Source organism: Ictidomys tridecemlineatus, chromosome 3 (assembly GCF_052094955.1).
Source record: "Ictidomys tridecemlineatus isolate mIctTri1 chromosome 3, mIctTri1.hap1, whole genome shotgun sequence".
NCBI classification, from domain to species: domain Eukaryota; kingdom Metazoa; phylum Chordata; class Mammalia; order Rodentia; family Sciuridae; genus Ictidomys; species Ictidomys tridecemlineatus.
Window position 1 is genome coordinate 87,748,826 of NC_135479.1, and position 144,179 is coordinate 87,893,004.

Sequence of the window (144,179 nt, forward strand, 5' to 3'; positions counted from 1 at the left end):
TTTTTCCTGAAGGATTTAAATATTGTACTTTAGTTCATAGCAGCACAATTCACAATAGCTAGACTGTGGAACCAACCCAGATGCCCTTCAATAGATGAATGGATAAAAAAAAATGTGGCATTTATACACCATGGAATATTACGCAGCACTTAAAAATGACAAAATCATGGAATTTGCAGGGAAATGGATGGCACTAGAGCAGATTATGCTTAGTAAAGCTAGCCAATCCCTAAAGAACAAATACCAAATGTCTTCTTTGATTTAATGAGAACTATGAACAGAGCAGGGAGGAAGAGCAGGAAGAAAAGATTAACATTAAGCAGAGACATAAGATGGGAGGGAAAGGGAGAGAAAAGGGAAATTGCATGGAAATGAAGGGAGACCCTCATTGCTATACAAAATCACATATAAGGGGTTGTGAGGGTAATGGGAAAATAAACAAGGAGAGAAATGAATTACAGTAGATGGGGTAGAGAGAGAAGATGGGAGGGGAGGGGGGATAGTAGGGGATAGGAAAGGTAGCAGAATACAACAATTACTAATTGGGCATTATGTAAAATTGTGGATGTATAACCGACGTGATTCTGCAATCTGCATTTGGGGTAAAATTGGGAGTTCATAACCCACTTCAATCTAATGTATGAAATATGATATATCAAGAGCTTTGTAATGTTGTGAACAACCAATAAAAATAAATAAATAAATAAAACAAATATTGTACTTTAAGGAAAATCTCTAAAACAAAGCTACCCTGTCCCCGCTGTGCGGAGCATAAGGAATAGAGATTCTAAGCGGAGGACAAGGTCCTGAAATCCAGTCTAGCCTGAGGAACTGGGAAGAGTAAGGTGGATCAGGAGCTACAAGGACAGAGGCAGGCAGAAACAGAAGTTTATTTTGCTGCAATCTTCTCCAAGGTCCCCCATAATCCCTGCCCTTTGGGTGCTTAGAATCCTAGAAACCCCCTGGGGTGAGCAGGGGACTCGAGGGTCAGGACCTCCCACCTCTTTTCCTGCCCTCCCTTGGGTGGGTGTGAGCTCGATCCCTGCAGGGGGCTCCTGCACCCAGCTTCACCCCTGATCTGTATCTACTCCCCTCCTTCCCGCCTCCCGACCCTCTTCCCTCCAGCCCTCTGTTCTCCTTTCACTACGGTGTGGACGGCCCTTCCTCCAGGTTTCACCCTCGGAGAGGGGCGCACCATGCTGCAAGCCTAACCACCCCTCCGCCTGCCCACCACCTCTGAGCTGCCCTGTTCCCCTCTCAAACGCCTCGTGCTCTCCAACTGAGCTTGTTTTATCCTCATCTGGTTGCAGCCTTCCTACTTTTTAAAAAATATTTATTTTTTAATTGGACACAACGTCTTTATATTTATGTGGTGCTGAGGATCGAACCCAGTGCCCCACGCGTGCCGGGCAAGCGCTCTACCTCTGAGCCCCAGCTCCAGCCTCCCCGCCTCATTAGCTCATTTACAGCCATCCACGATCAGTGGTGTGGTCGGTTCACACCACAGAACCTGTGTTTTGCAGGGCTGGTCTCGGTTGGTTTATGGGCATTTTCATCTGGTTCTTAGGGTTAGGGTTGTCTGCGCCCTGCCTGTGGCTCTGCTTAGGCCAGCAGCTGGGCCAGGATGGCAGGCTCCCTTGGGTCTCTTTCTGGCCTTTGGGGCCTCCCTTCTCCGCACCCCTATTCCAGTTTCCCCTCTTCCTTGAGGCTTACCCTCTACATCTATCTTCACATTTGTCTTCACCCTCCCAGGGCCCAGGAAGCCAGATTTAAAGATAGGTAGATAGTGTAATTAGTTAGGTGCCAGGGTTCTGTTCTCATGACTAAAAGGCTCAGGGGTCACTCCAGTTGAACTGGGCTGACTGGGCTGCACGAAATAGCCACACAAGAGACACAAATACCTTTTCCTTTGGGGTCGCTGTGACGGCTCCTCTGACCTTCAGGGTCCGCAGAAAGAGAGAGTAGGAGAGCATGCACTGAGCCCTTTTATTGAGGAGAAGCTGTTCAAATGAGGCAAGGGGTCAGGTTTCAGGGGGCTGAGTCTATCTTCATGATGTCCACTGTCAGCAGGTTGACTGACACCTGGGTAGGCCACACCCAAGGGCATAGTAAGAGAAGGGGACACACACAAGGCCCTTCCATGGAAGATTCTATCCTAAACAGGGCAAGGGGTTATATAACAAAGGAACAGGTGAGCACAGCTTTACCCATGGGGCTGTAGCAAGACACACCCATGCATGAGACACCGACCCTCGCACCCAAGAAGTGTGGGGAAAGCGCTGCCACATTTCTGTGACTGAGCGCCTCAACACCCAGCCGGGGAGTTACCTAGTCACGTGTGAGGTTGGTCTCCCACAGTTAGGTTAAAATATTGAGTAAAATCGAAAATGAAGGCCATGTTGAGAATGGAGTCCTGGAAAAGCAGAACAACTCTTGGAATGTGAATGTCCCCAAGGCCCATCCCAAAGAAATGTTAATGAACCAGCTCCCAGCAAATTTAGAGATGCTAATCCAAAAGTCCTTCCTGCTGGGATTACTCCTTTGGCCCACCTATGCCCCACCCTTTGGGCCTTCTCATCTACATTCCATCAATGAAAGAAAACAGAACAAAGGACTGGAATGCGACAGGAATGCGGGAAAGCTGAATGTAGACTTTAGCTATTAGAAGGGGAACACATTCGACCTTCCATGGATTCCACCTCTTGGATCCCCTTCTTCCTCTGGGGAAAAGTCTTTTCTGCTGTCCTTTAATAAAGCATCTACTTTCGACTCTAAACTTGCCTCGGCGAGCTTCTCTGGTGTTATACTTCAGCATTGGGGAAGTAAGGACTCGTCATCCGTAAACAGTGGTAACACCCACGTGCCACTCATTGACAATCAGGACAATGTCACTGTGGCCACATTTATGCTCCTATACATTTGTGCAGTCTTGCCTCCAGTAACAGGTCCCTTGAGTCTGATCTGTCCCACCTTCCCCAAGCACAAGGTTTAGGATCAAGCCCAGTGAGAGGTGGGAGGTTCTGAATCCCAAACCTGACACCCTTGATGAGGCCACAAGACTCTCCATGACTCAGTTTTCTTATCTTTTAAATGGAGACATTGTCTGCTTTGCTCAGGAAAACATAAGATGAGGACTCTTGGGCTACCAGTAGAACCTTGGTTTTAAAACAATCACCTTCACATAATACCTGTGTGATCTTTGTTAAGTTACTTCACTTCTCTGTACTTCATTACTCCTACATAGAAAAAGAGGTTAAACTAGCTCCAAATGTGGTCTCCAGAGTTTCCAGGATACTTTTAGGGGATGAATGAAGTCAAACTCTTCCCATAACAACATTCATAGCTATTTCTCATTTTCCATCCTCACTCTCTTGAGTATACAGTGGAATTTTCCAGAAACGATATGACACTGCTCTAATAATAACTTGCAATGGGTCTGTTATTTTTAAACGAATTAATACATTTTATTTTCCTTCTGTTTTTTTGCAGTACTGGGGTTGGAACAAGGACACTTTACCACTGAGTACATGCCTATCGCTTTGTACTAATTTTTTTTTTTTTTATGAGAGAGGAGAGAGAGAGAATTTTTTAATATTTATTTTTTAGTTCTTGGCGGACACAACATCTTTATTGGTATGTGGTGCTGAGGATCGAACCCGGGTCGCACGCATGCCAGGAGAGCGCGCTACCACTTGAGCCACATGCCCAGCCCTGTACTAAATTTTTGACACAAGGTCTCACTAAATTGCTGAGGCTGGCCTCAAATTTGTGAGGGTCCTGCCTCAGCCTCACTCGTCGCTGAAATGAAAAGCGTGACAGCAAGGGGCTGAATTTACACATTTTAAACTTTTTGTTTCATTTTGTTACAAACAAATATCTAGGGCTGGGGATGTGGCTCAAGTGGTAGGACGCTGGACTGGCACACTTGAGGCACTGGGTTCGATCCTTTGCACCACATAAAAATAAATAAGTGAAATAAAGGCATGCTGTCCATCTAAAACTAAAATAAATATGAAGAAAATAAATATTAAGAAAAACAAATATCTATCTATATCCATGTATCTCTTACATAAACAAAAGCCCCTTAAGGTTCTAATAAATTTTAAGTGTAAAGGAGTCCTGAGACTAAACGCATTTTCTAGATCTTTCAGGTCATTCATTCATTCAACAAACAACGGTGGCACTTTTAGAGAGTCTAAGGTGTTGATGAGACCCGCAGTCCCTGCTCTGATAAGAGTTTACATTTGGCAGCGAAGAGACAAATTAGCAAGGTAGTCTGCAAGAGCTGCAAGTTTAACAGCCACACGGAGCAGGACAGGGGGCCCTGCACTATCTGCGGCCTGCTCTGAGGTCACGCTCTAAAGCGTAAGGCGCCTGGTTTCAGCAGGGGTCGTCCCGAGGCCTCCAGACCCTGGGAAGCCGAGAACGGGGAGGCGGGGCCACAGTCCCCGCCCCGGCGCTGTCGCAGGGTGACGTCACCAGGCCGCGCCAGCCAATCGCGGGCCGCGCCAGTGTGGGCTCCGCCGTAGCCCGCGGCCTCCGGGCGGCGCTATGGCCCGTCGGGCAGCCCCACAGAGCCGCCATAGCCGCCCGCTTCCTTTAACCCAACGTCCTCGCCGCCGGCTCCGCGCCTCCGCCATGGCAGATGTGGAAGACAGCGAAGAGCCCTGCGCCTTGTCATCCCACTCCGGGAGCGCAGGCTCCAAGTCGGGAAGCGACAAAATGTTCTCGCTCAAGAAGTGGAACGCGGTGGCCATGTGGAGCTGGGACGTGGAGTGCGATACATGCGCCATCTGCAGGGTCCAGGTGATGGGTAAGTGCTGCACGAGAAGCCGGGGCGGCGGGCCGGCCTCGCGGGCTGAGCGCGGCGCGGGCGGGGAGCGGCGGGGTCGCGCTGCCGGCGCGTGGACGCGAGCCACGCCCAGGCCGCTGGCGCCTTGCGCCGCGATCGGGGGGCCAGCGGGGTGGTCTTCCTCGCTAGCGCGGGGGCTGGTGTTCTGCGCGGAGGAACCGAATCAGGTAATTGCAGGTGGCGGTGGGTGTGACCCAAAAAAATTAAACCGGGAGGCCTGAGGGGAGCTGGGAGGACTTCTTGACGTGCGGGCCAGCCCCTGTTCTGAAAGCAGAGTGCAGAGGGTCAGGGAAGAGGCCACGTCCGGCTGTGCACTGGGGTCTCATCACGCGCGAAGCGATGCTTGGGAGTCAAGTCCACATAGACACCCTCAGTTCAGGAAAGAAAGTATACGGACGGTGCATTTCCTGATTCCCTGCTGCTGCTGCTCCTGGGCTAGTTTTTAAATCAGTATTGATTCAAGACCCAGGCAGATAGACCTCACTTGTTTGAAGTGTGGGTAAAGAATATTTGAATTGCATGGGGAATTGAAAAATATGAACCCTTTATTGCCGGCTGCTGCGGTGCAGGCCTGTAATCCCAGCAAGTCGGAAGTCTGAGGCAGGAGGATCCCAAGTTAGAGACCTCCCTGGGCAATTTAGTGAGATCCTGTCTCAAAATAAATACAAAGGAGGAGGATGTATCTCAGTGGTAAATTGCCCCAGGGTCCAATCCCCAGTACCAAAAGCAAAAACCTTTTATTCAGAAACAAAACTTTATCGCCATCTAGCCTCCTTTCCATAGTAGGATGTCATTTCCTAGGGAAGATATTGTCCTGATCTACCATGCCCATATGGAGAGCTCTCTTATACAAATATGTCTTCTTTTTATATTTTGAGTAAAAAATATTGCACCAAATGAAACATTTCAGAACAATCTCTTTGAGCTTTATAGGTTTCTGTTTTGAATCTCAAGACAGCTGTTATTTAAATGGATTTAAAATAACTATGAGACTATCTTCATTGGTGAATGATAATGTTTTTGAAGGTGTATGGAGAAAACTTAACGCTTCTTTAGTTTGAAAACGTAGTGGCTTGCTCAGAAAAATAAGCAAATTGGAGAAAGTAAAGTGAATTATGCATCCTTTTTGGGGAATGAGACTTTCAACCTACTACAATTGAGAGAGCTCCCAGCTTATGTTCTCTTCTGCCTTTCATTCCTAAGGACTTGTTTTCAAGATTTACAACATGGGATTCAAGTATTTTTATTTGTACTTTTGGAAGATCTTGATAGTGGATGTGATCCACTTATTTTGCATATTAAACTATTTTATTTGCATGCAGTACAGCCATCCACAAAGCTAGAATAATAATTTCCAATTTGGGAGGTATTTTTAACTTATCCAGAAGACTTGACCTTTTGTTCTTTTGCAGGACAAGTTTTACTAAAAATTTTATACCCTAAATTTCCTGTATTCTTTAATATCTTTCTAGTTTTAAAGGAACATTCCTAAAGAGGCATTTCAAAAGGATCTCTCTCTTAGGGAGCTATTTTCTCCCCAAAGGCTGGGGGTGGAGTTAGTAAGTAGAAATCCAGAACCTAAGATATGATTGAGATTTTGCAACAAATAAACTTTACTGGGATACTCAAAGTAGGTCAGAGTGTGGGCTATGTGAGACTCAGGTTCATAATTAACTTTCTAATTATAGCAAATGTTCTGCTTCTCCAAGATTTATTGAGAATATTTACAACAACTGTACTTTGGGTTCAGGAAAGTATCCTGGACTAGACCTTTGTATTTTGTTTATGAGATGTTTGTGGCCACTTGGTGGTCAGGTGACAGCAGAAGGAAATATTTTTTTTTCTGACTTCCTAGTCCTTAGTCTAGCATCATTTTAAAAGGTGTTAACTGTTATACTCCTTAGAAATGTGCTATTTTAAATATCAGGATCATTATTAAAATAATTTTTTATTTTATTTGAAACTTTAAGGATTCATGTAGATTTGGATCAACTTTTTAGAGTAATTCTTAAATCTATAAGCATGTTTCTAGATTGTGCAACAAGAACCCCCATATTCCTATATCCTTAATAGTTGGAATTTATCTCACATGCCTAAATGGTGTCCTACCTCTCACCATTTAGGCATGTGAGATAAATTATTATCTCTGTCACACCTTTCTAGGGTAGGTAACTCTCTTGTCCTTGGGTTGTAGCCCCTCCCTGATTCTGGAAGGAGCTGATGGCACAGGGAGTGAGGACTGATGGGATAGGGGAATAGGTTTGCCAGCACAGTCCAGTTGTGAAAGTCAGAGTAACCCTTCGGGATGGATGTTCACTTGGTCATGCCACAGAGCCTTTTGGAGTCTTATTTTCCTGATTTGTGAAACAGGCACTCGGATCGCCAATCCTAATATTCTTAAAATTCAGTGGTTACACAGAACTCAAGCCTGGTAGGGTTGCAGGGTAGCGTGGCTTTCCTGTCTCATCAGGATCCCTGTGCTCTTGGGCGCTTTTTATTTGTTAGTGAGCTCTTTAAGACACAGCCATGTTCTTTTTTTGTGTCCCCAGTGCATAAGTCCTTGCTCAGAGGAGATGCTAGTAATTACAGAATTGAAGGGCTCCCCAGGAGGCAGTGGTTGTTTTTCATCCACACTGGAGAGGCCAGGGCGCTGGTGTTTTTTTAAGGGTAAGAGCATGTGGAGAGGAGCAGACGGATGTCTGAGCATAAACTAGCAGCAGAAGAAAAGCAGGCTTCAGCTCCACTGTTTCTATTTTTACAGAATTATTTTTCTATATTTATTCTGTAAACTGGTTTGTTGTTGTTGATGATGATGTTGTTGATTTGAACTTCCTTTTACCCATCTTGGACTCCTTCCTCTTCCAGCTAATGTAGTACCTTTTTCATCAAGCAGATAGTACTACAGATAGGTTTTGAAAACTTCAGTACATCCTTTAGGTTCCCATTTCTAGTATTTACTCCCAAATAATTTATTAAGATACTTTGCTACCTGTAAGGAAATATCTGTAAAGGGAGCATTTTCTTCAAATAGAGTGTTTAATGTTACTTCCTGTCTACTTATTTGTGCTATAAAGCTCTCACAGGTGGTTATCTCCTCTCTTACCTATAAATAGTCATGGAATGATCAATTTTTTACAGGAGAGAGAATTGGGGCTCATCTGAAGTTCATAATTGGTCCAGGGCGACAGAGCTAGTAAATGCCACTGAGGCGGGACTTGATGCTAGATCTGCCCAGTTGCCAAACCCTTGCTTTCCCTTCTCTGCCTCACCCCTCTTCACCAGTCTTGTTCACCATGGTTCTGACCTGTTGGAAACATTAGAAAATCATTTATTTTAAAGAAACTTAAAGGTGTCATAGGGGAGAAAGAAAAATATTTTTTAAGGGTCAGTAAGTATGGATGACTTAAGAAAAACTGTTTATGAAAGAAGTTTTAATTTTTAGTAGGTTATGTAGTCATGTAGTTAAAAATTTAAGAAGTTATGCTGAAAACTCCTTCCCATTCTATCCACTCCTATAAACTTTATAATTGTTTTTTTGGGTATCCATTTAGATTTTTATATATGTGTATGTGTGTGTGTGTGTGTGTGTATATACATATGGAAATACATATATATATATACACACACATACATATATGTATGTATATATGTATTTCCATATATATAAGGAAATACCAATATATAGGCATGGCTTGTTAAAAATGCTGTCTTAAAAAATAAACTACCCTCCCACTGCATGTGAGTGCACAGTAATTTGTACTATAGTGTTGTGTGGTACATCTTCCTCTAGTGGTGCTGTCAAGACTTCTTTTCTTCACAGCTTGTAAAAATAATCCTTAACCCTTGTGAAATTGCTCCTGGTCATAAATAAATTAGTAGGACGCCTTGTACTTTATTCCTCTTTAAATACTTATAATCAGATGAGAAGCTAAGTATGAATCTTATCCTCATCTGTAACCTTTAGGCCTTTTATTTCATTTTGAAGTATCTGGGTTTTAAAAATTACATTCTGAGCATCAGAGTGAAAAATTGCTATTTGTTTACTTTTAGATGCCTGTCTTAGATGTCAAGCTGAAAACAAACAAGAAGATTGTGTTGGTATGTTGTAATTTTTTTCTCTTGCTTTTTAAACTAAGGGTTTTTTCCTCATTCGGGATATTTGAATTTGCTATTAAGATTGACTTTATTAATACAAAAATAAACTGTAAAGCAGTGAGCCATTATTAATATAAAATGTGTTGGTTCTTAAAAGGCCTTAAGGGAATTAATCTGTAAGTTACTCCTTTATTGCTCTAATTAAGAATTGGTTATATAATTTCAAATATAATCATGGTAAACATTTTTGTAATCGAAAAGAAATAATGATCTCCTTTTAATAGTATTAACTATAAATTAAGGAATTTGTCAAAGATCATTTGAATTTTGACTCTAAGTCAGTTTTGGTTCTAATAAAGCATTTCTGTTTTCAATTCTCTTAAGGCGCATTAATTAATTTTTTAACTAAGGTAGGAGTTAGAAACCTTAGATGCTAGTGGTAGGTTTCCATGGTGCAGTTGTTCACAGCCTGGTAGATCTTTAAATTATTATCTTTATAGTCTTAGACTACAAAAGTTGTTTTAGTCTAACAATTTTAAGCAATTCAAAAGTTTTTATTTTTATGTCCTGGTTCTTAGGGTGATTGTTTTTAGATTGCTTTTTAAAATGTTTCCTAGAGTTTCCTAGAATAAGCTTTGTGCTTGTTGCCATGGCTTACCTTCTGAGTCTTATTAGTAATGGTTGATGCAGTTTTGATCAAGTTTTGTTTTTTCCTTCTAAAAAGCTTAGAATGGGGCTGGGGCAAGGGCTGTAGCTCAATGGCAGAGCGCTTGTCTAGCATGTGTGAGGCACTGGGTTCTATCTTTAGCACAACATAAAAATAAACAAATAAAGGTATGCTGTCCATACACAATTACGCCACCCCCCAAATTTTTTTAATTAAAAAAAAAAAGAAAAGGTTAGAATGTTTTTCCTCCCTGCTTCCCACCCTCTCAGCCAGTTTTCATAAAAAGTTGTTTTTTTGTTTGTGGTTTTTTTTTTTTCTTTTTCTCTGTTTCTTCCATATTACCTTGTGCTCTTATTATATAACTCAGTGGGTCAAGCAAGGGGCAAATGAAGCCCACGTTTGATATTGCATTATTTCAGACTATGGATGCTGTCTCTGTTTAAATTTTTTTTTTATGCAGTTTGTTTTAAAAAATTAATTAGAACTTGTTAAGGCTGGCCTCTTTTATCACAGAGAGACTCCTCTCCAGCCAGCCACTTTGATTCATTGTCACATGAGGAATTGCACAGCTTCTGGATGACTTAACAGTTTATCACTTCTAGGAAACAACTCAGTAGATGGATAACTGTTAGTGCTTGGAGGAGTGTCTCTGCCTTATGATGGCCACCTATGAACTGAAAACTTTTTTTTTTTTTTTTAGAGAGAGAGAATTTTTTAATATTTACTTTTTAGTTTTCGGCAGACACAACATCTTTGTTTGTATGTGGTGCTGAGGATTGAACCCCGGGCCGCACAAATGTCAGGCGAGCACGCTACCGGTTGAGCCACATCCCCAGCCCCTGAAAACTCTTAAAATGCATTCTGTCTTGGTAAATAAAAACCAGGAGGACATTTTTCAATAAAGCCCAAAAGATCTCTAAGGTCAGTGCATGGCTGAGAAGGTCTGAGATCTACAGAAGATTCAAGTCCTAATCTCCTGACTTTCTTCAAGAAGAGATCATGTGGAGCTCTTTAGGAACTGGTGGTCATCACTTCACTCGTAGATTCTCAAAACAGGGATGGAAGGTCCCCCAAACACAGTGACTTATTTCTAAATATTATTTACACATGTAAATTTGTATATTTTTATAGATAGAAAAAATATTTTGACCAGTCATCTTTATTCAGGATTATGAACCATGACTTTGATTCATAATATAAAATAAGCTATAATTTTTAGCTTAGTAATTTAGATTGAAATGTGTCATGTTGTCTGTTCTTTTTCTTTTCTTTCAGTGGTTTGGGGAGAGTGTAATCATTCCTTCCACAATTGCTGCATGTCCCTGTGGGTGAAACAGAACAATCGCTGCCCTCTCTGCCAGCAGGACTGGGTGGTCCAAAGAATCGGCAAGTGAGAGCAGTAGAAGGCTTTCTTGGTGCAGCTGTTCCCAGCCCTGGTAGATTTGCTGTCAAGTGCCCAGTGAAGGCTAGAACACTCCAGGGAACTAATTCTTCAGATAGGAGTCGCTGGATCTATGGTTCTTTGGGACTCATCAAAGGCATGGTTTAGCATTTCGACAGTTTTAATTTTCAAGATTCTCTACAATTAAGAAAATAATTTATTAAAGATGGTCTTTCCTACCTCTGTGGTATGTGTCACACACGCTGCTTTTAAAAGTGCTAAAAAGGAGAGAATTCCAGGTGGAATGAAATTTATAATTTACCTATCTATATACAAGGAACTGTGGAAACAGTTCCATTCACAGGAGAACTTTTTGCATGCTTCTGGTTGATCAGTTAAAAAGAGAGAGAATGTTATAGTGACAAATAAAGTGCAGTTTAAAACCTAACTCTTATCCTCAATTTGTTACTAATATTTTTATGGGAAGAAGGGACAGTTCATGACATCTTTATTTGATATAATGATAATTTTGATTTTAGACCAGTGAACAGGGTAAATAAAATCTTTCAGGCAAATGGAATTTTAATTGCCTTTGAAGTTATTCTCTTATCTTTGACTCATCAAGAAAACCAGAATCTATATTTATCTCACAGTTAAATCATTGAGTGTTAAAAGGACAGAGCTATTTTCTAGTCCAGGTCAGATTATGTTGTTATTGTGAGTTTTAGACAAAATACTAATGAGGGGGAACTGTTTACCAGTGCAGCATTGGATTAAAAAGTTAATCACACAGTGTTTTAATAAATTATTTATTCTGTTTACTTTGAGTTGTTGCGATTTTGTGTATAGCCTTAAACTTAATAAACTTAAGTAAATAATTTGAAAAAAATTCATGCACTCTTTTGTCAGTAAAACTTAGTTTACTACCTAGAAACATAAGTAATTTTGTGTATATCCTTAAACTTAATAAACTAATTTAGTCAGGTAAATACATAATTTGAAAAAAAATTCATGCACTCTTTTATTTGTCAGGAAAACTTATAGTTTGCTACCTAGAAACATAAGTTCAAGAAAATACTTAAGGGCTGGGGATGTGGCTCAAGTGGTAGCGCGCTTGCCTGGCATGTGTGCGACCTGGGTTCGATCCTCGGCACCACATACAAACAAAGATGTGTCCGCAAAAAAACCCCTAAATAAATAAATAAAAGAAAATACTTAATTTATCAAACTCATTCAGGAGAGATTTTTGGTAACAAATTATGGGCTACAAGATCATTTTGAAGTCTTTTCTAATAAAGGCTACTGATGGAAATTTTTAAAAAATTAAAATATTTACTTCACATCTGCAGATTCTAAAGTATGTGAATACATTAAAAATATTTTAAAAATGTAATGATTAGAATAAAAAATAGAATTTTGCATGTTTTCATATTGGTTATTTTTTATTAATCCAATGTCTTTGAGAATTTTTACAGAAATTTCAAGCTACTGAAAAATTACCCAAATCTGGCCATTTAAATGTGCAGTGAACTATTTTAGTAGCTGTTTAACATTTTTCAAAGACTTCTTCCATAATAATGTGAATTAGATACTTGCCTGTGCTGTGGAGAGGGAAGTAGTGTAAGTGTTGTTACCCAGGTCAGTGTGACAATATGTAAATGAAATCTGGAGGATGGTGGAAATAAGTTGATACTCCACACAGCAGAACTACAGTCCAACTACCTAACAAAGCGCTGTTTATACTATACATCAGCCTCTGAGGGCAGAGAGAAGGAGGAGGGCCTGGGACAAAGCTGCTCTGATCCTCCCTATCCTGGGATGATATCAGCTCATCTGCATAGCCATCTTGAAGTTTGGTACATGTTGTTCATCAGAAAGAACATGCTGTGACGTTTAATTGTGGGTTCTAACACAAAAGCTGAGTGTTGAACAGATTATTTCATTCTATTTGATTAAACAATGTCATTATTTAATTGCATATTTGGAAACTTCAATTAATTGAACTTTAAAATTGCAAAAAAATGAAAGGGTGGGGGGAAGTTAGCTTTTTAAGTTCAGATCATTATAAATAGTTTTCTACCAAATCAGTGAATGTTAAGAAAGTCACATGGAATATTTGTCTGATTTTCCTCATGTGGGACTCTTACATTGCAGGACACCTAACTACCCTGGCTCCTGCCACTAAATGCCCATGGTTCCATCTATATCTGTGCCATCTCAAAACCCACATGTAAAACATCCAATGTCAAGGTAGTATTGGTATCTTGCCTAGCATGTCCAAGGCCCTGGGTTAACTCCCTAACAGACACACACAAATTAGGGAAATAAAAAAGACTGGAGATGTAGCTCAGTAGTAGAGCACTTGCCCAACATGCATGAGGCCCTGGGTTCCATCTTCATCACCACAAGAAAAAAAAAAAAGACATAAAATAATTAAAAAAAAAAAAAATATATATATATATATATATGCTTTTTAAAAGTTATTGCCAAGGACTAATTTTGGATAATGGACATTGTATATTCTGAAACAAAGAAAAGTCAGTGTTCAGTAAGCCCTTGTTTGAAAAATAAAAGAAGATATAGTATAAATTTGGAAATAAGGAAAATTGGAATTAAAGTACAGATATATTTAAATTTTAAGCTACTTTATAAACATTGAAATGGTATAGTAAAATACATGAAAATGTTTACATGGGAAGTTCCTCTTTACCATATTTCTAGCTTTCCTTGATACTCAACTGCTGAGACTCTAGAGCCAGGCTATGACTTTGGGTAAGTTACTTCACTACTCCAAACCTCAGTTTCTTCACATGCAGTGTATTTAATTATTACTGTAAAGGTAAAATTTCTAAGCTGATTCTAAGCTGCAAAAGCTTGAGTTAAAGTGTAAAAGACTGGGCATTGTAAAGCTTCTAAATTACAAGGCCTGGGCTAAAAAGTAAAAGACAAGGTATTGTTACAATTCCTCTGCTACCCCCAGAACCTGTAATCTCTGTAGTTGTTAGGACAATGTGGGAACTGCCCAGTAAATATCTCCATTGATTCCCTGGTTGTTTAATAGCTAAGGGCTCCAAGTAGCTTGGCACGTAAGCATCTAGGCTCCAAAACCAATCAGTTTAAATGTGTAACCCGCTTAGGAATGACCAATCACCCCTGCCCAGACTGTTCCCACCAATGAATGTACTAATCCTGTCTCAGAGTTGTTCAATTTTCCCACGTCTCATGATGATTTGTTCTGATGTATGCAAAGCCCCCCCCCCCCCCCCGCCCTCTCCAAAAAGTGTACTTAAGCTCTGCTTGACCTCTGCTCGGGACTCTGGGCTGCTCTCCCTTCTTGAGTGAGCACAGAGCCCCAGCGTGCTGGAACGGATCCCCAATAAATCCCCCTCTGCAATTGCATGAAGTCAGTCTCTTGTGTGGTCTCTCCCTCCGACGCTCCGCCGGACCCTTTATATTACCTCACTATACTGTTCTGAGGATTGAGAACCAAGTGGATAAAGGGAACAGTGGCAGGTGGTAGGTGAGTGCCACTGTTACTGTTTCAATTTCTTCCATTTTGGAAGCTTCTTTAATGGAAGTGTTACTTTGAAAACAGTGTGTTTTCAGGGCTGGGTTGTGGCTCAGTGGTGGAGCCGACGCCTAGCATGTGTGAGGCGCTGGGTTTGATCCTCAGCACCAACCACCTAAAAACAAATAAATAAAATGAATGTATTGTGTCAGAACAGTGTGTTTTCAGTCATGGGGTAAAGCACTCCTGACTGTCCTCAATAAAAAATTGATAAGAAAAAGATTAAACATACATTGCCTGTGGCATTCTGAGTTTGAGTGAAAGATGGTAATGAGGCCTTTGTGACTCACCTGTTATAAGCCTAAAATTAAAATCAGTATAACAAGTCAACATGATTTCCTGATTTTACATTAAAAGTTTTTGTAAATGAGGCTGGGGCTGTAACTCAGTGGTAGAGGGGTTGCCTAGCATGTGTGAGGCACTGGGTTCATTTCTCAGCACTCATCTAAATAAATAAAATAAAGGTTAATTGACAACTAAAATATATGTTTTTGTAAATGTTGAACTCTAATTTTAATTTTAGGTTTTTCATCTTTGTAGACATTTTCTTGGGTTCATACAGATGTGAAGGGTACATTTTTTGAAAATTGGATTTTGAAATGTCCATATAGTGTGGAAAATTGATCCTTTTCCCACAAATCTTCGTTTTCATAGCTCTTGAGAGCAAGAGTAAGTTCTACATTCATTCTGCCTTTTTTTGGGGGGGGGGGGTGTCTGTTTAGTGTGTGTGTGTGTGTGTGTGTGTGTGTGCGCGCGCGCGCCTTATTTCTATATGCTTGATAAACCTGAGTTCACGCTGAGAACAGAATCTGCTTGTCCTTGATTGGCTGCAAGCTAGCATTTGCCGCGATGGGTGTATCTGCAGGATGATACAGCAGTGACTGAAATCTTGTCAACCCAGCTTGGAGTCTTGGCTCCATCAATAACTAGCTGTGTGATCTTACACAAATTCTTAATTTCTCTTATGCCTCTTCCCTCGACTAAAATAGATTTATTTTAGTGTCACTACCTCATGGAGTTGTTATGAAAATTAAATGAATGCATTGTAACTGCTGAAGCAGGCTGAAGCATGTATGTAAGCACTCAATAAACATTAGCCATTATTACATCACTACCGTCACTGCTCATCTTTTGCAGAATTGTGTCAGGTGGTAGACCTGGAGGCACAGTGCTCTGGGAAGGAGAAGGAAGATAGTCATACTCACTTGCAGCTTGTACAGGCTGCAACAAGAAGCCTTTTTTTTGTGTGTTCTGAAAGCCTATTTGTTTGATTTAAGTGTATGGGGCATGTAGATACCCCATAGCATTTCTGGGGAGTGGTAGGGTGTCCTTGAAATAACTGTTCACATTGCTTCCAGTTCCTTCCCTTCTTCCTTTCTATTCATCTCTGTTCCACATTCCCTTCACATTTGCCTGGTCATAACCTTCTACATAAAAAAAGAATTTCGGGGGGGGGGGGCGGTTCTCACTGACAAAAAGACCCTATTAAAATGAAGAAGGTAATCATTTCCATCTCCAAGGGTAAAGATCTATGCATCCCAATAGTGAAGCCAGTAGCCACCTATAGCTATTAAATTTCAATTTGAATTCATGAAAATTAAAATTCAGTTTCTTGGTTATACTAGCCATAATTCAATGCTCCACAGTCAGGTGTGGGTAGAAGCTTCCATATTGGATATTACTGATCACTGAAGAAAATTCAGTTGGTCAGTGCTATTATAGATCATCTATTGATAAGGTCCTATTCTATCCCAATTTAGGAATCATGGAATCCTCAGTTATACCTGACTGTTTAAGTCTTTGAGCCTCCATTCAAAAGAAAGATAATCTCTGGAGACTAGAATGTTGAGCATGAGCCTTACTTTACTATTTAAATCTCATCTTTAAGAAAGAATTATACAGGGGCTGAGGATGTGGCTCAAGCGGTATCGAGCTTGCCTGGCATGCGTGCGGCCTGGGTTCGATCCTCAGCACCACATACCAACAAAGATGTTGTGTCCGCCAAAAACTAAAAATAAATATTAAAATTCTCTCTCTCTCTCTCTCTCTCTCTCTCTCTCTCTCTCTCTCTCTCTCTCTCTCTCTCTCTCTCCCCATCACACTCTCAAAAAAAAAAAAAAAAGAATTATACATTATTAAAGCTGTAGCTGGCCAATTCATTGCACCTGGGGGGTGGGGGAATGAACCAAATTACAAAGCCCCAAATTACATGAAACATCTCACTATTAACTTAAAAAAAAAAAAAAAGATTATTGAGGGCTGGGGATGTGGCTCAAGCAGTAGCGCGCTCGCCTGGCATGCGTGCGGCCCGGGTTCGATCCTCAGCACCACATACCAACAAAGATGTTGTGTCCGCCGAGAACTAAAAAATAAATATTAAAAATTCTCTCTCTCTCTCTCTCTCTCTCTCCTCTCTCACTCTCTTAAAAAATAGTAAACTTATCAAAAAAATGATTATTGACATAGCTTGTTATTGTTGGTGTAGTATGGTTTTGTAAGAATTTCTTAACTTTCAAAGTGACTTGATAGTTCATAAACTTGTGCAGCTGCTAATGTGTCTGATAAATTTATAGTCATGATTCTTTTTTTTTTTAAAAAAGAAAGAGTGAGAGAGAGTGAAAGAGAATTTTAATATTTATTTCTTAGTTTTTCAGCAGACACAACATTTGTTTGTATGTGGTGCTGAGGATCGAACCTGGGCCGCACGCATGCCAGGCGAGCTCGCTACCGCTTGAGCCACATCCCCAGCCCTATAGTCATGATTCTTAACCAGGGATAATTTCACCTCACAGAACATCTGACAGTATCTGGAGATCTCTTTGGTGGTTGTACTTGAGGATGGAGCTGCTACTGGGATCTGGAGGCCAGGAACGCTGCTGACCTTCCTATTGTGCACACACAACCCAACAAGACTTGTTGGGCCCCAAATATCAATAACCCTAATTAGTAATAATTTACATACACTTTTATGCTTTTGAGAAATTAGAATTTCCTCTTAGAAACTTGCTAAAAACGGTCAATAAAAATAATCAAACTTGTGTAGCACTCTCTATGTCAGATTGTCTTCTAAGAGTTTTTGTATATTAACTCATTTAATTCTCTATTTGTTGTTGTTTGGCTTTTTAAAAATGTATTTTTAATTACAAAAGTAATAGGAACACATTGCAGAAAACTTTATTTTAAACAAGAAAGGAGAAGGGCTAGGGCTGAGGCTCAATGGTAGAGCATTTGCCTGGCATGTGTGAGGCACTGGGTTCAATTCTCAGCACCACATATAATAAATAAAATAAAGGTCTATCAACAACTAAAAAATATATTAAAATAGATGAGAAAGGAGAGGAATGGGGGAAGAATGTAAAGGAAGGGAGGAATAAAAACAATAGATACAAGTCAGTAAAGAACACATTCTAATCATCCATTGTTAAACTGAAAATTCCAGATGATATGTGACAGCCTTGATTCTATCCCTTTTGTTATTTAAAGTATACCATTTACTTATTTTTTGAGAAATAAGGACATGTATTTACCTATCATGTAGTATTTACTACATAATTAGACTATTATCATCGTTGACATAATTAAAATTTTTCCAGTATTATCTAATACCCAGCTATATTCAAATTTCCCCAATTCTCCCCAACAAATGTCCTTTATAGCTTAAACCAGAATCAAATGCTGCATTTGACTATGATGTCTCAAAATTTTAAAGAAATTTTATTAGCGAATAACTATTAGATGGTATAGTGGGATTCACTGTGACATAGTCACACTTACTCATAATAAAATTTGATCAGTTTTGTTCTCTAGTACCTCCCCTTGCCTCCCTCTCTTTCCTCCCCTAGTCCCCTTCTTCTATTCTGCTGGTCTCCCTTCTGTCTTCACAAGATCCCTTTTTTCCACATGAGACTAGATACACGACCTTTCACTCTTGGCTTTGAACTTTCAATCCTCCTGCCTCAGGCTCCAGAGCCGCTGGGATTACAGGCATGGGCCATCGCATCCAGCCAGACCCTACACTTTTCCAAGTCTGGCTTATTTCTCTTAACATGATGCTCCCATTTCCATTCATTTCCTGCAAAAGACATAAAACTCCTTTGTATGTGTAGATCACATTTTTTTTTTTATCCATTTATCTCTTGACACACACCTGGATTGGTTCCATAGTTTGGGTATTGTGAATCGTGCTGCAATAATCAGGGGTACAGTATGATGATTTTAATTCTTTTTTTTTTGGGGGGGGGTAATGTTTAAACTTTTTCCCCAATTTTTTTCATTGGTGCCTTATAATTGTACAAGGAAACACCATCTTATTGTTTTCTGTGTGTGCTGTCATTCATGATCTAAAGGCAAATGTTGATTTGCTGAAAGGGGAGTCTGTTTATATTAAAATAAGAACATATGAAGAGATCATTGGCAAAAAAATATCTGGTACATTTTTCATAAATGCTAGAACTATTGGAGTAGGTTATTCGTAGCATTTATCAATTTTGTGTGTTTGTTTGCTTGTTTGGTACTGAGGATAGAAGCCACAGCCTCACACATTTCAGGCAAGCACTTTACCACTGAGCCACATCCCCAGCCTTCAATGTTTTCTAATTTGGTGAAAATGTTAAGCCCTTCTGCTTATGTAGAGTTCTTTGAAAAAACCAATGTGTCTGAGATAAAGCCAGGCTCAACAGAGAGATAATGGCTCAAAATATAAATGGTTAATTCCATGTTTAGTGTGGCATCTTCTTTTAAACACTGGTAAATTGGTGGCACATATCTGAACACCTGACTGTAGTGACCTGGGCAGGCAGGAGCTTTCTAGTCTCACATGACAATCCCAGGACTGGCCCAGTGGGTCATGGTGCCGTCAGGAGCCAGGCTCTCTGCTTCCTGCACAAAGTCTCATTCTTGTGCCTTCTCCCTCTGGTGCCAAGGGGACCACTGTCTTCCAGGCAAGCCTCATTTTCATATTCTTGGGGAAAAGTGAAGGGCCCGAGGATTTTCATTTTCTTCATCACAACTTTGCCTTTGCCTAAGCCTTGGGAGGTCTGCCTTCCCGGTTTCTAGTTTGTCTCCCTGGATCTTCTGTAGGTGCAAAGGAAAACCAGAGGTGAAGCTCTTGGCTTTTCAATCAGAGGAAAGAAAAGGGAGAGAGTAACTAGGAATGAAATTTTAATAAATCGACCTATATTATCTGCCACATCAGCATTTGTAATTAACTTAGGAACAGGAGATGTTAATTCTTCTTCTTCCATCTATCCCCAATATCCAGCTATTCAAATTAAGCTTGTTGAGAATATGGCCCTCTTTAATGACTATGTTTTTTACTAGAGAAGCTAAATGTTGTGCAGAAAGTGAGGCAGCAATGGTAGAAAGAAAATACTTGGGATAATAAACTTAGTGGCAGTGCTTCCCAGAGTATGCACAGCACCCCCACCACCCCCACCACCCCCACCATCTATCTGCTAATGCTTGAGTAATTGCTACCATATACATAGATACTTTCTTTTTATTTGATTTTTTTTTTTTTTTTTTTTTTGCTACTGGGAATTAAACCCAGGCCTTCAATCATGCTAGGAAAGCATTCTACCACTGAGTTACATCCCAGCCCTTTTTATTTTTTATTTTGAGACAGGATTTCACTAAATTGCTCAGTGGGCCTTGAACTTGGATGCCTTGGCCTCCCTCACTGTCTAAACAACGTTTAACTTCTCTCCTAAAGAACATGATCAGTGAACAGGACTATATTCTCAACAATCTTAATTTGAAAAGTTGGATATTGGGGGTTGGCGGAAGAGAAAAAAGAGAAGGAGAAACAAAAGATACTTCACAGAAGACCTTCACATAGGCAGTTATGAAAAGGTACCTAATATTCCTCATTAGGAAATCACAATAAAACACCAGTATACATCCCCTAGAAAAGCTCAAGTTAGAAAGACTGATAATACTAAGTCTTGGTGAAGAGATAGAGGAATTGGAACTCTTTGTTTACTACTAGTGGGAATGCAAAATGGAATACCAACTTTGGAAAACAGTAAGGCAGTATTTTTAAAATTTTTTTCTATATTTTTATTGGTGTATTATAGTTGTACACAATGATAGGTTTGTTGTTACATATTAATGCATACACACAATATAACAATAGAATTTGGCCAGTATTACTTTCCAGTACTTCTTCTTTCCTTCCCCTCCTCCTTTCCCCTGGTATCTTTGCTGTACTCTACTGACCTTTCAATTTTCATGAGATTCCCCTCTTACCTTTCTTTTCCTTTTTCTTCTCTACTTCTCACATATGAGAGAAAACATGAGACCCTTCACTTAATATAATTGCTCAAGTTCCATTCATTTTCCTGAAAAAGATGTAATTTGATTTCTCTTTATGGCTCAATAAAACTCCATTGGGTATGTGTACCACATTTTCTTTAATCATTCATCAGTTGATGGACACCTAGCTGTTGCATAATTTAGCTTTTGTCAATTGTGCTGCTATAAACATGGGTATGCATACATTACTATAGTATGCTGACTTTCTTTCTTCAGGATAAATACCAAGGAGTGGTAGAGCTAGGTCATATAGTAGCTCCACTTCTACTTTTTTGAGGAGCCTTCATACTGATTTCCATAGTGGTTGTACTAATTTGTAACTCTATCAACAGTATAAACGTGTTCCTCTGCAAAAAAAAAAAAAAAAGAAAAGAAAGGAAGAAAGAAAAAAGAAAATCTAGTTGTAGATGGATACAATACCTTTATTTTATTTATTTATCTTTATGTGGTGCTGAAGATCAAACCCAGGGGCTCACAGTGCTAACCAAGCACTCTGCCACTGAACTACAATGCCAGCTCCCAAAAGTGTTCCTTCTTCTCCACACCCTCTCAGCATCATTGTTGTTTGTATTTTTGCTGACTGGAGTGAGGTGAAATCTCAGTGTAGTTTTGATTTGCATTTCCCTAATTCCTAATGATGTTGAACATTTTTTTTCTTTTTTTCTTTTTTGGTATCAGGACACTCGACCACTGAGCCACATCCCCAGCCTTATTTTGTATTTTATTTAGAGACAGAGTTTCACTAAGTGGCTGTGAACCTCCCTTCTGCTGAGGCTGGCTTTGAACTCACAATCCTCTTGCCTCCACCTCCCAAACCGCTGGAATTACAGGCATGCACCACCATGCCTAGCCATTTTTTCATATATTTAATGGCTATTTCTATTCTTTTGAGAATTCTGTTTAGTTTGTTTACCCATTTATTAATTGGGTTATTTGTGGGATATTTTTGTGGGTTTTGTTTTTTGTTTTTTGGGTGTTGATTTTGGTTTTGGTTTTTGAGTTGTAGTTGGACACAATATCTTTATTTTATTTATTTATGGTGATGAGGATCAAACCCAGTGACTCACATATGCCAGGCAAGCGCTCTACCACTGAGCTACAACCCCAGCTCTGGTGTATATTTTTTTGAGTTCTTAATATATTCTGTGCATTACTCTTCTCTCAGAAGAGGAGTCAGTAAAGATTTTCTCCCATTATGTAGATTCAATCTTCTCATTTCTAATCATTTTCTTTGCTGTATAGAAATTTTTTGATTGATGCCATCCCATTTTTAAATCTTGGCATTATTTCCTGAGCTTTAGGGGTCCTATTGAGAAAGTCATTGCCTGTATCTATACACCAGAGTGACAATTCTATGTTTTCTTCTAGGACTTGCATAATTTCTCATCTAATTCCTCAATCTTTGATCCACTTTGAGTTTATTTTTTGTGCAGGGTGAGAAGCACAAAATGCTTCTCACTATTCGTTTAAAAGGCTATCTTTTCTCCGATGTTTGCTTTTGGCACTTTCGTCAAGGATCAGATGATTGTGTGGATTTGTCTCTGGGTCTTTTCTGTGACAATGGGCTAGGTATCTTTTTTTATGCCAGCACCATGCAGTTTCTGTTTCTCCAGCTCTATAGTACAATTTGAAATCAGGAATTGTGATGCCTCCAGCATTGCTTTTTTGGCTTAGGATTGCTTTGGCTACTCTGGGTCTTTTATTCTTCCAAATAAAATTTAGAACTGCTTTTTCTAGTTCTGTGAAGCATGTCATTGGTATTTTGATTGGGATTGCATTGGATCTGTAGGTCACTTTTGGTAATATGGCCATTTTAACCATATTAACTCTGCCTATCCATGAACATGGGAGGTCTTTCCACCTTCTTGTGTCTTCTTCAATTTTTTTCTTCAATTTTTTATGGTTTTCATTGTAGAAATCTTTTTGCCTCCTTGGTTAGATGTATTCCTAGGTGGGATTTTGGGGGGTTTTTAACTGATTTTTTTTAAAAAAATGACAGTGGAATGCATTACAATTCTTATTACACATATAGAGTGCTGAGAGCCATTGCCAAGTAGGAATGACGCTTCGAAATTTTCTTGCCAGCTTACCCCATGTTGCTTAGAGGAAGGACTCGTGGAAATGGACTTGCCTTGGACATTCGCTGTGACATTGCATGTATGTTTGAGAAAAGTGACCCTGCTCAAGGACCAGGGTGGATCCGGGTTTAGGGAGGATCCTACTGGATTAGGGCGGATCCAGGTTTAGGGTGTATCCTGCAGGTTTTAGGGAGTATCCCTCTCCTTGGGTTTAGGGCGTTCCCGGTTTAGGACAATGTGGGTTTAGGGCAGTTCCAGGTTTAAGGTTATTCCTGCTGGGAATAGGGCGTATCCTGCTGCCTGAGTTCCCGTTGAGTTCTCGTGGGATTCAGAAAGTATTTGGGATTCAAAGCCTGGTGGAGTATGTGAATTTTGCAGCAGAACTTGGATTTCCCCAGAATGTGTTTGTAGAGGGCCTGTGTGAGTTCAGGAATAAAGAATTGCTGTTTGAATCTACAAGGTGTGTGGTGGCTCATGATTCTGTGCCCAGCCAGACTGCAGCAATAGAGCACAATTTTTCCTATCTCTGGTTGTATATAAAGTATGTTGACACCAATTTGTGTCTTCATACATATACTTTGGATAATGATATCCGTCACATTCCACCATCCTTGCTAAACCTCTGCCCTTTTTTGTTGTTGTTGTTGTTTGAAACTGATTTGAATGGGGTTGTTTTCCTGATTTCTTTTTTCTTTTTTTAGTTTCTTTTTTTTTAGGTTTTTTTTTTTTTGGACCTTTATTTTATTTATTTATATGGAGTGCTGAGAATCAAACCCAGTGCCTCACACATGCTAGGCAAGTACTCTACCACTGAGCCACCAACCCAGCCCCTGTTTGCCTGAATTCTTTCTCAGCAGATTCATTATTGGTATATAGGAAAGCTAATGATGTTTATAGGTTGGTTTTGTAACCTGCTCCCTTGCTGAATTTCTTAGCTCTAGCAGGCTTTCAGCGGAACTTCTTGGTGGAACTTTTAGAAATGTAGGATCATATCATCTGCAAACAGTAATAATTTGACTTCTTCCTTTCCTATTTTTATCCCTTTTATTTCCTTCTCCTGTCTAATTGCTCTGACTAGAATTTCCAGTCCTATATTTAATAGGAGTGGTGAGAGTGGGCATCCTGGCTTGTTCCAGATTTTAAAGGAACTGCTTTTAGTTTTTCCCCATTCATTGTGTTGTTGGCTTTGGGTTTTTTGTACATACCCTTTATGGTGTTGAGGTAGGTTCCTTCCATCCCTAGTTTCTTCCGTGTTTTTGTTATGAAAGAGTGCTGAATTTTGTCAAAGCCTTTCTGTGCATCTACTGAGGAGGCTAAGTGATCCTCATCCTTAATTCTGTTTATGTGATGAGTTACACTTATTGATTTGCATATGTTAAGCCTTTCTGACATCCCTGGGATAAAATCAATTTGATTGCAAGTACAGTAGGGCACACCTGTAATCCCAGCAGCTTGGGAGGCTGAGACAGGTGGATCCCAAGTTCCAAGCCAGCCTCAGCAACTTAGCAATACCCTAAGCAGCTTATCAAGACCCTGCCTACCTCAGAATAAAAAATTTTAAAAAGGGATGGGGAATGTGGCTCAGTGGTTAAATGTTCCTGGGTTCAACCCCTGATACAAAAAAAAAAAAAAATCATGATGTAAAAATTTCCTAATATGTTGTTGAATATGATTTGCTAACATTTTATTAAGAATTTTTGCATCTGAGGTCATCAGGGATATTTGTCTGTAGTATTCTTTCCTTGATGTGTCCAGTATTTTTAAAACTTAATATACACATATTCGGGGGCGTGGAGGCTGGGGTTGTGGCTCAGCTGTAGGGCACTCACATAGCATGTGTGAGGCCCTGGGTCGATCCTCAGCACAACATAAAAATAAATAAAACTGGGCTGGGGATGTGGCTCAAGCGGTAGCGGGCTCGCCTGGCATGCGTGAGACCCGGGTTCGATCCTCAGCACCACATACCAACAAAGATGTTGTGTTTGCCGAGAACTAAAAAATAAATATTAAAAATTCTCTCTCTCTCTCTCCTCTCTCACTCTCTCTTTAAAAAAAATAAATAAATAAAACTAAGAGTATAAAAAATATAGTTACATCTTTAAAAATACACACACACACACACACACACACACACACACACACATTCTATGATCCAGCAATTCCATCCCTATGCATTTGCCCAAGAGCACATATTTTCATATGTGTCCACAAAAAGACATAAAAGAATATCACAGATGATTTTTTTCATATTTATATTTGAAATGATAGTCCTAGACTGGAAACAACCCATTGTCTATCAGTTGAATAGGATTATATTCATAGAATGGAACACTACTCAGAAGGTTTTTTTTTTTTTTTTTTTTAAAGGAACAAACTATTGATACAGGCTGCCACATGAATAAATCTCAAAACACTATGCTGAGCAAAGGAATCCAGGCACAGGGTAGTACTTACCTGTGTGGTTCTGTTTGTATGAAGTTCAAGAGCAGGCGAACTACCCTACTGTGATAGACTGCCTCATGGACTGGGAGGGGCACAAGAAAGCTTTCAGATTTGATACAAATGTCGTCTGCTTTGACATGGGTGACCGTGGCATGAGTTTCATTTGTCGAAACTCATCAATCTGTATATTTAAGATCTGTTCGTTTTACTCTATAGGAAATAAACTTTTTTTTTTTTAAATGAGAGAAATGGCTATGACTATTTAAGACCATAACCAACACCCTTTACATGTGCCACTAAATGGAAAATACAAGAAGAGGCATTAACGGTGTTCCGTTTGTCTCCTTGTTCAACTCTTCAAGAATGCACTCAAATCAAAATAATTGTGTTTCCCATCTTGTTCTGGCCCCCCGTGGAGGTAATCTGAGAAAGCATGGAGTTCATTAAAGGCACTACGCTTTCAAGAAGTTTATCAAAATGCAGAAGAAATAAGAAATGGAAGAGGTGCATTTTTTTAAGGAAAAATATTTTCTTTGTGCCATATGTCCTGTAGAATATTTTTCATGGTTTTAAGTGTACAAAATCTTGGAGATACCGAATTATAAGTTGGGAATTTTGGTGTATTCTAAAATCCCTCCCTGAACTCTGAACTCTCATTTTTCTAAGAACATACTTTGTTCTTAAGGATTAAAAAAAAAAAAGAAGAAGCTTGGGTCCTTCTCATACCTTATACTTAAATGGCCCTTAACGGCCCTGAGACTGTAGCACTGGATTTCTGTGGGACAGTGTGTCCGGAACTGAGAGGTCTTGGGATGTGTACACCCTAATAAAGCCTAAGAGTGCTGGGGGGGTCGCTCAAGTCCACCACACCCTGCTCTTAGGTCCTCAAGATTGATGCAAAGACAAAGGAACTGCTTTGAAGTTCTTGCTGAGGTCTCCACCCTCAGCTCCGAAACCCACCACCTAACCAAGGATGTGCCCAGGTCCTTCCATTTCAGATCAGACCAACCTTCCGCCAGCTCCACCATCGTGGACCAAGGCAGAAGGGGCCCAAGTCCTCTACACAAGACCTCCCCCAGCTCCAGCAGCAGCAGCAGAGGGGGCTCTGCCCAGTCCTGTGCATGGCAAGGCCTTTGCCTCTCCATGTCCCCAACACTCCATGTCCCCACCACCTCTGCTTTGACCCCAGCAATCTCATCCCAGTAGTTCGACTAGTCAGTACCAGAAACCTGGCTTTCCCAATGTACTCACATCCTCTTAAATATAATTTGAAGAAAGTTTGGGACATTTCCTTTTATTCCTCCCTCCCTCACCCCTCCCTGACTTCCAAAATGCTTCCTCTGTGCCCTCTGACATTTACACCAGAAGATGTTCACCATCCTCATCCTTCTCTGAAAGTTCCCTTCACTTTCTTCCCACTAACACCTGATCTCCCTGAGGACATTGCTTCCTCTGCGACCCTCCTGCTCACCCCACACGACTGGACTTGGCGAGGTGCAAGACGGGATTCCTTGGTTGCTGCTCTCCCTCCACACACAGCCAGCTTGGAATCTCATGCCACTGGACTCCAACACTCACCGCATCCTGTGTCCCCAGGCTCACTCCTCTGCACTCTTTGGAGAAGCCAGCTCCTGGCTCTCCATCGCTGTTCATTTGGTAATTCTTGGTTATCTTAACACCCACGTGGATGATGCTTCTCATACCCTGGCTTCTCAATCCACTGACCTCATTTACTCAGAGCTCTTCCGCTGCACCTGGGCTGCCACTTAACACAGAGGTCATCCCCTGAGCAAAACTCCTTGAAAGAGTAGCTTCCTGGAGCTGCCTGCATTGTATTGTCTATTGAACTGGCTCTGATAAGGCTTTGCTCCCACTTCTCCATGGAAGCCGGTCTTGCCAATCTCCTTAGAGACACCATTGTGCTACAGCCTTTGGGCAATTTTCAGATCTTATCAGATCTTATCGAACTTGACCTCTCAGCAGTTTTCAAGGCAGCTGAGAGCTGTGTCTCCTAGATATCCTTTCTTCTCTTGGCCTGTGGGATCCACCCACGGCTGGCTCTTGAATGCCCCACCGCCCTCACCTTCTGGAACTCTGGAACTCAGTCCTTAGTCTTCTCTGCACTCACCCATAGAGGGATCACGTCCAGTCCCATGCTCTAAATGCAGTTTATCTCCCGGGTGGCTCCCAATGTCTCCAACCCCCTTTGGTCATCTCGGTTCCAGACCCATAGATCCAGAAGACTACGGGAGATCTCCAAATTTAGTAAGAACAATACGGAGAGCTTGATCCTGCCCACAAGCTGCTTCTCCAGGGAATTTCAACCCAGTTTATAGGAAATCCATGCTTCCAGTTACTCAGGCCCAAAATCTTAGAGTCACCCTCATTTTTTTTTCCTGACACACCCACATTTAGCCCATGAGCAAACCGTCTTACAGCCTCCACTAATTTCTCACTGGGATGACTGCTGTAGCCTCCAGACTGGTTTTGTGTTTCAGTCATGTCCCCTGTGGTCTATGATCCCATAAAATGTCCATCCAATTGTAGCAGTCCTCTGCTGAAAACGGTCAGTGGCCTTCCATCACAATCAGTAAGAAAAGCCAAAGTCCTTACAGTGGCCGACCAGGCCTGTCTGGTCCGGCCCCTGCTACCTCTCAGAGAGCATATTTTACTGTTGGTTCATTCCTTCACTCTGGTCCAGCCACACTGTCCTTCTTGCTGTTTCTCAAACTCCCCAGGCTCACATCATCCCCAGGGCTTTGAACTGGCTGTTCGACCCACGGAATGCTCTACCCTAGACAGGCAGAGTGCTTGCCTAGCAGGTCTAAGGCCCTGGCACGTTCCATCCCCAGTACCAGGAGGTGAATAAATACATAGAGGGACAGCCTTGTCCACCCACACCCCCCTTTCCTGCTTTATTTTTCTCCACAGCACTTACCACCATTTGTGATGAGTTGAAAAACCTTGGCCACAATATTTTGTAGCTACTCCTATCAATCTGAGCTTCATGAATGACAGAGAAAATATGGCAGAAGTAGCCATGTGTCAGCTCCACAGCCCAGATCTCAGGAGACTTCCTGGCTTCTGCCTTCACCCTCTTGAAAAACTGCCCTGAGGCTTCGGTGCTTTGAGGAAGACTGTGAGGAAGGGCCACCGGGAGAAGTTCCCTAATTGAATAGAGTTCTGCCTTTTCTTTAGCATAGCCCATGTGGAGACTGGCCTTCTCTTATGGCCTCTGCTGCGAATGAGAATAAGGCTTTCTTTTCTTCACTATAACCAGATGATCTAATACTCAGGCCTAAATCTTAACTATTATTAAATATTAACAAATATTTATTAAAATATTTTCTTAATATAACTCCTTCCCCCACCACATCAGGGAACATTTAGCTGGGGGCGACATGTTTAATTTGTTCGTTGTTTAATTTTTTATTTTTATTTTCTTGCAGGGGTGGAGATGGAGCCCAGGGCCTTGAACATACTAGGCAAGTGCTCTACCACAGTCAACACCCCTAGTCCTTCATTTTTTTCTTATAATTCCCTATTATCTCAACTCAATTATTTTTATTCTCCACCGCAGGTGGGAAGAGAATACAAGCATTTTAGAAATAGACTCTACCGAAATTTGTAGCAAACTCTTAATACTTCTCCATGACAGGATACAAAGTTGTGCTAGACAGGTTTTTGTAAAAGTGACAAAATACTTGTCATAAACAACTTAAACAGAGGAAAGATGTATTGATTTATTTTGGCTCACAGTCCAGGGTTGGCTGATTCCTTGGCCGTGGACCTGTGTGAGGGGGAGCATCATGGAGGAGAAGGATTGGGGGAGCAGGGCTAGTCACCTGGTGTCAGCCAAGAAAGGAAAGGAGGAATGAAAGAGAGGACACAGGACACACCCCCAGTGACCCACTTCCTCCAGCAAGGCCCTGCCTCCTACAGTTTCGACCGCCTCCCAATAATGCTATCAAGTTATTAATCCGTCAGTGGATTAATCCACCATCCAGGTCAGAGACCTCATGATCCAATTACTTCCTCAAAGCCCCACCTCTGAACATGGCTGCTACATTGGATATCAGTAAGGTTTTGGGGACATTCCAGATTCAAATCATAACAAAAAATGTTTTATGTTCTACTAAAAATAACTTTGGATTTTTATCCCCTCATTTCATTCTTCATCATAACCACAAAACATTTTCCCAGATAATTCCCACATCTGCCCCACAAATCAAATATATGTTTTGTGAGATTTATTTTGCGTTTTCTTTGCTGACACGGTGCTGTTTAGTGTCCTGTAATAAAATCCCTCGCTTCCCATAGAAAGTCAGAATCTTTAAATCTCGTTGTGGGGACACAGGCAGTCAGTCCATTTTCTTTTGTACATCAGCCACAACTCATTTCCAAGGTGACCCTCTATAAGGAAGTATCTTCCATTTTCTTCAAATGTACCAATTGCTCTTCTCCCTCAGCTATGGCAAGAAGAATACCCTGTGTTATTGGGTGTGGTCGCCATTCAACAATTAGACTCTTGTTTGGAGAGGAAGATGTTTATGTTGTGTTATCTAAGATCCCCAGGTTCCATATTTATGAATGTAATTTATGATAGGAATGAGATCCTTTAAGCGGGTCCACAGATTTTTTTTTAACCTCCTATTTAAACATGGGCAGGGGCTGGGGATGTGGCTCAGTGGTAGAGCGCTTGCCTAGGTTCGATCCTCTGCACCCCGTAAAAAAATAAAATAAAGGTATTGAGTCTAACTACAACTAAAAAATAAAATATTTTAAAAAATTTAAAAAATAAAACATGGGCAACTTCTACATTAAGTAGCCTCAAAAAGCAAAATTCCTCACCATCTATTCTTGGTATGACTTGTAAGGAAGGCCAGGCTTCCTGCTGATAAAAGGATTTTTTCTTCAACTGCCCAGTCATCGTCTGATTGTTGACTAGAGGGGAGCTGAACTTGAGGCTTTGTGTCATCTGTGACACCATGCAAGACTTGGAACTAGGGATCTGCTGTTTTAATGGAAACAGCACAAGAACCATTTGTAAATACAATCCCATCTTCTTTCTGTGCCAGACTGGATTCTCTCACCTCCCAAGCTGCTCTGTGTCACACAGAGAACAGAGTGAAAATGGTACCCTGAGTTCCTAGTCCCAAAGTGGGACCCCAATCCCAAGTTCTAGTTCCAAAGTGAGACCCTGAGTTCCTAGTCTAAGGATAACACTTTTATTTTTTTCCTGGTTTCAGTTTTAGGCAAGATAAACAGTAAGGTCACAGGCTTTCTATTTAAGTCTGCAATTGCCTGGTAATGATTGGGGTTAATAGAAAAATGCTTGATTTTTTTAACTGATGTTTCCCAAAAGCTAGGACATCAATTGCATCCTAGTGGATGCTCCCATTGGACTTGGTACTGACCTCTGGGATGGCTTTAACCACGCTTTGTGGTTTTTACATTAAACTAGACTTTTGCCAGGCACAGTGGTACACACCTATAATCCTAGTGGCTCAGGAGGATCACAAGTTCAAAGTCAGCCTCAGCAATTTAGCAAGGCCCTAAGCAACTTAGCAAGATCTTGTCTCTAATAAAATATAAAAAAGGCTGGGGTTGTGGCTCAATGATTAATCATCCCTAAGTTCAATCCCCTGTACCAAAAGACAAAACAAAAACTGAGCTCTCAAACACACACAGCCCTTGTCCCCGGCCATCTCTGCTCTCTTGTTAGGACCTGAGACTTGCCCTTCACCCTCCAGCCTGTCCTTCCCCTGTGCCCTGAAGTCCCCTCCCACAGTCTTCTCTGGAACCTGTGTGGTTTTTCTCTTATATTTTAACCCTGCCCTCCACACTGCATCCTCTTAACATGCAGAAAATCAGACCAGCAATTTTTCTCTTCTCCCCACATCCACCCAGCTGCCACCTCTTCAGGCCAGCGCTCTGCCCATAGCCTAGCATCCGCATCTTCCCGCCTCCCTGCACCAGCTCCAGTCAGGCTTAGGAGCCGTGATGACACCCAAAGTGATCCTCTCCAGAACCTCATGATTTCCATCTCAGCCCATCGATGTCATTTCTTTATTTTATTTTTATCACACAATGCCTTTACTTTCTTTATTTTTATGTGGTGCTGAGGATTGAACCCAGTGCCTCACATGTGCTAGGCGGGTGCTCTACCGCTGAGCTCCAGCCCCAACTCCATTAGTGTCATTTCTTTGTCCTCATCTCAGGGACATGCTTCTTGGCTCTCTCCTTTCCAGCTTCTCTCCCACTTCTCTGGCCATTTCTTTTCAGTCTCCCGGGCTCCTTCCCTCCGTGACTGCTGAATGTAGAAGTTCTTCAAGGTTCCTTTCTTGTCCCACCTCATCCCTCTCTGGGTTTTAATACCTACATCAATCATTACTCACGCCACTGCCCCTGGTAGAGGTGAGCCTCCTCCAGACCTCTTCTCTGAAGTCCAGGTCTGTATATCCAGCTGCCCACCCAACAGCTCCACTTGGATGCTTCAGGCACCCCAAACTCCACGCGCCCCAAACTGAAGACAAACCAAGCCTTCTTCCAGATTTCCCTTCTCTTAGTGAATGAGACGACCATCTTCTAGGGCCTCCAAGCTCCAATCCTGTCCTCAGGGCTTATCTCCCTTGTCCTGAGCCTCCAAGTCACAGCTCCTCCCATTTTGCCCTCTGAATGGTTCCAGAATCTTCTGCGGCCATCACTGTCACCTAAGCAGCTGCAGCTGAATGTGCTGCTGCCTATCACACGGCAGCCACAGGGTCCTTCTGAAATACAAATATAACCATGCTGTGTGGCTGAACACTCCTTGTTCTTAGCAGAGGGATGGGTCCTTTAAAGGGTAGTTTGGTGCATGATGACATGGGAGTTGCACTGGTCAGATCCTCTTTGTGCCACGATACTTTCTCTGACGGTGGCCCTCTCTGATCTCTGTCCCTGGGCTCACCCCATGCAAGCTCTCAAGTGACCTTTCCCAGCCAGATCTTGCCAGTGGAGACAGGTGAGAAGGCATCTCTCCCTCTCTCTGGATCCTGTGGTGTCTCTGGGGGAGGCTGCCTCTCTTCTGTGGTCCCAGCTCCTACTGGACAGCGCCTGTGTGCCTTCCCTGTGGCTGCCATGATGAATCTCCAGAGTGGGTGGCCTGGGAAACTGAAAGTTATTCTCTCACAGTTCAACACCCGCAGCTCCACAGAGGCGTCAGCAGGGTGAGTCCTTCTGCAGGTCTGAGGGTGACTGACCTGTGTTCCCTGCCTAGCGGCCTGGCCCACTGACCACCCTGGAGTTCTTTGGTCTATGGCGGCATCACCCCAATCTCTGCATCCGTCTTCATGGGGCATTCCCCCCCCCCCCCCGTGTCTCCTCTGAGTCTCTGTTTCCAATCTGTCCTTTTCTTCATAAAGACACCATCCCTTGGATTTAGGAGCCACTCTAGTTCAGGGTGACTTCGTCGTAACTTGATGACATCTGCAATGTCTCTGTTTCCAATTAAGGTCACAACCTTCATAGGGACCAGGGATTAAGACTTGAACACAAGTCTGCCTGCTGCAGCTCCTGCTGTGGTTCCATGGTCCACTGACATGGCCAGTGGACTCCTCTTTCTCTGTGTCCCTCCAGTCTTGGAGTGGGAACCGAACCCCTTTCTGCTAGAGCTAACTTCTGGGCTGCTTCATTAAGGCCTGTTCGGTTCCGCAGCAAATCTAACAAGGTGTGCAAATACTTCCCCATGTCCAACTTCCTCTGTTTGAATTGGCTGGTATTTCTGACAAGACTTTTGGGGATATAGTTCTGATATACTACATATATGTGTATTTTTTTCTTTGCCAGGCAAAGTGGTGCACACCTATATTCCTGATGACTGAGGAAGGCTGAGGCAGGAAGATCACAAGTTCAAAGCTAGCCTCAGCAACTTAATGAGGCCCTAAGCAAAAAAATGAAAGACTAGGGATGTAGCACCATGGGGTTTAATCTCCAGTACTAAAAATAAAATAATAAAATATATAATTTTAAAATGCATTTTAAGATAAAAACTTATTATACATTTATATATTGTTTATTAGTTTGTAACTATTCTATTTTCATTATATTTGCTTAAGAATCTAGTATAGGAAGTACAGCTTGGTGGTGCATGACTGTAATCCCAGCAGCTTGGGAGGCAACGGCAGGAGGATCTCAAGTTTAAGGCCAGCCTCAAGTGAGGACCTAAGTAACTTAGTGAGACCCTTTCTCAAAATAAAAAATAAAAAAGGCTGGGGATGTGGCTCATTGGTAGAGCACTTGCCTAGCATGTGTGAGGAACTGGGTTCGATTCTCAGCACCACATATAAACAAATAAGTGAATAAAGATCCATCAATAACTAATAAAAATTTTTAAAAAATAAAAAATAAAAAAGGCTGGGGATGTGGCTCAGTGCTTGAACTTGGGTCCAATCTCTAGTGCCAATTACAAATCTAGCCTTACTGATTTGTTTGAACAATTTACCTTAGGATGTATTTTAAAGTGAAAAATCCCTAGGAAAAAAAGCAAATTCATCCTGCCCTCTGACTAATCATTAACCTAAAACATTTTTATGCTTATTGTGTTTTCAAATGTTGTGTTATATGACAGCATTTTAAAATTATGAACATGATATCATAAAATAAGCTTTAAAATTTTTTTTATAGTTGTAGGTGGACAGCATGCCTTTATTTGTTTAGTTTTTTATGTGGTGCTGAAGGTTGAACTCAGTGCCTCACACATGCTAGGCAAGCACTCTGCCACTGAGCTACAGCCCCAGCCCCATAAAATAAACTTTAAATGAGGCAAAACGGAACAGAAGATCTGAGCAAAAAGAACTTTTTTTTCCCTTTTCTCCAGGTTATAAAATTGGTCATAAAAATAATAACATATTATTTTTTTCTACTATTATAAAAGTTATTGGGCTGGGGATGTGGCTCAAGCGGTAGCGCGCCATGCCTGGCATGCGTGCGGCCCGGGTTCAATCCTCAGCACCACATACCAACAAAGATGTTGTGTCCGCCGAGAACTAAAAAATAAATACTAAAAATTCTCTCTCTCTCTCTCCTCTCTCACTCTCTCTTTAAAAAAAAAAAAGTTATGATTTCCATTCAAAATGAAATATTTCCTATTTTCATATGAGTTTAGTCTTCTTTTTATGGTAGAATGCAATCAAATATTTATCTGCAATAGTTTGTGGTTTCAAATCTTGCATGTCATTCAGTTAATCTAATCTTCCTATTTTGCAGCTCCATGGACACCAATTCTTTGTATCAAACACTATTTTGGCACTGAATTCTCTAAAGAGCTTACCTAAAAAAAATAAAACCAACATTTATTATTTCTATTTTATTTAAATTGAGATTGAAACTCAGAGACGTTAAATAACTTGCTGAAGAGCACATAGCTAAGAGCCAGGATCCCACCCAAGCAGTGCTGGACTTAGTACTCATTACTGTGACACCATATTTCCAAACCAAATTTCTTGTACTTTTCCCCCACTTAGGAATCCTGTAGTTGTCTCTGCTTCTAAGATAAGAATTTAGTGCCTTTCTTTAATTGGACCTAGAATTTTTGTTTCATTGAGTTGGGAAAAGCACCAGGTCCTGTTGTTAGCCATCACATAAATTATTCCATAGGTCAAACTTTAAAAATAATGATGTTCCACTTAAAATTACCTGTAGGCATCATACTGTTTTTCATAACTTCTACATTTTGTGTCAAATACTATTTAAACTCTTGCCTCATTGGTCAGATAATTTATTTAATTAATTAATGTATTATTTTTTTACCAGGGGTTGAGCTCAGGGGCACTCAACCACTGAGCCATACCCCCAGCCCTTTTTTGTATTTTATGTAGAGGCAGGGTCTCACTGAGTTTTTTTTTTTTTTAAAGAGAGAGTGAGAGAGGAGAGAGAGAGAGAGAGAGAGAGAGAGAGAGAGAGAGAGAATTTTTAATATTTATTTTTTAAGTTCTCGGCGGACACAACATCTTTGTTGGTATGTGGTGCTGGGGATTGAACCCGGGCCACATGCATGCCAGGCGAGCACGCTACTGCTTGAGCCATATTCCTAGCCCCTCACTGAGTTCTTTAGGGACTCGTTGAATTACTGAGGCTGGCTTTAAACTCTTGCCTCCGCTTCCCAAGCTGCTGGGATTACAAGCGTGCACCACCACACCTGGGCCTGACTATAATTATTAAAGTTAATTTCACCTGTTTGTTTTTATTGTTTTAACGTGGCTACTAGAAAATTTTAAACTATATTTGTGGCTTCGTATAATTCTTTTGGACAGTGCTAGATTAAGTGATTACTCAGACATTAAAAGGTAATAAACTAGTATGGGTGGAATCCAGGGAAGGCAGGCCCCTCCAGTGATAAGGTTAAATATCTGTGGTGACAATTCTACCATTTTCTCAAAGTTCATCAAAATCGTCGGGAAAGGCACTTTGTCATCAGAAGAAATTTTCAGTCTGATTTTTTCACTACCCAGAAATGTGGACCCGGGGAAACATGTCAAGAGCAAGGAAGGTCCAGGGTTTCTTGCATGTGTTTCTGAGCAGACGGCATAATCAGAGCCACGGTCACCCACGCCGATCATCCGTCTCTGCAATAGAGGCGATCGCTTTCAGCGCAGCGTGCAAAGCCAAAGGGCACCCACGAGTTCATTACATAATTCTCAGGAGCATGAGGCCAATTGTGTGTCTGCCTGGGAATGGTCGGAGGCTGACAGCAGTGACAATGTTTTGACAGTGTGTGTGCTAGAGATTGTTTGTTTGGAAAAAGACTGACCCTCCTCCAGTGTGTGTGTGTGTGTCTCTCTCTCTCTCTCTCTCTCTCTCTCTCACATCTTCCATGTAAACACATAATACTGAGTGACTTTGTTTCTAAGCTGCCTTAGCCTTGCTTTGCAAAGAAAAACCCTGAGTATTCTTCCCTGTAAGACACAGTTGTTATTTTTAGAGCACAGGTTCTTAGCCTGATCTCTGTCGACATCAATCTCTGTTCCTCCTGAGGTCGCAGCCAGTGACAGCTCAGCCTGGTGTGTCCTCCATGGAGGACAGCTCCCTTGCTTCCTAAGGCAAAGATGCGGTGGGACCCCTGAAACTTCACTGCTTGGGCATCTGCAGGAAGACTCCTTGGCATTCGGAGTCCATTGGTGTGACTGTCCGTGGGCCAGTCCCCACCGAAAGCCATGAAGCTGCTGTGTGTCTTTGGGGTCATAGAAATTTCTTGTTCACTCAGAGCCCACACTTCCAGCAGACTCTTTCCCTCTATTTCAGGAATGTGGCTTTTTCTGCTTATGTCACTTAATGGTATGTTTGGGGTCAAGATGATCCTCCTCCAACCCCCTTGTTACACAAGGTTTGTCAGGTCACCGACTCCTGGGAGCTAATAACCAAGCCGTAGCTGGAGGATTCCTGCAGGCTACTCAGGGTGCATCTGGTGCACCCCAAGATCCACAACTTGAGTCCTAAGACCTCTGGGAACATGTCTGAGGACCCAAAGCTCCCAGCATTCCCTTCTGTACCCTTTTCTTCATGTCAGGCTGTGAGACACCTGGAGGAACCTGCAGGTGTGGGCAGCTTTGGCCTTGTGGCTGGAGGGTGACCTGTCAGGTGGGGATCCCACGGCCAGCTATACATAGCCAGCCAAAGCTTCTTACTGGAGGAACGACTTTCTGCCTCCTCTGCGGGTCCCACCCGAGGCCAGAAGGCTGCCCAGTAAATCCCCTGGAAGTCAGTTAGTCCCAGAAAGCAAGTGGCGAGTGTGGCGGCCACAGGCCCGACAGTCCCGGAGCTGCCCTGCGTCCTTCCTCAGCTGACCCCGAGAGCGGGAGCGCCCTGCCTCAGCCATGGACATGGGGGGCCTGGACAACCTGATCGCCAACACCGCCTACCTGCAGGCCAGGAAGACGGACTCGGACAGCCGCGAGCTGCAGCGGCGCCGTCGGAGCCTGGCGCTGCCCGGCCCGCAGGGCTGCGCCGAGCTGCGCCAGTCGCTGTCCCCGCACTTCCACAGCCTGTGCGAGCAGCAGCCCATCGGCCGCCGCCTCTTCCGAGACTTCCTCGCCACCGTGCCCAAGTACAGCCAGGCCGTGGCCTTCCTGGAGGACGTGCAGAACTGGGAGCTGGCCGAGGAGGGGCCCGCCAAGACCAGCACGCTGCAGCAGCTGGCGGCCACCTGTGCGCGTGACCCGGGCCCACAGTCCTTCCTCAGCCAGGACCTGGCCACCAAGTGCCGAGCAGCCTCCACGGATGAAGAGCGCAAGACCCTGGTAGAGCAGGCCAAGGCGGAGACCATGAGCTTCCTGCAGGAGCAGCCGTTCCAGGACTTCCTGGCCAGCCCCTTCTACGACAGGTTTCTGCAGTGGAAACTCTTCGAGATGCAGCCCGTGTCCGACAAGTACTTCACCGAGTTCCGAGTGCTCGGGAAGGGCGGCTTCGGGGAGGTGAGTGTCTCCAATGCCAGGCTGCAGGGGGGTGGGGGGTACAGAGGATGGAGAGGCTGGTGGGGTGGGGTGGGGTGCCAGGTGGGGAGGTTTCCCAATCCCCTCCACCCACCCCTTCTTTGATGGCCCTATGACACAAATACAAACTCCGCAAGAGAAAATACCCAAGTACCCAAGTGTGGATTTGACCAAGTGGCTACACCTGGAGGGGCCGAAATGCCCTGGACACTGGAAAATGACAGCCACATGACAGTTATGATGACAGTTATGATGATGATGATGGACCTAATTTGAGAAGAATGGACATCTAAACACCCAAAGGCCTTCAAGTCAAGTCCAGAACCTGCTTTGCACCCCTGCCGGGCCCTTCTTTTTAAAGTAGAAAACCTTTTTTTTTTCTTTTTTTTAAAGAAATGTCCTTAAAAAAAATCTTTATTTATTTAGTTTTATGTGGTGCTGAGGATCCGACCTAGTGCCTCACTCACATGTGCTAGGCAAGAGCTCTGCCACTGAGCCACAACCCCACCATTTTTTATGTAAAATTCACATAGCATAAAATTAACCCATTTTAAAGTGGACATTTGATGGCATTTAGTGTATTCACTATTTGTAGCGATAATCCCCCTGGCCAGTTCCAGGACATTTGCATTATTCCTGTACCCATCAACTGCCTCCACCCCACCTCCTCCAGCCCTGGAAACCCACTCTGCTGTCTTCAGGGACTTGCCTGCTCTGGACATTCCAGATGATCTGTGATCCTATCTGCCTTTTTATTCAGCACACCATTCTGGAGGTTCCTTTGCATTGCCGCTTGTAGCAGTACTTCATTATTCTGGCGGAATAATATTTCATTTCATGGATATGCCATGTCATGTATCCTTTCATCTGTTGGTGGATACTTGGGTGGCTTCTACCCTTTGGCTATTGTGCGCAGTGCTAGAATGTTCAAGTATCAGCCTGAGGACCTGTCTTAGTGTGTCATGGGTATATGCCTCGGAGGAGAATCCGGCTCATGCAGCGATTCTGTGTTTAACCTTTCCGGGAATCAGCAAACTCCTTCCCACATTTTACAGTCTCACCCGTATTGTTCATTGCTCCAGGGTTACTATTTCTTCACGTCCTGCCACAGCTTGTCATTTCTTCCTTTTTTTTTTTTTTTTTAAGTCTGACTGACCTGCCCAGGTGTGGTGGCGCACGCCTGTAATCCCAGCAACTTCAGAGGCTGAGGCAGGAGGATTGCAAGTTCAAAGTCAGCCTCAACAACTTAGTGAGGCCCTAAACAACTTAGCAAGACCCTGTCTCCAAATAAAATAATAAAATGGGCTGGGGATGTGACTCAGTGGTTGAGAACCCCTGGGTTCAATTCCTGGTACCCCTCACCACCAAAAAAGTATGGGCGACCTAGCCAGGTGGAGCAGGGCCTCCCCGTAGTACCCTCTCCATCTTGAGAAGCCTCTTCCTTAAAGCTTCCCTCTTCTCAGAAGCCTGCCATCCAGGTCCTCCACGGACCTTTGAGGTCCCCTCTCCAGTGCCACCGGCTTTTACGTCTTCCCCTCCCCTTCTCTCTCAGGTGTGTGCCGTCCAGGTGAGGAACACGGGTAAGATGTACGCCTGCAAGAAACTGGACAAGAAGCGGCTGAAGAAGAAGGGTGGGGAGAAGATGGCTCTCCTGGAGAAGGAGATCCTGGAGAAGGTGAACAGCCCTTTCATCGTCTCTCTGGCCTACGCCTTCGAGAGCAAGACCCACCTCTGCCTGGTCATGAGCCTGATGAACGGGGGAGACCTCAAGTTCCACATCTACAACGTGGGCACACGCGGCCTGGCCATGAGCCGGGTGATCTTCTACACGGCCCAGATGACCTGCGGGGTGCTGCACCTGCATGGCCTCGGCATTGTCTACCGGGACCTGAAGCCCGAGAACGTGCTCCTGGATGACCTCGGCAACTGCAGGCTGTCCGACCTGGGGCTGGCCGTCGAGGTCCAGGATGACAAGCCCATCACCCAGAGGGTGAGTGGCCACCGCAGTCCCAGAGGAGGGGAGAGGGCTGTTCTGCCCCGGGGCTAACGGAGCCAAGGACTTCATTCTTCTGATTTCCTTTGGGTGGTCACCTTGGATGGAGTGAGTAGAGTAAGAGAAGGAGCTTGGTGGCTCTTTGGGGGGCAGGGGAGCCTCCTTTGCAAGCTGGGGATGATCCAGGCCTCCACGGTAAGATGAAAAGAGCCGAATCCGCAAAGTCCAGGCGTGTGCCACCAAGAACCACCCCACGGTGCCAGCAGGGGCCTCGCTTTCCTTCCCAGAAAATAAAGGGCCTGGACCCTAAACCTCCACCATCCTAGTAGGTAGATTTTAAGAGGGTGTTAAATAGAAGCAGCTCCTGACACCTAGTGTATTAAAAGTAAAATGTTCCTTTATTGTTACTGAGTGTGGAACAGGAGAATGTCCTACATGAGAAGAAGGTGAAATTTTAAGTGAAAATATATAGAATAGAACGGAGGCAACTAATGTATACTTTGGGTTTGGTTTTGTTTCCTTTTTCTGGTGCTAGGGATTGAAGCCAAGGTCACTCTACCACTGAGCTATGCCCGCTGGACCTGACCTTTTATTTATTTATTTTTTTATTTTGAGACAGGGTCTCACCAAGTTGCTGAGGCTGGCCTCAAACTTGTGATCCTCTTACCTCAGCCTCCCTAGTAGCTGGGATTATAGGAATACATCACCACAGCCAGGCGACTGATGTCTATTTTGATTAATTTGGTTTGAGGTGACTTGTTGAGAATTCTTTGGTTAAAAGGGGGATTATAATTCAGTAATGAAACTGTGGTGTCTGTGTCAAACAATAGGATTGAAGAAGCAGGGGATATTAGAGATCTGATGAGATTCAGGGGCCTACTGGGTATGAGGGTAAGGGGAGAGGAGGCTCTTGTGCTCTAGTGAGCAGCAGGTATAGAATGGTAGGTAAACCTGGCATGTTTGGTTGTGATCCTCTTGTCTCTGAGGCACCCGTAGCCTGGTGGCTGGAGATGTTCAGGGGCACTGAGACCTGTGATCTGGTGCTGTAGAGAAAGACCTGGGTAGACACGGGGTCATCGTGGGAAGCAACAGTCACCACAGTCACTTGGGAAACAGGTGGGGAGGAGGACCAGGGACATAAGTTGAGGAACATGTAAGGTCTGTGGAAGAAGAAGGACCAAAGTGGGTTTCAGCTGTGTATCATAGGAAACCCAGTGGCACACACAAACCAGGTTTATTTTTCTTATGGAACCACTTGTAGAGATAAGAAGTTTCCGGCATTAATTCAGCAACTGCAGGATGGTTGAATCCCTATCTCTATAATTCTGGCCTCTTCCATGTGTTGCAAGATGGCTGCTCTAGCCCCAGCCAGTAGGACCATCTTCCAGGCAGGAGAAAGGAACAAAGGTCAGAAGTAAATGGGCATGCACACACCAGCGGAGTGTGCCCTCTCTTAAGGAGCTTTCTTTGAAGCCCATCCAACAGCTTCCACTTTGATCCTCATTGGCTAGGACTGTTACCTGACCACCCCTATCTGCAGGGGAAGCCAATAAATAACATTTGGAGGGGCTTGAGGGGGGTGGTTCTAGTTAGTAAGGAAGAAGAGGGGGCAAGATGTTAGCCTCCTTGGGACCTGAACATGTCCCTGAACATCTCCAGCCACCAGGCTATGGGTGCCTCAGAGACAAGAGGATCACAACCAAACATGCCAGTCTACCTATCATGGAAATGGGAATGTCACCAGTCTACATCAATCGATGCATGAAAACGGAAGTGTATTCACTCATGGTTTTGAATTTGCACTGTCAGTTTTAGGGAGTAGAAACTCCTTTTGAGTGTTCCGGACACAGGTCATGCTAAGTGTTGCTCTATTTCCATCTTGCTAGAGGATTGGGACACACACACACACACACACACACACACACACACACACACACACGGCTTTGTCCTTATAAATCTCTTCTCAGTCTTCCTTGGGCTCTGTGCTGGGCCAAGAGAGTGTTTCAGGATGGTTCTTTCACCGCCCATCTGTCGAGCTCTCTGGCTCTTTTGGAACCTGCAGGAAGCTGTTTGCCCTTCAGCACCATCCGCCTTAACCAGTGCGCTCAGTGGAGACTGGGTACAGCCTCGAGGCTCTGCCCCTTTCCCTCTGCTGCCCTTCTGCCCCATGAAACCAAGGAGTTTCATGCTCTAGTCCCCAGGTCTGCCACGGAAGCCCAGGGGGGCCATGGACAGCAAGATTGGAACAGGAAAGCGTGGCCTCTTCCCTGTTCACCCCTCCACAGAGCTAAGTAAACCTCCTGAGTTCCGAAGTATTGCAGCTCCCAAGGGGATTTTAGGGTCTTTTAAAAAATACGCCTTTATTTTTATTCATTCATTTTTCTGTGGTGCTGAAGATTGAACCCAGGGCCTCGCACGTGCTAGGTGAGCGCTCCCCACTGAGCCGCAGCCCCAGCCCCTTAGGGTCTTTACATTCAGAATATTTCACAGACAAAATGAATAATGACGCATTTTCAGGGTGTCTGTAGTCACATGCACTGAGCTGTGACGTCAAGATACTATGTGGAGGACTGGGTGGTGGCCGCTGGCTCTCCAGGTGACGGACTCACATGGGAGGAAGTGTGCCTGGCCATGGCGGTCAGCATGTGCCTTGATTCTGCAGTCCTTCCAGAAAAGGAAGGGCTTCGTGGCTTGGGGAGTTGGCTAGCTCCTTCCCATTCAGGGGTTCGGTCAGCATGTAAGTTGGGATCTCTTCTGCCACGTGACACAATAGAAGATTCTGGTATGGAAACTCAGTGACTTCAGGGACAAGCTCGTTAAAGGTCCCTTGGCCTTCTCCTTGTCACAAGGTGGCTGCCAACTCCCAACACGGAGGCCAACTGACCCGGTTGATGTTGAAGGACTTGTCTGGGTGGGACCAACCACACCACAGGAGTCCTTCCAGTACGGGTCCAGAGGTCAGAGATAGCAAAAGTCAGAAATTTAAGGCCTGAGGGGCTGGCTTCAAAGATGGATGGGGCACATGGCAAGGAGGGCAGGTGGTCCCGGAGGCTGAGTGCTGCCTCTGCTAACAGCCAACAAGGACATCACAGTGACAGCCATCACTGAGTGAGCCTGGGGAGGCCCTTGAACTCCAGATGGGACTACAGCCTGGCCAACATCTCAATCTCAGCCTTGTGAGACCCTGACCAAAGAGCTCTACCCTGCAGCGCCCGAGCTTCTGATGTACAGAACAGCGAGCTAATAGACGGGTGCTGTTCTAAGTTACTAAGTCCGTGGCAATTTGTTGCACAGCAATAGAAAATTCATATGAATAATTAAATAAACGAAGGTAGCCAAGGGAAAGAGATTTTTGTATGTTAGCAATCAAAATTAATGATGAATATACCAAGGTGCCAGACAGGGTGAGGGGATGTTCTCCTTTCCTATAGGATCAGAACTCATGCCATCTACTGTAATAGGACTAGGGGTTAGAATAGGATGTGGAACTCTGGACCTGACTCTTACAAGTTGGAGAGTCTGCCCCCGGTCTGGGCTAGGCCTCCCTGCAGGGACACAGACCATTCCAAGCTTGTGGGGAGACCATGGATGAAGTGGTTTGGGTAGCAATCAGTTTGTAGGCAGTGGGGAGATGCAGGAGGTGTTTTAATAGGCAAGTGGCACAACTAGAGTGAGTCTGCCTCCTGCTGCCTGAGGAGAATGGGTTGAGAGAAAGGGGATCCAGCAAGAGTCACCGTAATGGTCCACCTGTGAGGTAATGGGGAGCTGACATCAGGCCCTGGCCTCTGAACAGTCGGTGTCCCCTGGCCTCTCACCTGGGCTCCATCAAGACCCAGATCTTTAAATGTGATTGTCCTCAACAGCATTCGGAGTGCATGGGCCACTCTTTTTTTTTTTTTTTTTAAATATTTATTTTTTAGAAGTAGTTGGACACAATACCTTTATTTATTTATTTATTTTCTATGTGGCGCTGAGGATCAAACCCAAGGCCTCACACGTGCTAGATAGACAAATGCTCTACCACTGAGCCACAATCCCAGCCCCTGGACCACTCTTTAGATTATGTTGTTTTCTGCCACGTGGGGTTCCTTGGCTGCTGGTGGGTGGACGCTGACACAGGGAAGTACTTCCAGGGAAAAAGGGGCCAGGAAGCTCTGTCCAGGCCTGAGAAGGACTAGGGCCAACTTGCAAGGGGAAGGCCGGTGCTCGAGGTAGCCTTGGAACTGAAGTCCTTGGAGGAAAAACTTGTAAAGTCAAAAGATTAACATGTGGAATAAGTTCCTATGATTTAATGTATTACCAGTCGGGGTTCTTATGGCGTAAAACTAAGTCACTTAAGGAAATGAAGCTAATGCACTAAGAAGCCCAGAGGCTTAGCCCCATCCTGGTGTCTGAGCAGTGTCCCTAGGAATCCCCAGCCCGATTCCCAGATCCAGCTCTCTGTATTGGCCTCACTCCCAGGCAGACCCCCGCCCCCTCTGGGGGCCACCAACAACTCTATCCTCCCCACTGAGCAACCCCTCTGGAGAGAAGGCACTTCTTTGGGCAGCTCGGTCACACGCCCAACTTCAGTGTCCAGAACCACCCTGCCTGTCCCTGGAGCCAGAGGAAGGATCTGTCCTACCTCAATCTCATGGATTGAGAGCATAGCAAATGTATTCTTTTTTTTTTTTTTTAAATTTTTTTTTTTGGTTATACATGGGTACAATATCTTTATTTTGTTTATTTATTTTTATGTGGTACTGAGGATCGAACCCAGGGTCTCACACACATGCAAGGCGAGTGCTCTACCACTGAGCCACAACCCTAGCCCCAGTAAATATATTTTTCAAAGGAGAATCAGGATGGAAAGATGAAGAAAGGGTGCCCAGGAATACAAACGGCGACTGCCCCCAGTGACTAATGACACTAAATGGCCTGAAAAGTTTAGAAATGTCTGACTCTTTAATCAAGGGATGATGGGGTCTAGGTCCTTTGCAGAAAGGCTCTGAGTGAAATACTGCTATGAAGTCCATCTTACAGGGAGGAAAATTGAGATTTACCCAAGAGACTCACCCACTGCTATTATGGGATAGGAGTCCAGGTGCCTCAGATTCAGAAGTGCTTCCTTTCCACTGTACTGAGTTCATGCACCAAGGCAGACGTGGCCTGTGATCTCGATGCTATAAAAAGCTGGCCACTTGGGGAAAGTCAGACAGGGGCCCTGTTGGCCTTAGCACCATCTTCTCAGAAACCTCTGAGCCAAGAGAAGCAAGTGAAAGAAGAAGTAAATGCACAGGCCAACGTGCAAAAGAAGAAAGATAAAGCAGAGGTCCAAAGAAACTTCTAGACTTGTGCCCATGGAGGCCAAAGGAGCAGAAGTAAGGAATTCAGGAGGCTGGAGGCTGGAGGCTGGGAGGCTGGCGCAAGGCTTGGACTGCATGCCCCCGTCCACAGCCTGTCTTTAGCAGATCTCAAACTTCACTGCCATCCATCAACTGAGACCACCTCTGAGAGACCCACCTCGTTCACACCAGAACTGTCCCTGTTGGTCCTTGGCCCTGGCCCTGGGACTTTCTGGACTAGTTCTCTTCTTGGCTGTGGCCGAGTATAACACATGTACAATAGATCATCTGCTATCTTAGCTAAAGAGTGTCTTTAAAAAAAAAAAAAATCTCATTATCAAGCCAGGTGCAGTGGCTTAGGAGGCTGAGGCAGGAGGATCGTGTGTTCAAAACAACTTATGGAGGCCCTAAGCAACTCAGTGAGATGCTGTCTCTAAATAAAATACAAAAAAAAAAAAAAAAAAAAAAAGCTGGGGTGGGGTGGCTGGAGATGTGACTCAATGGTTGAGTGCCCCTGGGTTTAATCCTCAGTACCAAAAAGAAAACCAAACCTCATTAGCATATTGTCCCAGTCTGGCCTGATATGGGCACTAACCGAAAGCCTAACTGAACCTCTGGCAAAGGAAGATTCGAGAAAGGAATGTATCTAGGGCAGGATGGGGACAGGTGTCTCAGAGCCAGGCTCCCCTCTCCCCAGGCACAGTGTAATTAAATGTGGTCCCAGCCACTGTCTACACCCACTTGCATGAAACCTGATTCTTCTGCTCGTGTTAAGCTGACATCTGCACACATACAGTAAAACTGGCTCATCAGTTTTTAGAGATTCTAGGCAAATAAAATAGGAAATTGGGTGGTGGGACTCATTTTGGAACTTTTCAAATTCAGCATTCTATTTAGAGCACCGTGACCTTCAGATTTCATGCACTGTGAGTCATTAAAATTTGTTATTTTGTAAAGGATGGGAAGGAGGCCCAACACAGTGGTGCACGTCTATAATCCCAGTGGCTCAGGAGACTGAGGCAAAAGGATCATGAGTTCAAAGCCAGTCTTAGCAACAGCAAGGCGCTAAGCAACTCGGTGAGACCCTGTCTCTAAATAAAATACAAAATAGGGCTGGGGATGTGGCTCAGTGGTAGAGTTCCCCTGAGTTCAATTCCTGGTACATCCCCTTAAAAAAAAAAAAAAAAAAAAAGAATGGGAATGAAGTTAGAACAGTGACCCCCAAACTGCTGGCACACATCTATAATGCCAGCAACTCAGGAGGCTGAGGCAGGTGGGTCACAAGTTCAAGGCCAGCCTCAGCAATTTAGTAAGGCCCTCAGCAACTCAAACTCTTTCTCAAAATAAAAAATAAAAAGAACTGGGGAGGTGGCTCAGTGGTAGGGCACCTTGGGTTCAATCTCATACCAAAAAAAAAAAAAAAAAAGCAAGCAAAACAAAACATCTCATTATGTGTTTTGTTACCTTGCCCTGTCTTAAAACCTCTGACCAACTCTTCATGTTCAGAGGATAAAGAGACACAGAGGTCAGGTATTGCATTTATGTTGAAGCCTCTTTTGTGCCAAATAAAAAGCTAGAGACATAGTGAGTAAGTGATCTCTAAGAAAAAAAAAATCTCTGAATGTGTTTCCTCAAAAGTTAACGTCTATATTCATCACAAACATCATGACTGTGCTAGTCAGTTTTCTGATGCTGTGACAAAATGCCTGAGAAAAGACTTGAAAGAAGGAATGGTTTATTTTGGTCATGGTTTCAGAGGTTTGAGCCCATAGTTGCTGGGCCCTGTTGCTCTGGGCCTGTGGCAGCACAATGCATTCTGGTGGCAGGAGTGTGTGGTGCAGGAAGACTGCTCACCTCATGGGGGTTGAGAAGCAAAGCAAGAGAGGAGAAGCAGCCCAAGATCCACTTAAAGGGCACGCCCTTAGTGACCTTACTTCCTTCCACTAGGCATCACCTCCTAAAGGTTCCACCTGCTCCTGATGATGCCAGAGGCTGGGAACCACGTCTTCAGATATGGACCCTTGAGGGACATTTAAGATTCAAGCTATAACAATGAACCTGCCCTGAGATTTTTTTCTCCTTGAGAATTTACTTCTGAGAACCAGTTTAAAAGCCACACGGGAGAGGAATTCTGATTACTTCATAACCTTTTGATTGCACCAAAATAATTACCAAAATCATCAATCAAATTTAACTTCTACTATTGAACCCAAGGCCTTTGCGTGCTAGGCAAGTGCTGTACCACTGAGCTATACACCCAGCTCAATTTTTAGTAATTTCAACTGCTACAAAAATTTCAAATCTATTCTCATCATATTTACCACTATAGGAAGGTATGGTGGTAGATTCCTGTAGTTCCAGCTGTTTGGGAGGCTGAAGAAAGAGGAGCATTGGAGCTCAAAAGTTTGAGGCCAGCCTGAGCAACACACTGAGATCCTATCTTTAAAAAAAAAAAAAAAATGCAGGGGGCGGGGGAATTCCACAATTAAGGACATTCACAAGTATTTATTACAAGGGCTAGTGTGTAGCTCAGTGATAGAGCACTTGCCTAGCACTAGGCCCTGGATTCAATTCCCAACACCACACACACATACACACACACACACACACACACACACACACACACACACATACACACACACTACTAGTCTCAGAATATTTTGCTGTTGCAGCACTGGGGACCAAACCCAGGGCCTCAACAAGCAAGTGCTCTACCACTGTGCTCCATCCCAGCCCTCAGAATTATTGTTAACATTCTTTCATTCAAAATGCATTCATTCACTCATTTGCTGACCATTCATTTGAGTATTTATCTCTTGCCAGGACTGAGTGACAGAACAATAAGAAAATTAGTAGACATGATTCCTGCCCTCAGGGAGCTTACCGTCTAGTGGGGGAGATGGAACTGAATAATCACTCAAATGAATGCAAAGTGTCAGTTCTGATACAGGCTAGGGAGACAGGATATATGGGATTCTCTGAGGAGGAGTTGATTTCCTAGGTGAGGCTCATAAAGTTAACCACATGGGAGATACTTGCCATCAGAAGGACAGAAGGGATTCCATTCAGCAGTGTCGCTGGATGGGAGCTCAGAGTGAGTTCCCTGGATCAGACAGATTTCCACAGGGAAGGTTTATTGGAGAGCCGTGGCATGAAGCGCATCCATAAGGAAGGCCAGGCTGGGCAGAGGGAGAAGCTAAACCCCAACGAGGGAGAACCAAGACCTTAACCAATCCTCAGGGAACGCTGGAGTAGGGGCGGACCTTCAGAGTTGTCTCAAATCGAGGTGGGGTCCAGGGTTTGGTATCCCCACAGGAGTCCATCACTGGTCTTGAGGCCCTGAAAGGGCTGGAGCCTTGGGAGACAGGTCCCCGCTGCAGAGGGCAGTCCCCAGAAGGGTATAGCTGTGAGCCCTGAGCAGTCAATGGCCCTGGTCAGGCCTGGCCACAAAATTTGCAGAACTGAGTGCAAAACAAAACTGTGGTGTCACTCATCTGATCCTCAGGAGAGAGCTCTCTTCCCGGATTGGCAAGCAGCCATTTGCTGTCTCTCCTCATACTCCTGCAAGCTGGGGCGTAGCTGAGCCGGTGGAGACCATCACAGTTGCCCCAGTCCCACCCCACAGCTGGATCTGAAGAAGCAGGTGCCTGCCTCAACCCCCTGCATGCAATCCAGTCCCCACTAGGTCAAAGCAGGCAGCAGTCCCTGGGCCCCAAGGGAGGAGGGGAAGCAGACGTCCAAGAACCAGCCCTGGGAGCCCAGGAGCTGGTGGGAGGTGGCGGGACTGTGTGTGAGCCATGGTGCCCAGCTCTGGCACATGCTCCATCATCTCAATGGACTTTAAAAAAAGCACAAGTTCAAGGATAAATTAGTACAGACATCAAGACCGCCAGTGCACAGCTTTGAGCCCCAGCGTGGAGATGCGTGTGAGCACAGGGCCCCCCTTCCAGGACTCTGGAAGCTGGCCTGGTCCAGCAGCTGGCTGTTAGGGGCTGAGAACCGGAAGAGGGGATGTGGGCAGAACAGCCACTACCAGCAGGGCAGAGCTTCTCAGGCCCTGGGAACAGCCATCATAACTGTGTGATGTTCTGGGGAAAAGAAAGGAAGCCAAGAGGTGAAGGGCTGGTTTGGAGCAGGAGGCAGCAAGGCTGTCAAGGCGCTGGAGAGGTAGCAGGGCCAGGCGGAGCAGGCCGGAGCAGGCCCTGGTAAGGTGCGCTGCCAGCCTTCAAAAGGATTTAACCAAGGGGGCAGCATGCTTAGAATTTTGTTTTGAAAAGATTACCCCAGCTGAAGTGAGAACAGATTAGAGGGGATTTAGGTGGATTGTGGTCATCTGTAATCCAGGGGAGAGAGGATGGCAGCCTGGGCCACAGAGGGGCAGTGGAGACAGAGCACAGTGTTCGCATTTGGGAGAGATTTCAGAATGAGTGGCCTCCATGGTGGTCTAGATATGGGGTTAGTGGGGAGAGGGTGTCAAAATTTGCAGAGCTGAGTGCGAGGCCATGTCACAGGCTTGGGCCATGAGTACCCAACAGGGAGCCAGGCAAACAGATCCGTGGGTCTTCATGCAGTCCCAGGAGAGCTAAGGGACTGACAAGCACGTAGGCAGAGACAATATAGTGTGGTCAGGGTCATCTGGGTGGGAATATAGGAAAGTCACTCAGCCCATGGAGTCACAGGATCAGGAAGGGCTTACAGGGGGGGAAATGACAACCGAATGCAGGTGCAGAGGGCAAGGAAGAGCTAGATAGATGACGAGAAAAGAGAAGAGTGGTAAAGGGCTCAATCACAGTACAGAAGAGAATGGTTCTGCAGCTGCCTTGAATGCAGGTTTTTTCCCCTCCACACCAAAGCAAGCCATCAATTCTTCAGTGGGCCTTAGCTGGTATCCCCTAATTAAATTGTTCTGACAATTTCTACCTGATAATAATATCCCCCAGGACTGCCAGTCCACCTGCAGATGCCAATCACAAACCTCAGGTTGCTTGGCGGTGCTTCTGAGCAAACTACTAGAAATTTGAGTTCCCAGACAGGTCTCTCTGGGTCCCTATGCAGTCTATCTGTCCAGGAAGCACAATTACCGGTTTATTATAGAGGACATTCCAAAGGATAGAGATAAAGGGACGCATAGGGTAAAGTATGGGCAGAGGGACCAAGAGCTTCTGGGTTATATCAGGGCATGCCACCTTCAGGAATCTGCACGTGTGTTCAGCTATCAGGAAGCTCTCTGAACTCTGTCCTTTTGGGGTTTTATGGAGACTTCATTGCACCAGCGTGACTGAAGCATGGACGACCACAGTGAAATGTGATTGGACAGATATACTGGGGAGGGACCCATCGAGACCTGTCTGTCCAGATTCTTCAGCATTCCTTCCTCTTAGGTACAGGGCAGGATCCTTTTTGAAATGAATGACATTTTTTTTATCACCTACTATCAGAAAAGGTGGGTCAGAGGTTGTTGGGTTGTTGTTGGGTTGTTGGGGGGTGAATTGGGCCTTATGCAGGCTAGGCACGTATTCTAACACATCTCCAGCCCTAAAGAATTTCTTAGTGATCAGCAGCACTAAGGCAGGGGTGGGAGAAGATGAGAGTTTCTGTGACCTTGCTTAAGGAAGAAGTTTTGAATCCCAAAACAGGACAAAAACCAAAGCAAGACAAAAATCATCCTTGAAGGACAATCAGAAAGAGGGAGTTAGGATGAGGTTAAAAATCAGGGGAGTGAAGCAGAGGCTCTTGGAGCTTGGTAGGCAGGCATGTCGTTCCATGACGCTGCAGGAGTAAGAAGAGATTGAGCCAGGAAGCCCGCAGGGTGCAGAAGGAAGAAGCAGTCATGTAAGAACACAGGCCAGGGACCAAAAGTTAATTCATCATCAAATCTGCTACAGACACATGTTGAAACTCAGAGTCCATTTCAATTACTGGCAATGAATGGAATATGGTCCTTGGGATCAATGAGATAGAAAGAGCCTGAGGTTCTGCCACTTTCTGTGGCTGCTGTATCCAGATTCTGATGTGCAGGCGTGTCCGTCACATGGGGCACCAGACGAGGGAGGTGGGGGTCTGCAGGATGGCTGACATCCAGCTGGGGCTCTGTGCACCAAGCCATTCAGAGTGAGTGTTTTCTAATCAGCACAGACATGCCCAGCACGCGCCAGGCAAGTCAGCACATCTTGAGCCTGGTGAATCCTTACTGTCTGTTAGGGTTGATGAGCATGAAGAAAGAAGGTAGGGCCAGGGGTTCCGCTCAGTGGTAGAGCCCTTGCCTAGCATGCTCGAGGCCCTGCAAAATGACTGCACAAGAAACCACGTTCTGACGCTCAATCGAAGTCTCCACTGTTACAATCCTTTATCATACTGTGGCTGCTCAGGACTTTGCTCCTGTGCCTTGTTCTCTGAGAGGCACAAGGAGCCAACAGGATCCTGGGCTGCAGCTGAGTGGGTAGCTGGTGAGGGAACCTCCAGGTGGAACTCAGGCATGGCAATTGTCTTGTGCCCTCACAGCCACGTGGGTTTTCATTGTGGTTTTATTCTGAAGGCATTAGAGACACCAAGGAAAATATGTGTCAGCCTGCCACTGGGTAGAACATCCATACCCGGCAGAACACACAAGGGCAAGATAGTTGCTATCCCTGATCTCAGAGATACGCCAGGCCCTCTCTTTCAAGCTGATGGAGTCAAAGCCTTCTGGGTTTTCTGTCTTGTGTCCCTGCCCTGCCTAGAGCCACCAGAATGGAGGCTTGGGGACAATGTGGCTAACACCTGTAGCACACCCTGGGCCAGGACTTGGGAAGGCACCGATCACTCTCATCTTCATCACAATCCTTTGAGGTAAGGGAGGCTAAGGCTTACAGAGGTTGAGTGACAGGCTAGAGGCACCAGCTAATAATTGGCAGAGCCAGTGCCAGAGCATTTCACCCAGAAGGGTTGGGGAGGGGGAGTCGGCTGGAATCACTGCAGAAACCATTACTGCAGGCACCCCTTTGGGGCTCTCTGAAACAGTGTCTTCCCAGGGTGTCAGAGATGGCAGGAAGCCCCTCTGGCCCGCAAGTGCTCCCCGCCCAGGAAGTGGCTGGCAGAAGACAGATCAACCGGTCGCCAGGAGCAGAGTGCGAGCCCCCGGGTCTGGGAAGCCTGGGGCTGAGCACGCGGGCGGAGCCTCGAGCTAAGTCCCCTGGGGTCCAGGGCAGCATTCCTCCGAGGTCTGCAAAGGCCACCGCTTAAAGGCGCAGAGGAGCAGCTGGGAACGAGAACAAAGCGGCCAGGCCCCCCTCGGAGGAAGGAAGGAGCGAGCCCCAGGAAACAGCTGAGAGCGCTAAGCTCAGCTTGTTTTTTTCCTCTGCTCAACAGTTCTCCTGCCACGGCAAACAAAAGATGTACATTCTGATTCCCTCTTCTGTTTGGATTGTGCTGTCGACTGGATCTGCTTTGTGAGGAGCCCAGGGGAAGAGGCATCCGCGGGCAACTTCTTGCTCCGTTGGCCAGTGCCGGCCGCCCGCGTGGCGCAGAGCTGCCTCCTCGGCCTCTCCCTGTCCCTGCCCATCGGTGTCGTCCCAGCCAAGCCGGCCTGGCCGCACCGGAGGCCCCCTACACGCGCATTTCTTTTAATGATGGAATCTCAAGTTGCCCATGTTTCAGATTGAGAGCTGGAGGTCGACTCGTGACCTTGACCTTGAAGGACACGGACACGCGCACGCGCACTTTTTCATGGATTGTATAAAACTGTTAAGATGTGAACTGTGCCCTCTGGGCTCCACCGAGGCCCCTCCCTGTTCCTTCAATGCCGAGGTCCACAGGTCCTCTGGTTCGGAGCCACACTGGGGCTGTGCGGAGTGCAGAGTCCGCCCAGCCTGGGCACGGCCACTTAGCTCCCAGCTGAGAGTGGCAACAGTTTCACGGTCCGTGGAAGCCAGCGGTCACAGCAATGGAGGCTTTGTCTGTGCAGGTGCCCCCAGAATAGCAATCTTTTTTAAAAAGTTTTTTAAAAATAACTTTATTTATGTATTTATTTATTTTTACGTGGTGCTGAGAATCAAGCCCAGTGTCTCACACATGCTAAGCAAGGGCTCCACCACTGAGCCCCAGCTCCCAGAATGGCAATCTTTTTTTTTTTTTTTAAATATTTATTTTTTAGTTTTCGGAGGCCACAACATCTTTGTTTGTATGTGGTGCTGAGGATCGAACCCCGGGCCACGCATGCCCGGGGAGTGCGCTACCGCTTGAGCCACATCCCCAGCCCCAGAATGGCAATCTTAATCCCACCTAAGGTATCCATCTTTCTCAAAAGGCAGGACACCTGTGACAGGAGTCCCAAATGAAACTAAGCAATGCACTTAAGATTCTGACCTAGCCACCCCATGGGCGGTAGGGGTGTGGGGGTGGGATCCTGAAAGAGGGACATGTACATTGCCAGGCTTTCTAAACCCTGTGAGTTCTGAGGCTGGATGTACTCTGTTTTGCCTGTCCAGGTGTTGACCATGTGGGGCTGCCAAAAGGCACACCATAAAAACAAAAGCAAAACAAAACGAAGCAAAAGGAAAAAAGTAGCAGATAAACCCCCGCAGAAAGTCCTCCACTAAGAGGTCTGTGGTGGCTGACTCATGGGTGATCCCTACAGCCCTGATAAGGGCAGTTCTGATTACATGGGCTGAAAGAGACTGTTTTGGTGTCACAAAGACTGATGTGCAGGGCCCTTTGTCACTCCAGGGGTTAAACTGAGCAGGGAGAGGTCAGCGTGGTTGGACCTGCCCCATGCTGCCTGGCGTGCTCTCCTCCCACCCCACTCAGAGGAGGCAGTTCACAGGCCGAAGACAAATGGCATAAAGGGCAGGCAATTAATTTTTTCAGCTGGAGGCTGAGATGGAATGTGGGTGCTTAGCGTCTGGCATGCGCCTCTAATTCCATTCTCCTCAGTGAAATACCTCCGCTCTTCAAGGAGGTGGTGCCCTTCAAAATTCCATGGCTGACATTTTCTGTCTTTAGGACCAAGAGGTAAATTTAGTCCTGAAAATTATTTGGAATGAATCTAAAACTTCTCTGCATACTGTCTCATGCTCTTTCCACTACGGCATCAGGGGACTGTAGAGATGGCCAGCCAAGTCCTGGATTTCCTTGGGGAGGGAGGAGCCTTGTCCCAGAACATGGCTTACTGTCTGGTCCCCATGTCCCAGAAACCTCGGTTGGAAGGGTCCTGCCAACCTAAAGAGTATAGAGACTTCACAGAGGGCAAGGGCAGGGAAGCGCCTTAAGCAAGTGCTAAGGACTTAGTACTTGGCAGACAGGGAAAGGGAAGGAGTGCTCGGTCACTAAGAGGGAAAAAGTAAATCCTGAAAGAAACTTGGAGGGAGAAGAAAAAGCCACTTCACCTTCTTCCACAGAGGCAGTATAATGTAGTGGCTAAAAGAGCACATCTTTTGGGGCTAGGGATACAGCTCAGTGTTAAAATATGTGGTTAGTAGGGGCTGGGGTTGTGGCTCAGTGGTAGAGCACCTGCCTAGCATGTGTGAGGCACTGGGTTTGATTCTCAGAACCGCATATAAGTAAATGAATAAAGGTCCATCAACATTAAAAATATATATATATATGTGGTTAGTATACACAAGGCATTGAGTTGGATCCCCACCATCACAAGAAAAAAAATAAAATTAAAAAGGAAACTGCACACCTGTGTTTGAAACTTAGGTGGGTGACCTTGGACAAGATTTAACCTTTCTTGGTTCATTTTTCTAATCTGCAAAATGGGAACAAAATACTTATATAGGACTGTTATGAAAATTAAATGAGAAATTCACATAAAGCACTTGAAAAGATTTGGCACGGGACAAGCACTCAGCAATGCTGTCTATTATCCTCTCCAACTTTTCTCTTAGCATGTTGTGCAATCCTTGGTTCTTGACAAGGTATGTGGTCCACTTTTACCTTATACCTCCTACTGAGCAACCGATGTTTATCTGGTGTCCTTGTTGGTGATTTTAACCCTGAATCACCCTTACCACTAAAATTTGCTGACTGCAAGAGGCCCATACACAGAGTACTGAATGTTGCCAGGTAGCATTTTCCCATGGCCACCATCGTAACTTCGTTTGGATGTTGTTAGAGTCTTTCTTCCTGTCTTTCTACCCCAGCAGAAGAGAAGGAACCCCAGAGAAGCTTTACCCAGAATGTGATGTCCAACTGAGAGCTGTGAGGTGTGAAAGACCATGTACAGGAATGTCCTTGGCTCCTCTGGGTCCCAGTTCCCCAGCAGAGGGCAGACAGGCTGGTATTTTCAGCTGTGCAGTCTAACAGAAGAGGTCTAGGGATGCTCACAGGAGAGGCGCCTCTGTGAGATGGTTTGGCAGGCTCACCAGAGTGGAGCCCAGTTGCCAAGCTGGGTACTCATCTAGCTTCTAATCAGGTTTTTGGAGTTTCACTCTCACATGTGAACAAAGAGTCAAAAGATCATTTTTAAAAGACCTCCAAAATGAAAGAGAGTACTAAAACAGAAGAAAGGAACTTCATAGAAAAGAGAAATATCCAAGAGTAAAAAGAGAACATTTTTTTAAAAACCTGTAGCTAATGTCTTTTGAGGGTTAAGAGAATCTCTAGCGTTTATGAAAGAAGAACAAGTACGCAGGGCTGGGGCTGGGGCTCAGTGGTTGAGCACTTGCCTGCATGCATGAGGCCCTGGGTTCGATTCCCAGCACCACCTAAAAATGAAATGAAGATATTGTGTCCACCTACAACTAAAATATAAATTTAATAAAAACAAATACAATAAAACAAGAACGATTCAAGGAAGAACAACAAAGACATATGGAAATAAAAAAATGTACCAAAATGTTTGCAGAACAACATGGACAAATCTCAAAAATACTATGTTAAACAAAAGAAGAAAGAGTACCTACCATAAAATTCCATTTGTATGAAATCCAAGAACAGCCGTCTGCTTCCTGGTTGTCATGTCCCGAGCTGCTGTCCTCTGCCACACCCTTCTGCCAAGATGTTCTGCCTTACCTCAGGCCCAGCTAAGAGCTGAACCTCTGAGACCATGAGCCAAAACAAACTTTTCCTCCTCTACATTACTCACCAGGTCTTTTGGTCACAGTGATGCAAAGCTGACTGCAACAGAAACTGGTACTGAGAAGTGGGGTTGTTGCTGTGACTAACTTGACCATGTGATTGACCGATAGAGCTGGTTTGCAGGAGGGGATGGATTTTGAACAGTTTAGTGATTCCAGCTAGAAAAGCTTCAGGCTGTTGCAAATGGAGCTTACTTAAAGGGTGATTCTGGTGGGAGCTCAGAAGACCAGAATGCCAATAGGACTGTGGACAGCAGACTGTGGTTTGTTGGTGACAGACCTTGGCATTAACCACATGCTGTTGGTTCTGCAGGAATGCAGAATGCTGGAGTTAGGGAATCATGGAGACCTCTACCAAGATTTTAAAGGGAGGCCTGGAAGACCAGGCAAAGGGTAGCAGGGTCAGCATGGTCTCATGACATTTCAGAGGAGGACCGTTTTTGGAAATTGGACGACAAACCATTCATGTTATATTCTGACAAAGAAATGTTCTACATTTTCCCCATGCCTTTCTTGGAGGTTCAATTTAAATGTGTTGGACTAATTAATCTAACGGGAAGAAATTTTAAGGCATTAGAGCATTCAGGGGGTGGCATGGATATTGCTGGTGACTTTTAGCCATGTTTACTGTGATAATCAGGAGTAAAAAGCAGAATGGAAAGATTTGAGAAACTTGCAGTTTGGCCAGAAATGTGGAAGTAAAAACAAGGCTAAGCAGGGTGTGGTTATTCAAGATATTATGGTTACTAAAGAGATGCAGAGTACTTTACTGGGTGATAATAAAAATGATGACTTGAGGATATCTCAGGAACTGGCAAGACCACACCTATCTCAGGCTCAAAGGTGTCAAAGTGAAGATTCCTTTGAGAAGGATTTTTTTTTTTTTTTTCCAAGCAGAGAAACTCTGCTTGAACAGCAGGAAGTAGGGCCTAGGAAGATGTTTCACTCTACTTAGCCACACAGGCACTCAAGAGGCTGCTACAGCCATGGTTCCAGGAGGCTTGGTTACTGCTTGAGATGGTGGCAGACCTTGTAATTAATCATGTGATGCTGATTCTGCAGGAATGCAAGATGTTGAAGTTAGGGGGTCATGGAGACTTCCACAAGATGTAAAAGAAAAGCCTAGAAATCCAGGTAAAGGGTAGCAAGGTCAAGAGGGTGATGCATCAACCTGTGAGAAAGAAACTGAAACTGCACTGGAGCCCCCCCCTCCCCTGGAGATTTAGAGACTCCAGTAACATGGCGTATCTGCCAAGAAAAGCTACAGGAATTGAGCAGAAACAAGTCAAGAGAAAGGTCATGTGGGGCAGAGCTACACAGTCCTTGGGAGAGAACATCACAATGCCATGCGCCCCAGATGCTGGATGTGGAGTTACAGAACTTCTTTACCTAGCTGGATTTTAGTCTTGCTTTGGTCCCATACCTCTTCTTTCTATTCCCCTACTTGTCCCTTTTGGAATGAAAATGTTCACTCTGTGCCATCACATATTGGATTTATGTAACTTACTTTTGATTGTTATCAGGGAAAATATGTGCAAGTTTGCCTTGAGTCTCAGGTGAGATTTGGAACTTGGACTTTTGGGAGATGTTAAGATGATGGGAACTCTTCAAAATGGCCTAAGTGTATTTCACATTATGTGATGGACATAAGCTTTTGAGGGCCAGGGGTAGAATGTTATGTGAATACGTGGTATAGTTCAAAAGCTCATGTATAGGACAATGTGAGAATTTTCAGAGGTGAAATGATTAGATTATGAGAAGTGGAATAGGGTCCTTGGATTAATTGGGTGGTAACTCTAGGCAGGTAGGATGTGGCTAGAGAAAGTAAGTCACTGGTGGGCATAACTTTGGGGTTTATAATTTGTCCTTGGGCAGTAGAGCTCTCTCTGTTTCCTGATTGCCACGTCCTGAGCTGCTCTCCTCTGCCACACCCTTCAGCCATGAAGTTCTGCCTCACCTTCCTTGTACCCAGAGTTGCGCAGTTGACCAACCATGGACTTGAAACTCTGAGCCCTGGGAGGGGAGGTAGGGAGGAAATCCAAGAACACAGAAAACTAATCAACTAGTCCATGGTAACAGAAACCAGAAAGCGATTGCCTGAAATGTGGGGAGGAGAATTGAATGGAAAGAGACAAAGGGGAACTTTCTAGGTGAATGGAGATGTTTTATAACTGATTTAGGTCTTACTTACAAGAGCATATACAATTTTCAAAATGTATTGAAGTGAATATGTAAGATCTATACACATTATTGTGTTAGTTATGGGTCAGTAAAAACAATATTTGCAAAAGTCAAAAGTTCAGTGAAGGATTAAACCTCTAGGTCTAGCTATCAATTTACAGGAAATGCAAAGAACAGAGGAACATATTAAATAACATCACAAGGATGCAGTCAGCAAAATCTGACTGTGAAATTCTATAGTTCCCTCAATTATTTTTTTCAGCAAAGACTTGCCAGGGGATGGGTGGAGGAGACAAAGAAAGAATCTATATATTGAAAGAGACTTAAGATCTATATGCACCACGTGTGATGGTGTAAACCTATAATCCCGGCTACTTTGGAGGCTGAGGTAGAAGGATCACAAATTTGGGGCCATCCTCAGCAACTTAGTGAGCCTCTATCTCAGCATTAAAAAAAAATTGCCATGTATTTATAATATGTCAAAATACACTCTACTGCTACACATGGTGGTACAACTCCTGTAATCCCAGTGGCTAAGGAGGCTGAGGCAGGAGGATCCAGAGTTCAAAGCCAGCCTCAGCAAAATTTGGAAGGCAAGCAACTCAGTGAGACCCTGTCTCTAAATAAAATACAAAATAGGGATGGGGATGTGGCTCAGTGGTTGAGTGTCCCTGAGTTCAATCCCCAGTAACCCCTCCCCCCCAAAAAATACACTCTACTGTCACGTATATCTAAAAAGAGTAACAATTTAAAAGGAAAAAAAAAGAAGAAAAAAATAAAATAAAAATTCATTGAGATTCAAAAAATTTTTTGAAGGGCTGGGTATATAGCTTTGTGGTAAAGCAGCCCTGGGTTCAATCCCTAGTACTCTACCCCCAAAATAGAGGAATCTCACCACCAAAAAAAAAAAAGAAAGAAAATATAAAATAGGAACAAATGATAATAAACTTAAAGAATAAAGGTCTCCAAAAAAAAATGAGAAAAGATAAAATGGAAGTAAGAAAATGATAGAAGAAATAATGTGAGACAATTTTTCAGCACAGACAGCCTTTTGTTTCTGCGTGAAGGGCCAGCTCATAGCCAGTACCATGGATGGAAAGAGCACACACTAGTCTGACTGGAACATCTCAGGACGCTGGGGTTCTGGGCCCCAAGCCTCACGCTACTCCCAGTGTCGTCGTGTCCCCCCCCCCATCACCTCTCTTCCCTTGAGCTCCCTGTGGGCAGTGTATCCAGGCCAAGCTGACCCTCCACTTTCAGAGTCAGATGAAATACCACAAACATCATGCTGTGGAGGGTGGACCCTGATTTCCTGGTCAGCTGCTAATTGTTGAAAGATGTGGACTGAGAAATATAAAGTTAGCTCTTTAGGTAAATCCTTGACTGATGGAAAGCAGAGATGGAAGACTGGAGTCCCCTCCCCCCTCTCTGTGGCTCCTCCTCCTGTTCTTTCCAGAAGAGTCCCTTGTGCCTCTTGGGCCCTGGCCACCTGCCTGGCATCCCATCCCCCACCCCTTACTCCTATTTCCCCCTCTACATTCTATTATAAAAGCTTCCAAGGATTCAGCAAAGTTGAAAAAATTGCACTTGAGCAAGTGCCTGTGAAATACCCACTATCTAGAATGTGTCTCTGACATTTTCAGTACCTTTATTGGATTATAATTTAAATATCATCAAATTCACCCTTTAAACTTGACTGGTATTAGCTACATTCACAGAAGTGCACAAACATCACTGGAATCAATTTAGGACATTTTCTTCACTCCCAAAGACACCTTATTCCCTTTAGCAGTTACTCCTATTCTTCCCCTCCCCTCTCCTATCCCTAAGCAAAACACTAGTCTTTCTGTCTCTGTGGAATTGTCTATTTTAAACATTTGATATACATGAAAACCATACTCTATATGGTCATCTGTGACTGGCTCATCGTTTGGAAGGTTTATCTCTACTGTGGCATGTCTCAGTGCGTCAGTCCTTTGTATGGCCAGACAATTTTCCACTGTATACCAGCAACGTTTTACTAGGTTTGCTTTGTCACATGTCTGTCCATGGATTCGTCCTCTATCCATCCACTGGATCCATCTTCTATCTGTTCTGTGTTTTTTTCAAGTGAGCTCACTTCCCTCCTCACCAACTCTCAGCAACTTCAGCTTGCAGTCCTCTCAACTCAAGCTCATGTCACACAATTACCAGAAGGGCAAAGGGGTGAGGAGCTGGCGTCTTTAACCATCTGGTTTTCTAGTAAAATGGGGGCAAGGAAAAAGGGAGATTGAGGTGGATATTGCTCCTATGGCATTTAAAAATGTCTCCATCTCATCCCATCTCTCCCTCCAGTCCCCACTCCCATCATGGCATCCCCCAGATCCCACATTTAAGAAATGCAAATTCCTTGAAGTTTCCTGAACACCCCAGTGTTCCTGACTACATCTCTTGCAAATACTAATTACCTGGATAACCTTCTAGGCAGAACTCCTCTGTGATTCAGCTCTTCACTAAACCATCCTACACACATACACACACACACACACACACACACACACACACACACACACACACCCTCCCCATACCTACTCCATCTACCATTCACTCTACTTGACTGAATTGACCTTGTGACCTGTCTCCACCAGTCTCTGAATCCTCTGGGCAGGGGCCAGGCCTTCAATGACTTGGTATCCCTGGAACTCATTGCAGGATGCGCCTTAATACATGTTTGCTGGAGAGGGACTGGGTATTTTCTAGTCATTATCTTTACAGTTGTTTATTTAACAAATGTATCATTGGGCATGCAACAAGTGGCCCTGTGAGCGCCTGGGTTTGGAGCCAAAGATGAATGAGACTACCCCGAGCCTCACAGACGCCTACGGGACTCTTTTGTCTGGACAAATGCAAAACCAGACAAGATGCCAGGACAACAGATGTAAACCGGGACCGTCCCCGGCAAACCGGAACACATGGTCACCCAAATTATATACCAGCTTTGATGAAAACAGCAGGGCCACGCTGACTCACACCCGGCCTGTCAGACCCCAGTTGCTTCCAGAACTTTCTTCCGTTTAGAGGCAAGCGCTCTACCACTGAGCTGCATCTGCAACCCTCAGAACTTTCTTGCTCAGGCCAATTGCTCATTAGTGCTTGGATCATTTGGTTTTTTTTCTTGTTATCCACATAGAAATTTTGCATGAAATATCATATTGCTGAATTATTGCTTTTATGTACACATAGAAAAACGTAAGCAATTACACATCAAGTCACTTAACCAACAGTTGAAACACTGTTGACCTTTTCTGATGTACCTTCTGATATGCATAGTTGAAACCAGTGGGTTAGGACTGTGACCTATGTAAATTTGTTAATAGACTGGTTTGCCATATTTATTGGTGGGTCTTTGGGTGTTTCCAGCTTCTGACCGCTTTGAATAATGGAACCATGAACATCTCAATATAGATTCCTTACTTTTCTCCTGAGTTGTGTTTTTGAGGTACATACTCCAAAGTTCAATAACCTGGTTGGAGAACAGGAAGTTGATGCCTTTCACTTTCTGTTGCTCTATGTCATGTTGACACCCAAAATCTGAGTCAATTTGCAGAGCACATTTATCTGTTTTTTCACAATCTCTGACTATAATCTGAATTACTATTTTTTTTGTATTAATAAGAACTGATAGTCATTTTAGGGTGTTCTTTGCATTTTTAATTGCTACAGGAGTTATTCATTGTACTTTAACCAAAAGCAATTGCGTTTTTGTGAAAACATTTTATAATATAAACATATACTTTATATTTCTTTATATTTACAAGGCATGTTATAGGTATTCGTTAAATATCTATTAAATGAATGAATGTATTAAAATCACATGTAGGGGCTGGGGCTACAGCTCAGTTGATAGAGTGCTTGCCTTGCATGCACAAGGCCCTGGGTTCAATCCCCAGCAACACACACACACACACACACACACACACACACACACAAATCACATGCAGTTAGGTGGAGGATGGATGCAGCTAAGCAGCAGAGTGCCCTCCTGGAAAGTGTGAGGGGGGCACTGAAAAAAATCACATGCAGTCACAAAAAGATAAAGACCACTTGATGCCACTTATGTGAGGTTCCTAGAGTAGTCACCTTCATAGAGACAGGAAGTAAAAAGGTGGTCGCAGGGGTGGGGAGAAAAGCAAGAGGGAGTTAGTGTTTAATGGCTACAGAGTTTCAGTTTTTTAAGATGAAAAGAGTCCCAGAGATTGGTCACACAGCAACATGAACATGTTCAAATACTACTAAAAAATTTTGCATATGTCTTATTGCAAGTGTGTGTGTGTGTGTGTGTGTGTGTGTGTGTGTGTGTGTATGTATGTGTGTTTGATACCAGGGATTGAACCCAGGGGTGCTTAATCATTAAGCCCCAGCCCCAGCCCTTTTTATATTTTATTTAGAGAGGATCTTGCTAAGTTGCTTAGGGTCTCACTAAGTTATCGAGGCTGGCTTTGAACTTGCAATCTTCCTGCCTCAGCCTCCCGAGCTGCTGGGATTACAGATGAGCACCACTGCAACTGGCAGCAAATGTGTGTGTGTGTGTGTGTGTGTGTGTGTGTGTGTGACACATTGTGTTTTTTTTTTTTACCCATTGTGTTTAATGGCTACAGAATTTCAGTTTTTTAAGATGAAAAGACTCCATATGTATATACACACATATGTATATATATACACACACGCACATATATATTTATTTCAGTGATCATTTGTCATAAATTGTCAATAGAAGTGTGCCTACTGTACATACATGTGTACATACCACATATGCACACACATGTATAGTCATACATGTTTAATGAAATTTCATGTGAAATCTTGGCTGTGTTAATTATTCAATGCAGAGATGTGTGATATTAATGTAATTGCAAAGAAAAGAGAATAAGAAACATCCTACACTAGGAACATGGAACATTCAATATTAGAAAGTTCTTGGCCTTAAGGAAAAATCATATGCCTCTAGTTTCCCATTATATTGGAATTTTTTAAAAAAGGAAAGTTTAGGGAATCTTTGAGACAGCAAATTGAACTTTTCATCTTAAAGATGACATCATGAAGCTGAATGCAGTGACACACATGGGTAACCCCAGCAACTGGGGAGATTGAGGCAGGAGGATCGCAAGTTCAAAGCCAGCCTCAGCAACTTAATGAGGCCCTAAGCAACTCAGTAAAACCAGTCTCAAAATAAAAAGGGGGCGGGGGTGTGCTGAGGATATGGCTCAGTGGTTAAGCACTCCTGGGTTCAATCTCAGGCACCATAAAAAGACAATCAAAACAATATAAGATAATGAGTGGGTAGCGTGCTTGCCTAGCATGTGAGAGGCCCTGAGTTTGCTCCTCACTAGGGAGGAGGGGAGAGATAAGGAGAGGCCAACTTGATTTTCTCACTTCAAGAGAAGCCACAACTTTCACTTCTATAATGACCCCAGCCAACAACTCCTTATGTCCCACTGGTCAGAGTGGACTGCATGGCCTCCCCTGGGCTGCCCCAGAGGCTGCTGGGAAGCAGGAGAAGAGCAGTTAGATGCATTGTCACCCCTAGGAAGTCAGGGAAAGTGGGTGCTGGGTGTCTGTGCGCTCACCTCCGTGTCTCTGTTCTGCTGTTCGGGCGACAGGCTGGAACCAATGGCTACATGGCCCCTGAAATCCTGATGGACAAGGCGAGCTATTCCTACCCCGTGGACTGGTTTGCAATGGGATGCAGCATTTACGAAATGGTGGCTGGACGGACACCATTCAAGGATTTCAAGGAAAAGGTCAGTAAAGAGGATCTAAAGGAAAGAACCATGAAAGACGAGGTCGCGTTCCACCATGAGAACTTCACAGAGGAGACGAAAGACATCTGCAGACTCTTCTTGGCTAAGAAACCAGAGCAACGCTTAGGAAGCAGGTAAACTACCACGCCACAGAGGTACGCTGTGACACCCGCACTGACGCCCAAGCGATTCGGAAAATATTTTGAATTCTTGTCAAGTCTCGAAATTCTTATTATTTTTCTAATGTGATTTGCACATTATATGATCAATTGTCTTCAATGCTTTCAAACAGTATAGCACTTGATATCGAACTATCTCCAAGGTATGTTTTAATTGAAATGAGGTAAAAAACAGCTTGCATTGTAAAAAAAAAAAAAAAAAAAAAAAAAAAGATTAAGTTGAGCGTGGTGGTACACACCTGTAATTCCAGCAACTTGGGAGGCTGAGGCAAGAGGATCACAAGTTTGAGGCCAGTCTCAACAACTTAAAATGATATTTTTTAAAAGCTGAGAATGTAGCTCAGTGGTGGAGCACTCATGTAGCATGTGTAACACCCTAAATTCAATCCCCAATAATGGAAAAAAAAATGGAAAAAAAGATAAGATCATACCTTTGGCAGTGGGTACCTAATGTTATGCAGGGAAAAAATAGAGGGGCTTTAGATTCACAGACCTGGATTCTACTATATATACTGGTCTTTTTGTACCAGACAATTACATACTCTGAGTTTCCAGTTCTTCACAAATGAAATGGGGGTGGTGGGGGAGGGGTTGCAGGTACAATGGTTAATTTTATGTGTCAACTTGGCTAGGCCACAGTACCCAGAAATTTGGTCAAACATTATTCTAGATATTTCTGTGCAGGTTTTTCGATGAGACTGAGACTTCAATCAGCAGACACTGAGTAAGGTAGACCATGCTCCATAATGTGGGTAGGCCTCATCCATTCAGTTGAAGACCTTAAGAGAAAAAGATGAACCTCCCTAGAGGACATGAGAATCTGGCAGCCCTTTTGGGTTCAGACTGCAACTCTTCCCCACAGGCTTTGGACCTGCCAAGCCCTCCTCAAATGCACGAGCCAACTGTAAAATAATAAATTCTTCTCTGCCTCTGCGCCCCTCTCTCTCTCTCTCTCTCTCTCTCTCTCACACACACACACACACACACACACACACACACACACACACACACACACAGAGTCAGGAAGGAAACACTTCCTCTACCTTCTTAGGTTTAGTGCTTGGGGACCCACAAATGAAATCAGCAAAACACAGATTATCAAGGAAAAAGACAGATTTTTGTTCATTCAGGAGTTTACACTTAAAAAAAAATGTGACTAAGAGATCATTAGAATTTAAAGTATATATACCATCTTAATAGAAGAAGGAGAAAGGGAGAAACAGGGAAAACCAGTGACTTTTAGGGAAGACGGATGGCCCTTGGAAGGCTACACAGGAGACATGATAGTTTGTGACCATTTCTGTTTAGGTAGGGCCCTGTCTCCTCTGTTGCCTGCGATTAGTCAATCTTTCCTGTTTGGAAAACTCTGGAGGAGGGGGTTTGGGACAGTGGCATTATTTTGGAAGGCTCTGCTTGTAAACAGATGGGAGGATTCAGAACCTGCATCTCTTGACTCTCAAACCCTTTCAGCTCCAGATAATTGGGACAGTGGCACCTTCTGGCCCCTCTGCCTCCTGTTGGCCCTGTCTTTTCACAGAGCTCTGGGTTTCCGATGGGAAGGGTGTTCAGAATTACTCAACAAGTGAGAGCGATTATGATTGATCATTACTCAATTGTTCTAAGAGAGATATTAGATGATATTTTGAATCTCTTATATTACTTTAATGGAATTTTTAAGATCTAAGAATTATACAAACATCTGGGCTTGGGGTATAGATCAGTGTAGAGTATTTACCTAGAATGCACAAGGCCCTGGGTTTGATCCCCAGACAAACACACACACACACACACACACACACACACACACACACACACACGGAAACCTACAACCACACAGTAGTATGACTGATTTCAATATAGTACCATGTTATGGTTTGGATCTGAATGTCCCCTAAAAGGTCAAGTGTTGAAGGCTTGGTCCCCAGTATATTCCGAGGTAGGGCTTCTTGGAAGTGATTGTATCATGAGGGTTTTGATCTCACCAGTGGATTGATTCATTTGATGGATTAATAAATTGGATGGACTTCTGGGATATGACAGAAACTGTATGCAGGTGGGGCATAGTTGGAGACAGTAGGTCACTGGAGGCATGCTCTCAGGGACTATATCTTGTCCCTGGCCCCTTTCCAACTGTCTCTCTCTCTGTCTCTGCCTCTCTTTTTGCTCCTGGCTGCAGGAACTGAACAGCTTTCTTCCTCTGTGCCCTTTGCCAAGATGTCCAGCTACCCCTCAGGCCCAAAGCAAAGGAGCCATCTAACCATGGACTGAAAACTGGGAAGTGACCAGCCAAAGTCAACCTTTCCACTTTAAGTTGTTATTGTCAGGCATTTGGACACAGTGATGAAAACACATGGGAACTCAGCAGCCAAATTCTAACTCCTCCAAGTGGTTGCTGGTGGAGTCTCTAAAACAAGGTTGCCTTTGGTCAGAATATTTGAACATAGAGGCAAGCATTTAATTTTTGACCTGTATTTGAATTTTATTTTATTTTTTCAGGGCTGGAGATGAAACCCAGAGCCTCACAAATGTTCGTGCTCTACCACTGAGCTATACCCGCAGCCCCAACCTGACTTTTGAAAAATAGCCAAACAATATAATATACTAATACAAAGGGGAAGAGTCCTTATCTTTGATTCTTGTTTAAAGTTGTTTTACCGTATTGTACAAAAATGAGTATTTTGAACAATCAAAAAAAACTTGTAAATTTTATCAACAAGAAATATTACTTGATTCTTAAAATTAATTCGCAGTAACTTTTTAAAAAATCATTAATTTTTTTAGTTGTAGTTGGACATAATACCTTTATGCCATTCATGTATTTTTATGTGGTGCTGAGGATTGAACCCAAGGCCCTCGAACATGCTAGGCAAGCGCTCTACGGCTGAGCCACAACCCCAGCCCTAATTTGCAGTAACTTTTAAAGCATGACCTATGATCAAAGTTACTAGTATTTTGAAGTTAGATAGATTCTACATCATGTGGAAATAAAATGTTGAGTTGATTTTCCTATGTAGGTTCCAGGGTTGTATTAGGTAAGCATAAGCCATGTTATGATAACAAGCAAATCCCAAAGTCTCAACAGCTTCCAATGAAAAAGATGATTTTCATTCCCACGCAGCCCCATACATAGCCCACTGCTCTCCAGGATGTCTCTCTTCCAAGCAGTGACTCAGAGATCCAGGCTGCTTCCATCTTCAGCTCCAGTGGAAGTTGTCCTTCCAGTCCCAGTGGCTGAACAAAAAGCAGAGAACTCATAGAGCTATTTCAGCCTCCGCTGGGAAGTGACACGCTTCACACACCACTTCTGTCCCCCGGAACCTGTCCACAGGTCCTGCGGAAGGGTGAGGGAGCTGGCTGGTGTTATCCTCTTTGTGCCCAGAAAGGAGAGGTGATCCAAATATGGTGACCACTGGCCATCACTGGTAGTCAGTGGCTGTGCTGACTCTCAAGGTCAGGGAGTCCCAGAGGGCACACAAGCAAGGACAAGTCAGAAGGCAGAGGGTGGGGAGACCCACAATTTCTCCAGATGACTTCGTTGAAGGGCTACCACCCGTTTCTGAGCCCACTTCAGTTTTATAAAATGAAATGTCGGCAAGCTTTTCCCGGAAGATGCCACCTTCACCTACTGGATCATTGCTGGAAGCTGCTTCGTTAAGCAAAAGCCCTTCTCCAAAGAGTCTGCTGTCTCGAGTGTTTATCAAAACTGTTGACGACACTAGAGAAGGGGCATGCCAGAAACATCTGTTCGGTGAAAGAGAAAGGCTTCCCACATTTTCGTGCCAACTTTTTGTATTTTTAAGAGGTTCATTCAAAGGAGATCATGTTTGCTCTAGGTAGCGTTGTCCTCTCCAGCCGGGGCAAAGGCCTAGACAGAGAGTTACCCAGTGGAAAGGCCCAGGACCCCTCCCACCTGCCTTCCCAAGCATTCAAAATACATTAAGCCTCTCTCCTTCTTTAGCCTCCCCAAAGAGGATTTCCTTCTTTGCCTTGACAAGTCTGGGAGTTAATTTGACAAAGAAGTCAAAAGCTTTCCCAGGCCTTCACAGGGTCTCCAAGACAGAGTCGACGGTGAGGTTTTGTGATAAAGTAAAAGGTGAAGACCACTTGAGATTTTTTTGTAGGTTTTGTTCTGATCCATCAGTGCAGCAGAACAAGAGCAAATAACCATGCAAGCCGGTGGCTTCAGCGCTTCTTTACCGCAGAATTCCATGCCGGCAGGCCCGTCTTGGCAGGTCGGCAGGCCAAATCCCACGGTGTGGTCCTCGTGTACGGGCAAGTGAATCTCTGCTCCCTTGAGGGTTCTAAGAGTCCATTGTAATCTCTGTGTGGGGTGCAGCCACACAAGAGCCTCTGTTAATGCTCTGGAATATATTCCAATCCAACAACAAGTTTTTCCTGCACCTGCCTGTTTGGACTTTACCAAAAAATGCTGCCTCCCTCGGCAGCCTCTTCTGTTTGTCCAAAGCGCCCTGCAAGGTGATGAGCCTAACAGCACCTCACAAAGCTGCCAGGGAGCAAGTCTAGGGTCAAAGCCCCTTCGTGCTATTTCCAAAGACAGTGCAGGGGTGAGAGTTGCTAATGCAGAAGACCAAAGTGATCAGCTTCGTGGCTGCCTCCACACCAGAGGGAGGAGAGGAAGCTTGGATCAGCGACACAGGAAGGCATAAGGCACAGGGTGTGCGTCCTGCCTCTAGGGACATTTAGTTGGGAGGAGAATGTACAGGTGATCTCAGAGTGGCTTGTGGTTCCCTTGTCTTTCCTAATTACTTGTCCAAAGGCTGCGGTCAGTCATCCCTGAAGGACACATCAAGGTCACCTGGACCTGGTTCCCTGGACATGCTATTTGAGAGCTGTTCATCATGGCCTGCAACCCTGGAGGTTTCCAAGCTCCTGGACACTCGCCATTTAACCACGTTAAAGCTGCTTAGAGTGAATTCCAAGGTCCATTGTGAACCCAAGGACAGTGTGTTTATGCCTGCTGGAAGTCATGGAGGTAGTACAGACTCCTTCCCGGAGGCACCTAGTCCTGTTCCAGCTCTTTAATTCCCTTAGAGACATGCAGTTCTGGCTTCAGTCCTGATCTACTTGGATGGAAGTCTAACTGAATCCTTCTGTCACATTTCAAATCCATCTGATAGATGAAGAGGTGAATGTTACTATATAAATTACACCTCAATAAAACAACTTTTTATTTATTTTATTTTGAGATAGTGTTGTTGAGGGCCTCACTAAGTTGCCAAAGCTGGCCTCCAATTTGAGATCCTCCTGCCTCAGCCTCCCGAGTTGCTGGGATTACAAGCATGCACCACCACACCTGAAAACAAATACATAGATTTTTTAAAATCTATCTTTGAAGTTTCAGTTTATCTCCATAACTCTCCCTCCGGGCTCTTATTATACACAATGTAAGTACACAGACACTGGGTGAATAAGTTCCAGAAGATAGCAAGCCTGCATTTTCCTATCTTTTGCTTGCCGGAGGCTTGGTGGCTTGTGGGAGAAGAGAGACACCTGGTAGCGCTTCCTGATGCAGCCCTGCAGACACCGTGAGAAAACCCCAGAAGTCCCGATGGGCTCTGGATACAGCGAGGTCCAGAGTCACAGAATAGCAGCCCAAGGAATGGCTGCACATCAAAGCATCCAACTGAGTTTCTTTTTTCCACAATAAAATTTGATTGCAATTTTTTTCTTCAAAAACTCCCCCTATTCTCTGGCAGTCTCCCATGCATAGTTCTTTATAAGTGCAGAGCAAATAAAAAAGTTAAAAAATAAAAGTGTTAAAACAAAGTCCCCGTATACCCACAAAGTGCAATAATGACAGTGACAAGCTTCACCTCATGGAGTAATGCTGGTCCCCCTCGTCTTGTCTCTAGTCATCTCACTGGGCAGTCTGCAGGACCTTGGGATCTGATGGGGGTGAGGGGCGGAGGAGTCTCGAGGAGATTCTAGAGAAGCCTTCAGTTCTTTCCCAAAAAGTCTTTTTTTTAATATCCGGAATGGAAAATGTAAAAAGAGAAACCATGAATGTGAGTAATTTCTACTAAGGTTGATTTATGACAGAAATTGTCTTCTTCCAAATGGAAATCATTACTTAATCAGACCAGGAAATGCACTCACATAAAAAGAAAAAGAAAAAAAATTATTCTGAATCCGATGCCATAAACAGTCCTCTTCTTATGTTGTTATAACCTGGATTAAAGAGGAAGTAAGAGAAGTGTGGCAGGCAGCCCCTGAGACTGTCCCCAAGGATCCCCCTCTGCTGCCTAATCCCTTCACCAAGAGAGGAGACTGAGCAAATAGAATATGGTAGAAATGTCGAGATGCCTGTTCCAAGATTAGGTTACAAAGACCACGGCTCCTGTTTGGGTGCCCCCGTCTGTCTCTCTGTCTCTCCTTCCTTCCCTCCACCACGGAGACAGTCAACTGCAGTGTTACAGGCAGCTGTGGTGAGAGACAGAGTCTTGGCCAATAACCACAGGGGTGACCTTGGAAGCAGATGCCCCAACTTCAGTGGGACCTTCACATGAGACCACAGCCCTGGCCGCCATCTTGCAACCTTGCAGGAGATCTTGAGCCAGAGACACCCAGCTAAGCCATGTCCACATTCTTTACTCACAGAAACCATGAAATAATAAATGTTGGTTGTTTTAAGCCACTAAATTTGGGGGCAATTTGTTTCACAGTGATACACAGCTAATACAAGAGGTCATGCCATCCGACACAGACTTTTTCTTTTGTTCTAAGGCAAACATTGGAACCAGTTCTAGCATAGAGAAGAAGGTTTCATCGTCATAACTACAGTCTCAAATACCAAAAGTATCCTCATTCGCTGTATTGCAAATTGCTCATGGATTGGGATTTTGTTTTTGGTTTTATTTTATTTTGTTTTTGCTCTGTTTGTTTGAGGTACTGGAGACTGAACCCAAAAGGGCTCTACCACTGAGCTACAATCCCCCCCATCCTCTTTATTTTTACTTATTGTTATTTTAAGTTTTTGTTGTATTAGGGATTGAACTTAGGGGGCATTCTACCTCTGAGCCCTTTTATTTTTTTGAGACAAGGTCTCCCTAAGTTTGGCCCCAAACTTGTGATCCTCCTGCCTCAGCCTCCCTGATCAGGGGAGATGACAGGGTGGGCCACTGCTCCTAGCGCCACTTGAATTTTCCTGGTGCCCTATGAAATGCCAACAATTAAAGTCACTCCCAGTGCCCAACTCTTTAAAAAAAAAAAAAAGTCACATCTCCCCGTGCAGTTATGGGAAGGCTACTGTCTGTGCCTACTGTGAAGTTCAGGGTGATTTTACGTTGTTATTTTTCAAGGTCATCCTTTAGGTCACGGAGTGGCCTTTTCAGTATTGGGAGAGAAGCAGCCGCAGGCTCTGCCTTGGTGGGTCCAGGTCTCAGTCCCTTGTCTGCTGTCCCCCCCCCCCCCCCAGGGAGAAGGCGGACGACCCTAGGAAGCACCCTTTCTTCCAGACGGTCAACTTCCCGCGCCTGGAGGCCGGCCTCGTGGAGCCCCCGTTCGTGCCCGACCCGTCGGTGGTTTACGCCAAGGACGTGGACGAGATCGACGACTTCTCCGAGGTCCGCGGGGTGGAATTCGACGACAAAGACAAGCAGTTCTTCCAGAGGTTTTCCACAGGCGCTGTCCCCGTGGCGTGGCAGGAAGAAATCATAGAGACGGGATTGTTCGAGGAACTCAATGACCCCAACAGGCCGTCCGGGGACGGGAAGGGCGATTCCTCCAAGTCTGGGGTGTGCCTGTTGCTCTAGAGGGTTCCCCCAGCAGCAGCCAGGAGCAGCCTGGGTGCCCGGGACCCAGAACCTGCTGAACCAGGGCTGGTCAGTGGGAGGACACTGCCAACCAGGACTGGTCACGACAGGGGGGCTCGAGGCTGAGATGTGGGGTGCCCCTGTCTCTGTCCCCCTGACCCCCATGAAAATCAGCAGAGCCTCGGTTTTCACTGAGGTCTGAGGAAAGGAACCCTCAGGTTTATTTTTGCTAAAACTACAAGCCTGAGCCCTTCCCCATTATGTCTGTGTGAATGACAGCAAAGTCCCAGGGACAGAGAATGGAACTTTGGGGTGGACCCAGCAAATGAGCATTTGCAATTCTTAGTAAATAATCATTTTAGTTTTTCCTCTGTTTATATTCTTTCTTCTCCTCATCCTTCAGCATTTTTGTCTGCTTCTGTGCTTACAAAAAAGATTTTTGAAGCTAGGAATCAGTGTCCCTGATGTTTCTCTCCCCTAAACAGAAATGGATTGTTAATATTTTGGCAAGTGTTCGGATCACAGAATCATTTTTAACTTCACTGACAGTTTTACATTTTTTAAAAATAATTTATTATGATAATGTTCAAGCATTTTTTGATTTTTTTTTTTTTTTTTTAGTTATAGGTGGACACAACATCTCCATCTCGTTTATTTATTTTTATGTGGTGCTGAGGATCAAAACCAGTGCCTCACACAGGCGAGGCAAGTGCTCTGCCATGGAGCCACAACCCCAGCCCATGTTCAAGCATTTTTATTGTAAATCTCTATAAGAAGTAAATTCTGTAAGTTTAGTTGAGGCTTTTAAGTGATATACTATAAATTGCTTATACATGCAATTTTATCTTCCATCAGTTCCCAAACTTTACTGAAATTTGGAATTGCCTAAGGATCTTTTCAAAATCGATGCCTCGTACCCCCACACATTCTGATTCCCACCCCTAGCTATGAAGTACAACCTGAGCATTTAGAGTTTTAAAAATCCCCAGATGATTCTAATGTAGAGCAAATTTTGATAGATGAGCTGGGCATGCTGGCCGATGCCTGTACTCCCAGCTGCTCCAGAGTCTCAGGCAGGAGGATCACAAGTTGGAGGATAGCCTGGGCAATTTAGTGAGACCCGGTCTCAAAATGAAAGTGTAAAAAGAGCTCAGGATATAGGTAAAGTGCTTGCCGGGCATATGCAAGGCCCTGGGTTCTCCCCAGTACCACACGCACACACTACATTCGTTTGGTAGATGCACTATGTATATGTACATATTATTACATGTGGGTCTTGTGTTAGTGAGATTTGTGATACTATAATAAAATGCCTGAGATTATCAATTTAAGAAGAGAAAAGGCTTATTTGGGTTCTTGGTTTTGAAAGTTTCTGTCCATGGTTGGTTGGTCCAGTTGCTATCTTGGTCTGAGGCAAGATAGCACAACATGGTGGGAGTCCATGATAGTGGAAGACCGTTACCTCCAAGCAGCAGGAAAGCAAGGGAGGGGAAGAGGAGGGGCCCAGGTCCTGCCATCTCCTTCCAGTGCATGTTTCCAGTGCCCTGGATTACATTCACTAGGCCCCAGAGCCTAAGGATCCCAGCCACCCAATAGCACCACAGGCTTTAGACCAATCTTTCAACACGTGGGCCCTTGAAGGATGCTTGTCCAAACCACAGCAGGTTCTTATTTTGGTTATTCCAAACTTCAGTCATACATTGGACAGCCACTTTCCAAATGTCCAAGACCATGTCATTCTGACAACTGCAGTGTAAATCAAACAGAAGATAAATGGTATTGTCTTACAGAGTCTCTTCTCCTTGCACCTTGATCTCCTCACATTATCTTAGAAGGACCATCTCTTGGCTCCTAAAGGCCTCAGGAGACACATGGGTAGAAAGTGAGTTGGATAAATGGTGGCCTCATTTCAGGTACCCAGCCAATGCTGTGTTGTAGCGTTTGTACTTCCTAAAAGCCCAGCAGAAGTGAGAAGACCAAGGCTAAAAAGAACATTTGAATCACAAATATAAATCTGGGTGATATATTTAAACAAAAAAAAAAAAAAAAGAAGAAGGAGGAGGAGGAGGAGAAGGAGGAGAAGATAGATGTGTGCACAAGGAAATCTCACTTGTCCCAATGGTGAAACATTTGGTTGAAGTCAGTTTCCAAGTTTTTTTGTCTCTTGAGGACTCAATCCAAGCTTGTAAAGTACAGACCAAAAAAAAAGAAAAGTTGGTTAGCTGGGTCTGGCTGACAGTAATCCCCAAGTGCAAGACAGCATTAACTGTATCTGGAATGAAAAAGAAGAAACTTGCTGGGAGCAGAATCCTGGCTCAGTGCACATGCTACACTCCCATGCCCCTCCTGAACCTCAGCACGCTTCCTGCTTCTCTGAAGCCTCACCTGGACACACTGCAGAGTCCCGAGTCACCAAGATAGGATTCAGGGGTGTCCAGCAGAACCTTCCTAAAGCAAGAAAGTAAAGTAGATTGTATTTTCTTGCTTTTCTTTTTTCTACTTCTTTTTTTTTTTTTTTTTTTTTTTTGGTACCAGGGATTGAACCCAGAGGCACTCAACCACTGAGCCATATCCCCAGACCATTTTTTACTTTTTATTTTCAGATAGGGTCTCGCTAAATTGCTTAGGGCCTCACTAAATTGCTGAGGCTGACTTTGAACTTGTGATCCTCGTCCTTCAGTCTCCCAAACTGCCTAGGATTAAAAACATGCACCACCATGCCCAGCTAAAATTTCTAACAAGTCTATTTAACAACAACAACAAAAAAAAATGGACTAGAAATCCAAATATCCAGAGCAATTCAATAGAAGAGTTCAAAGGATTTGGCTTTACAAACATTAGATGTTTTTTAAAAATAATGTCTTGCTGGGCATGGTGGCACATGTCTGTAATCTCAGACTTGCGAGGCCAAAACAGGAGGGCTAAATGTTTGAGGCCAGACTTGGTAATTTAGCAAGACCCTGTCTCAAAATAAAAAATAAAAAGGGTTGGTGATGTAACTAGTGTGATACAGTGCCCCTGGGTTAAATTCCCAGTAACACATATTCTCTCTCTCTCTCTCTCTCTCTTTCACACACACACACACACACACACACACACACACACACCCCTATTTAAAAAGGGACAAAACCAGTGAAACTCCACATCATGAACAACCACAAGAATGGAATTAATTAGAATTAATTAATTAGAATAAGTTATACTCTGTATAACTTATGTATAATGTGTCAAAACACACTCTGCTGTTATATATATATATATATCTACAAAGAAAAAATTTTTAAAAAGGGGGAGGGAGAAAGGTAAATAAAGTTATCTGCTGTGGAAATCTCATTTAGCCAGTGACCAAGCACCACTCAGAGGGTGGGAGAACTCAGGTTTATTTACCAGTGGGCCAGGTGAGCTAGCGCTCCAGGTTCTGGGCAGCGAGCTGAGGTTACATGAGGCTTTTATAGGAAATTCGACATCCTTTCTGAGCCATTACAACTTTGGTGGGTTTGAATTCTTGGCCTGTGTGACCAAACACCGTGCACAGGAATTCTCGTGATGAGCAATTCACAGATGGCGAACAAAAGTGTGAAACACCTGCATGTGACATTGCAAGTGAAGTGGCCTTCACCACAGGCAGCAGTGACTCAAAATAACTTAAGCTTACATCCCTAAGAATTATTAAAACCAAAACCACAACAAAAAACACCTAGCATAGAAATGCCACTATTTAAACAACACTCTAAAGACACCAGTAATTAAGTTATCGCTTAAGTAACACTCTTCCTCTCTTTACAATGACCAAAGCTATTCAGTAATATTTCCCTCTTCATAACTACTTCATTAAAATATATAAATAAATAAAAATGGACAAAGGACTTGAAGAAAGGCAAAACAAAAGTAAAATAAATAAAAGTAACATATGGGTTCATTGGGTCCTTAATGTAAATATTCACAGCTTTTGATAAACTTTAAATACAAATCTGTTTCATTTCTTAGAACTAACACAGGAAAATAATTAAATAAGTCACAAATTAACTGTAGAAGTAGTCAAATAGCCATGACCTAGGAAGTTTGTGTTGAAATCTAATTATATGTTGAACTCTATCGTAGGTGGTGCTGGGGATGCCATAGAGAAACAAGATGGCCATCTAAAAAAGGCCCCTTGTGTGATGTCAAATGCAGATCCCGGTTGGTGTTATCATTCCCATTTGAAATGAGGAAACTGAGGCTTTACAACTCTCCCAAGTCATATTTTTTTCCCGAGTTGGTGTAAAGACTGGCAATGACTGGACGTAAAGCACGTGGTACAGGCCTGAGGTGTCGTGGGGGCATGGTCATCTGAAGACAGTGGCCAGTAGGTAGCCTTGGGTTGAAAGGGAATGATTCGAGGTCAGAGGTCAAAACAATTCAGGGCTGAACCAGCCCCCCTCGTGAAAAGTTCCGGAGGAAGTGAGAAAAGGAAGATAGCTGGGTTCCTGGGAGTGATTGGGAAGGAAATTTTCCTTATGCAGTGAAAGAAAAGTTCTAAGGAGCTCACATGAGGCCAAGGCAGAGGGATGGAGGCATGCCCAGGGGAGGAGAAATGCTGGAAAGGGTGCAGATGCAAAGAGGCTGCCGGCCAGACTTCACTAAGTCGCAGCCTGGGGCCTCCTCAAAGGAAGGAAGCGATTATTGAGAAGGAATGATAGTTGCTTGTTTTTCAAACGTTAAAATGAGCTTGTGTGTGGTTTTTGTTTTTTTTTTTTTCCTTAAGAAAAGTTTAATAAACATCATGAGACATCAAAGATTTAATGTGAGTTAAATATTTAGACAAAGAAGAACCAGGGAGAAGTCATTTTTATTCTTCAAGTTTGCCAGGTGTGGGCTGGGGATATAGTTCAGTTGGTAGAGTGCTTGCCTCCCATGCACAAGGCCCTGGGTTCAATCCCTAGGACCACCAAAAAAAAAAAAAAAAAAAAAAAATCCCAGTTTGCCAGGAATTATTTTGAGAAAAACAATCATTTATTTATTTATTTTGGTACTGGGGGTTGAATCCAAGGGTATTTAACCACTGACCCACATCCCCAGCCCTTTTTACTTTTTATTTCAAGACAGGGTCTTGCCAAATTCCTTAGGACCTTGCTAAGTTGCTGAGGCTGGCCTCAAACTTGTGAACCTCTTTCATCAGCCTCCTGAATCAATGGGTTTACAGGCATACATCACAGCACTCGGCAAATGTTTGTTTCTTAAAGGAGAAGATGAATTTGGATTTTTTTTCCTTTTTGGTGGTGCTGAGGATGAAAATCTAAACTTGTGCAGGCTAAGCACACAGCCTACCCCTGAGTTTTATCCCCAGAAGATAGATAAATTACTTGGAGGGGCTTAGAATAACCCTGCAAAGCAGGGGGTATTTTCACAGGAAAGAGTGATGAGTTATTGGTTTTAATGCGGAAAGCTACAATGGTTTAAAAATCACTCTCAGGTTTTTATTTGAAATATAAATGTTAAGATGCTTCTAATTTAGGGAACCAGGCATGAATGTGAAATAATTTAACAATTTAAGTCTGGCTTCTCAGGATTTGCTAGAGGCATGAATAATGAGATTGCACAGATCCACTTTTTAAAGACCATTATATTTTATGTCTCATCAGAGCAGTTGAATAAGAAGTCGTAAACTATGTAAATTTTTGCATAGTAAAATGTAATGAAAACCAATTAATGAAAACAAAGACTGTTTGATTTTTTTCCCCTTTTATTTATTTATTTATACAAATAGAGACTGATTTTTAATGGATGTTTTGGGCACATATAAACCTTAAAGCGGGGAGGGATGATACGAGGAAAAAAAGATAAACATGAGAAATATTTTGTGCTTGAAAGATTTACCTTATTGGCCATTTTGATTATCAGAAAATAAAAGTAAAAAGACTTGCCTAATTTTCTTGGATTATCTAGAGGGAAAAAATGCAGTTACTTAGATTTAGTTATCCTTTTAATAACTAGTTATGCCTGCCCCGTGACAGCCTCCATTTTGGCTTGGAGAGATACTGTGCATTCTGTTTCCTCAAAGTGATGATGATGGTGATGGTGATTAGTTGGTACCAGGAACTGAACCCAGGGGCGCTCAACCACTGAGCTACATCCTCAGCCCTTTTTTAAAAAAAATGCATAAATTAAAATTTTATTTATGAATATATGAATCACGCCACATATCTCCTTCAATAATTTAAAAAGCAAGTAATATATTTTATTTAGTCAAACTGATGAACTATTTTTTTTAATTTTTTAATATTTATTTTCTAGTTCTCGATGGACACAACATCTTTGTTTGTATGTGGTGCTGAGGATCAAACCCGGGCCGCATGCATGCCCATGCCAGGCGAGTGCGCTACCGCTTGAGCCACATCCCTAGCCCCAAACTGATGAACTATTATTAAAGTATTTTTGCAAAATGTTTGATCAAGATATGAGCATAAATTCAGAGGTCACAAATCTGTTTTTTATTTTGAGACAGGGTCTCCTAAATTGCTTAGGGCCTCACTATGTTGCTGAGGCTAGCTTTGAACTCACAATCCTCCCATCTCAGGCTCCCAAAACACTGGGATTACAGGCATGAGCCACTGCACCCGCCTCTTCAGGATTATTGGATTACAACATTTTTGTTTGTTTTGGTCCTGGAGACTGAATCCAGAGGTGCTCGACCGTTGAGCCACATTCCCAGCCCTTTTTATTTTTTGAGACAGGGTCTCACTAAATTGATGAATCTGTTATGGCAGATTGCAATAAATCATTGAGTTGATCTTAAAGCAGGAGGTGGAAACTTTATTCACCAGTTGGCGGTCTGGATCCATCGGCTGGTAGGCCAATGGCAGGCTGCAAGTCTACACCCTTCGACCCCCTCCTGAGGTTTGAGTACACCTTTTATAGACTAAAACCATGTTAATCATAAGTGGCTGTTGCGGGGCTGGGGATACAAACAAAGATGTTGTGTCCGCCAATAACTAATAAATAAATAAATATTTAAAAAAAATAAGTGGCTGTTGCTATGATTCAAAACAATAAACAATTACCATGAGATCTAAAATCACAAGTAGAAGGGGCAGTGGGTTAAAATGTCCCTAGTTGAGTACAAGTTAGAGAATGGTTACTAACTTCTAGACAATCAATCTCTGATAGGGTACATTGTCCAAGAAAAATAGTAACTAAAGAAAGAACAATTTTACATTGTATAAGAATTGCCATTTTGTGTTGCCAAACATGCTATGCTAAGCAACTGTTGATGGGTTCAGAGCTGGGGCTTTCCCAGGGGAGAAGTAGTTTTTACATGACATGGAGTCTCAGGGCAAAGTGTAATCTGTTTGGTCATTGCCCACGTAGCCTGGCCCATAACAAGTCTGACCTTGAACTTCGGATTCTCCTGCCTCAGCCTCCCGAGTCGCTGGGATTACAGGTGTGCCCCGTTTTGCCCAGCTAGGAAAGAGGTTTTTTTATTTCCCCTGTGCATCAGTACATCTTCATCTCTCTCTGCATGGAGATGGAGTTTGTATTTGAAATCAGGGGGGAAATATTATTTAATGCAGAATGAAACCCTTCATGACTGGAGAGGGACGAGGCACATGTGCAGACTGACTCTGGTCATAACCAGCCCCTCAGCACCCTGCTCTCTCCCCCAGAGGCATCAGCCTACACACTGGGAACAAGGCCAAGGCTCCAGGTCCAAGACAGCTGGTGACTGAAGTGGGGCCAGATCAGGACCCTACTACCCAGGCTGAGTACTGTCTGCTCAGGGGTGTAGTTTCACTACACAAAATCAGAGAAATTAGAGAAAGGACAAAGTAGAAAACCTTCATGTACTTTCAAATATCCTCCTTTTAGCTGGGCACGGTGGCACAAGCCTGTAATCCTAGCAACTCAGGGGGCTGATGCAGGAGGATTCCAAGTTTAAGGCCAGCTTCAGCCACTTAGCAGGACCCTGTCTCAAAGTAAAAAAATAAAAAGGGCTGAAGATGTAGCTCAGGGTTCAATCTCCAGGACTGCAAAATACATGCAAGAATAAATAAATAAAATATCCTCTTTCAAAGTAGTTGACATTTAACAAAGTAAGCATTGGAGACCCTATGGCTATCCCTCAAGGTTTTTTTTTTTTTTTTTCTGGAATAACAGATGTCCTGAACTATGAGAGAGAGAGAGAGAGAGAGAGAGAGAGAGAGAGAGAGAGAGAGAGATTGATTTAATATATATATATATATATATATTTAGTTTTTGGCAGACATAACATCTTTGTTTGTATGTGGTGCTGAGGATCGAACCCGGGCCGCACGCATGCCAGGTGAGCGCACTACCGCTTGAGCTGAAAAACCAGCCTCTATCTCAGAGCAAAACCTGTCCAAGGAAGGGACATGGCCTTTGTCCTTGGAAAGACACACAGAGCACTCCTAGGCACATTCCCACCCTGCTAAATTGTTCATCTACAAATAACAGGAGAGATCTGCTGCGCCAGGTGTCCCTGACTCAGTTAGGCTAGGTGGGGATCCATAGCAGTCCCCTAGCAGCCACCAATCAGCATGAGACAGGGAAATACCTGGGATGCCAGATGACCCTCCCAGTAGTTTATGGTAGTTGATAACACGTTGGGAAACCATGTAGTTCAGCATGTACACCCCTCTTGGCTTAAACCAATCAGTTCAAATGAATACCCCTTTTGTACTGACCAATCACCCCTACCCAACTTGTTCCCGCCAGTGAATGTGCTAATCATGTTTTAGAGTTGTTATTTGATTTTCCCGCGGTGTGTGATGATTTGCTATGATGTATGTGAAGTCCCTGCCTTCTCCAAAGAGCGTATAAAACCAGTTGCTGTGTGTGCTCAGAGGACCGAGCTAGCTCTCAATAAACACCTCTTTGCTGCTTACCTCGATCTTGGGTCTCTGGTAGACTTTGGGGGTCCCGAATTCGAGCATAACAGAGCCACATCCCCAGCCCTGGTTTTGTTTTTACTGACCTATGAAGCCTCAAAATCTGGGAATCCTTGGGCTGAATCACCTTGAATCATGTTTTGATCTATCCTAGAGAAACATTTGTGCTTTAATAGAAAAGCAAGCATTGTCTAGAGAAGGCTTTACATATTTTTTCTATAAAAGACCAAATAGCAGTTATTTCAGATTTGCACAGATGACAGCTGCTTCTCTCTTCCTTCATGGGTGTGTTCCAATAAAACTTTATATTAGCAACAAGAAGCAGTGGTGCCAGGCTCAGACCACAGCACTAGTTTACTGATCCTATCCTAAAGTAACTCATATCAAACTGGATCACCTGCTGCAGTGGAAGACATTCTACAAGGGCTGATTTTTTCTGAGTCATGGCTCCTGTCTTGTGGGCTGTCTTGTCTCTGCGTCTTAATCTTCTTTTCTCATAGGAGAACCAATTGGATTGGATTAGGGCCCACCTCAATGACCTCATTTTAACTTAATTTCCTCTTTAAAGATCCTATCTCCAAACAGAGTTGTGAAGTGTTGGGGGTTAGGACTTCAGCACCTGAATTTGGGGCCCAGGATTCTGCCCACACACTCCCCAAGCCAGCTTTATGTCCATCTGCTCATTCATTCCAATGTCCCTTGCTCCACCCGCCCTTGTGCTTTCTTTGTTTCAATAATTTTAACACCAGGTTTCCTCCTTGCTGAATTCAATCGCATCTTTTGTGTTCATTTTTATTTCTGTTTGACAGTCAGGATCATTCTTTTATTTGAGGACTATCCGTTAACCCAACTCAGAATGTCACCGGGGATCAGGAACCTGAGGCTTCAGCAAAAGCTTTTAGAAAGAGCCCAATCTCCTTTTGTTGTCTTATGAAACACACAGTAGGGAGAAGATCCCCTAAACCAAGGGCTGGGGTGATGGTGGCAACCCCAAAAGGCAGCTAGCATTCCCCCCAGGGTCCAGTTGAGGTGCACGGCCAACCGACTACAGTTTATTTTTAAACTAATGTACCCCACCCTGCCTCTCCCATCTGCATTGCCAGCTGTCTTGCCCATCCCTGCATCCAGCCCCAGCATGCAGTGGGAAAAGCTGTTGGGGCAGAGAGAAGCAAGAAGGAGAAAGCCAAAAGCCAAAGCACCAAGAAAGACTTCAGCAGTTCCTCTGTTAATCTGCTGAGTTGCTGAGCCCTGGGGCCATCCTTGCCATGAACATTCCAGAGCCGCACCCAATGCAGGCAATATTTTTGAGTTCCTGATCCAGCAACTCCCCTTCTCCTGGTTGACAGATAAAATGCAGGATGCCTGTTAAATCTGAGTTGCATAGAAGCAATAAATGTTTTTTTTTTCTGGTATAAATATGTCCCAAATGTTGCATGGGACATATTTAGAGAAAAAAAAAAAAGAAATTATCCAGTGGGATGCAGTGGTGCATGCCTATAATCCTAGCTACTTGGGAGGCTGAGGAAGAAGGATTTCAAGTTTGAGGTCAGTCTGGGCACTTAGTCTCAAAATAAGATCTTTAAAAAGGGGATCTAGAGTTGTAGCTCAGTGGTGGAGTACTCAGCTCACATGTGTGAGGCCCTGGGTTCAATCCTTAGTACCAAAAAATTATCTGTAGTCCTTGAGCACAGGTAACTGTCTACTTTATGGCCAGGATTCATTTAATGTAGGGAACTCCTAGCATAGTCTTGTTCCACTTGAGTTGCTGAAGTCTAAATTTTCTGTGAATCTGCCAGATGAGTCCTTGGGTAGAGTTTTTGAGGTTTTTGTTTTTGTTTTAATTTAGTTTGTAGTTGTAGAGGGGCAGAATGCCTTTATTTTATTTGCTTATTTTTATGTGGTACTAAGAATAAACCCAGTGCCTCACACATGCTAGGCAAGCACTCTGCTCTACCACTGAGCCACAACCCCAGCCCAGGTTTTGAGTATTTTTTTTTTTTTTTAGCAAGCTCTCTCCTAAAAATAGTTACCTGGGGCCAGGTGTGGCACCTGCAGATCCAGAGGCTGAGGCAGGAGAATCATGAGTTCAAAGCCAGCCTCAGCAACTTAGGGAGGCCCTAAAACAACTCACTGAGACTCTGTCTCTAAATAAAATACAAATAGGGCTTAGAATGTGGCTCAGTGGTTAAGCACCTCTGGGTTCAATCCCTGGTACCAAAAAAAAAAAAAAAAAAAAAAGAGAAAAGAAAAGAAAGTAATAACCAGGTCAGTGCCAGTGATATCACCACCACTACCATCAATAATAACAACACAATGAATGCTTCCACTTACGGAGTACATGTGATGTGCTAGGTGCTGGGCACGTTTTCATGTACTGCTTCCAAAGCTCACAGTAGGTAAATCTGAATTTTATAGATGAAAGGGAAACTCTAGAGGTTAACTAACCTGCCCCAGGACACAGAAAGCCCTGAGTTAACCCAGGTCTATCTGACACCACTTAGCAGTAAGATCACCAGTGGCTCAAAGTAGGAACTGCCTCTGTCCTAAAATGTCTCCTATGGCCTTAGAGCTGAGAGTTAGTGGAATACGCTCAAATAAGAAATAATTTAAAAAATATATTTCATAGTCCCTAAATGGAGTAGCAGGCTGGAGTGAGAGTGAGCCACCTAGGACACAGATATTGAAGGTGACATTCTTCGTCATGTATAGTATGGACAATTACAAAAACTGGACAGCGAGTGTCTCCTTAAATCTTGCTCCTGGCTTGGCTCGTGCCACTCACCTACTTCCAGTCCTGTGGACCAGACTGCTCAGGGATGGAAAGAAAAATCCCATTTATTTATTTACTTATTTGGGGGGACTGGGGATTGAACCCAGGGACATTTTATTACTGAGCTACATCCCCAGGCCTTTTAAAATATTTTTCAAAATTTGAGGCAGAGTCTCAATAAGTTGCCCAGGCTGGCCTTAGCCTCCAGAGTAGCAGGGATTACAGTCAGGTAACCCCCTGCACAGCTACATCAATGTCTATGTTCATTCATCCAACAAATATTAACTCAGGGCTTACCTGCATGGATCCCGAAATAGCATCTTATTGCAGGAAATGGGAATACAGCCCAGAATAGACAATGACTATCTCCCCATCTGGACCCACTGGATGTTTTACATTTTACTCTTTTGAAGATATTAATATAATACCACTGGTTACAGGTGACTTGTTCTGTTCCTTCATACATTGAAGTATATAACATTAGAGAAGCACACTAAGGCAAGCATATAAAGCAGGGTTTATTTTAAAAGAGGTAACAGATTTCTCCCCAGAGGGAGAAAGGAGACACAGCTGGTATCCTGGTATCCCCAGAAGTGAGGGTGTTCTGCCTTTTTTTTATATGTCCTAGACTTCCTTTGTTATCTCTCTCCTTCTACATTTGTGACTAGGCCCAGGAGATACTTGGTGGAATGGCCAAAAGGTGGGAAACAGGTGGGCTGGAGGGGCCAGGGAAGAGTGATCCAAGCAGGAAGGGGGTATCATCAACTACTTTTATAACTCTCTATAGGGAGGAACGATCCCTGGGACAGTTTACCTTAGCAACTGGTTAGAGAAAGGGCTTGGAAGAAATTAACATTTCAATCCCTCTATTTTTCTGGACCTGACCCTTGCCCATCTGCCTGTCTAATTCTGGCTTCACCTATTAGACAATGTGGACCTATAATTTTTCCTGTTTCTATTGTGTCAAAGGACACAATGACAACAATTTAACAATCTTTTTTTTTTTTTAAGAGAGAGAGAGAGAGAGAGAGAGAGAGAGAGAGAGAGAGAGAGAGAGAAAGAGAGAGAGAGAATTTCAATATTTATTTTTCGGTTTTTCGGTGGACACAACATCTTTGTTTTGTATGTGGTGCTGAGGATCAAACCCGGGCCGCACGCATGCCAGGCGCTTGAGCCATATCCCCAGCCCCCAATTTAACAATCTTAATCTTTACTTTAAATTCTGGGATTGGGCAACCCTTCATTCCATAAAATAGAGTAAGTGCTCCAGGGAGCCCAGCAGAAGAGGTGGGGTTTTATAGCCCAGAAAAGGACAGGAGAAAGCCAGCCCAAAGAACAAAAGGCAGATTGGTCATTTCTCTCTTTCTTTTTTCTTTTTTTTTTTTTTTAAGAGAGAGTGAGAGAGGAGAGAGAGAGAGAATTTTTTTTTTAATATTTATTTTTTAGTTCTCAGCGGACACAACATCTTTGTTTGTATGTGGTGCTGAGGATCAAACCTGGGCCGCAGGCATGCCAGGGGAGCGCACTACCGCTTGAGCCACATCCCCAGCCCTAGATTGGTCATTTCAAAGCTACTTTTATTGTTAAGGCTGGGACAGGAGACAGAACGGAAAGGTCTCCGATTTGTAAACATCAGGTTACTTCAGGTTGCCAACCCTCTAAGGATTAGGCAGAGGGAACTTCATTATCATGCCAATTAAAAGGGAAATGTGGTTATTACCCCTCTAATCCCTAATTGCTCCCAAGGTTGAATAGAGTTTAGTTTCACCTTGATGACCTGGAACTTAGCGTGAGCAACTCCATTTTGATTTTTAGCCTGGTCTGTTAGGGCCCCTAAGGCAGGAGTTTCGTCTCAAACCAAGGCCTCCTGACATTTTTATTTAATTCTTACTGCTTTTTAGTTGATGCCAAATCTGTTTTCCTTTCTTTCTCTCATTCTTAAAAGAATTTCTTTCGGGTTTATGCTTTAGAAGACTTGTTTTCCAAAAGCTGGGAAGTTAGGACTTGTAAACCCTTATTACACCTCCCTGAAAGTGGAAAATCCCAGCCAGGCCAACAGACACAGCCAGACTGGCTCTTGGAGTGTTGTTTTAACGAATACCGGTAGACTGCAGGGCGAAGGCTGATCTGGCACGTGTCATAACCAGTAACACAGTGGACAATGGTGAAAGAACAGCTCACCCGAACACACATTCCATGCCCTGTCTGCACTTGGCTTTTGGGGGCGGTGTGCCCTCAGGCCTGGCTTTTGCTTGGTCATGTTTTAGGGCTGGGCCCGTAAAACAGCAGTGAGCAGCTCTGTCCCGACACGTGGGTGTTTCAGCATTGTTATAGCTGGGTATGTCCTTGTCAGCAACATTCGCTGTTCCAGTTCTGCGTGTGACCCATGCAGGGTCACTGGGGCCTGACGGGCAGTCTGTGGACTATATGATCATCCTTTCCCCTTCACGGCCCATTCTTGGTCATCTTCTCATTCACAATGCCCTTCCATGGTGCGTAGGGATGAATAAAGGGAAGAGAAATAAGTAAATCTACTTGATTTTGGAACAGGAACTTAAGAAGATCAAAAGTATTAACTGAAATCAGATTCTCGGAGAATTTGTTTATTTATTTATGATACCAGGGATTGAACCCAAGGGTCCTTTACCACTGAGCCACAGCCCCAACCCGTTTTTGTATTTTATTTAGAGACAGGGTCTCACTGAGTTGCTTAGAGCTTCACTAAGTTGCTGAGGCTGGCTTTGAACTCACGATCCTCCTGTCTCAGCCTCTGCTGGGATTATGGGGGCTGCACCACCATGTCCGGATCCCTGAGAATTTAAATAACCGACTCTCCATTCACCTTCTCCTATCCATTTTCTTTTCTCATAATCATAGATTAATTAGCTCAGGTAATTAGCCATAGATGTTGCACTAAGTTGATGATTCTCTCCTATGTCTCCCTGAAGCCACAGAGAAGGAACAGATGATCTGTGTCGGGAGAGGTCCCCAAGAGCATCCCCTCCACAATGGACCAGTGTAACTTCATTCAGTGAAGAGGCAGGACAGTGGGGAAAGTGGAATTCCAAGTCCAAGGGGAGATGTGAATATGTGGAAGTTTTCTGGGGAGAAGATTCTGGAAATTCTGTGCCTAGTTCTCCTCTGTGTGGAAGAGGCCTACCTGATGCTTGACCCCTGTTGTGCTAGGTTCCATTGAGCTCACCATTTCCTATTCATGTGACATCCCATGACAGTTTGAAACAGGCACTGTGGGAATACTTGCACCATAAAAAATAGGCGAATTTTACACGCTGGGGTTTATTTTTTCTGGAGAGCCAGATGTTAAGCATGACCAGTACATCACTGGCTCTCCTTGAAGCATCCCCTGGCTGGTCAACTGTGCTTCTGCCCAAGGACCCTGCTGCCTCTGCCTTATGCTCTGATTCCATTTGCAGAGGATGAGAACAAGGCCCCAAGGGGGAAAACAATCAAGGAGGCACTGGCCTTTCCCCAGAAGCTATCACTGACCCAGCAGGAAGTGAAAGATGGATGAGAGGCTTTCAAGATATAAAAGATGAGAGTAAGAATAGGAAGGCCCTAGACTAGAACCTAAGGGAGGAAACACAGTGAGAGGAAAGCAGGCCCCAGTGATCTGTGGCCTCACAGCCACGAATTTACTTTCCAGACTACATCGTTGCTCCAGTCTGGGGGTTCATTAGAAATGTGACAGAATGTCAGCATGTGACTAGATGGAAGTCACTCTAGGGTAGCGGGATCTGCTGTCTTCTTCCATGTCCACAGTTTCTTCCATATCTGCCATTATTCTGCAGAATAACTATGAATTTCACCAATGAACAAAAACCATCTCCCCTGTTCCCTGTCTCTGTCCCTGACCTTGGCCCTGCCATGGGCCATCTATTTTCTGGGTCTCTTGGAAGGAAAGACAGGAGAGGAAGGACAAAGGGCAGTTCACCCAATGGCCATCTCTCCTCTTTTTCACACAGATGCCAAATGTTGTCCAGGAAAGCCACATGTCCTGGCTCATGTGATGAACGTTGGCTATAGGATTGTTTACAATAAAGATTGGTCTTGGGCTGGGGATGTGACTCAAGAGGTAGCGCGCTCGCCTGGCATGCGTGCAGCCCGGGTTCGATCCTCAGCACCACATACCAACAAAGATGTTGTGTCCGCCGAGAACTAAAAAATAAATACTAAAAATTCTCTCTCTCTCTCTCTCTCTCTCTCTCTCTCTCTCTCTCTCTCTCTCTCTCTCTCTCTCTCTCCCTCTCTTACACTGTCTAAAAAAAAAAAAAAAAAAAAAAAAAAGATTGGTCTATGCAGGGTGTGGTGGTGCACACCTGTAATCCCAGCGGCTCCTGAGGCTGAGGCAGGAGATTGCTGGTTCAAAGCCAGTGTCAGCAATTTAGGGAGGCACTAGAAACTCAGGGAGACCCCGTCTCTAAATAAAATACAAAACAGGGCTGGAGATGTGGCTCAGTGGTCCAGGCCCCTGAGTTCAATGCCAGGTAGCCGCCCCCCCCCCAAAAAAAAAAAAAAGATTGGTCTAAAACAAACGTCTTCTTTGCCAATGATTGGCCTGCGCATAGTCATGTGTCCTCGTCTTGGCCAATAAAAAGTAATCAGGTGCCTGTTGAGCTGTTTCTTGGGTGGATTTCTGGCCTAGGAGAGAAATACACAAAAGAAACTACTTTTTGTCATCTCTTTTTTAATGTATTCATTCTGTTACACTGTTACCAATAAAAAAATCAAAACCAAAAAAATTAAAAAACCCTCTAGCTTCACTTGGTTCGAATTGCCTTAAAAAATCACTAATTTTGGAGGCTACACAGCTGACAATACATTATTTGTCCCCCACTGGCTTTGCTAGACGACCCTCTGATATGAGGGTTAAGATGACAACGGTTGCCCAGGTACTCTTCAGGGACCGGAAGGCCACTTTTGCTGAGAACACTGACTCTTCACTGGGGCCTACAGATGTCCAATGAGTGACTGGAACAGAATGAAAAGGCTTGGTATCTCTGTCTTCATATTGTGTCCATCTCCTTTGTTGCCTTAACCTTTTGGTTAGATTCTACTCAGATTAGCACGAAGACATGTCAGTCATCTGAGACATGTTTTGTCCAAAAAGTATAATATAAGGCTAACTTGACCTAGACATGCCTTGTCTCCCACCCCCCAAGACAGAACACACTTACCAGACACCATGACCGCAGACACCAGGCCATGAAAGGAATGAAGAGAAGTGGCACCTGGGTTCCTTGGAGGTCCCAGAGAAGATATGAATACACCTCCCCTTCACTAGCCTCTTCCTCCCCTCGTTATTCCCCTCCTACATCTGGAACCCCTCAGCCCCTGGAGTTGTGAAGTTGAATCTCTGAGCAAAGCTCCCTCTTCTCCAGTCTTTGACCACTGAGTAAAGCCTTTCTTTTTCCTCAACACTCATCTCTTGGACTTTGGTCTTTCTGCGGGATCAGGCTCAGAACCCTTTGGCAACAAGAGAGGCAACAACAACAGGGTGGTCGACCCCAGGGCAGATGCATAAGGAGGCAGAACAGCAAGTTGGAAAGGCCTGCCCCTCACCCTCCCACCTCCCCACCCCCAGTTCTAGAGATGGAAAATGAGACTCACACACTGAGCTACACCCCAGCCCTTTTTTAAAAATTTGAGGGAGGGTCTCAGCAAGTTACCTAGACTGGTCTTGAACTTGTGATCCTCAGGCTATTGCACCTGACTAGGCCTGGATTCTTGATGACGTAACTGAGCTGTCAAACCCTCCAAAGTCCAAGAGACCCTCCTACCCTCAGAATTTGTAATAGGATTTTGTTTTCTTTAGGATTTTTGTTTTTATTTTTGTTTTGGTACTGAGCTACATCCCCAGCCTCTCTTCTCTCTCCTCTCTCTCTCTCTCTCTCTCTCTCTCTCTCTCTCTCTCTCTCTCTCTCTCTCTCTCTCTCTCTCTCACATATAAGACAAGGTCTCAAGTTGCCAAGGCTGGCAATCCTCCTGCCTCAGCCTTCTGAGCTTCTCCCATACCCCAGTAAAGGCACAAATACTTCTAAGGCTTCTGATCGACCTTCCCAGGTTGACCCACAGAAAGGCTACCAGGTCACGCTCCTGTGCCCCTCTGATGACATCGTAGAGGACTAGCAGCACAGAGGAACACCTTCCTCAGGTGAAGAGTTACCTCTCAGCCTGTCCCTGGGTCTGTGTGTCCAAGACAGGTGCCGCTTGTCTGCCTCACTATTTACACTAGGAAAATGCACAGAGTATAATTCCAGACTTAATATAGACTTTAATAAAGTCAGTTTAGACCTTATCTGATCCAATTCCCTCATCTTACAGATGAGAAAACTTAGCCCCAAGATCACATAACTAATTAAAAACTGAAATATCCGACTGATTTGTGCTACAGAAGAGTCATTGTGATGTCACAGCCTTTGTGACAATTTTGTTTTTTAAAGAGAGAGTGAGAGAGGAGAGAGAGAGAGAGAGAGAGTTTTGTTTTTTAATATTTATTTTTTAGTTCTCGGCGGACACAACATCTTTGTTGGTATGTGGTGCTGAGGATCGAACCTGGGCCGCACGCATGCCAGGCGAGCGCGCTACCGCTTGAGCCACATCCCCAGCCCCTTTGTGACAATTAATAGCTAGCGTCTGCTAAGTGCTTTCTCCATGATGTCCATGAATTAATCATTTGCTCTCTCCCCAGCCCAAGATGGTTGATACCCCTAGATGCCCATTTTACATTTAAGGGGAGGGGATTTGGGAGATGAAGTAACAGTCTGTAGGACACAAATACTTCAAGGATCCTCGATTCAATTCCAAGCACACAGTTCCTAAAACCCAGATTTATCTATAGATTATCAGTACATAACTTATATATATATATTTTTTAATATTTATTTTTTAGCTTTCGGTGGACACAACATCTTTATTTTTTTTTTGAGAGAGAGAGAGAATTTTAATATTTATTTTTTAGTATTTGGTGGACACAACATCTTAGTTTGTATGTGGTGCTGAGGATCGAACCCGGGCCGCACGCATGCTAGGTGAGCACACTACCGCTTGAGCCACATCCCCAGCCCCATATCTTTATTTTATTTTTATGTGGTGCTGAGGATCAAACCCAGCACCCCGCACATGCCAGGGGAGTGCGTTACCGCTTGAGCCACATCCCCAGCCCCATACCTTATATTTTAATTGTGGGAGGGAACTTTTTTATTTTATCGTGTGTGTGTGTGTGTGTGTGTGTGTGTGTGTGTGTGTGTGTGTGTGTGTGGTGCTGGACCTCAAACATGCTAAGCATGACCTCCACCACTGGGCCACACCCCCAGACCCTGGAAGGAAACTTTCCTATTAGTTCTTTCCAGATCAGGCCAGTCCCCACCCAATTTTCCAGTAACACATGTGTGACTCAGCTCTTGTGCCTGCTGTTTTATATCCACCCACCCCAACACCTGTCACTGCTCACCTCTCCCTGATGGAAAGATTTTTTTTGCCCTCTAATTTCATGTTTTTTTCAACTTTTTTTTTCCCGACTGATAATAGAAACTATCATTCTTGAAGCAAGCCCTCTCCAGGTGCACCCTGGGAGGGCGATGCTTACAATTTTCCTCTCCTCAATCCAAATCCAGGCAGTTTCACTTCCAGACTTATCTCTTCAGCCACACTGGAAATGACAGACACCCACCAATTGTACACTGTGAATGGTCCCTGATTGATGGCTCTTCCTGGGGTCTTCCTGTCTGAAGAAAAGAGTCCCTGCCCGCACCTGGGCTATTATTGGTTTAGACAATGAAAGTGTTTACAGTTGCAATAAGGGAAGAGTTAGAGAGCCTCAAATAATGTAATCAACAAATAATGCCTCCATTTCTTTGGAGCAAACCAAGGCAGATCTTAAAAAAAAAAAAAAAAAGAAAGAAAAAACTCTGTCTGCCTTGTGTCCTCAAAGGTGGCAAGACATCATGAATCACATTGCCCAGACAAGGGGCACTGGGACTTAGCTGTAGGACTGGAGAAGAGGTCATGTCCGCAGCCCTCGAGGGAAAGTCCAGTGGAGACAATGGGCCCACTTATAATAAAAGTCCTTCATTTCAACTCTTTCCCCCTTCCCAGGCCAAACCTACACTTATAATTCCGAAAGAGAACATGGTCATTAAAGAATAAGACAGCCAAGGCAGATTACAATCTTGTAATAACATTTTTTTTTTTTTGCCAGAAAAGAGAACCCCACCTCATGAATCATCCACCCACTGTTCTTTGTTTGGCTTTTTCTCAGCTCATTTCCTTAGTTCTATCAATTGCCAATTTTTTTTTTTTTCTGCTTGAGGGAAAAAAAAAAAAAAAAACAACTCACTTTGAATTAATCTCCTATCTTGGATCCCAAAGCCTGGCAGCCGCACAACCCATGTGAGCTAGGGTACGTCCTCACCATTGGTATCAGAAAGGGGCGGCTGGTAAGTTCTGGAATGTCTGGCACTATAAACTGGGGACAGAGCCCTGGGCATCCTTGACCTTCTCCGTAGCATCAACAGAGCCAGCCATTCGCCCCCCTGCCAATGGGTAGCTGGCCACTTTGGCCACTCTGGGTGAAGGCAGCCCCAAAGGCAATTTAAGAAGAGATGTTAGGAACACAGGACAATCAGACTATGTGTTCTAATGTGCTGTTCCATCAAATCTTTCTTTCTTTCTTTTTTTTTAAATCCAGTGGCACTCCACCACTGAGCCACATCCCCCACCCTATTTTGTATTTTATTTACAGACAGGGTCTCGCTAGTTGCTTAGGGCCTCACTAGATTGCTGAGGCTGGGCTCTGAACTCGCGACCCTCCTGCCTCAGCCTCCCGAGTCACTGGGATGATAGATGTGCACCACCGTACCCAGCTTTCAGGCAGATCTTCAGGTTATTAATAACACATTATGATTTCTATCTCTGTGTGCAAGACTAGACTTCCGCATTCTGTGCTGAAGGGAATTGTGCCTGCTGGTCACAGCTTGTTGATTCTTTTGTCACACGAGGGCGGCGGCTCTCAGGCTGTGTATTCCCACGCTCTTCTCTTTACTCCTCCCTCCCAGTCTTCACTCAGGCACAGGAAGCCAGGGCTTAGGACTAAACTCCTCCACTAGATCCCTACAGACCAGGTTGAAAATCAAAATGGAGTCACTCACGCTAAAGTGCCACCACCAGACTTATCCAAACTTCACGGAACTCCGAGCCAGGGAGGTAAATATCCAGAGCGCCACCCAGGCCAGTTTCAATTGGCATGATGATGAAGTTCTCGCTGCTTTAACCGTCACACACACAAAGGTAACCTGAAGTGACCGGATGGGAAGCAGTTATGTTTCTATGGTTCTGTCTCCCTGTCCCTTATTCACAAAGGAAGTAACTGGGAAGTGACCGATCAGCTTTGGGTTTTGTTGGTGCTTTCTTCGTTCCTTTTCTATTTATGAAACCCACCTTTTCAACGGGGCTCATGGGAACACTTACACCACTATATGGAATGAAATGTTGCCTGACTCTAGAATTGAAACCAAAAAGTCAATTAAAATTGTTAAAGTGATGGCACAAGACGGTAATCCTGGGGACGCTGAGAAGATTCCAAGTTTGAGGCCAGGCTCAGCAACTCAGCAAAACCCTGTCTCAAAAAGAAAAGGAGCTGGGCGCGGTGTCCCATGCCTATAATCCCAGCGGCTTTGGAGGTTGAGGCAGGAGGACTGCGAGTTCAAAGCCAACCTCCGAAAAAGTGAGGCACTAAGCAGCTCAGTGAGACCCTGTCTCTATAAATAAAATACAAAATAGAGCTGGGGATGTGGCTCAGTGTTCCAGTGCCCCTGAGTTCAATCCCCTGAACCCCACCCCACCCTCCACCCCCCCCCCCAAAAAAAAGAAAAAAAGGACTGGAAATGCAGCTCCATGGTAAAGCAACCCTTTAGAGCCATCTAAACCTGTGGCTCCCAAATTGCAATTCCTAAGACCCCAAATAAAGTCGTTTAACTTTTGCAGTTTTTGAGGTTGAATTGATCAACACATTGAACTCAAAGGTGATGAAAGTTGGACTTTAAGAAGTTTAGAACTGGGCACAGAGGTAGATGCCTACAATCCCATCGACTCAGGAGGCTGAGGCAAGAGGCTCACAAGATCAAGACCAGCTTTACCACTGTATCCCTAAACAACTTAGTGAGACCCTTTCCTCAAATAAAAAATAAAAACGGATTGGGGTCATGGCTCAGTGGTAAAGTGCCCTGGGTTCCATCTCTAGAGAAGAAGAAGGAGGAGGAAACCAGCATGGTGGTGCTTGATTGTAATCCCAGCTACTCAGGAGGCCGAGGCAGGAGGATCACAAATTTGAAGGCAGCCTGGGCAACTTAGCCAGAACTTATCTTAAAATAAAAATGTTAAAAGGCATGGGGGCGGTGGGGGTGGGTGGGTAGAGATGTGGCTCAGTGGTAAAGCACTTGCTTAGCATGCATGAGGCCCTGAGTTCAATCCCCAGACCCACCAAAATAAAATTTAAAAAGTTGAGAAATTCTAAGCCCAATTTTAAAAAGATAAGGAATTATCATCTAATCATTGTGTCAGTGGTCACCATCCCTGATAAATTAGCCAAACTGAAAAGCTGTAGGCGAGAAGGAGAAGTCTAGAACCAGACGGTCTGGGCCCAAATCCTGTGAGCAAGGCCTTGGACAAATGACTGAGGTCTCCCAAAAATGGAACTGAGCAAAGCAGCCCATCCCACAAAATTATTGTGATCTTGAACGAGATATTTACCACTAACGATTAATTTAGTACTAAGAAATCATATAAGAAATCAGCGCACAGTGAGCAAACAGTGTTCCCCATCATAATCTTCAAGGGACCACAGAAGCCGGGAGGAGGTGAATGTTCCTGCTGATGGAAGTCAGACCTGGGCCCGTGGAGCTGTCTCCCCAGATGGGCTCCCCTCGCCCCCTGAAGTTTATATGTGATGCCAACAAATCCTGGGCTTCCTCGAGTTTGTGTTCACAATTGTTTGTGTCCACATTTGTTAACAATAAGCTTTAATTTCTAAAGTGTGACCTAATTTTATATACTCTGGCTCTATTTGGATGTGCTAAGAATCCTCTTGGTCACTATTTCCAGGAATAACCCTTTATTTTCCTGTACCCCCAGCTTGGGAGTGCTCTCCATAGGTCAAAATGTAAAGTCAGGGTTTCCTTTTACCCACAAACACAAGCCCAGTTTAGTTTTGTCCTTACGCTCACAAACACACACACACACACAAAACTACTTCTCTCTTTCTTCCTTCCTATCTTTCTTTTTTTCTTTCTGATTGGGGTCTCACTGTGTTGCCCAGGCTGGCCTCAAACTTGTGATCCTCCTGCCTCAGCCTCCCAAGTAGCTGGGATGGTAGGTGTCAATCTTAACATTTGTATACTGCTAAACAATTTGTAAAGATTTTTCAAATTCACTCTCATTCAGTCCTCGGAATAGCACTTTAAAACAAGCCAGAGAGCTCTTCTTACTTTATTCTCCTGGATATGGAAGCTGATGGTTAGAGAAAGAACGTGACTTGATCCTTCCTCCTCTGTTTCCCAGTGATGCTGAGTCCACCCCCCCTACCCCCATCCCCCCCATGAAGATAGCATTTCTACCATTTATTATGTACATGTGTCAAGCACTGTTTAGTGCTTGACACATGTACATAATTTTTTCCTCCCCAGAGCCCTAGAAGGAGGAATTATAAAGCTCATTTTTACAGAGCTCTCACTTGATCTCAGCAATTTTTTTTTTTTTTTGGTACTGAGGATTGAACCCAGGGGTGCTTAACCATGGAGTCACATCCCCCAGCCCTTTTTATATTTTATTTAGAGACAGAGTCTCGCTAAGTTGCTTAGATCCTCGATAAATTGCTGAGGCTGTCTTTGAACTCAGGATCCTCCTGTCTCAGCCTCTGGAATCACTGTGATTACAGGTAAGTGCCACCACACCCCATTGGTCTCAAGCAATTTGATTCCAACACAGGGAAATTTCTAACAGGTATCTTCTGCCTTTAAACTTGACCCTTGCTGCCCTAAGATTTTTTTGTGTGTGTTTGTTTGGGGTTTTTGTTTGTTTGTTTGTTTGCTTTTTGCTTGCTAGGAATCAAACCAGGGTCTCCTGCAAGCTAGGCAAGGGCTTTACCCCTGAGCCACACCTCCAGCCCTTACCCTGACTTTAAGTGCCCTGAGAGGACTAAATGAGATAAGTATGTCAAAAGCTCTCTGGAAGCAGTAGTTGAGTTGATCTCTGCCCTGTCATAGACTTTGATTTCCATCCACCACAGTGGCCCAAGTGCAGGCGCAGAGAGCTTTTTGATAACATCACAGGAAGAAAACATTGGTGTGAGCTCATGATTTAACCTCAGAAAATGCTGACCCTTTATCTTTCCAATCACACAAGGACATAAGAATATACAGAATGCCAGGACTGGAGATTGGCACCTGTATTCCCAACAACTGGGGAGGCTGAGGCAGGAGGACCACAGGAGCCCAGAGTTCAGGAGTCAAGGCTGGCCAGGCCAACCCAGCAGGACCCCAACTCAAAAAAAAAAAAAGAAAAAAAAAGGCTGGGGTTGTAGCTCAGCGGTAGAGCGCTCACCTTGTGTGTGGGGGACCGTGGGTTCAATCCTCAGCATAAAAATAAACAAGTGAAATAAAAGTATTGTGTCCAACTACAACTAAAAAATATTTTTTTTTTAAAAAAAAGTGCACACAATGTTTAAACTGAGAAAAACTACACACATTGTCGGAAATGCTCAGATCAAGAAAGCAGTTTGAAGAAGTATTTTAAAGTTAAAAAATCCATGTAATTACCTCCCAGGTCAAGAAATAGCTCATCATGTGAGCTAAAATAAACCCTTTCTCTTTATAAAAAAAGCAAAAAAAAATTCATCACAGCACCCAGAAGGCCCCCTGGGGGACCCTTCTGCATTCTCTCTACCAAAGCAAACAGTTCCTCTCACTTCTATGGAAGTTCACTTCTTTATAGCTTTCCAGGTAACAGGCATTTCTAAACACGGTAGTTACCCCTTGCCTATAATTGAATTTCACATAAGCAGGGTCATCTGATGCATGCTTTTGTATGTCAGGCTTCTTTCACCCAATGTTGTGTTTTTTGAGAGCTTCCGTGATCACAGGGATGGGTGCTTGGTTTTCGTTGCTGTATGCTATTCCACCTCACAAATACACCAGCATCTATTCATCTGTTCTAGTGCTGATAGCTATGGGGATTTTCCAATTTGGAGCTGTGGGGCATAAAAGTGCTTTGCAGACCCCTCACCTACAGAGTCAATGGTCATTTTTATGAATCTGCCTGCTTTTTCTCTCTCTCTCAACTGCCCAGGGATGTAGAGTTCCCTTTGTACACACCCTACCCCACCCCTACCACCTTGTCTGCTGTTCCTTTTGGAAATGTTAAAACATTACAGTACCAGCTGAGAACTACAAGCCTGTTGAAGAAATAGGAGGTCAAAGACTTCCCGGAGGTCTCCCTTCCTTTCTACTTCAGATTTGACTTCTGATAACAATAGCAAGAACAACAACAACAACAAAAAATACTTAAAAGCATGAAAAGAATTCTTATTCATTTCCTTGAGATCTGGGGGGGGGGCGGAGGGAATGGGGGAGCTAGTGCTGAGCTTCTTGGTGTTGCTGGGAAGGCCAGGCCCAGGCTTACCATCTCAGGCAAGAGAGAGGTTCCACTTCCGCACAGGAGAGGGGACAGGAGAATGTCTGGCAGCAGCCTCTGCCATCTGGGTCTCTGCTCCTATTCAGGGCCTGCTCCATAGCCAGTTCCCAGGACCATTTGGAGAGGACAATGAGGCGAGCACAGTGGGCCTCATTCTAGCTGTGGGCCAGGCAAGAAGCTGAGAGGTCTGCCTGCGCCATCCACTGCCCCATCATCCTGGCTCAGAGAAAGAGGGTCTGGGGAAGGGCTGAGGCCGTAGCTCAGTGGTAGAGCATTTGCCTTAGCATGTGTGAGCTCTCGGTTCAAGCCCCAGTACCACCACCCCCAAAAAGAAAAGAGAGTCAGTCTGGGGGAGCTGGGAAGGCTGGTCTCCTCTCCTACTTATGCCAAAAGGTGTCTGAGAGAACTTTGTCCCAGTGGAGATGGGAGGTTGGGAAGAATAAGCCCTCCCTACAGGGCCTGCATCCGCCCACAGGACTGCATCCCACCCAGGTCATCTTCTATATTATTTGGGATGTCCACTGTTTCATTGCATTGGACTTAAGTTTTTTCAATAATCTACTCTTGGCAGGGGCATCCCTGGTGCCATCTTTCTGGAAGGCCACGTGGGAATAAGAATCTGAAGTCTGGAAGATGTGCTTGACCTTTGACCCAGCAGCACCACTTCTAGGAAGGCATCCTAAGGAAATAATCAGACAATAGACACAGACTGTTCACGGCAGTATTGTTTATAATACGGAAAAGCCAGAGACACCCCAGGTATAAGAAGGAACCAGCTAAATGAATAAATCCCTGGACATCTTTATAGGAATGCTATCAAAGAGTGTTTAACGGCTTGGAACACTGTTTACAATAAGAAAGAAAAGCACTTTACAAAATGATGATTAACAATACGATTCCAAAGGTGGGGGGGGGGGGTGAAAAAACCGAAAGGATATACACCTGCAAAGAAATAGAGCCATAAATCCAGATTTAGTTATAGGGTCAGTATATACTTTATGTACTATTTTTAAATCTTTACTTTTTAATTTGCAAAAGTAATACATGCTTATTGAAAAAAAAAATTAAGTAAAATTTTGAATTAGTTTTGCCTTCATTCAAGACCACTTCTTGGAGGTAAATGCTATCAACAATTTGGTGTATCTCCTTCCAGACTTCTTTAAGTTTTCAAGTGCTTTACAACTTACTAAACAAATCTCTCTCTCTCTCTCTCTCTCTCTCTCTCTCTCTCTCTCTCTCTCTCTCTCTCTCTCTCTCTCTTTTTGGAGGGGCATTGGTATTGGGGGATTGATCTCTGTGTGTGTGTGTGTGTGTGTGTGTGTACTGGGGATTGAACCCAGAGGTGCTTATCCACCAAGCCACATCCCTTTTTTGTGTGTTTTCATTTTGAGACAGGGTCTCATTAAGTTGCTTACGGTCTCACTAAGTAGCTGAGGCTGGCCTCAACTTATGATCCTCCTGCCTCAGTACCTCAGTCTCCCAAATTGCTGGGGTTGCATATGCACATCACTACACCCGGCTCATAAATATCCCTTAATTATCCTAATAACCTTGTAGCTCAGTATTTTTATTTCCTGATTGATTAATTGATTTACTTGTTTAAATTTTTTGGTACTGGGGATTGAACTAAGGGAAGTTTTACCACTGAGCCCCATTTCCCAGAGACTCCTTTACTTCATGGGACAAAATCTACCCATCTGCACTTTGAATTCTCTGGCCCCAGTTTCTCTTCTGAGCCCGAGTCCTGTTGATTGGTCCTGGCACACGTAACAGTATTGACCCAGGAGTCGGAAATAGCCTTCTCTAAGGGGGCGCTCAATCACAATGATGGAAACAGAAGCCAGTCAGCTGTTGCACTAAGGGTCCAGACAGGGCAAGCTCCCAAGCCTCTAATAGAAAAGGAGTCAGGTGAACCAGGGGCTGAGAAAATTAAACACAACCACAACAACAAAAAATAGTCCATAGGTGACTGGCAGGTCAGGGTGAGTATGCTAGTGTTGAGTTACTTCCAACATCCAATCCTGCATTGAGCTGGGCTAGACCATCTGAGATGATACAGAAATTCACCTACTCTTCTGTATGAGAAAATCCAGGATATTTGCACCTCCATCACGACTCACCTTAATCTTCTGTTCTAAACTTCCTGGCAAGAACTGGATGCCCTTTACCAACCAGGTATGTGTGTTGCTGGGTAGGGATGGAACCCAGGAACACTTGCATGCTAGGCAAGTGCTCTGCCACTGAGCACCATTCACATTTCCCAGCTCAGTTAACATTTCTTGATATAAGGTGTATTGTGGATGCTTTTCCTTATTAATTTGATTTTGATTAGTCATGCTCATTGATCACCAGAATAAAGTTCTACCCTAAACTTCATTGGTTGGGAGTGAGGCACCAAGGATTTTACCTCCACTGTTAAGGGATGGTCGGCTCCAGGGCGTTTGCTGTATTATTCCTGACATGTTGGGGTTGTGTTAGGTAGTTCATCCAAAAGGGCCCGAGACTCCTTAGAGGGTCTGGGAGCTCCGGCACAAACTGCTCAGCCAGCTGCACGGCAGGCTGGGAGTTTCCATCTTCTCTGGGGCCTTGAGGGATTACACCTCACATCCTAAAGTCTGGGTGGCCTCCATTTGCAAGGAAAGCAAACATCCTCTAAGTAGACAGGTGGTTGACCTCAGAGTCTTTCTTGGATTGGGCTTCCTTGGCCTTCCTTCCTTCCAGGTCAGTTGATGATGCCAAATGATAACTGTCATATACTGAACCTCAAGTTTTTCTTTCTCCTCCATACACACACTACACATGCATGTATAAAATCTCATTTGCAATATCCATAAGTCTTAAGTTGATAATTTGGCAAGACAGAAAATTCCAAGTTACCTTCCTTTCACAAAAGAGAAAAAAAAAAGAGTATGACATTTAATGATGTCTGGTTTACATATTCCAGTTTCTGATTTAAAGCAAAACACCCTGCAGATGGAAAATGGCCCTCAAATTAGTTTTGTAGGGTTCTTTTTCTTTTTCTTTCTTTTCTTTTCTTCTTATTTTTTTTTTTTTGTACTGGGAATTGAATCCAAGGGTACCTTACCACAGAACCAGGTCCCCAGTCCTTTTTTTTATTTTTTATTTTGAGGCAGGGTAAGTTGTGTAAGGACTCACTAAGTTGCCGAGGCTGGCTTTGAACTTGCGATCCTTCTGCCTCAGCCTCCTGAATAACTGGGATTGTAGGTGTGTGCCATCGCACCTGGCTTCCCTTTTTTCTTTCTTATTTTTTAAAATTTTATTCTTCACATTTAATTCTTTAATCTACCTGGAATATATATATATATATATATATATATATATATATATATATATATTTAGTTGTATGTGGACATAATATCTTTTATTTGTTTATTTTTATGTGGTGCTAAGGATCAAACCCAGGTCCTCACGCATGCAAGGCAAGTGCTGTACCACTGAACCACAACCCCAGCCCCCTTTTTCTTTTTTAAGATGGGAGAAAGAACAGCATGTGTACATATTAATAGGAAAGATCAAGAGAGAAAAACTGGTGATGAGGCATATACCCAAGAGAAATGGGGTCTATGTTGACCAAAGATACGTATGAGAATATTCATGATAGCAAAAACTAGAACCTAACTATTCCTCAGTTTCTGGCTATCTGTTGCTGTGCAACCAACAATTCCAAAACTTAGAGGTTTAAAACAACAACATCACACCTCAGGATTGTGCAGGCCAGGAAGTCAGAGAGGGCACAGTAGAGATGGGTCATTTGGCTCTGATTTCTGGGCATTGGCTGGAATAACTTAAATGGCTGGGGGCAAAAGGGGGAACATATTTTTTTCCTACCCTCAGTTTTGTCCTCTGGCTAACTTGTGGCATGTGCCTTTAAAACAGCCAGACTCCTTCCACAGTGGTTCAAGGGTCCAGGAGGAAGGAAGCAAAATTGCTCATCCTCTTAAAAGCTAGACCTGGAATTAGCAGAGGGTCACTTCTACCAGCCTAGTTCAAGAGCACACAGATCCAGCTCTTAAGGGGAGGAAGGTCAGAGAAAGTGTGGCCATTTCAAATACGGCACAATTAGTAAAACAGGTAGATTGTTGTACACTTATACAATGGAATAATGCACAGCAGTAAAAAAGAATGAACTGTTGCTCACAGTGAGTGAAGGTCAAGGGCATAATGATAAGTGAAATGTCAGACATCAAAAAATGTATTCTTTCTTTTTCTCTTTCTTTCTTTCTTTCTTTCTTTCTTTCTTTCTTTCTTTCTTTCTTTCTTTCTTTCTTTCTTTTTCTTTTTAGCAACAGGGATTAAACCCAGGGGCATTTAACTACTGAGCAATGTCCCAGCTCTTTTTATTTATTTTTTATTTTGAAACAGGGTTTTGCTAAATTGCTTAGGGCCTTACTAACTTGCTGAGGCTGACTTTGAACTTGGAATCCTCCTGCCTCAGCCTCCTGAGCCGCTGGGATTACAGGCATGTGCTGCCATGCCCAGCTAAAAGAATGTATTCTGAAATAGCATATTTATATAAAGTTTTGTTTGCATAATCAACCCAGGGTGATAGAGGTCAGGTGGGTAGCTATTCCTGAGGGGTTGCTTACTTGGATAGGACTTGTGGGAGACCCCAGGAGTGTTGGAAATTATCTAAATTTTGATCTGGTTGCCAGTAGCTCATATACATACATATGCAAAAATTCATCACTAATACTCTGAAGATTGCTGTTCTTCTTGTATTTAAAGTCTGCACATGCTGGGCGTGCAGCTCAGTGGTGGAGCACTTGCCTAGCATGTGCAGAGCCCTGGGTTCAATCTTCTGCATCAAAAAAATAAAAGAGAAAAAAAGTGCACATATATATTTTTTAAAAAGTTGAAAACAAAACTTTACAAGAGACAGAGACAGAGAGAGAGAGAGAGAGAGAGAGAGAGAGAGAGAGAGAGAGAAAGGAGTCCCTTGCTGGAAGGAGTTGTGAGAAGCAAAGGGTGAGGACCATGGGGGTGAGGGATCCCTAATGAGGTTGGTAGCAGCAGCGGGAGAGCATGCATCGCTCTTTTGGTTGATGCTTTTTTTCTCCTGGAAAACAGGCAGCTCAGCTAGAAGCTGGTGAGAAGAAGTGGAGGCTGAGGAGAGGAAGGCGGGAAAGGGCCATCTGGAGTAGAGACCTGGGAGGATTTCTGGCAGTGCTGGAGAAAGGGTCAAGCGAAGGACGACTTGGTCATTAATTTCAAGTGAGGCAGGTCAGCATGACTTTGGTGTCCACAGTCAGCTGAGCACAGCCAGAGAGTCGGACTTCATCCCAGACTTGGCTTTGCTGGAGATACAAAGAAGGAAGCAGATGAATGTGTGTGCTCCAGCAGGTAAAAATCAGGAGATGAGAGCCCAGGGGCAAAGAGGAGATGAAGGCTGCCAAATCACTAGAGGTGCAGCAATTAGAAAAAGAAAGCTGAAAGTAGAGCAGGTGAATAGAGGAGGAAGGTTGCAAGGGAGGTCTGGGTGGAGGGAGAGCTAAGGGAATTACAATGTCTGCCCATGAGGTACATGGCTGAGGTTGTGTATTGGTATACGCTAACTGCTATAACAAGTAATCCCTCAATCCTAGGGGGCTCAGGGCCAAAGGTTTATTCATATCACAGCCCAATGCCTGTCGATGGGCTGGGGGATGAGGACCTGCTCCCTGCAGTGACTCAGAGTCCTGGGCTCTTTCCATGGCAGCTCAGACTACAGGGTTGTGCTATCCCATATGGTAGCCACTGGCTACCATCATTGCTTAGCACCTAAAATGTGACTTGTGCAACTAAGAAACTGAATTTTTAATTTTATTTATGTTGAATTTAAATTATGGATAATACATCTGGAGCAATTTGGGTTACAGATTACAGATCAAGTATTTTTGTTGGACATTTAGGATCCGCATTGACAGGGGCCTTCAATGTCAATTCCATATCAGATTTCAGAGACAGTATAAAAATGATAGTTTTGATATATTGGGTTAAAGGAAATGTACTATTAAAATCTATTTCACCTGTTTTTTTTTTTTCTTTTCATTTTTAAGGTAGCTTCTAGAAGGTGTCATCGTGGCTACTCAGGAGGCTGAGGTGGGAGGATCAGTCACTTAGGTCCAGGAGTTTGAGACCAGTCTTTTGAGTTTCAAAGGCCAGTATCGAACAAAACAAAACAAAACGACCAAAAAAAAAAAAAAATGTAGCTATTGAAAACTTTCAAATCACGCATGTGCCTTGAATGACATTTCCACCGGGGACAGTGCCGCTCTCAGGCCTCAGAACCCTCCTTGAGTCCTCTCCATTTGCTGTCAGATAATGAGAGCCGCCAACAGAGGACTGGTCACACTGGCGGTTTCCATGTTCCTTTGTCCAGAGCTCAGTCATGAAGCCACACCTAGCTACAGACCAGGAGGGGAAACGTAGTCTGCCCAGGAAGGAGAGGAAACAGACTTGGTGAGCCACGAGCTGGCCCTGGCACAGGTACGGTGGAAAGTCCAGATCACTGGAGGAGAAGCAGTCAAGGCTCTGGCCCCCGGGGGCTGTGAAATTCCCATGAGTTTGCAGAGTGACAGGGAATGAGCTCTTCAAGAAATTCAGAGATGTGACCCCGGAGCCTCTGGGTATTCGATAAAGAGGAGTATTTAGTAAATAGAGTCCGATGATCCGTGCTTCAAAACTGAGAGCTTTGGAGGAGTCAGGGACAATGGCTTTTTTTTTTTTTTTTTCTTGATAGTACTGGGGATGGAACCCAGATGCCTTCTATCACTGAGCTACATCCCCAACCCTTTTCATTTTATTTTGAGATAGTGTCTTGCTCCATTGCCCAGGCTGATCCGGAACTTGAGATCCTCCTGCCTCAGCCTCCGGAGTCCCTAGAATTTCAGGCATCCACCACAATACCCAGCCTTGGGGAAAGGGTCTTGAAGCACCAGGAGAAATCAGTACACCACCTTCAAATGAGGTGTGTCCAAGGTGTTTAGGGGACAGAAAAAAGGCCCTGCCTAAAGGGGGCCTGAGCAGAGGGTGGGCTCCAGCACACAACCTGAAGCAAGTTATTTAAATAGTCTCTGTGAAGTTTACTTGTCTTAAAATAGGGATAATAGAAATACTTGCAAGATTCTTATATTAAATGTGAGCACACCTGTAAAATAATTTAACTTGTAGAAATGGCTACATACGATGATGTCCGAGCATTGTATTCTTCTTCATTCATCTGCTTACTCTCATCCATGTGAGCCTTCATCTGGCCTTGTCCTGAGATAAATGAAGTCAGCTGTCAGCTTTGCCCCCTTTCTAGGACACGGTTCACCAGCAAAATTCGCCAGCTCCGTGTAAATTGATGTGGCCATTCAGAAGAAAGGGTCAACTTTGACGGGAGGCGGAATTAATTGGATTTTAGACTCTATTTTGAGAAAGGAACACCCATTTCTTCTATAAGTAGAACAACAACAAAAAAATCTCATTTGAAAAGGAAAAAAAGCTTCCTACGAGAAAAGGGAAGTCCTAGGAGGGTGTGGCTACTTTCCAGATTACAGTTGATGAAAATACACAGACTTTTTTCCTATTGCCTAATATGGGCTGGAACACGAATGGCCAAAGGAGACTGAGGCTGGGCAGTCTCTCCAGTGTCCCATTCAGCACCCAGGAAATCAACAGCTTCTGTGAATGTTGCCTATAGTCAGATAACTAACGAGAACCCTCTGGACATAACAGTTCCTGAGCGCTCTGTATTATTGTGTGCTCTCCACAGGGGACATCCACGAACCACTCTTCAAATCTCACACCCCAAACTCAAGAGCTCATCAGGAAGTCCTCTGAAATGGGACTGTCCTAGGCTCAGAGCTACTGGGCCAAGTTCAGGCTAGGAGAGGAGGTAGGAGTTTCTTCCATCCCCTAGGGCTGGGACTTAGCTCAGTGGCAAAGCAGGTAGGTACATGGCCCTGGGTTTGATCCCCAACCCCAGATGGAACAAAACAAAAAAACCCAAACAGAAAAACCCAGCCTAGCAGAACACATGATCCTGTGAATCATTAAAAAAAAAAAAAAAATTCTCTCGTCAGTTGCTTGGCCCTGGAGGGGGCCTGTGACCCTCTGTGATGGTTTTGTGAGTTTCCATCCAACTCTGGCATGCTGAAGAGCTCTGGGGGTGGGGGATTGTCGGGGCTGCCTGTTCACCTTCACAAGCTCTGCATATTCGAGGCATGATGGGCGCGATGTGGCACACACCTGTTGGCACACACCTGCTTGGGAGGCCAAGGCAGGAGGATCAGGAGTTCAAAGCCAGCCTCAACAACTTAGCAAGGCCCTAAGCAACTTAGCAAGACCCTCTCTCAAAATAAAACATTAATAAAAGGGCTGGGGATGTGGCTCAGTGGTTAAACGCCCCTGGGTTCAATACCAAAGAAAAAAAGAAATAATTCAAGGCATTTTTTGAATATGAAACTTTTTAAGGAGTCCATTTTTAGCGAGTTTCATTGATGTGGTGGCAGAGGCCGGGTGACACTGGTCCCTGATGTCATGTCCTGTGCTCTTGCACAATGTCCACCCTGTCCTGTGATTAAAAACTAAACTCAAAGAAAATGAAGTGAAAGACTTTCTCTGCTGCCTCATTTTATCGTAAACCACTGGCTGGTAATCCAGAGCTCATGTGCCCAGTTCCTCCACAGCCTCCAGTGTCCCCTGCATTCCCTGGGAGCGACTCCTGGCCCAGGCATACATGTCCAATGCAGGTGGCATCAAACTGCTCTGCATGTGGTTTTTTTTGTTTTAGGAGTTTCTCAATGATACCTTCATATTAGTCACAGTGACTTACAAGTCAGGGAGGGGATTCCTGAGCCTGGTTGGTAAGTTCAAGAACTCAGCAATCAAACCCGTTCCTTCTCCTCATGCTTAGAACCACACAGTAGTTTCCTGTCCGTTCCCAAAGCCCACCTACAGGTTTAGCCAGGAGCTCTAGGGCCCACATATCCTACCCCAGGTCTCTATCCCTATATCCCTTTAAATCTACGGTCTCTTCTGCAGTGGACTGGGAGCAACCCTCTGAACTTCACCTTCAAAAATAAACTTCCACTCAACCTTCTTTCCAACTCTACCATTTTTTTTTAAACCAGGGATTGAACCCAGGGGTACTTAACCACTGAGCCACATCCCCAGGGCTTTTTAAAAAAATATATTTTATTTTGAGACAGGGTCTTGCTAAATTGCTGAGGTTTGACCTTGAACTTGTGATCTTCTTGCCTCAGCCTCCTGAGCCCATGGGATTACAGGCGTGGGCCGCCATTCCCATCCCCATCTTTTACAATGTAACTCCCAAGCCCAGAACAGCTGGATTCTTACCAACCTCAGTGGTACTGTAAAGGACCGGCAAACGATGGAGGAAGAAACCACCAAGAGACTGTCTCATGCAACAGCAAAAGGGGGTTTATTGAAGATCCAGCGCGCTGGGGCTCCGTGCTCACTCAAGAAGGGAGAGCGGCCCAGAGCTCCAAGCAGGGGTTAAGCAGTGCTTAAGTACACTTTTTCGGGAGGGCGGGGGCTTTGCATACATCAGAGCAAATCATCATGAGGCTCGGGGAAAATTGAACAACAACTCTCAAACATGATTAGCACATTCATTGGCGGGGACAGTCGGGCGGGGGTGATAGGTCAGTCCTAAAGGGGGGTATACATTCAAGCTGATTGGTTTAGGCCCTGAGGTGCCTACATGCTGAGCTGCACTGGATCCAGGTTGTTTAGCAACTAAGTGGTCAGGGGGGATTCCGACACATATCTACTGGGCAGTCCCGGGAATTGTCTTAACAGCTACAGGAATTTCAGGCTTTGAGTGTAGCTTAGAAACTTAACAATACCTGGTCCTTTACATTTTAACTTCAATTTCTTTTATCCTTTCAGTACTGATAGCTTCACAATGTCATTATTACCCCCATCATATTATCAGCAAATATTTGTTCACTGAATGACTATCCCCAAACGGATTGTGAATGACTGGAGGTGTGAAGCTAGTTTTTTATGCCATCTGCGAGGTGTGTCTGCTGGAAGGATATTATCTGTGATTCTTTCTGAGAGCTAACGTTGCTGGGTCCTCCCTGTCAACCGTGATGCCCTGGGTACCTCTATCAGGCACATGGACACCTGTTGTTCTGTGTCCTCCTACCCTCTGTTTTTAACTCTTCTTTTCTGGTACTGGGAATTGAACCCAGGGCACTCTACCACTGAGCTACAAACCCAGCCCCCCCCTTTTTTTGAGAGAGAGAATTTTTATATATATATATATATATATATATATATATATATATATATATATATATATATATTAGTTATTGGCGGACACAACATCTTTGTTTGTATGTGGTGCTGAGGATCAAACCCAGGCCGAATGCATGCCAGGCGAGCGCGCTACCACTTGAGCCACATCCCCAGCCCCCAAAATCCAGCCCTTTTTATTTTTTTATTTCAACTTTTCCATTGATTTACTGAGTCCGGTGACTTGAGTTCCCATGCTTTTGTCCCCCCAGGTGCAGGACTGTACTAGAACCGATCATTGCACTAGGGGTAGCATAAGATGTGATCTCAAAAAAAGAAATTCTTATGGTTGATTGAAACACATCAAATCTCTGAAGTCCATGATAATAACGGAAATCTGAGAAAAAGTACGCTTGTCACCATTTGAGCTCAGCTCTTTATTTTGAAAGTGGATAAGTAAAAGGCAGGAATGAAGCATTTATCCTGTGTTTCTGGTGGTGACTCTATTGCAACAACCAAATAGCCTCGGTGGAGCAGGGAAAGCGCTGCTTTACAGAGAAACCATTTATACTTCCTAATAAAATTACTGAGTCAGGCAAGGATTGGCAATTGAGGTTAAAAACTTCTATTGATGGGGAACTGGTTATTCATATGGTACCAAAATTATAGCATTCAGGTTATTTTCTGGTTATAAGAGATAAAAACATAACAACAAGCGCTATTGGTATAATTCAATGGTGGAGTGCACACTCAGTGTGCCCAAGACCCCAACACCAAACAAACACCTCAAAAAATTCTTAATACAATGGTGACATCAGATTTTTACCACCTTAACCTAGTGGTCATTTATACCATTAGCATCACTTTGGGGGAGATAACCAGCTACTGTCTATCTCCTGATGGGATAACAATAGGAAATGCAAACATTACAACCATTGAATTTTAACCAGAATGTTTAACTTGAATCTAAGCAAATGCTTATAATTATTTATATGAAATATAAGGAGATATAGAAACTAGCCGCACATCTATATGGGAAAACACACAAATACGAAAGATTGCACATTCTTTAGGATGATTGATCTGAGCTCTTTGAAAACCCAGTGTAAGAAAAGATACTCTTCTAGGTTAAGAAAAAATACTATTCTAAGTTAAAAGACAGTTTGAAGACATAATTTAAAAGATTGTTTGGCTGGGGATATAGCTCAGTTGAGTTGGTAGAGTGATTGCCTCTCATGCACAAGGCCTTGAGTTCAATCCCCAGCACCACACACAAAAAAGAATAAGATTCTGGACTATAATATGATCTATAAATGATATTTAAGGTCCAAATGAGGAAATTAAAATATATACTAAGTATCATAATTTTCAGAAATCAATGTTAATTATGTGAGATATGAAAATGTCAAGTTAGCAATACAGGAAGATGTTCTTATTCTTTAGAAATGCATAATGGAGCTGGGCACAGTGATGCACACTTATAATCCCAGGAGGCTGAGTCAGGAGGATCACAAGTTCAAGGCCCAGCCTCAGCAATTCAGCAAGGCCCTAGGCAACTTAGCAAGACCCTGTCTCAAAATAAATAAATAAATATGGCTGGGGATGTGGTTCAGTGGTTAAGTGCCCCTGGTTTCAATCCCTGAGGGCAAAAGAGAGAGAGAGAGAGAGAGAGAGAGAGAGAGAGAGAGAGAGAGAGAAATGCAGTCACGTTTTATTGGCTAAAGCAAGCCACATGGTCAAGTCAAGGGTTCTAGGGTCTGTGGGGGTAAGGAGGCCTCACCGTCCCACAGGGCAGGGTGACAGAATTATTTAGAAATCAATGACAATGAGTACAAAGCATCCCAAACTTCAAGACTTAACAAAAAGGATTTCTGAGGGAGAAAATGAGAATGTTAAATCCAGATGTTAGAAAGCAAGAAAGGCTGAAAATAAATGAACTCGGCTTTCAACTCTAAAAAAAATAAACAAGAGAAGGTAGAGGGAAGGAATTAATAAAGATAAAATAGATAATACGAAATAGAAAACCAAGAACATGGAGTTAAGTTCTATGTTTTGACAAAACCAGAACATAGAAAGCCTTTGGCATGGATGAGCCAGGAAAGAAAAAAAAAGAAAAGAAAGATACAATGACATGAGGAATAAAAACAAGATGCAGAGATTTTATTTATTTATTTATTTATTTTTTATTTTCGCCCAGTACTGGGGATTGAATCCAGAGGCCCTCTACCACTGAGTCACACCCTTACCCTTTGCATTTTGTTTTATTTTTTTTTCAAGTTTTCCTTTGTGTTTTATTTTGAGACAGGATCTTGTTGAGAGCCACAGCTGAGTCAGGATGGCGCCTGGCATTGCCAGAAGGAGTGGTTGAGAGGTGACCCATTGAGCCATTAAGATGATGATAATTAAGCTGTGTATAATTGCTGTGACTGGATGATGCTGGATTGGGGCAGGCTGTGTATTCAGTTGTATATTAGACCCCTGCTGTCCGGCAATAGGGCGGCTCCTGCTGTCTCATGCTACTTTTGAGTTCTCACGGAGTTTCCCGTTGAGTTCTCGCGGGGTCCCTATGGGTTGGCGGAGCCGGGTGGAGGGTGAGAGAGTTCCCAGGGAGTGCATGTAGAGTGCAGGTGAGAGTTCGGGCAATAAAGTTTGTTCCTGCTTGAGAGGCTCGTGATTTATGCCCAACCAGACTGCGGCAGGGTCTCCCTAAATTGCTGGCCTCAAATTTGTAATCCTTCTCCCTGAGCTTCCCTGATCTCTGGGATTACAGGCATGTGCCTCCAAATCCAGAAAGACTTTAGATTCTTTTAAAATACTGTGTACGACGTTATTTCAATGAATTTGAAAATCCAGACCATGGGGAAGAATATTAGTTACCAAAATTGACTCAGGGAACAGAAAGCCTGAATTTACCAATGACAATATAAGAAATTGGTGGCCAAAATTTTAACTCCAAAAAAGAAAAAGTTCACTTGACCCACAAGGAAAGGTTGTTCCACAAAGACTTAGAGGATGACATAGACTCCATTTGGTGAAAAAAGTCTTCAAAGCTTCGTAAATGTAGGAGACATTGCTAAGTTTGGTGGCGCATGCTTGTAATCCCAGCAACTCTGGAGGCTGAGGCAGGAGGATTGAAAGTTTGAGGCCAGTATGGGCAATTTTGTAAGAATTTGGGCTGGAGATATAGTTCAACCATAAGAGCACCCCTGGATTCAATCCCTAGTACTACTAAATAAATAAATTAGTAAATAAAAGTTGGAACTTTACCAAGGGCAGATGATAACTCTTTAGGGTCTAAGTGATGAGATGAAAGAAGACAGGGGTGTATGGTTCTAGAAAAGGTTTCCTTCTCCAGTGCCAAAGGACAGAAATATAAGGAGCCTCTCCTCCCTCTCTGTGTTGGGATGTTGCCTGTGGATGTGCTGCAGCTATCTTGTGACCTGAGGTACAGATAGCCAGGTCTCTCAGAGTGAACTGGGAAAAATCTGGGTTCTCCATGATGTCCCTAAGAGCTCAACCCTGGGACCTCCTACATAAGAAAATATGTCTTGTTATATAAACCATTTTGCTTTGGTTTTCTTTTACTGGCAGCAGAAATCATACTAACTGAAATATGTGAGCTCTACCAACCTTTTATGGTTTAACTATACCCCAGATAATACCAATGGTTTCAGAGCCCAGAAAAAGTTCAAGACCTTCCAGCTTGTGTTTTTCTTGCATAATCCTGATGCTATAACTGCACACTCTCATACATTAATTCTGCAAGACATCTTCCAGGCTTGGAGTGTTAAGTGATAAAGCCCGTACTCAGCCTGCACAAGGTTGGGAGTTCAGTCCTCAGTATCAAAAAATAAAATAAAATAAAAGGAATTTCATGTTAAGTCCTATACTGCCATCAGTCCACTGAATGACTTAAAGGATGAAACAGACCGACACCTCTGTCTTTAAGAAAAAAAAATGCCCCCCAAAAGTTCTTAGCTGAGAAGTTAAAGCATAATGGAGTTTTGTCTGCCAGGATAATCTAGAGACAAACAGAATACAGCAATGCTATTTTTTTTTTCTTGGTCTTTTTGCAGTACTAGGGATTGAACCCAGAGTCTAGGCAAGCACTGTTCCACTGAGCAACACCTCAAGTCCTTATTCTTCTGTTTTGAACATCAGGATCTTTGTGTGTGTATGTGTGTGTGTGTGTGTGTGTGTGTGTGTGTGTGTGTGTGTGTGTACATGCGCACCTGGGAAACAGCCAAGAGCTTCATACTTGTTAGGCAAGCATTCTACTATTGAGCTACATCTCCAGCCCTTTCATTTCTGAGACAGGGTCTCACTAAGCTTTATGATCCTTCTGCCTCAGCTTCTTGAGTAGCTGGGATTTCAGGTGTGCATTACCATGTTTCACTACAATTCTTTTTTTTTTTTTCAGGGTGGAGAGGCAGGACTGGGGATTGAACCCAGGGCACTTTATTACTGAGCTACATCCTCAGTCCTTTTTTTTTTTTTCTTTTTTTTTGGTACCAGGGATTGAACACAGAGCCACTTAAATTCTGAGCCACATCCCCAACCTTTTTTTTTGTATTTTGTTTAGAGACAGGATCTCACTGGGTTGCTTAGGACCTTGCTAAGTTGCTGAGGCTGGCTTTGAACTCATGATCCTCCTGCCTCAGCCTACCGAGCCACTGGGATTACAGGTGTACACCACGTCAGTCCTTTTCTCATTTTTATTTTGAGACCGGGTATTGGTAAGTTGCCAAGGCTGGCTTTGAACTTGCCATTCTCCTGTGTCGATCACCCAAATTGCTGGGATTATAGGCACATATCATCACCACACCACACCTGTTTTGACTATTCTTTTTTTTTTTTTTTTTTTTTTAGTGATGCTGAGGATCAAACCTAGGACCTTGTGCATGTGAAGCAAACACTCTATCAACTGAGCAATATCCCCAGCTCTTGACTATGATTTTTAAAAAAAATTTTTTTTTATTTTACTGAGTTGCTTAGAGCCTCGCTTTTGCAGAGGCTGGCTTTTTTTTTTTTTTTTGAGAGAGAGAGAGAGAATTTTTAATATTTATTTTTTAGTTTTCGGCGGACACAACATCTTTGTTGGTATGTGGTGCTGAGGATCGAACCTGGACCACACGCATGCCAGGCGAGCGCGCTACCGCTTGAGCCACATCCCCAGTCCTTGACTTTGATCTTAATTCTTAAGTTTAATACATTTTTGTTGTTACTGTTAAGAGGCTATGTTGTCCAGGCGGGCCACACACTCCTGGACTCAAGGAAGCCTCTCATCTTGGCCTCCTCAGTAGCTGGGACTAAAGGTGCCTGCCACCACGCCTAGCTCCTAGCTCTTCAACTTTTGATCTCATAAAAACTAAAATAGGATTCTTAGACAGATAGTGGCTGCAGCAGATGTCCATTTTATTGAAATGTTTGCACAGGTTGTTGCCCCTATCGCATCTACAATTAAGCTTCCTCCTACTTCAGCTACATGTTAAGTGACAGGGCATTTCACTCAGCACAGAGTGTTTCTATTCCTGGCAGCTGATGTAGTTGATGTTGGCAAGTTAGTGAGCTGTTTTGCGATCATTCCATAAATTAATAACTCAGGTGCAATTTTTTTTCTGCTTACTAAACATTTTAGAACTAAAGTTGAGTGAAATATATGTCCCCCCCCAATGAAAATATTAAAACTCTCACACCTTGGGCAGGTGAATAGCCAAATGAAATCTATGGGGACGACACAAGTACAAGTTTGGGCAAACCCAGCCCGGGGGTGGGGGGGGGGGACTAGAAGACAGCACCACCCCACCGAGGAACTGGGAAGGGAATGTCATTGCTAAGGATCTAGTGGATTGGGGACAGAAAGGTACCTGATGCCAAGAAACCCTGAAGCCAAGGTCAAGGCAGTAGCAGGACAGAGCAAAAGCAATGCTCTCCCGAGCATCAGAAGCAGAGGCAGGAGGTGAGGTTAGTGAAGAGCCAGGCAAAAGGCCCCAAGACCAGGTCATTCCACAGGACATATGACTGCTTCCTGGGCATCTGAATTGTTGGCACAGAAGACTGACAGACTCTTGCTGTGAAAAAGAAGACCCTTTGATTTCCTGGGCCTGAGAGGAGCTGACCCTGGAGGAAGAAAGCTCAAGACAACAGGTCTTGTGTTTAGTGTGTGTGTCTCTCCCTTGTAACCTCCAAGTGAACCCCAGAAATCAAAACCAGCCCAAAGTTCCTGAGGGACATCACCTAACCGGGCCTCTCTTACAAAGTCTTGGCGAAGGAACACTTTGCTCTGACTTCCCAAGTAACAGGGGATCAGCTCTCTTTGCAAATCCCGGGAACTGAAAAGGAAGCTCATTTCTGCTGGAACTGACCTGTTAGAGAGAGATTCCCTAAATGCCAAGGATAGTGGGGGACGTGTCAGCTCTTGGGGGACGTCCTGCCAAAACACGAACCGGAGGCCAATATGGAAACCAAAGCTTGCATTTGAGTTTCTTCCTGGCCCAATTGTATTTGTCTTAGAAATAAGGTTGAACTTTTCTACTTAGCCATTCCCCCCTCAATATCACCCAAAGGACCTCTATTAAAACGTTAGCTAGAGCCGCACACCTGTAATCCCAGCAGCTCAGGAGGCTGAGGCAGGAGGATCATAAATTCAAAGCCAGCCTCGGCAAAAGGAAGGTGCTAAGCAACTCAGCAAGACCCTGTCTCTAAATAAAATACAAAATAGGGCTGGGGAGATGGGTTTAATCCCTGATCCCCCCCCCAAAAAAAAGCTTGCTATAGTCCAGATAATAGAATCCTGGTAAGAATCAAATTGCTTCCTACTATTTTGCCAAGTTGGGTCCTGAGGCCTGACATTGTCCTTCTGTATTTTTCCAACTTGTCTTCCCTGTTCCATGTCCTCCCCCACCTTCCAACTTCTCCTTAAGTGTGCCTGTCCTCAAACAAGGACACTGGAACAAGTACCAGAGCCCACACTGCAAGGATCAGAGCATTCTTGTCAAGAACAAAAGCGTTTCTTCCTCCAAGACAAGGAAATATCAGCCGGGCCCAGGAGCACAGGTCTGTCATCCTAGCTGTTCAGGAGGCTGAGGCAGGAGGATCCCTTGAGTCCAGGAGTTGCAGGCCAGCCTGGGCAACTTGATGAGATCCCCCCAATTCAAAAAAGTAAGAAACAAGGAAGGAGAGAATAGGAAAGGTACAAGGGTCTTCACAGTCCACAGATAGAGCAAGCGAAAGCAAACAAAAGTGTGCTCAAAGCCAGGCATGGTACTGTCCTTGGGACCCCCCTCCTCTCATGGTGTCCTGAGGTGCAGCTACGTCATACCTTGGTTCTTCCAGAACGTGGCGTAGACAGGCAGCTACTGAATGCTCTAGATACCCCTCCTCCAGATAACGGATGCGCTTACCTTTCCTGGACCATTCAAAAAAGCAGGACTCTGTTTTCGAACATCAACGTCCCATCACAACATCATTGTAGATCTTGTATCTGGAAAGGATCTTAATGAACATATAACCCAAGAGGTCTTCAGCTGAACGTCGGTTTGAAAGGCCTATGAAGCCCTCACATCATGAAGGACGCAGCCTGGGGACAGGCCCGGGGATGGCGCACAGGTGCCTGGATGGAACCTGCCTAAAAAGATGGACATTCTTGGGAAACCCTTTTTCCTAATTTCTTATAATACGATTCCTAGCCTAAGGTCCGGTTCTCACTGCTTTCTTTTAAAAGGGAGTGTGGAAAAGAATGGACTCAGGCCTTGAGAATTCATCCGGAAGGAATCAGTGAGGAATGGACCACCACAGGTTGAAATGTGAGGTTTTCTTGGTTTTGTTGTTGTTATTATTTTGAGACACAGTCTTGCTGAGATGCCCAGGCTAGACTCAGACTTGCAATCCTCCTGCCTTAGCCTCCTGAGCAGCCAGAATTACAGGTGTATACCTCCACACCTGGCTGAAATAGTTTTTGAAGACACTGTGTGTGTGTGTGTGTGTGTGTGTGTGTGTGTGTGTGTGTGTGCACATGCCCATGCTAGAGACTGAACTCAGGGCTGCAACTCCAGCTCCTGAAGGCATTTAAATAGAGGATTATAGGATTTCTCTCCCCTTTTTCTCTTTCTAACACTATTCTCAATTTCTGAACCTTGCACCTGAGAACGATTGATCCCACACACAGGTCAAGAGTAGACCCTCTTGGGCTTTATACAATCGACATATCCTCACTCCCTGGACTTCATGTTTGGTTTTGATAGCACAGAACCCAGGTTAGGGCAGTGGGGCCAGTGAGACTACATTTTGGACTTTTGTTTGAGCTCTTGATGCTGCGAGTCTTCTCTTTTCTGATGAATGAAACCTGGAAGCAGGCAGGTATGGAATCATCAATGGAAAGCAAGAGTCCAGGATTTGTTTTTATCTTTTGGGTCCTGGACCAAACCTTTCCTGAAGCCAGTGAGCTCTGCACGTTTCATCAATGTTCACCGGTAAATTCCCCTGACTGTTTACGTCAACTGTATTTTGTTTTCTGATTCTTGCCGGGGAAAGATCATGAACCAATACAAGCTTATGTGAAACCCAATGTGTATTCATAAAGATTTCCTAACTCCAAACCAACATTTATCCAAAGCCGATTTCTCTAGTATTCCCAGTAAGGTAACATGATGTACTTCTATAATAGATTCACATAAAAGTAATTAGGCTATGATCTTATAGTGAGTCAGCTGCAACACAATAATTGGAATCAAGGAACTTGAATTCCCACACCCCTGGAGACATTATCGAGTCTCTTAGGAAATAATGTTGACACGTTGCCTAACGTGACATTTAAATCCTCCCTCATGTTCCTCTTGGTGAAATTGTGACAGATAGTTCCTGCTTAAAAGGACACGGTCATTTCTCTTACACAATTATTACTCACTAAGCAGAACATCGAACTGAAAGGAAAAGGTACTGTTTAAATAATATTAGGTCCTTTGTTTACTAATACAATGAGGCAACACTAACCTGGTAACTAGGAAGTTGGATTCAACTGTCAAATTGCTCCAGATTTGCTCAAGGATCTGTCTGGAAAATACAACAGAAGCCTATGGCTTATTTGAATAAAAGAAAATGAACCCTGATCACTATTTGAGAGCTACCTTTGTTCAAATACAGATGAAACACAAAAAGATAGGCCCTGTTCTTTTTTCTCCACAATTCCTTATTCACAGAAGGATGCCTTGACTCCAGGACATGAAGAATAAAGACTTTCAGAATTATTCCTGACCTCTGACCTCTGAGGAGCAACTTTTTTTTTTAAACTTGCAGAATGTGTGACGAATCATGATTTTTCAGATTTACAAAAGTGCTCTTTAAACTCTTTTTTAAAAAATGCTGATATATACATATATACATATTCAAACACTGATACTTTTTTTTTTTTTTTTTTTTGGTGGTGGTGCTGGGGATTGAACCCAGGGGTCTGTGCATGTGAGGCAAGCACTCTACCAACTGAGCTATCATCCCTAGCCCTAAACACTGATATTTTTGATGGTGCTGGGAATCAAACCCAGGGCCTCCTGCATGCTAAGCAATCACTACCACCTAGCTATGCCCCAGCCCTATTGTTATTTTTTTTACTATGATTAATATTTATTTATTTTGATTTTTAGAGAGAGAATCTCCCTGTGTGGCCCATGGACTTAAATTCCTGGGCTCAGGCAATCCTCCTGCCTCAGCCTCCAGAGTAGCTGGGACTACTTTGCCCACCACTCTGCCGGCTCTCATTAACTCTGTGTACAATATGTTTTTTAGTCTCTCTGGGCCTCAGTTTCCTCCTCTGTGAACTGAAGGGCTTAGACCAGCTGCTCTGGTGGGTCCCTTCCCTGAAAGTCTCTGAGTTTATGAGCCTCAAGTTCATCTTACTACAATGCCAAGAATCATAATTTATAACTACACATCCTCTGTAGCTTCTGGTCCTTCCTGATGGCAGTCAGAAGACAATGATTCAGTTTAGAATGGCAATATGTAAGAAGGATTCATGAGTAGGAAAACAAATGCCTCAAATTTTGCAGGAATATTTTAGTCTGATCCAAAAAGAGACCTAGGGCTAATTTTTGAAATTCAAATGTTTTTTAGGTTGTTGTAAAAACAACGATAAAGTACGAGACATTATTCTTTGGTCTGCTTTGCCCTTGTACAAAAAAATTCTTCCTGGACTCTCTTTAATCAGTGTTCACCACAAAAAAGGAAACAGAAGAAACTGTAGCATGTATTATTTCAGCATGTTATATGTCCATGGGGCCTGATGGATAGATAGCTTCATGTGACATCTTTTTAATTTCAAACCTGAGTTGAATTTGCAGGCTGTTTTGTAACTGACATATCAAAACAAAAGTAAATCAAAATTCATCAGAGATGAATAACCCCTTCTAGGATTGGAAATAGTTTTGTGTTTTTGATGAAGCTCTGTGGGGTTTAAAAAACATTTTTTAATTAAGTGGAAAAATCAATGTAAAAAAAATTAAATGTATGGCCCCATGTGGTGGCACATGCCTGTAACCCCAGTAATTGGGGGAGGCTGAGGCAAGAGGATTGCAGGTTTAAGGCAAGTCTCAGCAACTTAGCAAGACCCTGTCTCAAAATAAAAAATAAAAAGGGATGGGGGATAAGCTCAGTGATAAAGTACCCCTTGGTACTAAAAAAGAAAAAAACAAACTAAACTAAATGCATGGAACGCTACAAGCTGTAACTGTAGTTTGGGGCTTCCTTTGTTCGATTTATTATTGTTGTTATTGTTTTACTGAAAAGAGCATATGTTGATTTGAATCGTATGAACTTGTTGTCTTCATAGGCCGGGGATGCAACTTGGTGGTACAGCATTTGCCCAGCATGTGCAAAGCCCCAGATTTGATCTTCAGCACCTCCAAAAACAGGTCACTTGGTTTTACCTAATACCTTGTAACTCAATTTATTTAAATGTTCTTAGCTTATAACTTAAGAACTAAAGTTCTTCAAAAAGATGAAAAGTAGCAGTTAGAAATTGTGGGGTTCAAAGTTTGTAATGGGAGGAGCCAGTTACACTGAAGTACATTTTTTCTCAACCACTTAATTAAACTATCAAAGTAGAACAACTTATTTGCATGTGTGTGTGTGTGTGTGTGTGTGTGTGTGTGTATTTAAATCAACAATATAGAAGGACTAAAAATGAAAAATATATGTATCCTGCTTCTATCCCCTAGAAAATCATTCTTTCTAGCTTTCTTCCATCTGTTCACTCTCTTCATCTCTAAATAACATGTTCACATATGTATAGTTTTTTTTTTAAAGAGAGAGGTGAGAGAGAGAGAGAGTGAGAGAGAATTTTTAATATTTATTTTTTAGTTTTTGGCGGACACAACATCTTTGTTGGTATGTGGTGCTGAGGATCGAACCCAGGCCGCACGCATGCCAGGCGAGCGCGCTACCGCTTGAGCCACATCCCCAGCCCTATGTATAGTTTCTTTATCTAAACACCATCTACTCCCTGCCACGATGAATGAGCTACTCATGTTCTATGTCCTCTTCACCTTCCATTTCATATTTTCTTAGTCATTTTTCTATTTTAGAATTTTTTTGCTATTAAAGAACGTAAATAGCCAGGCTCAGTGGAGCATGCCTGTAATCCCAACGGCTGGGGAGGCTGAGGCAGGAGGATGGCGATTGTTTGAAAATGTAGTTATTTAACCCCAATGTTTGGAGCACCCTCATTCTCATGACACAGGGTTGGTTGGTTCTTGTGAGGGTACCCTGGCTGTGTCACAAGATAGTAGAGAAGCAGAAAGGGAACAGGCTACAAATGGAAGAGGCCAAGTAGATGGAGTAGCCTCATTTTATAATAAATCTACTCTCAATTGGACTAACTCAGTTATGTAAAAATTATGTTAATCCCTTCCAAGGGTCGTGACCCCATGACCTTCTACCTTTTATTAGGCCCTGCTTTTTATTCTTTCTTTTTCCCCTGTGGGACTGGGGATGGAATCTCACACCTGCTAGGATAGGCAAACACTCTACTTCTGAACTATATCTCTAGCCCTAGGTCCTACTGTGTGTGTGTGTGTGTGTGTGTGTGTGTGTGTGTATAGGTAGGTAGGTGGGTGGGTGGATGGATAGTACTGGGGATTGAGCTCACTAACCACACCCTCTGCCCTTTTTTATTTTGAGACAAGACCTCATTAAGTTGCTGAGCCTGGCCTCAAACTTGTGATCCTGTGCCTCATTTTCCAAATCTTTGGGATTATAGGCACACACCACCAAGCCTGGCTTTCACCTCAACACTGCCCTACTGGGAACCAAACTTCCAGTACATGAACCTTTGCAAGACACACTCAAATCATATCCAAATTGCCACAGTCTGGCTGGGCACAAAATAACCGAGCCACCACACATGCCTTGTAGATTCAAACAGCAACTCTTTATTCTCGAACTCTCACCGACACTCTACACGCAAGTTCTGGAAAAAATATACTCCCTCCACCGGGCTCTGCTACCAATATTCCCCCACACCCCAGAACTCAGGGAATTCAAGGAGCGGGCGCCTGAGGCAGCAGGATACGCCCTATTCCCAGCAGGATCCACCCTAAACCTGGAGCCACCCTAATCCAACAGGATCCACCCTAAACCCGGAGCCGCCCTAATCCCTGAGCAAGGTCACCTTCAAATGAAAACTCTCAAACATTCATGCAATGTTACTGCAAATGACCTGGGTCCAAGGCAAGCCCATTTCCACAATGGAGAGTCCTCCCTCTAAGCAACATTGGTAGGCTGACAAGGAAATTGACATGCGTCCTACTTGGCTATGGCTCTCAGCACCAAATCATAGTAGTGTTTAAAATTATAATAACACCTTGGCATGATGGTGCACACCTGCAATCCTAGTGACTCTAGAGGATAAGGCAGGAGGATCACAAGTTCAAGGTCAGCCTGGGCAACTTAGCAAGGTCCTCAGCAACTGTCTCAAAATAAAAAATAAAAAGGGTTGGGAATGTATCTCAGTGGTGCTAAGGAACTCCTGGGTTCAATCTTCAGCACCACAAAAAAAATAAAATAATAATAACAATATGCTCAAGTTTATCTTCAGATCACATAAAATTATAACAACAAAGTTACAATGACTACCATTTATAGGGCGCCTTAAGTTCCTGATTCCACTCATGCTTTACAAACACTGGTTTATTTGATTTAAGATGATCAATAAATGCAAGTGACTTTAATCTGCAAAGGAGGTGGAGATGTCATTTGTTAGTGGACAGTATTAAAACAAATCATGTGGAAAATGACATTGCTCTGTGTAAAGGAATATGACTATTTTCATAACTATTTCTCAGATAAGGTACAAAGGCCAACATTATCAGAGCTGCTGCTTGTGGGGATGGGCCATTTCTAAGGCAATCTTAATATCTGTTCTCTGGGCTGGGGATGTGGCTTAAGCGGCAGCTTGCTCGCCTGGCATGCGTGCAGCCCGGGTTCGATCCTCAGCACCACATACCAACAAAGATGTTGTGTCCGCCGAGAACTAAAAAAATAAATAAATAAAATAAATATTAAAAATTCTCTCTCTCTCTCCTCTCTCACTCTCTCTTTAAAAAAAAAATATCTGTTCTCTCAGGGACAAATAATGGCTTCTCAGCGGTTCAGCACCCTGTCATAACAATTCTAATACCCAGTTATGGATAAAATATTTTATAAGAAACTGAAATACTTTTTTCTATATGCTTCTAAAATTCAGGAACAAAAATAAGTTAATTTTAGTTAATGAAGAGCCAAACTGTCTTATGTATATGCCCATAGAAGGTAGAAAGTGGACCTGTTCTCAGAGACAGCATGCTCAACCAGTGGTCCACAGCTCTCTCCTGCCTCCTTCGCTTCCTCAGCTCTGCACTGTAGTGCTGGGTATGGAGCAGAGGTGGACATTTGAATGTAGGTACTGCCCCTTTGTAGCTTCTCACCACCAGTGAACCACTTCATTTCTTCAAACATCAATTTCCTCATTTACAAAACTAAGGAAACAATGTCTCTAGATTAGGGTTTTGGTGAAGATTATGAAATAAATCACACTAAGCAAATAGTACAGGGCTGGAGCCTTAGTTATTTATAAATGATTGTTATTATTACTGTGGGATTTGTAAGTATGCCCTACAGGAAGGGTGTCAGATGAAGCAAATAAAAATACAGGATATTCAGTTTATTTTGAATTTCAAACAGTCAGAAATAAATTTTTAGAGTAACTATGTCCCAAATATTGCACAGAACATGGTTATACTAGAAAATATCCATCTGAAGTTCAAATTTAAGTGGGCATCCTATGTTTTATCTGGCAAAGACAAACAGGTTTAGTAAAATAAATGTATGGAAAAATATAACTGTGATTAAATTTGACATTTCATCTGCTCTTATTTGGTAGGCCAGTATTCCTCTACACAGTATTTTCTCTTCCAGGTAATGCTCAAGTATCACATATCAGAAAAATAAAAATAGTCCCCATGTTATTGCAGCAGAATGTAAAATTTTTACCAAATTGAAATCTGTTGGATCTCTCATTATTTACTGAACTGTAGTCAGGGGTTTTGAAACTGCTTAGTGAATTATATTTGTGTTTAAATCCTTAATTGGAAAACCACAAAGCACTAAATATGAAAGGTATATTAATGCCTTCTAAAAACATTCAAACTACAAATCTCAGCATAGCTTTGAAACACTCTTCCATAATGTTCTTGTTTACCAAGCTTTCTTTGTGCACTCCAGATAATTATTTTTCAAAGTGTTGTTTATTTTCAACACACACACACACACACACACACACACACACACACACACACACACCACAATAAGAAGCGTTTTCTATTTCATTGCAGGCTCTTTCTCTTACCTAAACTAAAAATCCTGCAATCAATGCTACCAGTATGTTAGCTTGCCTCTAATTTATAGTTAGTTTTTTGAGATAATACTTCCATTCCTTAGTTCTTTTTCAACCTTGCCTATAAAGAAATGCATTCTAGTCTACTTGCACAGTGTTTTGCTATTTCTAAGAACCAATTTAATGCCAAACTCTATAAAATGCTTCTGCAAATCTTCTGAAAGTTACCGGATTTGAGTTGTCTTTCCCTTGGTCATAATTATAAACTTAGTTTCCCTAAATGTTAAAAAATCCAAACAGCTTGTTGCATTTCTTAATTCATAATTTTTATTTAATAAAAAAGGCACTGCTCCATTTCTTTTTCCAAAAAACTGCACACCTTCTGCCCAAACTCCTGCAGCTATAGTGCTAAAGTACTGGACTCTTCAGCTCCATCTCCCGTTAGCAAACGTGATTACACCCTCGGCTCCGCCCTAGGGCAGCGTCCACTACAGTCAAAAAGCAGAGCCACCATCGTTATTTTGGAATTTGACACTAAACCAAGTGATTTCCTGTAGGCTAAGAATTGCAGTGCCCGAGCAAAACCAGAGGGTCTCTCAGTGAACAGGAACCTTAGGAAAGCATGTACATTGGTGACACTGAGAAATTCAGTTGAATCCGGAGGAAGACTATGCTGCTGGCATAGGAAGCCTGAAAGCCCCCCTGTCTGGCGATCCCCGGTGAATCCGGGCAGGAGCCCCGCAGGGGCATTTGCGGCGGGCGGCGCTCGGCACACCATAGTAGCCGCGGGAGGTCCTGGGCACCGTATCTTTTAGTGACGTCACAGAGCCGGAGGGAGAACGCTGGGGACGGCGGGGAGGTGCTGTCCCCCGCTCGGTGAGGACGACCCGGGCATGCGGGAGTCGTTTCGGTGCTCTCATGGTCCCGCGCCGCCGCCGGCAGCATCTCCCAGAGCCTGGGCACCTGGGAGCGCCCAGGACACTCAGCCGTCCACCTGAGGAACCTGCGGGACGGGGACGCCCGCCTTCTGCGTGTTATGAATGTGCTTGTCACTAAGCCCTGCTGGTTTCTGAAGCTTGCTGCGCGGGGCTCCCGCTTCCTCGCGCCGGGGCCCCGGGAGCCGAGGAGCCGGGCGGGCCGGGGGCGGGGCCTGCTGCCGCCTCGGGCTGCGCCCAGCCGCGGGCGGGCGGGGGGCGGCGGCGCGGGCGAGCGGCGCGGGGATTGGCTGCGGCGCGCGGAGACGTCAGGCTCCCGCGGCCGGAGCGGCCGCCTGGCCCGGCGCGGCGCAGTCGGCTCGAGTGCTCCCGGTGAGGAGGAGGTGTCCTCGGCTGTGCCGCCCTCCGCCGCCGTCGCCGGGCTGCGCCGCTAGAGCCGGGACGCGCCTCTGCGCTCCTCGCCGCCTGCACCCCCGCGGCCGCCGCTCCCCTCGCCGTCCGCACACCCACCATGACGAAGAATGAGAAGAAGTCCTTCAACCAGAGCCTGGCCGAGTGGAAGCTCTTCATCTACAACCCGACCACCGGAGAGTTCCTGGGGCGCACCGCCAAGAGCTGGGGTGAGCGGGCGGGCCGGCGGGCGGGCGCGGCTCGGGCCCCGCGGGCGCCCCCGGCCTGGACGGCGCCGGAGCGAGCGCGGCCCCATTCATTTCGCGCGGGGCCGGCCGGGCCGGTGCGGCTGCCGGCGGGGCGCGGCGTCGGTGGCTGCCCCGGCCCGACCGCGACCGTCTCCTTCTCCCGCCGGAGCGGGGCGCACGTGCGGCCCGGCTTCCCGCCGCGAGCGGCGCCGGAAGCCGGGGACCCCCGCCGGGCCGGGCCGCGGGCGTACGGGGCCGAGCCTGGCCTCCTTTGTACCGAGCCGCCGGCCGCGGGGGCCAGGCCGAGGCTCCCGGCGCGCGGAGCTGCTCAGGGACGCCAGACCGGCCCCGCGCCTGGGGAGAGGAAATTTCCACTCCCGCCGCTATCTTGTGACTCGTCCACGCCGCCACCCCGACGGGTCGCAGGAGTGCGAGTGAGTGAGTGAGCAGTGTGTGTGGGTTGCAGGGACATGTGGCGGTGAGCTAATCGCCCGAGTACATTGTGCACGAACGTGCGCTTGAATTCCGATGGAGGAAAGGCCCGTAACAAGGTTGGTTCTTCCTCTTTTTCAATTACTGCGGATTTCTTATAGATTTGCCTCTTCAGGGGAAAGTCAGTAATTCCTACAATTTCTTTTTCTGTGCATTCAAAAGATGAGTGATGTCGTATGTTTGCTTGTTCTCTGAGTGAGCTCTTTGTTTTAAAAGAAATATTTAATCCATCTACTAGGGTACTGCTGCTTTAGGATGCCTTTTTGTTTGTAAAGTGATTACCGATGGCCAAGTGCTTTTTTTTGGGGGGGGGGTCTTACACTGAAGTAACTCATTTCACCTTTTTAAATCCCTTTGAAAAATATTTGGCTGGTGGATCTTGACACACCTTTACGTTGCTGGAGTTGAAAACTGTTCACATGTTTAAGAGAAGCATGAAGACAGTAAAGGACCTATGACTCAGAAAATAAACTTGCTGCCGACTGAAATGATCTCCTCCAGGGTGGAAAGGAGACTTGAAGTTCTGTCACAAGCCGAAAGGAACCTTGGAGGTTTTCTAGCCCAACCTTCACTTTAGAGATGAGAAAAATGAGACCCAGCGAGGTTGTGATTTTGACTGTGTAAAATTACATATTCCGAAGAGCCAAGAAAAGAACCCAGTTCTCCTTTAATCCTAGTCCAATGGTTGTATTATTTTACAGATGCCTTGCCTAACTGCATGGTAATCACTCAAGATTTTTATTTAAATTGCTATCTTCTTTTGGAAACATACTTGTGTGATGCAATAAATCTTGCATCCGGAGTTACATGGAAAAAAAATGAGCACTTCCAGAGTTTAATTGTTTCTTGAGTATATGAACTTTGTCCTGAAGAAATTTTTGAGTAGTGGAGACAAATTAATTTTTATAAGCTACCTTTGTTTTTTCTCTGTTCCTCAGCATCTTTTTCTAGCATTGAGTCTTTTCACTTTGTTAGAATGACCTTTTTTTTTTTTTTTTCTTAAAGTGCAGATAGTGCTCTTTAACCTTTGTATTTTATGATCTTGGAGTAGAGATTTTATTGGGAATATGCATTTAAATAGATAACGTGTACAAGTTTCAAAGTATAGGGCAGGGTGTAAGGGCTGTAGTAGTATACACAAGTGAAGTTGGGATTCATTTTAGAAGGATTAAGACAAGATCTCTTTTTCAGAGTTGATATTTGTTTGTTTTGCAGTACTGGGGGTTGAACCCAGGGGTGCTCTACCTCTGAGCTACATCCTCTACATCTCCAGACCTTTTTTATCTTTTGTTTTGAGACTAGACCAAATTGTCTTGAATTTGTGATCCTCCTGCCTCAACCTCTCAAGTAGCTGGGATTACAGGTGTGTGCCATTTTGTTTGACTAGTATTTATGTTACTCTTAAAAAACAAATAGTAAATCTCTTTATAACAATAATATTAAGCTATTGTAGAAAGGATAAAAGGTGACAATTAATCCATAATTTGTTCCCAATGCAAGGGCATCCCTCTAAGGATGTGTTGGCCAGGGGTGAGGAGACTGAAGTCCATCCTCAGTTGACCAGGCTGTGCTTCTGGAGCATGACTGGGTCTGTCTCAAGGAGGAGTCCTCTGTTTTAATTCTCACAAAGGCAAGGTCACTTGGGAAACCTGTGTGTCTGTGGGACTGTCTGCTAGGAGAGGTACCTTTTTCTAATTCTCTTGTTGATCCTGCATAATATAAGCTAACTGCCTGATTTCATCACATAATGCTTCATATCTCTTTCTGAAAAGCATACAACATTTCAGTTTTTTTTTTTAATCAAGAGATCATTCTTCTGAGTATAACATGAACATCTTCCCATGTTATTTAAAGATCTACATTACTTTTTTTTTCTGGTACTGGGAATCAAACCCAGGGGTGCTTTACTTTACCATTAAGCTACATCCCCAGCCCTTTTTATTTTTTCAGACCAGATCTCATTAAGTTGCTTAGGGCCTTGCTTAGTTGACCACACTGGCCACAAACTTGGGATCCTCTTGCCTCTTCTTCACAAGTTGCTGGAATTACAGATGTACACCACTGTGTCTGGCTGCATGTCACCATTTTTATTGATATTTTAAAAAAAATTTAGCTGACCACTGTCCCATTGCAATTAGATATGCTGTGATTTTTTTTTTCCTTTCATTATTGTATGCTGGTCCTCCTGCCTTATATTTCCTTCCCCCTGACATATTTGTTTTTGCACATTTATGTCCTTGGATATATTTGTACTGGTATATCTTTTGTGTATACCTTTTGTTGTGTTTTGTTTTGGTTTTTTTTTTTTTTTTTTTGGTACTGGGGATTGAACCCAGGGCCTTGTGCATGTAAGGCAAGCACTCTGCCAACTTTTTGCATTTTGAATACGTGTTGTCATAGTGCCTTTCTGGAAACCTCTGCAATTTATACTTCAACTGAATATATAGTGGTATCTTATACCTTCATCAGCAAGGAAGATATTCTTACCTGTGTTATTAATTTTAAAAACTTACAAGAAAGCTGGTGTGGTGGTGCATGCCTGTAATTCCAGTGGCTTAGGAGGCTGAGGTAGGTTGATTGCAGGTTTGAAGCCAGCCTCAGCAACATAGTGAGGCTGTAAGCAACCTAGTGAGATCCTGTCTCAAAATAAAAAAGGGCTGAGGATCCTTGGTACAAAAAATCAAAACAAAACAAAACAAAAAAAACTTATAAGAAAGCTCCCTTTTTCATTTGCACCAAAGTTTTATTCTAATTTTCTTTTTGGCTCTCTTATTTATTTTCAGGGCAGGGGATCAAATTCAGGTTCTTGCACATGCTAGGCAGTTACTCTTCCATTGAGCGACACCTTTAGCACCTCTCCTAATTCTTTAATCTTTTTTGGTAGGACTTTGCATTTATTTGTATTTTTCTTATCAAAATGTTCCAGTTTATTGACATTTAAAAAGAATTCTGATTTGGTTATCCAAGAAGTGATAAGTTAGGCACTTTATAAACTTGTAAATTTGAGCTGACTTTGCCTTCATGCTCATCAAGTGCATTCTTAGCTGGGTATAGCAGTGCATGCCTATAATCCCAGTGGCTTGGAAGGCTGAGGCAGGGAGGATTGCAAGTTCAAAATAAGCCTCAGCAAAAAGCGAGGCACTGAGCAATTTAGTGAGACCCTGTCTCTAAATAAAATACAAAAAAAGGGCTGGGGATGTGGCTCAGTGGTTGAGTGCCCCAGTTCAATCCCCAGTGGCCCCCCTCCCCCCGCAAAAAAAAAATTTAAAAAAAAAAGTGCATCCTTGGCAGTTGTTCTATCACCGAGTTACATCCCCAGTCATTGGCCGTTCTAAAAAACATTTTAAATCCTAAATTTAATGTAGGTGGAGGGAGGAAAAAATTGTTATCATTTTGTTTTTAACCTTGTTAAACTGCCAGGTCTGCTGGTGTGTAGAGAAAGGTCTTCTATCTCCACGATTTTATACATATATTCATTTATAATCTGAGATCTTCCCCTCAAATACATTACATATATTAAAAAGCACCCATGAAAAATCAATTTTGCTGTAAATATTTTGGATTAAGTGAAAATATTGCATGTTACATCACAATTACTGTATTTAAAACAGCTATAGACAGATTTTGAGTACTTTTATATTTGGCTAATAAATTATACTTGGTTATATTAGTTGTAAAATGCTTATATGCACATATGTCACCTCTTTTGATTTTCACAACAGCCCTCTAAAGCAGACTTGGTGGGTGATGGAAATATACTTAGAACTAGTATCTCAAACTGAACTATTGCGTACTTATTAATACACATCAGGAATAAGTGGTTGTCATTTATGATAGCACAGGACAAAGAAAATTTAGCGCCTACTGGCTGATGTTGCAAATATTAAATAACTTTGGGGCATGAAGTATAGTCATAGTCAAAGGAGTAAAAGAAATTTAGAGATCATCTTGTGTTACTTAAACTAGGTAGAGGGCCATGTGTTACAATTAACAATTTTTTAAAATGATGAAACAACATCTTTGTTTGTATGTGGTCGCCGAGAACTAAGAAATAAATATTAAAAATTCTCTCTCCCTCTCTCTCTCCTCTCTCTCTCTCTCTTAAAAAAAAATGATGAAACAAAATAGTAAAAAATCAAGTTTATTTAATAGTTTTCTAAGAGTGTTGTTTCCTGAAATGTTTGCATATTTTTTTATATGCAGACATCCTGATGTAAGATACATTTCTTACTGTGGCTTCTAGTCAAAAAAATCATTCATCTTGCCCAGTTCCCTCCTGTGAGCCACAGTTAAGAAACATTCTGTGCAACAGGGTAAGAAAATTGAGGCTATAGATTTGCCAAAATTCCCCTAGCGAGTTGGTGATAGAATAGGAACCTTGGACCTTCAGACTCCAAGGCCAGACCTTTTTCTTTTTAACTGTGCCATGAGGTGATAGCATTTAAAGACATCTGCTTGTGGGAGAGTTCTTTGGAGTTAATTAAGGTTTTCAATAAATGCTTTAGATTAACATTAACTTAAAACTTGAGATATTGGTTTCTAAGCATAGTGAGGATTCCAGACCAAATTTTAATTAGCACTTAAATTTTGTTCATGTGCCTTTTCTTTTATTGTAGGTCCATGAAGTCCCATTTTCTCAGTCATCTCCTCCCAATCTGGGTCATGCCTCAGTAAATTCTCTGCTCTGGAAGTCAGACTTCATCCCATCTTGGGTGTCTAACTGTAGTGGGGAAGACAAATGTGTATATTCTCCCAGTATCACCTTGTTTTATAAGATGGTGTCCTATGAGAGTGACATTAATGAAACTTTACAAAAATATGCAGTGTTTGGAAAGTAACAGGACTTGCCGTACCTTGTGCATAGGTTGTAAATGCAGGCCATAGGTGGGTATAGTGGTGGCAGAGCAAGGCAGGGCATGTCCTGAGCCATCACCCAGAAGGAGCAAGACAACACTCCTTGGACTTTCCAGGAAGTAGTCCTATAAGGGAAGGGAGGGAGAGGGCTAAGTCTGTGTGTTGTGTTGTTTTCTGGTACCATTGTAATTAGACTGTGTTTGTGTGCCTTAATAGTACAACTTTACCCTACCCCCAAAGTAATTCAGTTTTTAAAAATTGACTTTTTAATGTATATACATAGAATTAAACTAGTTCAGCTAAAAGGAAACTTGCTATCAATAGTAACAACTTTTCCATAATTTATCATAATTTATTAAGGACCAATCATTTAACACTGACTGAAAACATTTTTTATGTTATTATTTTCTAATTATACATTCATTATGTTGATTTTGAAGTGAAATCATCTGTAATCTTAAATCACTATAACCACTATTAATTTTTTTTTCTTTTTGTGTGGTACTGGGGATTGAATCAAGGGCCTTGTGCATGTGAAGCAAGCACTCTACCAACTGAGCTATATCCCCAGCCCCCACTGTTAACATTTTAACAGTCTTTTAAAACTGTATAAAGTTTTAAAATATGCAGTTAGCTGACTTTATCACTTAATGTCTAAAGAAAGTGGTTTTCCTTTGCCTTTGCTTAGAGATTGATATATTAGGTTTTTTCATAACCTTTGTGGTGACTTTCCAGATTTCCTGTTCAGAGTTACCTATTTTCGTGACTGATTACTATTTGTTGAGACTCCATATCTGCATGTGTAGTCATATGGCTTTTTTATATTACTGAAACCAGGTGCCTATCAGAAATCTTCAGTGCATATTTTATAGGTACCACTTCACATAAATCTCCATTGCCTTTGGGGTTCCTCAGCATGACATAAAAACTCTCACCTCTCTCTACCATTTCATGTAATTCTTTCCCACCTCTTCTAGGACTCTATCTTGGCTGACTATTTAGATGTTAGCTTGATCTCTGGAAAACTCTTTGAATTCCCCCTTTGCCTTAAGACTGGATTAACTATGTGACTTTACGTAGTATGCTGCTCCTAGTTTACTAGACTGTAAACTGCCTCTTTTTCTTCTAGATTCTTCTAGTGCTGGGATTGAACCCAAGGCCTTGGGCATGCCAGGCAAGCATGCTACCTCTGAGCTACAACCCTAGCCCTCCTATAGGCTTCTTATACACATCTTGTCATCTTTGGTTCTCTAACACCTCGCCTGTCCTGGCAGTGAATAGAAATGTAATAAAAACTGGTTGAGTGGATGAGCAGTATCATGAAATGTTCTTGGTTAGTCTTCTGTAGTATTATTTTTAATGTTCTTAGTGTTTGATGGTATTGGGTCCCATGGTATGATCATGCTCCCAGTGTTTGGACAGTTGTTTTTTTGTTTTTCCCCCATAGTACTGATGGGTTTTCATAGAAGTTTCAGTGTTAAAAGAGCTCTGGTTCTATCCCCAGTACTTGGGGTGCCGGTAAGGGGAGCTGAGAATTAATTCTACTTGGCCCATTAAGGGGAGACTCCGACAAGTTTGTGACATGTCTGGGTTGTACATCTGGTAAGAATAACAGAACCAGGGTTCTTATCCAGGTCTCCAGCTTGCCGCTGTATTGTTTTGTTCAGCTTCTCCTGCTTTTATGAGAACCTCATAAAGGCCTTTTTGTTTTTTTCCTTTAAGTTACCTGATCTCAAATTTATTTTAATAGTATCCTTCTCTCCCTTATGGGGCGCTCTTACTAATCATTCTGAAAAGACTTCTCTAGCTTAATGGCCTCCTACATACCTGTTTAAACTTTGTTACTGAGTCATTTGTGGAGCTAGCTCTCTTTTGTGACTTCCTCTTAGTGTTGTACTGGCGCCATGGTAACTGACCTTCCTCCAAGGCATGCAGTACTTTTCTTATCATGGTTTCTAGCCTGTTGGCAGTATGTGGCCCATAAGAAGTGATTCTTGATGTACTCTATGCCTCCCTGCTCTCTACTTGTGGAGCCATTCCTTTCCTGCTCCCTTGTCTGCTCTTCTGTTTCCTGAATACCTATTTCCCAGGTGCTAACTTGGGTCTTGTTTTTGTCTTTCCTGGCAATGGCAATCTAATAAAGCAGTTGTCAGGACTGTTCACAAATTTTGCCTCTCTCTCAGATTCCAGGCCCCTAATTATTTAGTTGGCTTCCTGTATATCTCACAACTGTGAGAGAGGGAGGCTTAGGTGTCCTAACTAACTGCAGCTGTAGTACCATATATGTTGCCTAGTAAACAGAGGTCATTCCCTTTCTTGCACTGAAATCCTGTATTTGTAATTTAAAAAATAACTTCACCAGCCTTTCTGTGATTTGGGTTCCAAACTTGGGTAAATTGTGCCAGTTTTGTATCCATAACATCTTTTCGATACCCCCATGGATATTCCTACAGTTTATTCAAGAATTATTTTTTTTCTGACCTTTTCACTATTTCTCCTTTTCCCCATGTTGGGAAAGTGTACATTCAGAGAATTCTTGGGGTGCTCACTTTTTTTCTAACTTCATAACTCTCAGGTAACAATCCCATTAACCCTGTCCCCATTTTACCAGGAACTGATAGTGTGTTTTACTTGTAAAATCTTAAAAACATTTCGGAGCCAGCCTTAGCGAGGCCCTAAGCAACTCAGTGAGACCCTGTCTGTAAAGAAAACCCGAGGATGTAGCTCAGTGGTTAGGCGCCCCGGGTTCGATCACTAGCACCTAAATAAATAAATAAATAAATCAAACATGAAATGAAGATCTTTTTTAAAGTTGTTTCAATTCAAATAGATAATTGACTTTCTTTTTTTTTTTTAAGAGAAAGTGAGAGAGACAGAGAATTTTTTTAATATTTATTATTTAGTTTTCAGCGGACACAACATCTTTGTTTGTATTTGGTGCTGAGGATCGAACCCAGGCTGCACGCATGCCAGGCGAGCGTGCTACCACTTGAGCCACATCCCCAGCCCCAGATAATTGACTTTCTGACTTTCATCTTTATTTTTTACAAAAGTGTGGTATCTAGGGAAGGAGGACTCTTAAGCTCCTGAGCATTTCCAAAAAGATCCAAGCAGTCAGTTGGAATCTATGTAACCTTGCTGCTGTCAGATTATTTCTAAGGCTCAAAATTTAATCATGCTGCAACCCACACCCCAAAATTGGTTGGATCCCCAATGCTTATCTAAGTTTAAGTAAGTTCCAGACAGCATGGCATTCAAGACTTCTTCTACATCGGCTTGGAGATAAGTTTCCAACCTTATAACCTGTCATTTCCCACCTCATCACACACCCCATGTAGTAGGCAAATAGGTGTATCTAATGCCCTGGGTCTGGAACTGCCACTTTGTTCCCTTCCTCATCCTCTGCACATTAATTCTTCCCTATTTCTTCACAGACCTGGTTTGAATGTCAGCTCTGCTGTAAGTCTTCTCTGATTTACTCTAATGATAAGTGAAAATAATACCATTTATTTCCTATAACATCTTCCCCAACCCCTAGTACTGGGGATTGAACCCAGGGCTATATTACCCCTGAGCTATGCCTCCAGCTCTTCATTTTTTGTTTTGAGACAGGGCCTCTGTAGGTTGAAGCTAAAGCTGGGCTCAAACTTGGAATCCTCATGCCTTAGCCTCCTGAGTTGCTGGAATTATAATCTTAGATTATAGTTGTGTGTGCGGGTATGTGTTCAGGTGTGTGTACAGGCATACATACATTGCTTCTACTAACTAGATGTTCTCAGCAGGATTTGCATCTACATTTTATTCCATACAGTATCTAGTACACAGTAAGCACTTAATATTTTCTTGATGAACAAATTGTCATTTAATCATTTCAGCTTGTGATTCATCTAGTCCTTGGGTTAAACTTGAGGCTTAACTGTAAAAATTTTATTTGTGGAGTTCATCATATAGGAAGGCATAATTCTGTCACTCAGATCATTATGAACTCTGTTTCCTTCAATTTCTAATTCATTTTGAAGTTTCCAGATAGAGCATTGTAGTAAAAGTGAGCCTGTCAGTATACATATTTTTATTTGATGAATCTTAGAAGTACACTAAAATATTAAGATGATGACCAGACTGGGACTCAGAATATAGACCTAAATTTTAGTTCCTCGTAAGCATCTAAGTTTAGAGAAGTCACATAAAATTTGTTAGCCTTCTATAAAAGAGAAAAGTTGTGTGTAGTTTCAAATGTCACTTTGAGTTAAGTATAAGGCCAATAAAAATGCTTTAGAATAGGAGGCAGCAGACTTTAAAAGGACCAGATAAGTATTTTAGGTTTGTTGGCTGCACAGTGCCTGTTGCAGTGTCTAACTTTTCTATTTGAAGTAGCTATAGATGGAAGAAATCTGAACTGATCTGAATGTGGTGTGAACTTTTGGCTTTTTAATATCATGTAACAGAAATAACACCAGCATTTGAAGTTTTACAAATACAAATGTGAGTAGCCATTAAATTCACTGTCATACTCAGCTTCTTTTCTGGGTTACCATTGTTAACTGTGTAGTGTTTTTTAAGCAATATATGGTGTATCTACTTTAGGTAGAAGTCTGGCAGTTTCTTGTAAAAAACAAATACACACCTACTCCCTGAGCAAGCATTTCTACTCTTAGGTGTTTATCCAAGAGAAATGAAAACATAGGTCCTCAAAAACATTTGTACAAGAATGTTCATAGTGGCTCTATTCATAATAGCCCCAAATTGGAAACAGACCAGGTTTCCATCAGCAGGAAAATGGATAAACAAACTGGTATGTCTAAATAATGGAATACTACTCAATGGTAAAAAGAAAAGATAGGCAGGACAATGGCTGAATCTCACAATTAGTCTGAATAGGAAGAAAGCTTTCCTGAAGAGATAGATGATTTTGTTTCTGTGAAATTCTAAAACCAGCAACACTTACCAGTACACTGGAAAAAAGTTCAGAATGATGGTTGCTTCTAGGGTGAGTGGGCGTGGGGACTGATTGGAAGAGATGTGGAGGAAATTTCAGGGATAGCATTCTGTATCTTGAGGGTTGTTTTTTTTTTTAATATTTTTCAGTTGTAGTGGACACAAAACCTTTTATTTATTTATTTATATGTGGTGTTGAGGATCAAACCCAGTGCCTTGCACGTGCTAGGAGAGCGCTCTGCTGCTGAGCCACAACATTAGCCCCATTGAAGAGGGGTTTTGACCATATATATGGATGCATTTTGTCAAAAACCATTGAATGGTACATTTCACTGAATGTAAATTTATTGCTAAATTTTAGTTAGTATGCATGTTGTAGTGTTTTGGGGGTAAAGTATACTGCCATCTGCAACTTGAAATGCACCCAAAAAATGACACAAGTATAGTAAAATGTTTATAGACTCTAGGTGCTTTTATGGGTGTTCACCGTTACATTTCATTCATATGCTTTTCTGTGCATTTGTAAATATTACTAATTGAGAAATAATTATGAATACCTTTCTTTTGATTGTCTTTACCAATCTCAGTCCTCCTATAGGAGATTTATCAGTTTGTCTTTTTTTTTTTTGGTACTGGGAATTGAACTCAGGGGCAGTCAACCACTGAGCCACATCCCCAGCCCTATTTTGTATCTTATTTAGAGGCAGCTGTCTCACTGAGTTGCTTTGGACCTTGCCAAGTTGCTGAGGCTGGCTTTGAACTCATGATCCTCCTGTCTCAGCCTCCCGAGTTACTGGGATTACAAGCTGATGTTTATCAGTTTTTCTATAAGTCCTGTTTCAGTGCATTCATACAAATGTTTATAAATGGGTACATATGGGATATGTAGGAAGAAGTAGTTTCTTTCCCCACTTTTACATGAGAAATAGGAAAATTACATGTTGTGGAACTTTTTCTTTTTCATTTAATATGTCTTGGCTGTGTTTCCATGTCAGTATACACAGATTTGTCTCATTCCTTTGAATAATTACATAATATTTCATAGTATGGCAACTTGACACACACACACATGCACACACACATATATGAATATGTGTATAGATAGATAGATAGGAATTTCCTTTTTTCCCTCACCTGGCACTAGGGTTGAATCCATGGGCACTCTACCACTAAGCTGTATCCTATGTCCTTTTTATTTTTTATTTTGAGACAGGGTATCATTATGTTGCCCAGGCTGGTCTCAAACTTGCAGTCCTTCTGCCTCAGCCTGCTGAGTAGCTGGAATTTCAGGAATGTGCCACTATACCTGGATATGGAGATAATACATATATATATTTTCTCCAGCTTAAACACTACTCTGTGCAAGTGTGTGAACAAGTATATAAAATTTTTCTAGGATAAATAAATTGAGAAGTGGAATCTTCAGTTGTATAGTATATGCTTATTTTTATTGTTAGTAGGTTGTGCTCCAAAAAAGCTATACAAAGTTAAACTCCTGAGTTTATCTGTTTTCTCTTCAATTTTTTTAGTAGTAGATATTATAACTCTTGAAGATTTTTTCCATTTTGATGGAGTGATGGTATCTGGCTGATTTAATTTGTAATATTTCTTTTTTAATTTTAATTTGTTATATATGACAATAATGCATTACAATTCATATTACACATATAGAGCACAATTTTTCATATCTCTGGTTGTACATAAAGTAGAGTTACATCCTTTATGTCTTCCTACATGTACTTAGGGTAATGATGACGATCGTGTTCCACTATCTTTCCTACCCCTATAACCCCCTCCTTCCCGTTTTCCCCTTTGCCCTGTCTAGAGTTCATTTAATCCTCGCCCTCACACACACAGCATATTATGAATCAGCATCTTTAAATCGGAGAAATCATTCAGCATTTGATTTTTTGGGATTGGCTAATTTCACTTAACATGGTATTCTCCAGCTCCATCCATTTACCTGCAAATGCCATAATTTTATTCTCTTTTAATGCTGAATAATATTCCATTGTGTCTATATACCACATTTTGTTTATCCATTCATCTACTTAAGGGCATTTAGGTTGGATAGAGCACTAATCTCTAGAATATATAAAGAACTCAAGAAAACACCAAAAAAACAAATAACCCAATCAATAAATGGGCCAAGAACTGAACAGACACTTCTCAGAAGAAGATATACAATCAGTCAACAAATATATGAAAAACTGTTCAACGTCTCTAGCAATTAGAGAAATGCAAAGCAAAACTACTCTAAGATTTCATCTCACTCCAGTCAGAATGGCAGTTATCAAGAATACAAACAACAGTAAGTGTTGATGAGGATATGCGGGAAAAGGCACACTCATACATTGCTGGAAGGACTGCAAATTGGTACAACCAATATGGAAAACAGTATGGAGAATCTTTGGAAAACTAGGAATAGAACCACCATTTGACCCAGCTATCCCACTCCTTGGTCTATACCCAAAGGACTTAAAAAACAGCATACTACAGGGACACAGCTACATCAATGTTTGTAGCAGCACAATATTTCTGATATCTACAACAAAGCATATTTTTGTTTGCTCGGTTTCCATTTCTTTAAAATGCCTGCAGTCTTTTGATTGTTTTTCTTTGGTATTATGTTCTCACGGGTCTAAGGGCATTTTGATATGCCTTGGATATTAATCCTTTATTGTCCTGCTGAATGTTCTTTATTTTCGCCTGAGTCCTGCACAGGCAATGGAAATGGGAATGGGCTGGCTACGAAATAAAAGCTAAGAAAAATAGAACAATGAGAAAACCCACAACAGAAAATATTTTCAGAAAGTGTGGTGGGAAGCTGATCATATGGATCAAGCATCTATACTACAAAGCAAAATGGAGCCCGAGCTTGCTATTTATATCGGGGAACAAAAAGGTTATAGATGGGCTGTCCAGTTCCCAAAGGGTTACTTACGCCCATCTCCAGAGCTACTATGAGGGATCTTCCTAGTAGAGCCAAGATAAAGGTCATGTGCCTTGGGCAGTCTATTGCTTGGGAGAGCCATGGATAGTTCCCAAGGCTACACCTAAAATTTCCCTGGCTGCCTTACTGATAGAAGACCCTCAAGTAATTCATGGGTGGCTTCCTGCACTTTATAGTTCCTTGCTCATCATTTTGCTCTCTCATATCATGACTCTTTTTCTTTACAACATAAGGATTCTTCCCCCCACCCCCCCAGCACTGGGCACTGGATCCAGGATGTTCTACCACTGAGCTGCATCCCCAGCACTTTTTATTTTTTTATCTTGAGTTAGGGTTCGTGCTTGCCTGGAATTTGATCCTCCCACCTCTTCCTTCTTAGTCGTAGCTAGGATTACAGGTGAGCACCACTGCACCTAGCTTTGTCTTAAATATGTCAAGAGAACTTTTAAAAGTGAAAAATAAACAGTTATATTAACTTTTTTTCTGGAATTTGTTCCATGAATTTGGTCTTTTTTTTCTCAATACCATATTTTTCTTCAGCAACAATAAAAGGAAATGAAGACAGTGTGGCTAAAACTCAAATTTTCCTTGTCCATGTCCCAGAAAATAATGCTTATTTAGAGGAAATACCTCTTATTTAGAGGTTACCACTATGTATGAATTTTATTTGTAAGTTTCTGGCCCATCAACACTTTATATAAATGTATTTTTAGAATTCTGCAACTCTCTTTGAGTGTTTCACACTTAAACATGTGGCTCTGCATCATTCTGAGGTTACTTTATTCCTCCTGGGGTTTTTGAGACCTATTTTTTTCTTTTTAGAATTACTGTTGAGTTGGGCATGGTGGCACATGCCTATAATCACAGCGACTCAGGAGCTGAGGCAGGAGGATCCTGAGTTCAAAGCCATCCTTAGCAACTTACTGAGGCCCTAAGGAACTCTTGGTTGAATTTGGTAGTTTTTTTCTATTGGATTACTTTATCTTGAATGCTTGATAATTGTTGGTTGGTTCTATAGTCCTTCTCTTTGGCCTTTCCTGTCATCATTCAGTGGTGGCCGGAGCTGTGTAACCACAGATGGTCTAGTTGTAGAGGTGCTCTGCTAGCATGGCCCATCCAGGACATTGCCTAATTTTCCTGCTTCGTATCCATGCTCCTGCTTCTGTTGCGAGTTGCATGGCGTGGGTGCATTGCAGGAGGAGCAGAATTCCTCTCCGCTGGCTGCTCCTGTTGTACTTCTGCTTCTCAGCCTAGTGCCTGACCCAGAGCTGTCTGAGCTTTACATCTTGTGAGCCAGCTTACCTTTCTCTGGGAGGCCTTCTCTGGTGAAATCCCCTTCCTTCCTCTCCCTGCTAGAGGCAGTTCCTCCACCCCTAACTTCCACTTGATATCTGTAATTCTTTGCTTATGTATCTGTCAATTGTGAAGCTTGAGCTATTGGAGAGGTAGAACAGAACTTATTCATGTAAATGTCTGTCACTGAAGAATAACACAGAATGTGAGTTCTTGAGTAAAAAAGATAACACAGCTTAAGCTTCCTGGGAGAGCAGGCCAGGTGAGGTCCATATAGAGGTATTGGCTTAGTGTTAGGTTAATTTTAGGCAAGTGATCTTTTTAGTTTTTCTACATTATAGTGATTATAATGTATAAAATGTGTGTGCATACATCTATATGTCTACTATATTTTATTATAAGAATAGTACATGTATAAAAATGCATTCTTTCTTTCAGTGAAGAATACTTTTTTTTTAATAAACAAAGAGTGATGGCACAACTGGATATTACTATGTGAAACACTGAAGGTGGACCCATGCCACAAACCATATACAAAAATAAACTCAATAGGTCAGTTAGGAAGTTAAGAGTTAAAACCATGAAATTCTTGGAAGTAAACAAATGCAAGTCCTGGTGTTGGATTAGGCAGTGGTGTTATAGCTACAACAATAGAAGCACAGGGATTTAAAGAAAAAATAGGTATATTGGACTTCGTCAAGACTAAGAATTTTTCTATTTGAAGAGAGACCATCATGAGAATGAAAAGACAGCTCACAAATAATAATAGAAAATGATCTGGGTGGCTCAAACCTGAAATCCCAGTTAACCAGCTACTTGGGTGGCTGAGGCTGAGGATTGTAAGGCCAGCTCCAGCCAGTTAGCAAGACCCTGTCTCAAAATAAAATTTTAAAAAGGACTATGGACATAAGGTAGCTCATTGGGTACCATGCCTTCGTGGTACATGTGAGGCCTGGGGTTTGATCCCCAGCACCCAAGGGAAAGAACTGATAAGAGGCTTATGTCTACAGTGTATAAAGAATTCTATAATAAAAAATTAATAACCAAATTTAAAAATGGGCAAAGGGTCTGAATAGACATTTCTCAAAAAAAGATATGCAAATGCCATAAGTTCCTGAAAAGATGCTCAACATCATTCATCTTTAGCAGTGTTGATAAGGATGTGGAGAAATTGGAACCCTGCTGGTAGAAATGTAAAATACACACTTCCAAATACAGAATTTTCTGAGTAATGGGAGGGTCTTCTTTTTGCTAGTTTACTTCAGGGTGGAGGCTGGTTCCCAGAAAGACCAGCCAAGTCCCAGTACGATTGGGTCTTTGAGGCAGCCAGACTTCCAGGGAGGGCAGGAGAAGGGGTTGGAAATTGAGTGCAGTTATGCAGCCCTCAAGTCCATCTGTCATACCTCCATAATGAGACCCCAGTCACATTGACATGTAAGTGGAACTACCAGGTTGGGAGACTTGTGCTGGGAGGGAGAGGGCAAAAAAGTTGTATTGACTTCCAGACCTTACGCTGTATGTTTCCTTTGTAATAAAATTGGAATCCTAAATCCAGCTTTTTGCTAAATTCTGTTATTTTTCTAGTGTCTGATATCACCCAAGGGGACAGTAGGCACCTCCTAGATTGGTAGCTGGCGGCTGGGGCACCTCTGCAGTGGAGGACAAGCCCTTGGCTCTCATAGTGCCGGGATTGAATTTTATAAGCAGGTGGGATTGAAGCAAGAGAGGGCCTATTTCTCCTTTTCCTGGATGACACAGGGTAAACCGTGGCCTTAGAGCAGAAACGGATTTTAAAAACTAGGGCTTCTCAAGAACAGCAATGAAGAAAGGGAGGAGGGTCAGTGCCTCTGAAAGAGAAGACATTGTTAGTGGTTGGGTTGCTGTTCTACTGTGTGCTCTTAGATCTCAAAGGGAAAATAAGAAGTAGCATTTGTGCTTCTGTACTGTAGGAATGACCGTGTGAAATAGAAAAATGCTGATACCGCATTAAATCGCAGTATTTGAGAATGTCTTTGGTTGTGATTTTTGTTGACCTTAAATTACTTACTTAACTACCAATGTTTGTGTTAGTTTCTTTTCTTGGGTAATGACTTCAGGAAATTTGGAGGATTTTAAACTAGGGAGCATTAGTAATAACAATACCTGCTGTTTATTGTTTCCCACTTAATCTAGTAGCAGCAGAGCAGACATGCTGGCACATTGAAGAGGTTCCACTTTCACTGTCCTTGAGGACCTCAGTGTTTGGGTTAAGCCCCATCAGCCCACTGAGCTTCAAGTTTACCCTGAGGTTAACAGCAACAATTTACAACTTCTTTTGTAAACCTCTGGTTATTTTTTTTTTCTCTTCTTAGGGAGGAGGAGGAGTTTCAGTTGATAAAGTATCACTACACTTATGAGTGGTCTTCATATATTTATAAGAGATTAGTTCTAATTTTTAAGTTTTGGGTTCACAAATTTTTTCAAATAGGGAGAACTCGCTTCAGTGCTTAAAGTAACTATCAGTAGACGCTAGTGTATGGCATCAGATGTTGACGTGGCCGTTGCTGATTTGTATATATGGTTTATGATATATAACTCATTTTAGGAAGCTTTGGAAGTTTTTTTATTGTATAATGATTCTTTTGAACACAGATTTGGGAACAGCTTATTCATGTCTGCTTTCTATTTAGTTATTTTGTAACTTATAAATTTCATTTACATTATTTTTCCTGTAAATTTAAAATCAAAATTTTGAAAGTAGTGTAAGAATATTTGAGATGACTGTAAAACACTACTAAATAATTAAACTCTTTGTTAGCACTTATATTTCAAATTCCTCCAATTTAATTTGTCCTGCATGCACCATCAGACTTCCTGTTTCCTAAGTGAAGTTTCGAAGTTTCGCTGGATCACAGCTAGACTCACTATGTATGTTTGTTGACCCTATTCTGTTGGGCAGAGGATCGAAGTGCTGTTACCTGTGTCTCATTAAAGCGGCCTGTGGTCTCTGTTTCATTTCCCCCTGCAGCAGATGGATCACTCCTTTGAGATGGGGCTTCCTCCTCTTTCTCTGAAGCAGAATCACAGGTGTGGTGGGGGGTGATGCTGCCTGAAGGTGACATCCTGTCCTCTCTTCTTGTGTTCTCTCCCTCACTGTCTTGGCCTTCTGGTAATTGGGGGGAGGGGTGGAATGCTAGTCTAAATTAAAATGAAATTATTTTAACTGTTTCCCCTTTACTTGAAAAGAGGGGATTGGGCGTGCTTTCCTGACCTACAATTGAAAAAGTCATCTAACTTGGCTTAATCTGTTTTGGGATCATGAGGTCATTTGAGAATCAGAAGAAAGTGTATAGTCCCTGGGGAAAATTATTCTATTCAGAAATCTATCATTACAGAAATTTTAGAACATCTAAAGTTACTCCTTGTAGGGCAGTGGGGGTCCACTTAGGAAGCCCTACTTTAGCCCCTCTGAGGAATGTAGTCTGGCAAACAAAAAAAAAAATAGGTTGTAAAGCTGACACAATTTCAGCTCTGTGAAGTTCAGTATTCACTATTGCTGTATCTAGTCTAATGTCTTTGATCAATTTATTTTTAAACATTTAAATGAGTGACAACTATATTCTAAGGATCACTTCTGATGTTAGAGTTTTGGATATAGATATTAAGAAAAATTATTGATTTTTAGAAGTTCCCAAAATAAAGTACTGGTTTGGGATATATTTGAGCATTTCCAAATCGTGAAGGAAGGGATTAAAATGTTGTTAAAATGTGTCTGCCAGATCTCGCTTTGTGCTTAGCAGTAGAGCTGAGAAGGTCCCTTGACTAGTGTGCCTGTTTCTGGTCTTGTCCTCCTTTCACTGTGCACGAGCCCTCACACTCTACCAGTGTTTCCTAAACTGTATTCATTGAGGACCATCTTCATAATTTTGCCTTCTTTGCCCATTTCCTGGTTATTGTTTTTTAAATCAATTCTGTTTTTAAAACAAATTTATACAAATAATTAGTATCTGTGAAATACAGGTTTAATTTACTAATTTTTTTCTGTTTGTTACTTAAACATATGAATATATTGGAGGAGAGGTTGTCCCAGCTAAAATCAATTTCTTCTTTCTTTAGAGGGCATTAAGTTCATTTTGGGAAACACTCTCCATGTACTGAATCATAAAGCTCTGACTGAACCAGAGTAGGAGTGGTGGAAGCTACTTCAATTTGGGAGGGACCAGAGGAAAGGAGGGCTCATGGGATGAGTGGCTGCTGCCTGCTGAAGTATCCGTTGCTTGGGCAAATCCTTGCGGCCTGAATATGAGGATATTTGGCTGTGTGCATGGCAGTGCTTGGGCTCATAGCCTCGCAGTAACCATGTTTGGTTTTGTCTTTTTTTTTAATTAACTTGGACAAATGTGTGTGCACATGTCTTGTCTTCACATTTCATAGGTTTTAATTTCTTTTGCAGGTTTGATCTTGCTCTTCTACCTAGTTTTTTATGGGTTCTTGGCTGCACTCTTCTCATTCACAATGTGGGTAATGCTTCAGACTCTGAACGATGAGGTTCCAAAATATCGTGACCAGATTCCTAGTCCAGGTAATTACACTACATTTATAATTTCTAACAAAATTGGATTGTATTTTAAATTCACCATAAATCTCTTCTGCATTATAGCAGATAGAAGATAATGAAACTTTGGAGTGCGGTAATGTGAACAATATTATTTTTCTTGTCCAATATTTACATACTGATTTAAACATCTTTGTTGGTATGTGGTGGTGAGGATCGAACCCGGGCCGCACGCACTCCAGGCGAGCGCACTACCAGTTGAGCCACATCCCAAGCCCAGATTTAAAGATCTTGACATTCATTTTCTTTTCTTTTTTTGGTACCAGGGATTGAACCTTGGGGTGCTTAATTGCTGAGCCATAGCACCAGTCTTTTTTTTTTTTTCCTGGTTGTATACAAAGTTTATTCATGCCATTTGTGTCTTCATACATGTACTTAGGGTAATGGTGTCCATCTCATTTTACCCTCTTTTCTACCTCATGCCCTCTCCCTTCCCCTCCCACCCCTTTGCCCTATCTAGAGTTCATCTAATCCTCCCATGCTCCCCCACCCAAACCCCACTATGAATCAGCCTCCTTATATCAGAGAAAATATTGGCATTTTCACCAGCCCTTTTTTATATTTTATTATCGACAGAGTCACACTGAGTTGCCTGGGCTGGCTTTGAACTCTAGATCCTCCGAGCTGCTGGGATTACAGGTGTGCACCATTGTGCCCAGCTTTACATTCATTTTCTGATTTTTTTTTTTTTCTTCTGATAGCTCTTGAGTCCTTTGTGAAGAATGAACAGAAATGAATATTGTATTTTAGTGAAGTCACAGTTATGAATGATGTGAATGTTGTGTGAGTTTCATTTTGCCTTGAGTGACTTATATGTAAAATGATTATTCAGCTCTGGCCCTGGCTAGACCATTAGTCTTATAAAATTCA

General features: G+C 43.2%; 3 protein-coding genes, 1 long non-coding RNA gene and 1 other non-coding gene across 13 annotated transcripts in view; all 5 read left to right on the forward strand.

Annotated features, from left to right (window-relative positions):
* The first annotated feature begins 4,494 nt into the window (after nucleotides 1-4,494).
* On the forward strand, nucleotides 4,495-11,816 carry Rnf7 (ring finger protein 7). Of its 2 annotated transcripts, none has more exons than XM_005328032.5 (3): nucleotides 4,495-4,806; nucleotides 8,903-8,950; nucleotides 10,890-11,816. In XM_005328032.5, exons 1-3 carry the CDS (start codon nucleotides 4,552-4,554, stop codon nucleotides 10,944-10,946), a joined length of 360 nt encoding a protein of 119 aa, XP_005328089.2. In that variant the 5' UTR covers nucleotides 4,495-4,551; the 3' UTR covers nucleotides 10,947-11,816. The 2 variants fall into 2 exon arrangements, with proteins under 2 accessions (XP_005328089.2, XP_005328087.1); XM_005328030.4 differs by having other exon boundaries at nucleotides 4,500-4,813.
* A 25,174-nt stretch (nucleotides 11,817-36,990) lies between these two features.
* On the forward strand, nucleotides 36,991-98,318 carry Grk7 (G protein-coupled receptor kinase 7). 2 transcript variants are annotated; one of them, XM_078040972.1, is made up of 4 exons: nucleotides 36,991-37,844; nucleotides 39,415-39,852; nucleotides 64,057-64,331; nucleotides 98,079-98,318. In XM_078040972.1, the coding sequence occupies exons 1-4, from the start codon at nucleotides 37,248-37,250 to the stop codon at nucleotides 98,128-98,130; spliced, it is 1,362 nt and encodes a 453-aa protein (XP_077897098.1). In that variant the 5' UTR covers nucleotides 36,991-37,247; the 3' UTR covers nucleotides 98,131-98,318.
* Trnaa-agc (transfer RNA alanine (anticodon AGC)) lies at nucleotides 94,225-94,303 on the forward strand. The gene has a single exon. It is a non-coding gene; the product is annotated as a tRNA-Ala (tRNA).
* Nucleotides 98,319-113,570: 15,252 nt separating the features above from the next.
* Nucleotides 113,571-121,312, forward strand: LOC144376273 (uncharacterized). The gene is made up of 2 exons (XR_013436546.1): nucleotides 113,571-115,560; nucleotides 118,575-121,312. It is a non-coding gene; the product is annotated as an uncharacterized LOC144376273 (long non-coding RNA).
* Nucleotides 121,313-123,851: 2,539 nt separating this feature from the next.
* Nucleotides 123,852-144,179, forward strand: part of Atp1b3 (ATPase Na+/K+ transporting subunit beta 3) — a 37,031-nt gene continuing 16,703 nt past the window's right edge. Inside the window, exons 1-3 of one of the 7 annotated variants that reach the window (XM_078043426.1) lie at nucleotides 124,082-124,170; nucleotides 141,723-141,863; nucleotides 143,148-143,276. In XM_078043426.1, the coding sequence (XP_077899552.1) occupies nucleotides 141,797-141,863; nucleotides 143,148-143,276 (196 nt within the window). In that variant the 5' untranslated portion in view covers nucleotides 124,082-124,170; nucleotides 141,723-141,796. Of the gene's footprint in view, nucleotides 124,171-124,444; nucleotides 124,740-141,722; nucleotides 141,864-143,147; nucleotides 143,277-144,179 lie in introns of those variants that run through there. The other 6 variants (XM_078043429.1, XM_078043427.1, XM_078043430.1 and 3 more) reach the window with 6 other exon arrangements.

Bases quoted from the DNA above. Each gene is read 5' to 3' on its own strand.
- Rnf7 (XM_005328030.4), top strand. From the start codon at position 4,552: ATGGCCCGTCGGGCAGCCCCACAGAGCCGCCATAGCCGCCCGCTTCCT. The intron at 4,814-8,902 runs GTAAGTGCTGCA...GTTTACTTTTAG, and splicing joins CTGCAGGGTCCAGGTGATGG to ATGCCTGTCTTAGATGTCAA. The intron at 8,951-10,889 runs GTATGTTGTAAT...CTTTTCTTTCAG, and splicing joins CAAACAAGAAGATTGTGTTG to TGGTTTGGGGAGAGTGTAAT.
- Grk7 (XM_078040972.1), top strand. From the start codon at position 37,248: ATGGACATGGGGGGCCTGGACAACCTGATCGCCAACACCGCCTACCTG. The intron at 37,845-39,414 runs GTGAGTGTCTCC...CTTCTCTCTCAG, and splicing joins GGAAGGGCGGCTTCGGGGAG to GTGTGTGCCGTCCAGGTGAG. The intron at 64,332-98,078 runs GTAAACTACCAC...TACTCTTGGCAG, and splicing joins GAGCAACGCTTAGGAAGCAG to GGGCATCCCTGGTGCCATCT.